The 136,518-nt window shown below is 45.7% G+C and overlaps 2 protein-coding genes and 1 long non-coding RNA gene across 13 annotated transcripts; all 3 read right to left on the bottom strand.

Moving 5' to 3' along the window:
* Window positions 1–22,316: 22,316 nt before the first annotated feature.
* Window positions 22,317–38,643, bottom strand: LOC134480591 (uncharacterized). Of its 3 annotated transcripts, none has more exons than XR_015629628.1 (3): window positions 24,803–24,906; window positions 24,059–24,253; window positions 22,317–22,473 (listed from the first exon to the last, which is right to left on the bottom strand). It is a non-coding gene; the product is annotated as an uncharacterized LOC134480591 (long non-coding RNA). The 3 variants fall into 3 exon arrangements; XR_015629630.1 differs by lacking the exons at window positions 22,317–22,473; window positions 24,803–24,906 and adding exons at window positions 30,749–31,763; window positions 38,313–38,643 and having other exon boundaries at window positions 23,497–24,253; XR_015629629.1 differs by lacking the exons at window positions 22,317–22,473; window positions 24,803–24,906 and adding exons at window positions 30,749–31,763; window positions 36,611–37,835 and having other exon boundaries at window positions 23,497–24,253.
* Window positions 38,644–64,207: 25,564 nt separating this feature from the next.
* Rpl37a (ribosomal protein L37A) lies at window positions 64,208–66,292 on the bottom strand. The gene is made up of 4 exons (NM_001205318.2): window positions 66,253–66,292; window positions 65,781–65,909; window positions 65,303–65,385; window positions 64,208–64,325 (listed from the first exon to the last, which is right to left on the bottom strand). The coding sequence occupies exons 1-4, from the start codon at window positions 66,253–66,255 to the stop codon at window positions 64,262–64,264; spliced, it is 279 nt and encodes a 92-aa protein (NP_001192247.2). The 5' UTR covers window positions 66,256–66,292; the 3' UTR covers window positions 64,208–64,261.
* A 12,674-nt stretch (window positions 66,293–78,966) lies between these two features.
* Smarcal1 (SNF2 related chromatin remodeling annealing helicase 1) lies at window positions 78,967–124,504 on the bottom strand. Of its 9 annotated transcripts, XM_087566271.1 has the most exons (19): window positions 123,673–123,786; window positions 123,158–123,223; window positions 122,585–122,621; window positions 121,297–122,060; window positions 120,425–120,475; window positions 116,043–116,255; window positions 115,474–115,524; window positions 110,801–110,987; window positions 109,111–109,261; window positions 107,709–107,867; window positions 105,208–105,273; window positions 97,563–97,703; window positions 95,164–95,379; window positions 91,759–91,829; window positions 89,045–89,147; window positions 83,679–83,861; window positions 82,174–82,274; window positions 81,099–81,195; window positions 78,974–79,290 (listed from the first exon to the last, which is right to left on the bottom strand). In XM_087566271.1, the coding sequence occupies exons 4-19, from the start codon at window positions 122,000–122,002 to the stop codon at window positions 79,051–79,053; spliced, it is 2,736 nt and encodes a 911-aa protein (XP_087422397.1). In that variant the 5' UTR covers window positions 122,003–122,060; window positions 122,585–122,621; window positions 123,158–123,223; window positions 123,673–123,786; the 3' UTR covers window positions 78,974–79,050.
* Window positions 124,505–136,518: the final 12,014 nt, after the last annotated feature.

The following is a 136,518-nucleotide window of genomic DNA, read 5'->3' as shown; positions in this document are numbered from 1 at the left end:
GCATATCAGCTCTCTGGATGGCCACCTGAAATTCAGATGGAGTCCAAAGGATGGGGTGGCCTGTAGGCCTGTTCTTGATGACTCTTCCTGGAGTGCCCTCCTAACACAGAAGCAAGAGAACAGGATCATTAGTTACCCGGGAGAATCCAGGGTAGCTGTCATATTTATTCTCCAGAGCTGTCTTCTTAGCTATATGCCTGAAGTCAATATATCACAAGTGATTAAGGCTTCTTTTTTTAATTAACAGATTTCATTTTTCATATAAAAACTGAGCACCGGAGCTAAGTGTGGTGGTGCACTCCTTTAACACCAGAACTTAGAAGGCAGAGGCTGGTAGATAGCCAAGAGTTCGAGGCCAGTGAGTTCCAGGACAGCCAGAGTTATGTAGAGAGACCCTGTCTCCAAAAAAGGAGAGAAAGAAGCAAGGAAGGAAGGAAGGAAGGAAGGAAGGAAGGAAGGAAGGAAGGAAGAAAGAAAGAAAGAAAGAGGGAGAGAGAAGAGAAGCAAAGAGAAGAGATGCGAAGAGAACTGAAAAGAGAAGAGAAGAGAAGAGAGGAGAGGAGAGGAGAGCAGAGGAGAGGAGAGGAGAGGAGAGCAGAGGAGAGGAGAGGAGAGGAGAGGAGAGGAGAGGAGAGGAGAGGAGAGGAGAGGAGAGGAGAGGAGAGGAAACAGCATAAAGTACAGAAAGCAGCAGTTTCCACTTTTGCAGTGGTATGGTCATTTTCAATAGTTGCTGAGTTCATAAAGCCCATAGCTCACATTAAGGTTTGCTTTTTAAAAACTTTGAATAATTAAACATACTTTCGTTGACACTTACACTGAGGTACAAAATTTTGCCTCAACTAATTTAAATCCAACAATAATGAGAGAAACCATCTTGGCCCCCAAACTCTCCTCCTGTGTGTCCCACTAAGCTCTGATTACTGTTTGATCTACATACAGTTTGATAGTTTCTGTTTGGTCTATATGGTTACTGTTTGATCTATAGTGTTTCTTTTTCTAGGCTTCATTCTGTACCAATTTGTGCAGATTGTTAGCGTTCGATATTTTTCAGTAGTGGGGATTGAACTCAGGGCCTCATCCATGTTAGACAAACTATTATGGAACTATAGCCACAGGTGTCTTTTTGCGTTTTATTTGGAGACAGTGTTGCCTAGGCTGGCTTGGAGCTCACAACTCAAGCAGGTCTCAAGCTTATGGTCCTCTGACGTTAGTGAACTGAAGGACCACAGTTGTAGGCCTGAAAAGCCAGCCCCGAACAAACATTAGAGTTCTAAAATTTATAAGGGAAAACAAAACCATCCCTGGAGCCAACAAATGTCACCAAGTCCACTCGACATTGTCCAGGAACAAAGCCCCCAAATGTTCGTTCTAGAGGCATACAGATCACGCTGTTGAGACTTTCCCCACATGTGTGATTCATGTGTGTGCATCTATGTACAGGTGAACTTAGCTGAGTGTGTATGAGTGGAAGCCAGGGGTCAGCATTGGGGTCAGGGGTTAGGCGTCTGCCTCTATCACTTTCCACCTTAAATTTCTAATGTTTATTTTGTTACGGGGCTGGAGTGATGGCTCAGAACTTAAGAACTCTTGGTGCTCTTGCAGACAACCTGGATTCAGCCCCTAGAACCCATGTGGTAGCTCACAGCTGTCTATAACTCCAGTTCCAGGGGATCCAACACTGTCTTCTGACCTCTGTGTGCCCAAACCTCATGTATTATAGTACATATACATATACGCAGACAAAGCACCCATAGGCATAAAGCAAAATAAATAGATCTAGCAAGTTTAATTTTTTAATTTTAATTCTTATGGTATGTGTATATGGGTCTATGACATGTCACGGGGGAGGGGCACCACAACACATGTGCAGAGGCCAGAAGACAACTTTGTGGAGTTGGTTCTTGTTATCTTCCTTTTTATAGATTTTGGGGATAAAACGCAGGTCATGGGGTTGGGGATTTAGCTCAGTGGTAGAGCGCTTGCCTAGCAAGCGCAAGGCCCTGGGTTCGGTCCCCAGCTCTGAAAAACAAAAAAACAAACAAACAAACAAACAAAAACAACAACGCAGGTCACTAGGATTTGTAGCAAGCACCCTTCCTTGCTGACCCATCTTGATGTCCCTCCACCTTATTTTTTGAGACAAGAGTCTCTCATGAAAACTGGAGCTCACTGTTTTGGCTAGACTGGCTGGTAAGCAAGGATCAAAGATTCTTCTGCTCTCATTGTCCTAGCAATGGGTTTGCATTTGTGTATGTCCCTGTGCCCAGCTTTTATGTGCTATGGATTTGAAGTCAGACCCCAGGCTTGTGTGGCAGGCCATTTTCCCATTGAGCCATCTCAATTGAGTTATTTCAATTCCTTGTTGAAGACATTTCTCAATCAACTATGTGTGTTCATTGAAAAGCCAAAACAGTGTTTCGTCCCTGTGATTTCAGACCAAGTAGTTTTTATGTTAAGAAACATTAAAAAAAAAAGTGTTACATTCATACATATGGAAAGAACAGATTATTTAAATTGACCGGAGTTGGGATAAGAAATACAACATTAAGTCAGCTTTGCCATTCTCATAGTTGTGTAAGTGATACAGTATCTGCAAGGATAGCTTTAAAATAAAATGAAAATTTGTTATTATGAGTAATTTTTAATTTTGAGAATTTCATGCTTGCAGCCAATAAAATATAATCATGTTCCCATCCCCCCCCCCGGCAATCCCCTAAGTATCCCCAACATGACTGCTCCTAAACTCGTGTTTTGATTTGTTTTTTATAACCCTCGAAGGCCAGTTAATGCTGCCTGTCTATGCACACTGGAGCACAGAAGACCTAGAAGTGGCCACACCCTCAACAAAGAATGATACTCCCCAAAATACCTAACAAGCAGCTGAAAGAGTCAGATGCAGATGTGTGCCCCAACCAATGAACAGAAGCCGCTGACCCCTCTGTTGAATTAGGGAAAAGCTGGAGGAAGCTGAGGAGGAGGGCGACCCTGTAGGAGGACCAGCAGTCTCTAACCTGGACCCCTGAGATCTCTCAGACACTGGATCACCAACCAGGCAGCATACAGCAGCTGAGATGAGGCCTCCAACACACACATATACAGCAGAGGACTCCCCGGTCTGGGCTCAGTCAGAGAAGATGCACCTAACTCTCAAGAGACTAGAGGTCCTAGGGAGTTTAGAGTTTAGAGTTCTAGAAGGGTGAGTTGGGTAGGGACATCCTTGTGGAGACGGGGGTGGTGGAGTGCAGGGGGTGTGGGGAGGAGGTATGGGATGTGGAATTCTCAAGGGGTGGACCGGGAAGGGAATAAAATCAAGAGTGTAAAAATTAATTAATTAATTAATTAATAAAAAAGAATGATTCTCCTTTTTCCAGCAAATATCCCCTGCTAACTCCTCACTACGGAGTGAGGCCTGATGATCACCTACTATCTATACCAGGACTTCGGCTGGCCTTACCTTGTGTACATCTTGTGCAGGTAGCCACAGCTGCTGTGTATTCATGGCTTTGATAGCCATGTTGTGTCCAGAAGATGCCATTTCCCAGCATCCTTCTTCACTCTCTATCTAGCTCTTGCCTTCTTCCTACCTTCTCTTCTATGCTATTCCCTGAATATGACAGGGAAGAATAATACAGATATTCAGGCTGGGATTAAGCACTGAGTCTCTATATTTCCAGCAAATTAACCAATTCTTCACCTCCCAGTTTACTGATGCCCACTACAGAAGGAAGCTTCTCTGACGAAGGTTGAGAGCAGTCTAGGTGTGTGGGTACAAACACAGATCATTAGAGTGCTATTTGACAGCACCGTTTAGCAAATGATAGTACTAAGTACTACCCTGGGTCTATGACCTTCCCCACCATTGGCTTTTGACCAAGACATGAAATTCCCATGGATGGAACAGGCCCCAATCCAACTAGAAAGCAGATAGTTATCTCCTAGCAGAGATGCCACCACTGTACCAATAGGCATCTCTCGTCTGGCAAGTCAATATTATAGCATGTAGTATCCCACACTTGATGACCATTGATCCCTTTCTCCACAGCCTGAACCACACCCTCTAGTACCATGAAATCAAGCCAGCAGGGAGGAAGTTTCCTAGTCAGCTTATGACTGATTTTCTCTGTGTTCTATAGCCAAAAATGTATGAATGATGCCTTCAGCAATAGGATCTTACTTACCATGTGGTTATGATGGCTAATCAAGGGCAATTGTGGGAGTGAAGGAAGCCCTGACTGGAGGAAGCCCTGGGAGAATGTGTATTGTTGACATAGTCACTGCCATATCAAGGACCTCAATGCTTCAGCCCCATGGACGTGGCAAAGCCTTTCTGGGCATCCAAGTGCTAACAACTAACCAACTGAGGCTCCATGAGACTCTTACAGGATTCACAGGGACACTGGGTTGACTGAAGCTTGTATCATTCACAGCAAGCGTCACCAGGAAACGATGCTTTCAGGACCAGGCGTTACAGGATTCTCCATGGTAAGGCTTCTCTCAGACAGTCCCGTGTATAACTGGACAGTGCACATCTTTCAAAAGTGCATCTTAGTCAAATCCTGGCAGGATTTGAAGACTCCCACATCCTTGATTTGCATCCAGACATGGCCATGCAGGAAAACTAAACATCCGGTAACTTCTCAGCCCCTTCAAGAAAAAAAGTGGGAAACTTCCTTTACTGTGGTGCTTTAGTCAGGGTTTTGCTGCATTGAAGAGACATCATAACCAAAGCAACTCTTATAAAGGATGACATTTAATTGGCCTACAGGTTCAGAGGTTTAGTCCATTATCATCATGGGAGGAAGCATGGTGTGATCCAGGCAGATGTGGTGCTGGAGAAGGAGCTGGGGGGTAATACATCTTGATCCAGTCTAAAGGAAGGGACCGTCTTCCATAGGCATCCAGGAGAAGGGTCTCTTCCATACTGTGCTGGGCTTGACCTCAAAGCCCACTCCTACAATGACACACTTCCTCTAACAAGGTCACACCTACTCCAAGGCCACACCTCCTAATAGTGCTACTCCTCATGGGCCAATCATTAAATACATGAATCTATAGGGGCCATACCTATTCAAATCAGCACATACAAAAAAAGCCCACCACAGAACCACCACTGAATTAAATCCCTTTCCTGTTAGCTCATCTACTGACCCTGCACAGTTCTTCAGCTGTTACTAGAGTTCAGGTTCATTGGTTGGTTTTTTTTTTTTTTCCTTTTTCTTTTTTTTCAGAGCTGGGGCCCGAACCCAGGGCCTTGCACTTGCTGGGCAAATGCTCTACCACTGAGCTAAATCCCCAACCCCCAGGTTCATTGTTTTAAATCTTGCTGTCATTTTAGTGAAAGTTGAACGTGAGTCTGTTGGAAGAAGACACGTTCAATCTCTCATATTAGCAAAAAGAGGTCAGTGGTAGTTAATGATCCCATCACGCTGTGTGAGTGCCTCTCTTTGTGCTGGGCATTTTGTGGGTTTTGACAAATACATAACATCGTGGATCTGTCTTTACAGCATCATACAGAAGAGCTGCACTGCCCTAAAAACCCATTGTGTTCCACTTTGTCTTGCCTCTCCTTTCCACCAGCTCACACTTCCACCAACAGTGCTGCTGTTACTGACTCTATAGTGTTGCCTTTTCTAGGACAGCCAAGAGCTGGGGAATCACACAGTGCGTAGTCTTCGAAACCTGTCATCTGTTTGCTTGTTTGTTTGTATGTATACTTTTCAAGATAGGGTTTCTTTGTGTGGCTGTGGCTGTCCTGGAACTCGCTCTGCAGCAGGCTGCAGTCAAACTTGGAGATCCTCCTGCCTCTTCTGGGATTAAAGGTGTGCACCACACCTGTATTCACGACCTAATGCCTCTCATGTTTTACTGAGCACTGTGTATTTGAGGTTCTTCCTTCACTTTCTCATAGTCTGGCAGCATTTTTATTATTGTTCCTCTTGCTATTCCTGTTCTCTCTTTTGTCTAATTACCCATCTCTCCCCTGCGGCAGCCATGTTCCTTCCACTATATAATGCTTCTAAAGCTGTGCCCTCGTGCCTTCTCTGTATCTCACATTACAGTTGACGTGCTCGAGAGCGGGCGCTCTGCCTGCCGTACTCCAAGTTCCTGGCAGCTGTCTCATGGTCACACTCAGAGAGGATGCTCTGGAAAACAAGCTCTTGTCTGTGCTCCCAAGTGTGTCCTCAATTCACAGGCCAGTAAGAAAAAAGTTTCTGGATAAATGGCTGAACGAGTTGAGTGGTGCCCAGCTCATCTCAGCTTTTTTCCTGGGGCCAGCCCTTTCTGATTCACTCACGTTTGCTAGCAGGCTGTGTGTGGCTCTTTATCAAAGTGTCTTGGGCAAATATTCCCCAACTTTCCATCACTACTCCGAAGACAGGATTTCAGGCTCTTCCTCATGACTAGACAGTGCTCTTGTTGGGACCAACCTGACTGAACAGGACCAGTCTAATCTGACAGTAATGAAAAGGGAAAGAAGTGGGTTAATATAATCCATTTCCATTTGAAAATATCACTGTTGTACATGGGATGCTTCATCCAAAGTAAAACTATAGCATTTGCTCAACATTTATTCAGTGACTACCTCAGCACACATCAGAGTGCTGCAAAGCTTCTCTGTGCTGTTAGAAATAAGATTAAGAAGGGAGTGGGGGGAGAAGAAGCAAAACAAGCCAGCATTTGGAATTGAGAACAAAGAGCCCCAGAATAGATTCATTTCCACACCACAGTCACCACAAAACAATCCTTCGGAAAAGCCTTTTCAGTTAACAGTCCATTTATTTCATCTCATTGTGTTCTTGCAAACGTTCTTAGCGGTCTTCCACATCAGCTCTAAATTCTCTGTTTGCTTTCAATGCTGTGCCCCGGGCCCCCTGTTTTGCAGTAGCATCTTACTGTGTAGCCATGATCTGCCTCAGTGTTGCATTACAGACACAATCGTTCCTGGCTCCTCTGTCTGCTTTGAAGCTGCTCTCTCCATGTGCCCCGCACTCAGAACTTCCTCTGTGCAGGTTTGCTCCTGGAGCAAGTCTTAGGAGCACACTGTCTCATGGGCCTCATGGCTCCTTCAATGGCACCCTCAGCTGATACCGATCTCACTCCTCCCCGTTCTCTGTGATGAACCCCCTCCCCCAGTGCTCCGCAGTCCTGCTGGGGTATCTCTAAAAGACCGCTTTTATTTATCTAGCTTGGGATTCGCTGGGATTTCTGTGCTAAGACATCCTTACTGGGTGCTCATTCAATTTTAATCTCCTCTCTTCAAACACACCTCACCCAGCTGACACCACCGTCTCACCTCAGGGCTCTCAAACACCCGCGTCAGTCTCCTGTCTTCTGCCATCCCTGTCTGGCTTCACCGAGTCTCTAGCCAGAGAATCTTCCAGTTTCAGCTCTAAATTCTTCCTCAGCTATATCTAAGGTATTATTTAGTGTTTGTTGAGTTCTAAATCTTAATGAACGCTTTTTATTCTATTTGTTTGATATTTAAAATGTGACTGACTTTTTTACTTATTTTTCTAAATTAAAAAAAAGAAAACCCTTGTTCTATGTCGTCAGCCATTTTAACACTCCTAGTTTACAATCTAAGGTCCTGGAAAGTCTAATCCTGCTGCGTCTGGGCCTGTAGACTCCTGTTCACACTTCCCCCAACCCCCGTGTCTTAAAGGATTTAAGATTTCGACATCTTCAACAGAGCTGTCATCTGGGGAAAGCCACTGTAACCTGTGTCTGTTTCGGACACAGTAAAATTGGCCCAGACCAAAGTTTATATTATTTCTTAGCCTGGGGAATCTCTAGGTTGTACAGGATCTATTTATGTAAACCAGGACCTACCAGAGGGTCATGATGGTGGCTTTGAATTCTTAAAGGAAAAACTTCCCTCTCTTGAGCCAGAGTTCAGCTCAGAACAAGTCAGCTTCCTTTCTGTGTTTCTATGCTACAGATGGGCTTTTTATAACCTATAATATTTGCAGGATAGTATTGTCCTTCCGGGATCCTGGCTTTATGTTAATGTCTTGGTTCCTCCACATCAGATCTCACAAGCTCCAGACTTAATTTTCCCATCCCTAGCGATTAGTAAAACCCAATCCTCTAAGAGCAAAGGTTCTCGACCGAGGGAACTGTGAGGGTCGGCGCAGACTTACCTTCCTAGTTTTTGGTTCTGTCTTAGCCTCTAAGTAACAACCACTGTTTCCTGTTAGACACCAAGCACTACGCTAAGCATGTATTATGCTAAGCATTTATTACACACATTAGTGCATTTCACTGCTGTCACTTGCTATACCCAGCCAGAGAGAACTGAGGAGCAAGGAGAGAAAATGACAGAGCCAAGGTCTCAAGGCCAGTAAGTGAACAAACTCAGATTTGAAAATTGGGCAAACGAGCTTCAGAGGCCAGGTTATCGTCAGTTGTTTTCATGTTGTCTTGATTAGAGTAGTTAGGAGTTTTTCACTGTCTTGTAGGACTGGAGATCAAACCTGGGCTTCATGCAAGCCAGACAAGCAAGATCCACGGCACTGAGACCCAGTCTCATTTAGGCATGTTTTTGACTGGAAACTATTTAGTCTTCACATTGCCGTTTCAATAAATCCGGAGAATGACTCCTACATATGTTTTTAATCAAACAGATATTCTCCAATTACTGGTAACTGGTGCCGTAGAGAAAAAGTCACACTCCGTACCTTGTGAGAGAAGCCACTCCAGGTGAGAAGCCACTCTTGAGGCTCCAAGAGAGAAGCCACTCTTCAGGGTCCACATTAGAAGCCAGCTCTTTCGGTTCTGTTAGAAGTCATCTCTTCCGGTTCTACGCTCAAAGCCACTCTTCAGGCTCCATGTGAGGGCTTTTTCTAACTCAAAGCACAGGACTTAGCACTGGGGAAATTTTAGTAGATCATCAGAGCAATCATGTAACTGATCTTTTCCAAGGTGTGGTCTGTGGAAGATCTCCATTGGAATTAATGTAAGAACTTCCTAAAAACGCAGGTGTGAGGGCCAACCCCAAACCCAATAACTCAGAGTTCACCTGCCAAGTCCAGGATTCTACCTTTACGTTTAAAAAACTCTTTACTTGGTCCTGATTATAAAGACCACTGAGCTCAAGAAGTGCTCGCTGGTGATTATACAGGCACTCGGAGAAGCAAAGTCCTCTGAGGAGCGACTCCTGTAGTAACACAGCTTCAAAGTGCTGTTCCCTTTTCCCACCCTAAACTTGGTGATGGGAAGTTGACCCTTCCCAGAGGTCTTACATCTTTATGATGTACGATGAATGTACTCAAAAGATCCACCCATCATTTTATGTATCGGACTTCATGAGCTCCCGATGTGTTCACCATCTTTCTCTCCTGAGCTATGACCTTGATCTTTGTTGGCTCGGGAGGACACACTAGTTCTGAAGTGAATCTGCCCTTCCCATGGGAACACCTATAGCTTCCTAAATAAAACCCGCAGAGCTCCTTTTGTTCATAGAGGGCAGTGCTCTACAATCACCTCCCACATGTCCCTCACAAATCAAGGTATAGTACCCAAACAATCACTAAAAGCGGAACACATAGGCTGCGCATCATGGCATGTGCGTGTAATCCCAGCCCTAGGGAAGCAGGGGCAGAGGATCAGGGGTTCAAAGTCGTCTACGGCTACATAAAAATTTTGAGGCCAACTGGGGCTACATAAGACTCTCCCTCAACAACAATAAATAGAAAAACAAATCAAGCCAATTGGGCATGGTGACACACACCTTTAGACTCAGTACTCAGGAGACAGAGACAAGTAGATCTCTGAATTTGAGGCTCGCCTGGACTAGACAGTGAGTTCCAGGTAAGCTAGGGACTCAAATGATCTGTCTCAAGATTATTAATGAATTCAAACCCAACCAATGACAGTAAAACGTAGTTTCTTCTAGCTGCTGCCATGTGTCAGTCAAGTTTCTCAAGAAGGTAATGTGAAAAGTAGGACTTGGACTCTCTCTCTCTCTCCCTCTCTCCCTCCTCCCCTCCCTCTCTCCCTCCTTCCCTCCCTCTCTTCCTCTCAAGCTCCAGAGAGGCCTCCCCTCTCCGGCTGAACAACTTTAACCCTTTGATGTTTTTCTGCAGGCGTCCATCCGTCTGTCTGAGGGGCGAATGTTTCAATCTTCTCGGGCTTCCATGCTTTGGGGCATGAATCCCCAGCACTGACCTGCACGCTTAGTTAATATGAAATCTCAAGCCTCCCGACTGCGCTCTGGAATCTAAAAACAGCATCAGTCTTCGTTTGACCCACTTCTTCCCCCTCTAGTCTGGCTCCTGCCTGTCTGCCTCTCTCTCTCTCTCTCTCTCTCTCTCTCTCTCTCTCTCTCCCCCCCCCCCCCGCTCTTTGTCTCCTCTTTCTTTCACCTTGGGCTCACACCTGATGCTGTATCTAAGTTTTCACGGACATGGAAGCGTCATCTCCCAAGACTGCTGTGGAGCTGTTACAGATGGGAACTGACGCTTCTCAACTGTTAGGAGCCACACTGTTTCCTAACCACAGGATCTCCAAGGAAATTAGGAAACCAGAGAGTCTGAGGATATGAGGATGCTAGAATTGAGTGTTCTAGTTCCATATCTATTGTCGTAATAAAGCATTCTGACTAAAAGCTCCCTAAGCAAGAAAGGGGTTTATTTACCTTATAATCCTAGGACCTGACCCTCGGATCCCAGCCCGCAGCAGCTCTCTGCTCCCAAACCCCGTGGGAGAGAGACCTCACCGCCTGGTCAGGTGGGCACTCCTGAGGCTGCAGAGCAGAAGAGACCACCAACACTGCCCACCCCTGCCCACATCCCTGGCCCAAGAGGAAACTGTATAAGGCCTCTGGGTTCCGGTAGGGGAGGGCCCAGGAGCGGCAGGACCCCTGCGCCTGAGACACCGCCAGAACCTGAAGGAAACAGACCGGATAAACAGTTCTCTGCACCCAAATCCCGTGGGAGGGAGAGCTAAAACTACAGAGAGGCAGACATGCCTGGGAAACCAGAAGAGACTGCACTCTGCACACACATCTCGGACGCCAGAGGAAAACACCAAACGCCATCTGGAACCCTGGTGTACGGAGGCTCCCAGAAAGAGTGGCGCAGATCTTCTCGGTTGTTGCCACCGCGGAGAGGACTTAGGCAGTACCCCACGAGCACACTTGAGCCTCGGAACCTCAGGTAGGACCAACTTTTCCCCTGCAAGTGACCTGCCTGGTGAACTCAAGACACAGGCCCACAAGAACAGCTGAAGACCTGTAGAGAGGAAAAACTACACGCCCGAAAGCAGAACACTCTGTCCCCATAACTGGCTGAAAGAAAACAGGAAAACAGGTCTACAGCACTCCTGACACACAGGCTTATAGGACAGTCTAGCCACTGTCAGAAATAACAGAACAAAGTAACACTAGAGATAATCTGATGGCGGGAAGCAAGCGCAGGAACCCAAGCAACAGAAACCAAGACTACATGGCATCATCGGAGCCCAATTCTCCCACCAAAATAAACATGGAATATCCAAACACACCAGAAAAGCAAGATCTAGTTTCAAAATCATATTTGATCATGATGCTGGAGGACTTCAAGAAAGATGTGAAGAACTCCCTTAGAGAACAAGTAGAAGCCTACAGAGAGGAATCGCAAAAATGCCTGAAAGAATTCCAGGAAAACACAATCAAACAGTTGAAGGAATTAAAAATGGAAATAGAAGCAATCAAGAAAGAACACATGGAAACAACCCTGGATATAGAAAACCAAAAGAAGAGACAAGGAGCTGTAGATAGAAGCCTCACCAACAGAATACAAGAGATGGAAGAGAGAATCTCGGGAGCAGAAGATTCCCTAGAAATCATTGACTCAACTGTCAAAGATAATGTAAAGCGGAAAAAGCTACTGGTCCAAAACATACAGGAAATCCAGGACTCAATGAGAAGATCAAACCTAAGGATAATAGGTATAGAAGAGAGTGAAGACTCCCAGCTCAAAGGACCAGTAAATATCTTCAACAAAATCATAGAAGAAAACTTCCCTAACCTAAAAAAAGAGATACCCATAGGCATACAAGAAGCCTACAGAACTCCAAATAGATTGGGCCAGAAAAGAAACACCTCCCGTCACATAATAGCCAAAACACCAAACGCACAAAATAAAGAAAGAATATTAAAAGCAGTAAGGGAAAAAGGTCAAGTAACATATAAAGGCAGACCTATCAGAATCACACCAGACTTTTCGCCAGAAACTATGAAGGCCAGAAGATCCTGGACAGATGTCATACAGACCCTAAGAGAACACAAGTGCCAGCCCAGGTTACTGTATCCTGCAAAACTCTCAATTAACATAGATGGAGAAACCAAGATATTCCATGACAAAACCAAATTTACACAATATCTTTCTACAAATCCAGCACTACAAAGGATAATAAAGGGTAAAGCCCAACATAAGGAGGCAAGCTATACCCTAGAAGAAGCAAGAAACTAATCGTCTTGGCAACAAAACAAAGAGAAGAAAAGCACACAAACATAACCTCACATCCAAATATGAATATAACAGGAAGCAATAATCACTATTCCTTAATATCTCTCAACATCAATGGCCTCAACTCCCCAATAAAAAGACATAGATTAACAAACTGGATACGCAACGAGGACCCTGCATTCTGCTGCCTACAGGAAACACACCTCAGAGACAAAGACAGACACTACCTCAGAGTGAAAGGCTAGAAAACAACTTTCCAAGCAAATGGTCAGAAGAAGCAAGCTGGAGTAGCCATTCTAATATCAAATAAAATCAATTTTCAATTAAAGGTCATCAAAAAAGATAAGGAAGGACACTTCATATTCATCAAAGGAAAAATCCACCAAGATGAACTCTCAATCCTAAATATCTATGCCCCAAATACAAGGGCACCTACATATGTAAAAGAAACCTTACTAAAGCTCAAAACACACATTGCACCTCACACAATAATAGTGGGAGATTTCAACACCCCACTCTCATCAATGGACAGATCATGGAAACAGAAATTACACAGAGACGTAGACAGACTAAGAGAAGTCATGAGCCAAATGGACTTAACAGATATTTATAGAACATTCTATCCTAAAGCAAAATGATATACCTTCTTCTCAGCTCCTCATGGTACTTTCTCCAAAATTGACCATATAGTTGGTCAAAAAACGGGCCTCAACAGGTACAGAAAGATAGAAATAATCCCATGCGTGCTATCAGACCACCACGGCCTAAAACTGGTCTTCAATAACAATAAGGGAAGAATGCCCACATATATGTGGAAATTGAACAATGCTCTACTCAATGATAACCTAGTCAAGGAAGAAATAAAGAAAGAAATTAAAAACTTTTTAGAATTTAATGAAAATGAAGGTACAACATACCCAAACTTATGGGACACAATGAAAGCTGTGCTAAGAGGAAAACTCATAGCGCTGTGTGCCTGCAGAAAGAAACAGGAAAGAGCATATGTCACCAGCTTGACAGCACACCTAAAAGCTCTAGAGCAAAAAGAAGCAAATACACCCAGGAGGAGTAGAAGGCAGGAAATAATCAAACTCAGAGCTGAAATCAACCAAGTAGAAACAAAAAGGACCATAGAAAGAATCAACAGAACCAAAAGTTGGTTCTTTGAGAAAATCAACAAGATAGATAAACCCTTAGCCAGACTAACGAGAGGACCCAGAGAGTGTGTCCAAATTAACAAAATCAGAAATGAAAAGGGAGACATAACTACAGATTCAGAGGAAATTAAAAAAAATCATCAGATCTTACTATAAAAGCCTATATTCAACAAAACTTGAAAATCTACAGGAAATGGACAATTTCCTAGACAAATATCAGGTACCGAAGTTAAATCAGGAACAGATAAACCAGTTAAACAACCCCATAACTCCTAAGGAAATAGAAGCAGTCATTAAAGGTCTCCCAACCAAAAAGAGCCCAGGTCCAGATGGGTTTAGTGCAGAATTCTATCAAACCTTCATAGAAGACCTCATACCAATATTATCCAAACTATTCCACAAAATTGAAACACAATTACTCTTATACCTAAACCACACAAAGACCCAACAAAGAAAGAGAACTTCAGACCAATTTCCCTTATGAATATCGACGCAAAAATACTCAATAAAATTCTGGCAAACCGAATCCAAGAGCACATCAAAACAATCATCCACCATGATCAAGTAGGCTTCATCCCAGGCATGCAGGGATGGTTTAATATACGGAAAACCATCAACGTGATCCATTATATAAACAAACTGAAAGAACAAAACCACATGATCATTTCATTAGATGCTGAGAAAGCATTTGACAAAATTCAACACCCCTTCATGATAAAAGTCCTGGAAAGAATAGGAATTCAAGGCCCATACCTAAACATAGTAAAAGCCATATACAGCAAACCAGTTGCTAACATTAAACTAAATGGAGAGAAACTTGAAGCAATCCCACTAAAATCAGGGACTAAACAAGGCTGCCCACTCTCTCCCTACTTATTCAATATAGTTCTTGAAGTTCTAGCCAGAGCAATCAGACAACAAAAGGAGGTCAAGGGGATACAGATCGGAAAAGAAGAAGTCAAAATATCACTATTTGCAGATGATATGATAGTTTATTTAAGTGATCCCAAAAGTTCCACCAGAGAACTACTAAAGCTGATAAACAACTTAGCAAAGTGGCTGGGTATAAAATTAACTCAAATAAATCAGTAGCCTTCCTCTACACAAAAGAGAAACAAGCCGAGAAAGAAATTAGGGAAACGACACCCTTCATAATAGACCCAAATAATATAAAGTACCTTGGTGTGACTTTAACCAAGCAAGTAAAAGATCTGTACAATAAGAACTTCAAGACACTGAAGAAAGAAACTGAAGAAGACCTCAGAAGATGGAAAGATCTCCCATGCTCATGGATTGGCAGGATTAATATAGTAAAAATGGCCATTTTACCAAAAGCAATCTACAGATTCAATGCAATCCCCATCAAAATACCAATCCAATTCTTCAAAGAGTTAGACAGAACAATTTGCAAATTCATCTGGAATAACAAAAAACCCAGGATAGCTAAAACTATCCTCAACAATAAAAGGACTTCAGGGGGAATCACTATCCCTGAACTCAAGCAGTATTACAGAGCAATAGTGATAAAAACTGCATGGTATTGGTACAGAGACAGACAGGTAGACCAATGGAATAGAATTGAAGACCCAGAAATGAACCCACACACTTATGGTCACTTGATTTTTGACAAAGGAGCCAAAACCATCCAATGGAAAAAAGATAGCATTTTCAGCAAATGGTGCTGGTTCAACTGGAGGTCAACATGTAGAAGAATGCAGATTGATCCATGCTTATCACCCTGTACAAAGCTTAAGTCCAAGTGGATCAAGGACCTCCACATCAAACCTGATACACTCAAACTAATAGAAGAAAAACTAGGGAAGCATCTGGGCACTGGAAAAAATTTCCTGAACAAAACACCAATGGCTTATGCTCTAAGATCAAGAATCGACAAATGGGATCTCATAAAACTGCAAAGCTTCTGTAAGGCAAAGGACACTGTGGTTAGGACAAAACGGCAACCAACAGATTGGGAAAAGATCTTTACCAATCCTACAACAGATAGAGGCCTTATATCCAAAATATACAAAGAACTCAAGAAGTTAGACCGCAGGGAGACAAATAACCCTATTAAAAAATGGGGTTCAGAGCTAAACAAAGAATTCACAGCTGAGGAATGCCGAATGGCTGAGAAACACCTAAAGAAATGTTCAACATCTTTAGTCATAAGGGAAATGCAAATCAAAACAACCCTGAGATTTCACCTCACACCAGTGAGAATGGCTAAGATCAAAAACTCAGGTGACAGCAGATGCTGGCGAGGATGCGGAGAAAGAGGAACACTCCTCCATTGTTGGTGGGATTGCAGACTGGTAAAACCATTCTGGAAATCAGTCTGGAGGTTCCTCAGAAAATTGGACATTGAACTGCCTGAGGATCCAGCTATACCTCTCTTGGGCATATACCCAAAAGATGCCTCAACATATAAAAGAGACATGTGCTCCACTATGTTCATAACAGCCTTATTTATAATAGCCAGAAACTGGAAAGAACCCAGATGCCCTTCAACAGAGGAATGGATACAGAAAATGTGGTACATCTACACAATGGAATATTACTCAGCTATCAAAAACAACGGCTTTATGGAATTCGTAGGCAAATGGTTGGAACTGGAAAATATCATCCTGAGTGAGCTAACCCAAACACAGAAAGACATACATGGTATGCACTCACTGATAAGTGGCTATTAGCCCAAATGCTTGAATTACCCTAGATGCCTAGAACAAATGAGACTCAAGACGGATGATCAAAATGTGAATGCTTCACTCCTTCTCTAATAGGGGAACAAGAATACCCTTGGCAGGGAAGAGAGAGGCAAAGATTAAAACAGAGACTGAAGGAACTCCCATTCAGAGCCTGCCCCACATGTGGCCCATACATATACAGCCACCCAATTAGACAAGATGGATGAAGCAAAGAAGTGCAGACCGACAGGAGCCGGATGTAGATCTCTCCTGAGAGACACAGCCAGAATACAGCAAATACAGAGGCGAATGCCAGCAGCAAACCACTGAACTGAGAATAGGACCCCCGTTGAAGGAATCAGAGAAAGAACTGGAAGAGCTTGAAGGGGCTCGAGACCCCATATGTACAACAATGCCAAGCAACCAGAGCTTCCAGGGACTAAGCCACTACCTAAAGACTATGCACTACTGGACTCTGACCTCATAGGTAGCAATGAATATCCTAGTAAGAGCACCAGTGGAAGGGGAAGCCCTGGGTCCTGCTAAGACTGAACCCCCAGTGAACTAGACTGTTGGGGGGAGGGCGGCAATGGGGGGAGGGTTGGGAGGGGAACACCCATAAGGAAGGGGAGGGGGGAGGGGGATGTTTGCCCGGAAACCAAAGAATTATTATTAAGTATTAAATAAATTAAAAAAAAATCCTGTTGTCTGGGCCCCCCTGAGCCCAACAAGACCAGTAGTGTCTCTCATGGAACCAGGACATGATGGGGTGGGGTTTTTTTGTTTGTTTGTTTTGGGTTTTGTTTTGTTTTGTTTTGTTTGTCTGTTTGCTTTATAGAGATGGGGGTCTCTTGGAACCTTGCCCAGCCTCTGACTCACTACATAGCATAATCTGGCCTTGAGCTCCCGACCCCCCTGCATTCACCTCCTGAGTGCTGCAGTTACAAGCATGAGCCATCAGACCTGACTAATACATGACAATTTTTGTTTTGTTTTTAGGATTCACTACAAAATTGTTTTGAATAAACCCTATTAATTATTAAAAATAAATAAATAAAAAAAATAATCCTAGGACCCATCCCACCATTGACGGAACTCAAGCAGGAACCGGAAGGCAGGCCTGCTTACTAATCTACACAGCATCACCTCTGACCAAGGAGGTCACTTCACAGCCAAAGAAGTACAGCAGGAACCATGGAAAATGGTGCTTACTCGCTGGCTCACGGGCTGGCTTACACACAGCTTCCTTCTTTCCATAGTTTAGGACCACCTTCACAGGGATGGTGCTACCCATGGTGGAGTGGGATCTCCTTTACCAAATGGCAACCAAGAAAATCTACCACCACCAGCACCACCAGCAGCACCAGCACCAGCACCACCACCACCACCACCACCACCATCACTAGCACCACCACCACCGCCATCACCAGCAGCAGCAACAGGCATGCCCAGTGGCCAACATGATTCACACAGTTCCTCATATGAGGCCTGCCTCTCAGATGACAGCCTCTAGACTGTCAAAAATGATGGTTAAAGCTACCCAGGCTACAATATATTATGCTCTGAATCTGACATAACCAAACAGTCCCCACTGACCTGTGAACACTCACACACTTGCTTCTCAGCTAGAAGAGTTATTCTGGAAAATGGAGGTAGAGCCTAGTTGGTAGATGTAGGTCAGCAGGTCATGAAGGTTGGTGCACCTAGTTCCTGTTGTGCTTCTTGCTTCCTAGTCCACCACCATGTGGACAGTCTTTTCCATAGGCTCCTGCCACCACGGGCTGAACGGCGATGCCACCGCTTATCCACAAGGATGAGCTGAGATCTAAACCAAGATTTCCACCTTTAACTTGTTTCCGGTAGATATTTATTAATGTTACACAGACGTAACTACCACTTAGTGGTGTCCTTCCTGTAGAACCACGTGTTTGTTTGCTAAAATGCACATTTTGAAGAAAAGGAATATACCAGTTCAAGTGTAATCTGGGAACGCCAGACTCAGGTATTAATTCTTCGACCAAGTCCTGACTTCTTTCTCCTTATCAGTATGTGATCTCTGTCGGCTTTGTCTCAGATTTGTTCTCCTCAGTCTACACAGATGGCTGCAATAGTTCAGGCTGCCCCTGTTCAGTTCCAATGGCAGTGCCAGAATTGATCTTCTAGGCTAGTATTGATCAGGAAATGTACCTGAACCTAGAGCTGTTGCCAAGGAGATGGAGTGACCTCCACTTGGCTGTTAAACAGGAAAAGGATGCTAGAGAGTGAAGCATAGCAAATATCTGTAATACTACCACCGAAGTGCTGGGGTTGCAGCTTATGTCTTGCATGCTCAAGGCTTAGAATCAGAACCCAGCACTGAGAGCAACAATGACCTTTATTTTTAGTATTGTGATTAGTGGACTGGAGAGATGGCTCAGCGGTTAAGAGCACTGATTGCTTTTCCAGAGGTCCTGAGTTCAATTCCCAGCAACCAGATGGTGGCTCACAACCATCTGTAATGGGTTCCAGTGCCCTCTTCTGGTGTGTCTGAAGACCACAACAGTGCACTCGTTAATATAAAATGAGTAAACAAATCTCTTTTTCTAAAAAAAAAAAGTATTGATTAGTATGTACACCATAAGATAGGTACTAACATGAATATTTTGTGATTGTTAAAACAAATCAGTGAAGATGGTGACAGGGAAATGAGCATTGAAGTCTCCTTGCTGTCAAAGCCATTCTTACTCCATTTTGTTTTCAAGCCATTCCATTCTACAAACCTTTTTTTAAAAATGATTTATTTATTTTATGTATATAAACACTTTATCTGCATGTACACCTTCATGCCAGAAGAGAGCATCAGCTCAGATCTCGTTACAGATTGTGAGCTACCATGTGGTTGTTGAGTATTAAACTCAGGACCTCTGGAAGAGCAGTGTTCTTAGCTGCTGAGCCATCTCTCCAGCCCATCTACAAACCTTTTAAGCTCAAATATGCAGATGTTGTCCATGTTTTTGTCCCTTAGCTCCTGCATCCAATTGGCATCACATCCCCATTTTCATTTTACCACACCCAGAGCATGCACATCAGTCTCTATCTTCTACATTTGCTCCTGCCTTCCATCCTGTCACCTCAGACCTAAGTGACTCTTGTCGCCTCTCTCCTGATTGATGACAGTAGCTTCCTGGTGGGTGTTAGAGCCTCCATGATAGGATCACACATGATCAGGATCAGCTAGGGCATGGCCATGTGTCTACTTCATCTAACAGGATGGCTTCTGTTGTTTGTTTCTGTTTTTGTTTTGTTGTTGCTTGTTTTTTCTTTTAACTCCATGCCACCATTTATAAGTCACATGCTTTTTCAAGCATGATATGTTCAGCCTCTTGAAGAATTGGAGGTCCCGAGAATAATGAACCTGGCAATATCACCCCACAAGAACAACAGATAAACCATGTGACTGCTCCCACCCCATCAGGGCACACACTTCAGTTTGCTTCTGTCCTCGCCTCTTTAAAAGCTAAATAAAAATGATTGCTCAGTGGTAAATTCACCTGCTGAATTTGTGTGTGTACATATGTGTGTGTATATGTGCATACATGTGTGTTTACATGTGTGTGAATATGTGTGTGTGAATGTGTGTGTGTGTGTGTATGTGTACATGTCTTCATGTCTGCTGCAAACCTGACAACATGGATTCAATTCCTGTAATGGACAGAAGGAAAAGTCAAGGTCTCAAAGGTCTTCTGATCTCTACATGCACATTCTAGCATGTGTGGGCCCACATGTGCATGGACACACACATACACACCCATACATGTAGACACACATACATGCACCCACACACACACAAGTGCACACATACATATACATGCACATGACACACATGCACACAAATGCACAGTACACATGTACCCACATACACAAATGTGCACACACACATGCACATACACATGCACATATGCACACATGCACATACATATATTCACACACATGCATGCACACAGAGAATATCCTTTTTATCTTCTCCTCTCCACATTCTTTTTTTTTATGACAGAGTCTCCTGTAGTCACGGTTAGCCTGCAACTCACCATGTAGCCAAAAATGACCTTGATTCTTGATCTTCCTGCCTCCACTACCCAAATGCTGGGCTGGCAGGTAATCACCGCCATGCCTGGGTGTGCTTTACAAACACAAAAAAGAATTCTATCATGTGGCTGTACCTGGTGTATTTAATCCAACACCTATTGGAAGACTTTAACCTCTAGTCATTTGTTGCTGTAAGCATTAGATTGACAAGTAATTTGTCATAAATATTACCTCATCATATTATAATTGCATACATGTGCACACACAAATAAGAATAAATGCTAGAATTTGAATTGCAGGGTCAAATAGTTTATACTAAATGAAGTTTTCAATTGCAAAATATATCTTATGGGAAGAGATTAAAGACAGCTCTGCTTATGCGTGCAATCCATCAGCTGAGTCCTATTGGTATTTTGCACCACTCTGACTATACAGTAAGTGCCATCAGGAGTATTTCTTGCTTACTAGTACATCTTTGGCGTCTAGCATCATATGGTAATGAGTAGCTGCTAAAGGAGAAAAGGAAGTATTCTCTTGAATGTAGACTAAGGCCTGGATACTATGACCTTAGATGGGTCTTGAGCACCAACAGCTCTGATTCAATGATCTCAGTGAATGAGAAATCGTCAGGGGGACTAGAACAATAGCTCAGTAGTGAAAAGCAGTGTTGCTCTTGCAAAGAGTGAGGCTTGTCTTCCTAGTACCCACCTGGCAGCTCAGAACCAATTATAACTGTAGTTCCAAGGGACCCGAGGCCTTCTTCTGGTTCTCCAGGCACCAGACAGGCATGTGGTGCACAGACACGCAAGTAAAATCACTCCCCCAAACTCACATAGTAGATGGAGAAAACTCTCACACACACACAACACACGTTCCCACACACAAGCACAGTGGCCCTATTCCTATGCCCCTCTCCCCACACACAAAAAAGAAAAAACATGTCAAGCTCTTAGAAACTATCCAATGTCCACCAGAAGGAAAAATAGAAAAAGCAAGTCCACCCTAGTGTTGGGCCATAGGAGAATGCCTGGTTCAGAAATAGGCAGCCATGTTAGGTATACTGTTCTAGTCTGGCTGGGTAAGGACTGAATGGTGGCATTCAGCTCTTCCCCACTCCACGAAAGGAAAAGGCTGAGTTGTCAAAGGAAATGATATTCCATCAGGGAGAAGACAACCAATTCTGTGGTCCCGTTTCTGCTTTAACTAGGTCCATATCTGCTCTTCAGTCGGACAGAACCGGTTAACAAATACCTATTTTTCTTCTTCAGATATCCCCTTCTTCTCTTTCCTACAGCTTCTGAAGTCTCTGGGTCATTGTTATCTTAGCCAATCAGTAAAACAAGATCAACAAGTCCCCAGTGCTAATTCAAATCACCTCCAAATCCAGTATTGAGACTTTGTGCTCTTTTTGGAAAGGGAAGCCATAGATACGCCACTAATTAAATGTATGAGATTTGTTAGTATGCAACGCATGGTGTTGGAAATATAGAGAAAGTATACCAGGGTCTGGGCTCCTTCCCACACCAGCAAGTTTGGGAGGTGGGAGGACAAAAGAAAAAGAGAGAAATGAAGAGTGGGAGAGACGCGCTCTCTTGGAACCCCAGAGGTAGATGCAGCTGGAATGGCAGCAGGAGAGCCAGGCGGCAGGCTTCCTACACTCTGGTTCAGGAGAAGGAGCTTTGTAAAGGACGGGAGAGGACGGAAGAGAAAGACTGGAGAAGAAGGTGTGCGCATGTGAAGACGTGTGGGGCTCCAGGGCACCTTCCTTCCAGACTAGAGAAAAGCATTCCTAAATCCCCGAGCCTCCTCATGGCAAAGAGAGGACCACAGACCTACAAGAGGCTGTCTCCAGGGAGGCTGTAGACACAGAGTCTGTGGGCAGGCAGACCGAAGAGGCCTTTCGGCTATGGTTTGCCCTGGTATGTGAAAAATCTGTCCACTTAGATAGTTGGCAAACATTTTAGACGCAAAATGGAATTTATTAACAGAAAATATTTGCGAAGGATTGTTCTCCCCCACCCCGCCCCTTTCTTCTTTTCTTTCATCTCCTTCCCATGGCAGAGGACTTCATTAACAAGGTTCTTTCATCCTCGCTGGCAGCTCGGGTCATTAAGCCTGGCTTGGAAGAAGTGGGAGATGGCTTTAGGGAGAATGCTGCTCCCCGTGAGTCTCACTTCTAAACACGAGTGTCAATTTCCTGCTTTGAGGGAAAAACAAACCTAGGAAGGGAATTGTCTTCCCAACAGAATTCATGCTGCTCTCTGTGTAGCCACCATTCAGGCTCACAGACCTGGGTCTGAATCCACAAACCACTGTTTGCCCCAGGTGTGGCTTTCAGAGTTGAGTGGTAAGGGCCACGGTGTATGCTTAGTGTCTAGTATAGGTTTTACCCCTGATAAAACCTCAGTGGGTCTCAGTCCTGCTCCCTCTGATGATGTAGGACAAAGCTTGGTGATCACCCGCTGCCCACTCATGGTTGCTCATCTAGGGATTAAAATGTGGCTGCTTGGGGACATCGATTAGTGAAGGGGAGGGGAAACCCAGTATCTGCGAGGCCTATAGTTAAGGAAAAATAGATGACGTCCCCTGGGGTTCACTGTGATTGAATGTTCTTTATGTGACACCAAGGTGAATTTATTTGACCTTCACTACTCTCTTACTGTCATCCCTATTATTGGGGACAAAACTAGATGGTGACTGTACCAGTACTGGACCCAGTGGACTTCCTGGGCTTTTGAGACTCCTGTATCATTCCACATGAAGGGTACATGAAGAAACTGAGTGGGCTTCAGAGACTGGTTTTTCCCGAACCCCTACTTTGAGGCAGAGAAAAGGCAATTCATGAGGGAAAGGTCAAGGCACGGCACAAGACAGTGGGTCCCCGTTTATATACTGACAGTGGGCAATGGGTCACATTAAGCACATCCCTGACACGCTGAAATGTGACGGCTGCTAGAAGAAGCCAGTGCTGGGTTTTGTGTGTAGAAAGAAGGGGGGCTGCACCTCTTAAGGAGTCAGAAGATACTTGCAGTGAGCTCAAGAAACCTGGATTCCATTTTCTCTCACTGGGCAGCTGTGTGCACTGGGTACAGCCATACAAACTCTTTTTTTTTTTTTTTTTTTTTTGGTTCTTTTTTTCGGAGCTGGGGACCGAACCCAGGGCCTTGCGCTTCCTAGGCAAGCGCTCTACCACTGAGCTAAATCCGCAGCCCCCATACAAACTCTTAATAGTGGCAAATGCTTGCCTTGCCCCTCGCTAGTCTCTCAATCACCTACCCTCTCCTGGCATGGGCAGATTTCATCCCATTCAGCAACTCAAGAGTTAATGTTTGCTCCTACTGGGCCTCTGGTGGAATCAGCTATCTATTCAAACCAGTAGAGGACCAGACTCATCCTTACTGTTTTAAAACATTTAAATGTTACCCCCCCAGACGAAGCGACCCCAATGGAAGGAGGCATGTAGACAGAGCTACATGAGTCCAAGTAAGGTGGCTCCCCTGGAAAGATAATCCGGCAAAGAAGACCTGAAGGATGGGTGCTGTTTGGTGGCCAGGAGAATTGGGCTCTGATTAAGGAGAAATCCTCCTGCATCAAACTAGACTTTAAACACGGGGTTCAGATTGATATGCATGTCCTCCTGCCATTCACTGCCCTCTGCGGCTCTTCCTGATAACAGACTGCAGACAAGTCCAGCACCTACTACCAATAGTTGCCGATCTGTCTGATTCTGTGTAGCCAGTGGTTGCCACCCTCTGCTTGTTGCTCACGACAGGGCTATGTTCCAGGTACTCAGAGAATTTAGGTCAGAAGAGCTTCAGATGGACTTCAGATCATCTCAGAACCCCTGGCCCAGAGGCAGTCCCCAAGGTCTTCCAGACAGGGTCAGCTTGAGAACCTGGAAGAGGAGGCCTTTGTCACATACACATGTTTTTGCAATAAAAAAAAAATAAGATCATCACTTCTGGGGGCAGGTGTTCCATTTCTTAGGATCTGGTTGCCTGCAGCCATCTCATGACTCCTATTCAGACAGAGAGAGAACCATTTAAGGCAAGGAAGGAGGGAGGAAAAAGTCACCAAGCCTACCCTCTGCCCTGAACATCAATAGGGAAAGCCTGGGCCAGACTGGGGCTGGTGCTGCTGCCTCTGGAGCTGAACAGGATAGATCTCACTTTGGGGCTCCATTCTTACTAGCTGTCTGACATTGGACTTGTTATCGAGCCTCTTAGGCCTCGTTTTGTCATTTATAGCCTAAGGTCGTCTTAACTCGCAGTCCTTGTGAGGATGAAATGTGGTCATATTCGGATGACATCTCTCCTTGTGACCACTGCTAATTCTCCCTTCTTCCTTTATCTTCTTACATTTTGATGATGAGACAAAAACTGTCTCTCATGACATTAAACCATTTATAAGCCAAGGTTAAGAGCCTTTTCTGCCATCTACATACATAGTCCCATGTCTTTTCCTGATCTCTTCTTCCTTTAGACTCTCCATTCCTGTTTCTACCCTGGAAATAAATATTAAGAGATGCGCAGATAACAAGAAAACAGTTCCCGAAAGCCAACATTCTGAAGGCTGCATTCTGAAGTTCTGTGTGATGTTAGCAAGAATCAACATGAGGTGGTTTGACCCAGAACACTAGTTACTAAGGAAGGCAGGTCTCGTGCCCAAGGGCAACCTGCACTTCAGAACAAGAGCTTGCTTCAAAAGAAGAGGGCTGGGCTGAGGATGGCTTGTCATTTGCTGTACCAACAACAGGTGACTCATGTTTGAGTACTAGATCTCACTTGGGTGGAAGGAGAGAATTGACTGACTCCCAAAGTTGTTCTCTGACTTCTACATGTATGTCATGGCATGTGTGTGCCCAGACTCACACACCTACTACCACAAACACACTACTACTACTACTACTACTACTACTACTACTACTACTACTACTACTACTAATTCTAATACTATTACAAATTGTAATAATAATGTGTTCATTATCACTAACTAATAAATTGAGAGCATTAAAAACAGCAAAAAGCCTAAAAAATGTGAAGGTTTGAAGAAGTTTATGTATAAGGATGTGACATACACACATCTGTGTATATGTCTGTATAAAATATATATGCATGTCACAATCTAAATGTCAAATGAATTCTGCTAAACAAACATGTAAATGAATAGTTACACTAGAGCACTATAAAGAATTCTATATATGCTAGGGCAGTATAAAGTCATTAAAAATTAGGCTTGGGAAGGTGTTTATTAAGAGAAAGAGACTCCTAAAAAATAAAGAACTGTGAAAAGTCAAGACTCAGACAGTACTCATGGTGGGATCTTAAACACACAGCAGATGTTTGAATACAGATGAAAGGCTGGAAGGAAATCCATCCAAATGTGAAATCTGACGAACCATGAACATTGGCACTGGAAGCTGTCCAATCTATGTCCGCTGGAGAAAAATTAGAAAATTCAGAGCGACATAAATAGAAAGAGTTAAAGAGATGAATGGCTAGTTTCTAAGCGATACACAGGCACATGCATGCACACACGGAGACACTCCACTTAGTAATTATAGTGGTCAGTTCCCATGACCTTTTGATCACAAGCAATGTCATCCTCTGTGCACACACGCACACACACGCATGCATGCACGCACGCACACACACAAAATCATGAGTGCACATACATGCTCCCTGAAATTCCACTCACATGTGCGGTGAGGGGAAGCTTGAAGGAGGCTGAGGCTACACTTTCTGAGGTTTCTGCTTTTAAAAATGGACAAGGAAAACCTAGGAGGAGAGAGCTATGAGGGAGAAGTAGACTGAGAAGAGAGCGTAAGGGGGCTGCTTAGCCTTCGCCACCTTCATTCAGAGGATAGAGAGGTTTGTTCATTTGTTTGTTAGAGAAAGATAACTTTGCAGGCTAGCTGGGTTAGGGCTGTTTTAAGGAAATGTCAGTACCATCTGCAGGCCTAGGTTCTTCCCAGCCTGGAACTGCAGGTTTCTATTACAGTCACAAATCATCTGGAGACCTAGAGATAAAGGGTGCAACAGCCATCTACTGAGCACATGGCTCTGAAACCTGGGCCGTGGAATAAGTGAATGGTTTATCTCTGCTCTGTGCCCTGCTAGCTGGGGCACTTGACTGGGGGTTGGGTACAGGATGGCTGCTCTCAGAGCTGGCACCCAGATGCTAAGGATGGCCAAGGGCCTGGCCAGGTCTGTGGACTTGGAGAGTCGGCCCCTCTCCACATTGGCCTTTCCTCCCCATGGGCTGCCTTGGCTTTCTCTCGTTGCTATGGCTGGATTCCAAGAGTGTCTCAAGAGACAGGAAGTGGGAGCTGCCAGTCCTGGAGGCCTGGGTCCAGAGGCTGGCACAGTACCTCTTCTACCGTATTCATTCGTCAAGGAGTCTCAAGGCCAGGTTCAAGTGGAGCAGAGACGACTCCCACATTTCAGGAAAAAGAGAGTCAAAGAACCTGGGGGGGGGGGTGGTTAATATTAACTACTTTTCTAATTGCTGGGACCAAATACCAGAGAAGCACTGTCAGGGAAAATAAGTCAATTTGAGTCACAGTCAATGCCGATCCAGTCCACCCTAGCAAGAAAGTATGGTAACATCAGCAGCTCCTCTCTGGTGACAGGAGGTGGCTTGCTCAAGTCTTGTTGTATCAGAAGGTAGAGAATAGGGACATTAATGTTCAAGTGGACTTTTCTTTGCTTCTTGTTACTCAGCTGGAGACCTCAGTGTAGGACCCAGATTTGAGCCAAGTCTTCCCTCTTCAATTAATCCTCTTGGAAAGGCCTTTGCAGAGACACCCACCTCACTAATGTCCTTAATATGCTTCTTAACTCAATGAAATTAACAAAATTCGTCATCACAGGAGCCGTGTTTTCAAAGTACCTGAGGGTGACAGGTAAGGTCAGTGCTGGGGACATTGTTCTGGGTCATGCTGTTCACACTACAGTACTCATGAGAGGAGAACGGGACGAAGAGTTGTGGCAGCAAAACATGACACCATATCTACCAAGGAGTGGCCTCCGGGTTAGGGGTAGGAAAGAAGAGCACAGTTTTTCCTTTCCGTCTACCTCCCCAGTCCCTACAACAAGACTTCATCCAGCTTATTTGGCTCCTTCTAGACCTCTTCTGAGCCTAAACTCTGAGCAAGCCCAGTTCCTGAAGATCCCCAGGTCTGTGTGAGCTAATGGAAATTCCAATCACTTCTTAGAACTGCTTCTGGCTGGGACCCCAGGGCACAGCTCTAAGGACCGGAGAATGTCAAGGACCACTCAGTCATTTTGTTCAATTCTCCCAACCTTCCTTGGAGGGTACATGGTTGCTCAGAAAGCTGTGGATCCTAAGATGGGAGGGGCCCAGGACTGTGCAATTCTCTAGCTCCTTTATTTTAAGGAGTCGAGCCATTTTCAGCTAAGCAGCTACTGAACGGGGGATATTGACTGATCAAGGAAAATGCCTGCCCTTCAGTCACAGTCCTTGATAAGGAATGACCACAGAGCCACACACATGCTCACGTACTGATTCCTCAATGTCTCCTCTTTCTAAGGCTCCAGGAAGGCTGTGGACTCTATGGCCATGGCATATCCACATCTCAGAAGAAAGAGAGAGATAAGTCTTCTAGGAAAGTCTATTACTTAAGGTCTTCAGGCTTCTGGGCCCTTTGGTCCTTTCATCCATGAAAGCAAAGACCCAACCACTGAAAAGACACATGAACTTGAACCTGAGAACAAAGAGAACAGTGCCACCTTTAGAAATGCTGACAGCCTGTATCAGTTCTGTGGTAATGCCTAGCAACCTTTGTTTTCTAGAGTAAGGGCCCTGGGGAATCTAGGCCAAGGGTACTGAGAATGCGGGAGGGGGCAGGGATTTCTCCACCACATCTCTTCCTCTATAACAGAAAAACCAAGAGGTGGGCCCATCACTAGGACTGGACAGGTAGAACTTAAGCTTTGACCTGTCAATCATCAAGTTCCAGCATGACAGACAATCACAAACATTAGGCCTTGTATTCCCCCTTGTTGGCATACAAAAAGCATTTGGGAAGAACTGGTGCTTAAGACCAAAATTATCTTCCCTTCTAATGCTGCAAATGTGAGACAAATATTCCATCTACTTCCTAGGCACTTCCACCAACTTGCTTCCCAGCTATTTCTCATTTCTTTTTCATAGTTTCTTCTCTCCACATCTTCCTCTCCTGTGTTTGATCCCAGTGCCCCTGTCTGCATGCATTCTAATACAACAGAGTTACAACTACCGTCTAACACCTTTGGGAGTCTTTCTTTTTGAGCTCGTGGGAAATTTCTCACATCTGGAAATCTAGATAAGGTATATGATTTATAATACCTAAGTTCTGTTTCTAGAATCTATTTCATGGTCCTATCCATTTGGTTATAATATGATCTCATGCAAGACTATGCACTGTATTAACTACTTTTCTACTATGGTAACAAATACCTTAGGTAAATCCACTTATGAAGAGAATTGGGTGAGCTAGCTCACGGTCTTGGAGTTCTCAGCCCATAATCAGTTGGACTAATGCTTTGGAGGGAGAGGTGAGGCGGAGCATCTTAGTGGGGCTATGAAGCTAAGGAAGAGATTTCATAGGAAACTTGGAAGCCAAAGAAAGAGGAGGTAACAGAAACTCAATGTCTCCTTTAAGAACACATCTCTAACATCATCCACTAGATTTCTTGAAGGTTTCACCATCTCCCAACAATGCCGCAGGATTCAGATTAAGCATTTAACACATGAGCCTTTGGGAAACATTTATCCAGAGTAGTAGGCACCAGTCCTGAGAGAGACACTCTGCCACCTATCACTGGCTCTACCTTTCAGCACCAGACATGCCCAGGCCACCTCCTACCAAGCAGCACGTTAGCAGAACTCCATTCTCAAAGAGTCACAAATCATGCAACTTGCACTAGAGACCATCAGTTTGGGATGTGGGCATTCAGGGTGTGATGAAAGCTAACGTAGAAGACGCCCTGCTAAGTTGGCTCAGAGGATAAAATCACTTGTGTAAGCCTGATGACTTGTATTTGATCCCCAGAATCCACTTATAGGTCAAAGGAGACACCTGACTCCACAAAGTTGTCTTCTGACCTCCGCATGCATGACATACATAGAATGTGTTGCTCACACATAAACACCTCTCTCTTGTCTCTGTCTCTGTCTCTCTGTCTCACACACACACACACACACACACACACACACACACACACCACATACCACATGTAATAAATACACAATTTAAATAAATATAGAGGGTGTTATTCTAACAATGGCCCTAAACACACCTCCTTTCCATGTGTCTGACCCAGTGCATTAATGATGACCCTGCAATACCTCTTGGAGCAGAGACACAGACTAGTGAATAATATCAAGCTGCAGTTGTAAATCCTACTTCAGTCAGGTAGCAACAAGGGATACAAGAATACTTTTCTGGGCTTTCCATTCTTCCTCCATAAAAGGGACAAAGGCATTCATCCACTTTATTGAAAAGACAACAGCAGAATATAATAAACAGCCAGATAGGTGCTCCCTTGGAACTAAGCAATCCAAGCCCAGCAGGGGCATAATAGGGACCGTTCTGAGTTTGAAGACTTCCCAGGGAAGATGGGCTTCCAGAGCCTAGGAAACTAGAGCAGAACTGAAGCTAGCATTTCAAGCCCAAGCCCCGGGGTAGGAAGCAGGCTGATGTGCTTACAGGAGTTCAGGAAGACAAGATAAGACTGGCCTAAGAGGAAAAGCCTGGAGCAAAACAATACAAAATGAAGTGACAAAGAGGGGACAGAACCGGGGCATAGGGTGTGTGCTCACTCAAAAGCTGGTAGAGAGTGCTGGCCATGATTTCCCTGAAATGTGTCTAGTGGGAGACCCTGATATTATGAAACTGAAGTCTCATATCGAAAGGACTCCCCTCCCCCAAGTCCTGAGGCAGGCCAAAGGGGCAATCATCTGAAGGGGAGGCAGCAGTGAGGTTCGCCAAAGGCCAGGTAAGGGAGCTACAGGAAACAGAATCGAGAATGCTTCCTGGCTTTTGTCAAGATAGTGAGGGACCAGCACTGGCAGCACTGGAGAATGGCAAAGTTAGGAAGGGAGAGCCTGAAGAAGAAAGGCCTTCAGTCTGTTCTGGACAAGTTCATGGTAAGTTGCGGAAGCAGCATCACCCGTGCCATGCAGATGAGAGTGCACACCCGAGGGGGCCTGGCTCACCCTGTATTTAATCTCACCTGGGCTTCTCACCATATTCAAGGGTCCTGTTTCCTAAGACCTTGATGAATTCTCATAACTGAGCCCTGCTAGAGGCGGGGAGTCGTGCAAGCTCTCCAGATAAAGCCAGGAGTGAACCAACCTCCAGTCGCCTGCACTTCCCTCAGTTTACCTTGGGAAACCATCGGAAGGTCCCTAAATACTGTGCCCGGACTCCTCCGTGTGGACGAACAGTTCTGCTTTGTTTTCCTCTGTTTGAAATAGAGTTCCACTCTGAATCAAGCTCTCCTGGAACTTCTGAGCCCCCTGCCTCAGCCTCCCAAGTGCTGGGATTACAGTTAGCAGCTACCAACACCCAGCCACTCCCAAATTTCTATTGTAGAAGAAGAATGAAAGTTTCCGGAGGGATCGAACTCCATATCAGACGAAGTCTCTTGACTTAAGGGGAACCGGTATGACAGGGCATAGAGCACTTGTAGATTTCTTTGTATGCTCCTAAGATTCTCTAGCTGGGATGTATGCATTGTCGCAGACCCTCCTGGTCTGTGTCCTTTCCTTCCTTTAAGGTACACTTTGATGAACTGTCAGAGGTCACAGGCCAGTCAGTCTCCTTCTCATGAATTCTGCCTCCAGGAAGCCTACTCTTATCCGGTGCTGCAGTTTAGCAGGAATTTGGTTGGCAGGGTTGTGTGGGTTTCTGGGCATCAGAATAGCAAGCAGGCTCAGAGGCAGCCAGCATCGGGGACTGAGGAAGGAAGCTCCAGATGGGAGAGCGGCGTGTGAAGATGCTTGATTGTAGGCCAGCTCCGTGATGGGGGAGAGATGGAGGGGTTTGGAATGCCCCTAAAAGGCTCCAGACTAGTGGGGAAGCTGCAGAAGGCTAAACATATCGGCACGCAGACCCGAAAAAACGCCTGGTAATGAGCGCCTATGTTAATAAGATTTAGGGAATTATGGACTCCCAGGATTGAAATCCCTAAAAATACCTTGTCTACCATCCAGTTCCTGCCAAGTTCGCCAAAGCACTGTCACTGGGCAGAGATGGCAATCCGACACAAGTCCTGTGGGACTTTCTTTGAGTCCTCAATACTTATGCCACTTTTAATGCAATGTCAAGAAGGAGCAGAAATCTGAGTCAGACATTTCTGGATAATTTACAGGCAACAGACAAACACAAGGAAATCGTCCTATTAAAAAAAAAAAAGATGGAATTAGGGAAGAAAAAGGACTATTTTTAGGAGACAGAAAGAGTGTATATGCATAGTCTCAGTATTTCAGTGAGTCTTGGGTTCTTTATGGAAGAGACAGCAACATTGAGCTCAGCCTCCTCCTCTATAAATGGGAAGATTGTTCCCTAACTCACCTGTGTTAACTTTACAAGGAATAAATCCCTTCAAGGTATCAAAACCCACACATTGAAAGCGTCTGTGGCAAGCTCTAAGAAGTTGCTCAACAGAAGGGATGGAAGGGATGAGGGCTCTTCACCCTTATCTTCTGCGAGGTACAGCTGTCTGTAACCCACCCCTCTCAGCCCCCACCCCCACCCCCACCCCCACCCCCACCCCCACCCTCACCCCCACCCCTCACCCCCACCCCCCATCCCTACCCTCTCAGCCCCCACCCCCACCCCCACCCTCTCAGCCCCCACCCCCACCCCCACCCCCACCCCCACCCTCTCAGTATAGTTTTGGGTTGTTTTGTTCTGTGCAGTTTCTTTGTCTTGTTACATAGCGATCTCCTCCCTGCCTGCCAGAAGCTCCATTCTTCCAGCACTTGGATCACCAGGCACCAAGACCGCCCCTTGCCAGCCTCTGTCAGCGGCCCCAAGGATCAGGTGTACACTTCTGCGAGAGGCAGGAGCCGTTTCATGTGCACACTGAAGTAAAGGTGACAACTGAGGCGCTGGCTTACAGCCAGGGGAGCCTGAAACCTCAAGTCAACCCAGAGGTCTCTTGCTGCAACCCTGGGGATCCCTGGCGTTCTACTGAGGAGAGTTAGTGAGACACTGACCACTGACAGAAACCAGCGATGCATGAGGTTTCCCAGCCCTGCCTCAGCCAAAATGGCTAGGCTCTTATTGTAATGGAACATGGGTACCCTATATACTTTTTGTTTATAGAAAGGGTTCTGTGTCACTAAAACATTTATAAAACATTTGTCCTTACTAATAAATTTTATAATGGAAACAAATCCTGGAGAGGAAAAATTAATCATATTTAAGACTTCTTTGGAGTCAAATATCAAATCCAGCAAAAGAATTCTACTGGGAAGGGCGCCCATGCCATTGACCCTAAGCTAATGAAACACGCACTGGGTCTATCTACCCTGTGGTCTTACTGTTCCCTCTTCAGCCTCCTCCAGTCACTGATTCCTAATACTGCTAAGAAAGGGGAAGACGCTAGCATTTAGTAGGGTTTCCTTTGTAAGGTCCCTCAGACTCTCCTCTTAGCTCTGTTGTGTATCTGCCAAGCTTGGTACACTGTACTGATAGTACAACTAGATCACGACCACCCAGGGGACAGGTATCAGTCATCAGTCTGTGTGACCCATGTTAAACACTGTGCCTATAGTAATTCGCAGAGCTCAACAGCCTCCTTTTCTACAGCTGCTCTCCAGAAGTTAAGCATGTAGATTGTTTCTTGTTATGATATTAAAATGAACACCCTCAGGGTAAGGGTCGTGCTCCTCTCCAATCAATTTGAAAGGCAGCACTGCCTGGTGGGTAAGAACAAAGCCTGCTCTTCCATTTCAGTTCCTAGATGGGGGGGGGGGGGGAAGAGGAGGAGGAAGAGGAGGATGGGGGGGAGGGGGAGGAGAAGGAGGGAGCACATGAAAGCAAGAATTCTCTGGTCTTTCTTCTCTAAGCAAGCCAGCATCGTTTTACAGTTTTTCCTTCAGGTAACAAAGAGCTAAGCTGTAAATTCTCTCTTGGGGTGAAGATGTACTTGGGAACTTTAAAAACAAAACTGGGTTGCCACTGGAGAGGAGAAAGCCAATATATTTAGCCACCCATAGCATGCCAAGGCCTTATTGAGACAGAAATAGGCACTGTAGGAGGAATCTCAATTAAATATTTTTCTAAGCAGTCAGTTCTGGGCTTTGCCTGAACATGGATATAGAGCTAGGGTGAAGCTCAGGACAGAAAACCTGAGGATTTGAATGTGGCTTCCAAATCATCCCAGAACTTAGCTGCTGGCAGTGCAAATTCGATGACTCCAGAATAGGAGGCAGTGATGGTGTCCAGGGTCCAAAGGCCAGGAGATCCTTCCTGCAGGCACTTTCCAGGGCCTCCTACAGGAGAGAGCAGCTTCTCTCCTCACATACACAGTGTTTGAGGTGGCACCATTTCTCTGAAATATCCTTTTGGCTACTACACAACCATTTTTTATTGGGCAACAATCCGTGAGAATTGTTCCCTGGAATTATTTGAGGGAAAACGATGACTTGGGCAGGGAACCATGCCCCACATTCCACTTGTCGTTCCTCTGTTGCAATATGCAGCATCTTGGTCCAGAGGTACTGATGGGGATGAGGACGGGTTCTCACACCAGGCAGGGTGAAGATGGAGGGTATTTGGTAGTGGTGTAAGTGGTCTAGTCTTGCTCATCTGCCAACATCTGCACACGTGAAAGATCCCAGATGCCCTCCTTTTCCATGTTTGGGCTCATGCTGCCCTAGAAATGGCTTTTCTCACTTAAAACTGTGCCATCAAAATCCACATGTAACTGAGTATTCTTTGACAAGACAAACTTTAACATCTATAGCGTATGGCCTCATTCGGGAGTCCCGTTTTCTATGGCCACTCTCCAGAAGTTAAGCATGTAGATTGTTTCTTGTTATGATATTAAAATGAACAATGTCAGGTTGAAGGTTGTGCTCCTCTCCAATCGATCTGAAAGGCTGCCTGGTGGGTAAGAACAAACTTGGTTCTTCCATTTCAGTCTCTACATCAGCACTCGATGTCTTTAGACTTGGCGCAGATGACTTAGCTCATGCCCTTTTGAAGAAGAGATACTTATCTTATGGGGCTGTTTTAAAACCTAAATAAGATAATGAACGTAATGTGTTCAAAACAAGGGCATCCTTGGCATTGACTGCTGCTTGAGAATGGACCTCCCTAAACTTCCAAGGGTGTGTTTTCTGAGTCATATTCTCATTAAAGAATTTCTAGACCAGCAAGTTTGTACTTCTTATGCCCTTTGAACCACATTGAAAAAGCCCTCCAGAAAGATCATGCCTATATATCCTAAAAGCAATTTGAATATGGTTTCCCAATCATCCCAGACATTGGCTTTCTCATAGTTTCCAAAAGCTCCCTTTGAAATCCTCAGAGTGTTTGTGTTTGGCAATCTGGAATTCTGGGAAGCAGTAAGTTTAACCCTGCTGGCTCCATTTTTTTTGGAATCTCTTCATCCTTGGCTTTTCTCTCTCTGCTTCCTGGATTCTTGTTCTATGTCTCTGCTGTCTTCTACCTCTGTTTTAATGGCTGCTTTCCTCAGAGCAGGTAATGTTGAGACTACCAAGTCCGGATGTCACTTTTTCTCAGTGTCACGGTCCCCTTGGCCTTTTAAAGGACACGTCTGGTGCTGGCTTGTTGCTCGTGCAAATTCCATGTGGATAGCCCACCTTGTCAAATCTCTGTCTCAAAAGTCAAATGGACCCATCCTACTTAGCAAAGGCAGAGTTACCCAAATCCAGATTAGCCTATGGCTATGGCTATGATGAATTATCTTGATTAGTGCCCACTGTGAGCAGCACCATCCCTGAACAAGCATGTAGGCCTTGGCTGTGTGAAAAAGAGGAAGGAGGAGGAGGAGGAAGAGGGGGAGGAGGAGGAGGAGGAGGAGGAGGAGGAGGAAGAGGGGGAGGAGGAGGAGGAAGAGGGGGAGGAGGAGGAGGAGGAAGAGGGGGAGGAGGAGGAGGAGGAAGAGATGGTGGTGGAGGAGGAGGAGGAAGAAGAGGGGGAGGAGGAGGAAGAAGGGGAGGAGGAGGAGGAAGAGGGGGAAGAGGAGGAGGAAGAGGGGGAGGAAGAGATGGTGGTGGAGGAGGGGGAGGAGGAGGAGAAGGAGGAAGAGGAGGGGTAGGAGGAGGAGGAAGAGGAGGAGGAGGAAGAGGAGGAGGAAGAGGAGGAGGAGGAGGAAGAGGGGGAGGGAGGGAGAGAGGGAGGGAGGGAGGGAGGGAAGGGGGAGTAAATTCCCTAGCAGGGAGCAGAAGCCAGCCAACAGGCCAGTGAGCAGTATTCCTCCACAGTATCAAAGTTCCTGCCATGCTGGGATTCCTGGCTTGACTTCCCTAAAGAATCAAAGTGTAAAATTAAGGAAACCCTTTCTTCTCCGGGTTGCTTTTGGCCATGGTGTTTACCACAGCAACAAAAAACTGATTGGGAAACTGCCCTATTCTGATTCCTCTCCTCCCCACTTAGGCAAGTGTCAGGTTTCCCTCTTCCCAAAGCCAGTGTGAGAACATAAGAACAACCTCGGACAGCTTCTCCAGGATCTCACAAGTCATTAGACCCAATGTTATTCTTACTCAATATCTCCTGTGCTATCTCCCACTTCCCAGTTTTAATCTTATCTCCATATTCAAACTTTTATCTTGAAGCAAGTCCTCTGGCAAATCAGCTCCACCCTGACCGGAAATCAACTTGAACATGAACCCTCTCATACTCCCAGCACTTGCCTGTTGCATGCATCCTCTAAGACCTCACAGCCTGAATAGAGTCTACTCACACTCCTCAACATGGCATCCAAGGGCTTCATTCCTGAAGACAGCAAGCGATCGCTCCCTCCTACAGCATCCCTACTGGTGCCTTGGTCCTTGGGCAAGGTTCCATAGAGAACCCAAGAGACTTGGGCTCTGGCTACCACTGCAGCTATAGCCTGAATGTCCTTGAGTGAGTTATCTAGTCTCCATGAGTCGATGTTCAAATGGCAACTCCACTTGTAAGAACCAAGGATAAGATGTGGGAAGTACCTTGCCAGCCTGAAGTGGCCATGCAAATGGAAAGAGGCAAGAGTGTTCAGGGTCTACTCACCTCCCTTAGAGGCTGCCTTCTCTCGAAGCCTCCTCCTCCATCATAGCCTCACTGTGGGTCCACTGGGTCTCCCCACCTTCCCCAGCCACAGATACCATTTAAACTGAAGACTCTCAAGGAAGAAATGTGCCCATGTGTCTCTGAGACCCAGACTTCAAGCCTCATTGTCAGGAGTTCTGGAGTGCTATTGTTTTTATCTGGAATTTTAAGGTTGCCCCCAACACCTTTTCTTGACCTAGACTCCTGAGAGACTTTAAGGTCAGGTCTGTAAGGGCCAGACAGGAAAGAGTTTTAGAAAACAGTTCAGAGCCTAAACTCCAGAATTAGCCTTGGTGTTAGAATCTGAGCTTTGCTGTTCAGTCGACCGTTGGTTTGAAGTAAATTATTTGGCCTTTGAGCTTCAGTCTCTTGTCTTTAAAATGAGAAGAAAGATGGGCACTTCATAAGGTTGATCTGCGGTGAAGTAGACATTCAAATTGCTTAACACTGTGCAATGGCAGACAATGGTCACAGGAGCCAGGGCCTCCTTTGTATGTATAACAGCTGCTGAGGAAGTCTGAAGCAGCCAAGCCTAGCTCCTTCCTCCTCTGTAAAGGGAGGACACTCAGAAGAGCCTGGCCTCCCGGGCCGGTGCCGCTCTGAGTTACGGAGTTTCTATCTCCTCCATTCATTCTGGTTTCTGGTCTTGGCATATAGCCCAGAATGACCTGGAGTTTGTGGCATAGACAAGACTAGCTCAAATCTGTTGGAATCCTTTTGCCTCTGCCTCTCAAAATGCTGGAATAGGCCTGATTCTAAAACATTTCCTTGTCTAGAAAGTGGCTGTGTGGAGTGAGCTCTAGGGTCCGTTTTTATGGGAAATGTTACAGGCCTTCTTTTGTAGTGTCCTTGACTTCCTATGGCACGACTTCCGAGATCTTCCTCTCTTTCTGATTTTCATAGGTGGCTCTGGAGGCCTGCCCACCTCTGCCATTTGCTCCCCGAGGTCTTCACCATCCTTAGGTACAGTGGTACTGCATCTCCATTCAGATGCAGCTGCTCCTCCTTCGTCTTCTCTGAGGCTGTTCCTCAGTTTCTAGGAACTCTAGCATTTCCCCCAGACCCCCTCTTTCTTCTCTCCTGCCCAAGTTCCTGGGTCCATGAGCCAGGGAGGAAAGCAGTTTGGTTAGACCCAAGCTGGCTCTTCCTCAGACCCTCCCCTGCCTCTGGCACATTCCTTGTATTTGGGCAGGACCCAGAGAGCCGGAGAATTCCTCTCCCTCCTTAGCGTGGGTCCTCGTGTTGGCATGCCAACAGCCCCAAATATTTAAAGCAATCATGAAAATGAGCTCAGACTCCCATGCCAGAGCCTTGAAAGGAATTAGGCTAAAATGGGACAAAGGAAGAGGTGAGGCCAAACGGAAAGTGCCATGAAAGGCACTGCCCAGCATGGCTGGGCCCAGGACTCTCCTCACTGACTCCATTCATTTGTAGCCAGGCACTGTGCTGGGCGCTGCAAAGGCAAAGTTGAATGAATCACTATCCCAGCACTTGAGGAGCTCCCCCATCTAGCCAGGGAAGCCACAGGCAACCACAATGCAGTGTGCTAAGTATGGACAAGAAGCCATCAAAAACACAAAGGAGCCAACGCAGTGATGTATCCCCCAGGTCTAACTTAAGCCAGGTGTCCCCCTAGGAACAAGAATAAAGATGTGCTACTTACAGGCAGAAGAGCCCCAGCAGGGGTGAAGGTACAGGAGAAGTACACAGCAGCTCGGAAGGAACAGCTTGCTGGTGCATGAGTACTCAGGAAACTGCTAAGACCCAGCCTCACCATTGGCATGTTTATGCACACATAACGCGCAGAGCAGAGCATGGAATTAGATAGACTCAGCTTACAGGTTTTCAAAAATGCTGAGAGAAATGGATACTTGGAGTTAGAAGCAAAGTTTTGAGCAGAAAGCCTTTCTCAGAAGATGGCCCCTGTGCCGTCAGGGAGACTGGAGAACACCAGCACAGCAGTACCTCCCTCCAGGCTTCCAGGCAGCAGCCCCGCTGGAAGGGACGTGGGTTTTCTATGTCACAGGAGTGAAGGAAAAGTGTACTTGGCAGGCTGGGCAAATTGGCAGCACCTCAGGCACCCAGCAGAACAACCGGGGAAGGTGCCAAGGTCAAAGGCCTGAGAGTTGTGAGTAAGGGCGCCTCGGGCACCTGGTTACCTAGAGGAGATGAAGGAGATAGGCGGGTCTTGGGCCTGGTTCTGCTGGGCACATCATAGTCCTCAGGACAATGTGGCTATGACTTTGGTCTGGGGTGCTGGGCAGCCACAGGGAAGCCTGCTGGAGATACAGGGCAGAAGGAAAGCACCTCAAGCTGCCACCAGGAGCTGTGGAAGTTACCCAGTGCTCAGGGGTCTTCCCCATAATTGTCGCTGACCATTTACTGACATTTTTTTAAAGATTTATTTATTCATTTATTAATTTAAGTACACTGTAGCTGTCTTCAGATACACGAGAAGAGGGCATCAGATCTCTTTACAGATGGTTGTGAGCCACCATGTGGTTGCTGGGAATTGAACTCAGGACCTCTGGAAGAGCAGTCGGGTGCTCTTAACCGGTGAGCCATCTCTCCAGCCCCTTACTGACATTTTTTATGTCTTTAAATACTTCTAGCTTTAACTGGGCACTCATGATCCAGAATGTGCTCAACTTTACCTGTGTTTACTCCTTACAACAACCTTGAAGAGATCAGAATTCTTACTAGTCCCATTTTACAGGGCAAATGATTCCCCCCCCCCAGAAAAAAAATCAAGATTTTAGGCCACGTGTATTTAACAACAGTAGAGTACCATGGGCTGAACTGTGTTCTCACAGAATTCATGGGTTAAACTTCTAACCACTAGCACCCCACAAGATGGTGGTCTTTGGGGCCAGAGACTTCTTTTAAAAAAGTCATTAAGTTCAAGGGCTGTCCGTACAAGAAAAAAGTATTTATAACAGAGACAAGTACACAGAGAATGTGTGAGGACAATGAGTGTGGAGCTAGCACCTACAAGCCAACAGGATGGGTTCCAGAGCAGCACAAGAGATGGGCAGCCCTGCCACCCTAATCTCGCCCTTTCAGCCTTCAGCACCATAGAACTGATTTCTGCTATATAGCCCTGCCCCCAACCTCATCCCCAGTTGGGTGTACTATTATTAGGGTCTGTGCAGATTATGGTGGGGAGCAATAGCCAGGGGTACCTCAGAGATAGGAGGTTGGTCTGCAGGGAAAATAAGTCACCTGCACAGGATAACTGTCTACCTGAGCCTTACGCTCAGCTGGTGTAGGGCCCTGACAGTCCCCAACTGGATTCTGAGAGAGAAAGGCCCAGGATGGTTTGGAGCTGGACAGCAAGTGGTATCCTCTTTGACAGGATCAGGGCTTGAAAGTAATGGCTTTAAAAGTGGGGTTTAAAGAGATTAAAACTCAAAGCCTAAAGTAAGGCAAAGGCATCATAAATTTTCCACTGTAAGTCTTTGTACATTCAACCACCATGAGAAGTGAGGTCAGGGGCAGACCAATGTTTATATCTGGCTTGAGAAGTTAGACAGATGTCCAATAAGATGCCAGCCCCTTTCTCACACAAAGTGAGCCCTCACGAGTGACTGAACCCTCATGGGAAACATCATTAGAATGGGTCAGACCATTAGTCTGCAGCCATTACATCTAGTCTCTTGGACTCCTCTCAGTCAGGCATACTTAAAAGGAAGAGACAAAAATCTCATGAGGCTCGACCAAACTAAACCGGATCTGTTCAGAGTAGGTTGAGGAAGAAGGTAGGTGCCAGGCTGCCTTGAGCTCTTCTGTCAATGTGGAAGTCACCAGAAGTACAGAGCAGTGGGGTTCCAGGCCTGAATATCTGAGACAAAGTCATCCTGCAACTTTCAGGAATTTGAATTTCTATGGGGAGAACAGACTTCAAAAGGGCACTGGCTACCAGAATAGACAGCAAAGGAGCTAAGGAAGTTAAGTATTTTCAAGAGGGAGCTGCTGCTCAGGGAAAGAGGATATGAATCTCAGAGGACAAAGGAAGGGTTTGTCCCATGGAAGGTATGAGAGAGGAAGGAGGTCCTCACGGAGAAGTATAGAGCTAGCTAGGTGTCTGGTTCAGCATGTGAAATACCTATGTGTGCAAGTATGTGCCTGAGCACATGTTGCATGATGTGTATTGTGTCCATGTGATATGGCATGTGTGCATGTATGCTTCTGGTGTATGCAGGGGACATACATGCATGCATGTGTGTTTGCAATTTCTGCCATGGTTTTGCATATAGGGTGTGTGTGTGTGTGTGTGTGTGTGTGTGTGTGTGTGTGCATACAAATATTCTGGCGTTTTTATAGTGTGGCTAACTTGGAGAAACATTTCTGATGAGAAGGTCAGGCTTATAGCATGGAGATTGGAGCACACTATGGGGGGTCGAGGCGGAAGGGGGAGTCAGAATAAGAGTCACAGGACAAAGACCTGCTGGATTTTTCCATCAGAACTGTGGCGTTGAGTTGCAGTTCAAGTGATACCCAAGTGCCCTGTGCTTCTACTTCATCATTTCCATGTTTCTAGTAAGTAGGGCTTACCATGTGCACAGCGTCCAGCCAAAGAAACACGAACGGAAAGGAAATTGCACTGGAGTCTGCATCATCTGTCTGATCCTCCGGGATATTAGTAGAGACATGTGATTCTTCGCCGTCTGAGCAGTAATGTCCTGGTTGTTTCTCAGCAGGAAGTCTCTCATCTTGGCCGGAGGCAGCTGTACAATGAGGATGGAGTGACAGCTTCCTGGTCTCATGGAGCTCTCTCCACACTCCTAAAGCTCCCTGCTTCCCAGCTGCTGCAAATGGTTCTCATGTGCTGACACGTTATATAGTTCAAGACAGGACACTGGCAGGCATTGGAATCTGTACAGTGGGGCAGTGAAGTGACGTGGATGTTAAGTGACAGGGTCAGGAGCCTACCTGCCCTTCTGCCCCGCTGATGTCTTCATCTTAGACAAGTCATGTCAACTATGAAAACTCAAGCTTCTCCAGAGGAAGAAAGCCCAGAACTGCCTATCTGCCTATCCTCACATAGTGCCAGGCACACAAAACATGCCGTACAGCAGCATGAGTGACTGTGGATGGTATGCCTACTCAGCCCATGGCAAGTCTCAGGTAGAGTAATTATTTGAATATTCACAGTCCTGTAAATCCAGCCTCCATTACTAATGTCATCTTACAGGGCATGAACCGAAGGTTCTAAGAGCACCTGTAGCTTGCTTGCCTGTGCTCACAGAGCTGAGCTTCTAACAAAGGTAGGTTGGCCCCAGAAACGGAGTAAATACTTGAAAGTTAGGGATTGGTGGGTGGGTGGACAAAAATTATGGGCACCTGTGAGCTTCTGCAGGGACAGAAAGTTACCTAGGCAACTGGAAGGTTGGAAATGCTCATCCCAGCACCACGATGTCCAGAAAACACAGCTAAATATTTAATGCTGCTACACGGTCCCACACATCTCATGGGATCAGAGCCTCTCAGTGTCCAGCATTGTTTTAACTCACCTACCACTGTTACTGTTGTTACTGTACCACTGTAACTGCTGTTACTTCATTCCACAAGAGTTGCATCTAGACATAAGGAAGGAATTAAGAACATACACACATTTGACAGGCCCATGACCCTGTACAGAAAATTCTTTCAAAGAGTGGTGTCCTTACTTTGTTACAAAGACGTTTCTATTTATGTGTGTCTGGAGAGGTCATTGGACCTGCCTCTTCCTATTTCTGCCTGAATTTAGATATAAAGAAGTCTGGGACAGAGGGGACAACTGTGTGGATCAGAACCTATGACTGGGCCAGGTGGCTACCACTGTATCCCAAGTCCTCCCAACACACTCCCCTTCCCACCAAGTGATATTGGCTAATGCTCCTCCTATACCTGAATCCTACCCCCCTAACTCCAGGACTCAGTGAAGATTCCCAGCCATCAGGGCCAGAAGGAGTCCTCAAAGCTCAAGGATCTTATTGGTAGTAGGTAAAATTCTGGCTCCCGCAACAGCTTGGCCAGGCTCTCTGCCTTCTGTCCATGAAGGTATGTTTACTGATTACATCCCTAGTTTCCTTATCTCCATTTCCAGCTTACCAAACAGGAAGCCCACAGTCCCCTGTGCCAGGCTCTAATGAGTAAAGCTGGGAATTCACATTCAGGAGCAAATGCTGAGTTCTAAAGGTGCAGCTCCTTACAGCTGTGACGCCTCAGATGCCTTCGTCACCACGCTTGTCTTCAGGCCACAAAGCACCCCTGTGACAGACCTCTAGACAGCATCTATACAGACAAGGGCACTGTATGCACAGGAAGACATCAGGCTACACCGTAAAGCAGGGTGCCAGGACTGCCTCCCATGGAAGTCTTGTTCCACAGCTGGTTTGATTTACAGCCCTTTGGGCTGCACCTTATGTTCCTTCCTCAGGAGATACCCATCAGTGGGCAAGCCCTGTGTGAAGTTCGATTCTCATTCCAATTGTGCCAGAGCACATACATATTCAAAGTACAAAGTCAAGGTAGGTGTGTTAAAATGAGGTAATCAAAAATTTAAAAGAAAATGGGTATGACGGCACACACCTTTCATCTCAGCACTCGGGAGACAGAAGCAGGTGGATTCTTGAGTTCAAGGCCAGCCTGGTCTACAGAGAGTTTCAGGATACCCAGGGCTAAACAGAAAAACCTTATCTCAAATAAAAAAAAAAAACCCGAATTAATTAATTAAAAAGTTGCTTGTAGCAAAGAGCAGGAAGCACAGCCTGTGGTGACTGCCTTTATAAACGTCAAATAGTACATGCCAAGGGCTTGAGTCTCTCCGCTATGGCATACCAATCCCTGTCAAGAAGACTCAGTTATTCCTGTGTATATAGCAGAACTGAGGGGTGGGAAGTTAAGGCATCCATCAAAGTTCAGACGCCAACTTTGTATCAGAGCTGAAGTCAGAGCCCAGGCCTGTCTGCTCCCCGTAGGAGCAGGCACCCCCTTCTGCTATCTGGCCAAGGCCAGTGTCAGGTGGGTCTAAACTAAAATGGGGTTTTCATTTTAAATAGTAATATATCTATCATATCATATACAATTAGACAAAATTATTTTAGTGTGCATAAACTTCTATTAGGACACAGCCCCATTTGTTCATCTATGCCATGTACATCTGCCTTCATGCTCTGAGAGACAAGCTAGCATGTCTGTAGGAGAGAAGCCATGTCCCTCAGAGCCTGAAACATGTGTTCCCAAACTTTTGACAGAAGAGTTTGTGCCACTTGCCGTGTGTCACACGGACCCTTAGAGACAGACAGGAGGTCCTCCCAAGCTTTTCTTACTTCAAGAAAAACTTTCCATTTCCACAAAATGGGGGCTTCTAGGAAGGCACACATGCCCGCTACGGTAGGCCCTGGGGTGGGGACTCTGACTTTTGAACTCATGTTCAACCATCTCTAATTTTTGCTGTCACTGGCTCCCAAGGGGATTCTGAAGGCACTGCTGAGGGAAGCCACTAGCCTCTGTAGAGGAGGTTCGGCAGGCCACAGCAAGTCTAGACGAAAAGGCAAAGGGATTTAGAGCAAGAAGCCAGCTTAACTTCATGAATTCCTTTGTCCCCTTGTTCATGCGTTCCTGTCACATCTTGTTCAGCTATGGACATGCCCGGGCCCCAGGCAGGGACAGGCAAGCTGGAGATGTTGAAAGCACAGGACCTCCAGGCTCTGGGTCGTCAATCCAGCCTCCACCCTGACCGCTGGCAGAGCCTCACCTTAGCAGATCCCTCCTCAGTGTAGCCCTCAGCCTCCTCATATGGAAAGTGAGAGGTTGGCTCAGGTGTTCTGACAGGCACACCTGCTCAGAGCTGGCCTTCTACAGAGAATATATACTGTGCTTATGTGTAACACACAAGGCCCCTCCACCGCCTGTCTTCGGGGTGATTCCCAAAAGCAGACTCCACCCTTTGTGGCATTCTTTCACCTAGTAAGGACTTTGAAGGATGCATGCCTGTTCAGCTCTGTGGAGACACAAAGTAAATGAGGGTAGGGTGACCTTCCTCGACTGTTTCAGGAGCTACACAATGAGCCCAGGCAAATCAGGTTCCCAAACGGAAGCTAAGGACCCAGTATGGACTCAATATGCTCTGTGTGCCTTGATTAACCTGCTTTCATTAAAGTCACAAAGCGCACCTGTGGCCAAGCAGTCTAGGTCCATTTTACAGATAAGAAAACTGAGACTCGGGCTGGAGAGATGGCTCAGTGGTTAAGAGCCCCGCCCGACTGCTCTTCCAAAGGTCCTGAGTTCAATTCCCAGCAACCACATGGTGGCTCACAACCATCTGTAATGAGATCTGGCGCCCTCTTCTGGTGTGTCTGAAGACAGTGAGAGTGTACTTATATATAATAAATGAATAAATCTTTAAAAAAAATAATGAAAAAAAAAAGAAAAAGAAAACTGAGACTCTGAAAAAAAAATCACCTGGAAGTCAAATGGCTGTTGAGAGTGGAGCTAGACTCTCAGTGCTGGTTTCATTGTCTTCAAAAGTCTTCCCTGGTGAGTTGTGTCTTCTAGCATAATGCTACTGGGTGCCTGTGTGGGTACAGGACAGAGATGCTATATTTTATAACGTGTGTGTGTGTGTGTGTGTGTGTGTGTGTGTGTGTGTGTGTGTGTGTGAGCTGCAGCCCTGCATGACTCCTGCACCCAAGCATAGCACTGAATCTCAAAGTTCGAAGCAGAAGACATTAGCACCAGAAGCATAAAAATACAGAGAAGCCAGAATAGACCCCAGTGGCTGTGCCGTATGGGTCTAAACCACTGAGCTAAATTCTAGGAAATGATGACGATGAGAGATGCACGTGGTGGTCCCTTTCTGGGTAGGCTTTGATTACATTTGAGCCTTCAGGAACGCTTGGGGCAGAGGGACAAGATCCCGGCCTTCGGGATGGGAAGGAGCTGGACAACAAATCTTTACAGGCAGAGACTCAAAGAAAAGCTAAAAGACTTAGGGACTCCAGTGAGGCCACCAGTTAGTTTTGATGGGATTATTAGGAAGTTGAGGAGATCCAGGAAGCATGAGTATCCTAAATGCTGTCAGGAAATTTAAAATATAATTGACCGAACAAGGTAGCACACACCTGTGACCCCAGCACTTGGGAGAGACAAAAGGAGATCAGGATTTCAACACCAGCCTTCGCTATGTAGTAAGCTCAAGGCCAACTATGGCTATAAGAAATTTATGATTTTTTTTAAAACCAAAACAAATAAAATAAAATGTAAGTTGACATCCTAATAGCAACTCAGATCTCTATTTTTGAGTACTACTAATAAAAGAAGGTCTCTTGTAGAGATATTTGACCCCACTAGGACTATAAACAAGTATATAGATGATTCGGAACATCTTGTAATGCCAGAAAATAAGCAAGTAATTTTTTAAATCCTCAAAATTATCGTCATTGTGACATCATGGTATATATTTTATTTTATGGTTCTTGGCACACAACTCGCTCATTAAGTATGGGTATGGAAACTAGGGTTTTTCTTTCCAAGTAGGGGGGTGAAAGGCCCTAATTTGTCCCATCTTATTGTTTCAGAGGTGTCTACAGAGAAGTCATCTGACCCTGAATCAAAGTGTAGCTGTGTAGAACAAATGCAGCGTGGGGCCAAGGAGACTCTGGACAGGCAGGGCTGCTGGCCTCTTCACCCAGGCACCCACAGCCCCTGTGTTCAATCACGTTTCTCCCTGTTTCCATCATACTTACTCAGTGATGACTCGACCAAGACTCAAAAGGACAGCTAAGCCTGCAGAGAAACCTGCAGCATAGTACACCCCACAAATGGAAGTCCTCCGTCCTGTCCCCTATTCCTCTCCCAGAGCATCTCCTTTTCTACCCGTGGGGTCTGGCTGGCTCCAGGAAGAAGGTTCTTACCTGGGCTGGAGATGCGCAGCTGATGTCTGACGCAGGTTTCTTTGCTCTCCTGTTGGTGATGGGACACTTCACAGTTAGGGGGTCACCCAAGTGATGTGTGTTGTGAGTAGATAGTAGGAGAAACTCGGTTGGTTTTTTTCTCTATATCTTCATTGTTGTCAAAACAAGGGAAGCCCAAGAAACTGCCAAGCCTGAGGAGGCATGACGAGTAAGTGTAACATGGCCTCCTGGATGGAGAGTCATGGAAAACGACAGAAAATTGGATGCCAGAAAAATAACATGTAGTTCTCTGATAGTTTAACACTGGCCTTTGTTGGAAGAAATACATTTTACGGCTTCTTTCCAGGGCAGAACTCCAGGCATTCATGCTCCACTTTCAACTGTGTGTATGCGACAATTACTAACAGATGGACCCAACCTGTGAACTGAAAAGGACATTGGGGAAACTAAGGCGAGCTCAGTAAACTATGTATTTTATCACATCATGAGGTATCAACACGGATTCGTTGATTTTGACACATATAGCATGCTAATGTAAGAGGTTAGTAATGGAACACTGTGTTTATGAGGGGACACATGGGAACTTGGTGTACTGTCTGCTTGAAATCTCTTTTAATCTAAAACTGCTCTAAAATGTAAAGCCAACTGAAGTAAAAGTACACTTTAAAAAAAAATACCTCATGGCAACCATCAACAGACACTTTGTTAGAAAATCTGGGTGAGGCTCCCACCCCAGAACCTGCCTCCCAAGAGCCAGGGATGCCTCTTACTTAAAAGGATAAAGCCAGCGTGCATGGGCCTCAGGGGCTTTGCTCACAGTGAGGCTGTAGGCAGGGTCACTGTCCTCGAGCCCATCCTTGAGCCCGTCGTGGAGCTACCTAACTGATGGCTCCATCTGCCTTACCTAAGTGTCCCTAGTCCAAACACCCCAAATCTGAAGCCCTCTAAAATCAGAAAGATTTGGGGTGCTGCTGTGGTGACACCACCAAGTAGAAAATTCCACACCTGACCTCTCATGAATGCCTTGCATTTAAAAATAGTGCATAAGATTCCCTTTGAGTTGTGTATATAACATGTATGGGACACACAGATAGGTTTTGTGATTCGTTTTGGGTCCCATGGCCACAATCACTTCTCATGCACGACTACATGCAAGAATACACAAAATATATAAACACCAAAAGGGGAGGGGGAAGGAAAAGGAAGGGAGGGCAGACAAAGATAAAACTATTCACCGGTAAGGAGGAAGATGAGTTACTCTCACAGAAGAGAAGTCTCATGGGCTGTTGGCAGGTCTAGCTAAGACCTTTGTGGGTTTGGACAGTTGTCCTCATGTAGGCTCTACATTATGACAAATACATCTAAATGCAGCCATGGTCAGGGCTTTGAGGTAAACCAGTGGTTAAGAGCACACACTGCTCTCACAATGGACCTAAGTTTGGTTTCCAGCACCCATGTTGGGTAACTCACAACCAATGATACCTCCAACTCCAGGCCTTCATGGGGCCTTCGTCTACAATCACATGTGCACACCCATAAACAGACACAAACAGAAATGTAGTCCACACAGTTCCGATGGCATAGTTCTAATGTAACACTGTTAAAGAACAGTGTCCATCCTTCATGACACTGGTGCAGCCGCCAGAGATGACAGGGGACTGGAGTCTCCTCTCCTCTGTCTGCAGTCCTGAGATAAAGTACTAAGATAGGCTCTCCCTCCCTCTTTCTGCACCTCCCGCCAGCCTCCTTGCGACTCCATAAACCACCAAGGCTCTATACAAACCCCGCTTAAAAGCCCCACAGAGAACCATTATTAAATGAGACAAATGTGGGATTGAGGGGTGGTGCAGGATGAAGAGAGGCGCCTTAGAAACCACTGCGGGTATGATTCGAAAGAATAGAAAGGGCCAGGCTGATGCCAACGCCTTTGCTTCCCTACGGCTGCCTTCTTAGTGCCTTTGGAGTTGAACAGTGAAGGAGAGGTAGATGAGGGTTGAAGTTGGGATTGGACAAATGGATGAAGGCGAGTTGAAGCTTGAAGCAGCCAGATGGCCAGTCTGCCGAACTTGGATCCCTTTCCCTCTAGGGACCCAAGCGAGGACTGTCAGTGACAGCAATCTGTTTTACAGGACAGGGAAGAGCACTCAGGGCTGTGTGAGCGCTTCCACCTCAGAGAACACAGGAAGCAGAGCCACCCACGCTGATATGCACTTACCTGTCCATTATATGTATGAGGACCAGTGTATTATTCATTGACGGCAGCTGTTAGGCCTTCCTAATGTGTTCCTATCATGCTTAGTGCCTTACAGGAGCCTGCAATACCATCTAACAGGTTCTGTGGGCATGGAGAAAGTAACATCATTAGCTCAGACCATGTAACCAAACACTAATAAAAACCAACACCCATACATCTCTTTCTTTGCTGTACATTTTATTAAGTGTACAACACATCTGCTTTAATTCTCAGAGGAAAGCCTGCAAATAAATGAAGATGGTTATGATTTCCATTTTACTCCAGGGAGATTGAGGATGGGAGAAGTTAAATGTCTTCTCAGAGTCACATGGCTAGGGAAAACCAGAGTGAGGAAATCCCAGGCAGTCTAGCCTGAGCCCAGTCTACACACAAGGTCCCCAGCCTGCTTTATCAACTTTCTTGTGTGTGTGTGTGTGTGTGTGTGTGTGTGTGTGTGTGTGTGTGTGTGTGTGTGTACATCATGTGTATGTGTATGTGTGTGTGTGTGAGCATTTGCATTTGTGTGAATATGATACACATGTGCAGTCTGCTGGCTGGTTTTGTGTGTCAACTTGACACAAGCTGGAGCTATCACAGAGAAAGGAGCCTCCCTTGAGGAAATGCCTTCATTAGACCCAGCTGTAAGGCATTTTCTCAATTAGTGATCAAGGTGGGAGGACCCAGCTCATTGTGGGTGGTGCCATCCCCGGGCTGGGGGACTTGGGTTCTATAAGAGAGCAAGCTGAGCAAGCCAGGGGAAGCAAGCCAGTAAGTAACATCCCTCCATGGTCTCTGCATCAGCTCCTGCTTCCTGTCCTGCTTGAGTTCCAGTCCTGACTTCCTTTGGTGATGAACAGCAATGTGGAAGTGTAAGCTGAATAAACCCTTTCCTCCCCAGCTGGCTTCTTAGTCATGATGTTTGTGCAGGAACAGAAAGCCTGATTAAGACAGCAGGTCAGAAGACAATCTCAGGTGTTAGTCCTCACCTCTCTCCTTGTTTGAGACAAGGCCCTGCTCGCTGTTTTCCTATTGTTTATGTCAGGGTAGCTGGGCTGTGAGCTTCTGGGGATTCTCCCTCAGAATGAACACTTTCTGCAATTGGTAGCACGGTTTAGAGAGGTGAAAGGGAGGTCGGTCTTGCAGGTAGGCCTCAATTCCAGTTCCAGGGACTCCAAAGAATAATGTGTATATTCTTTGACAATTCATACATGTACACATATGCAATACATCTTCATATCTACCCCCAATAATCCGACTCTATCCTGAACCCCCAATGTCTCCCTCCCCATTTCATGTTATGTCTTCTTTTTAATAACACATTGAGTTGATACTTCTCATGCATCTGGCTTTTTACGTGAATTCTCAGATTTGAACTCAGGTCCTCACACCTTCACAGCAAATGCATTTCCAAATAAGCCATCGGTCCAGCCCCCTTGGCTGCCTTCTGATTGTTCGGGCAGGTGAAGTAGTACCCCTTGCTCATGCTTATCACAGAATGAGATGGAAATCTTCAGCTGAACTCGGGTTGTCCTCAAGCCCTCTGTGCCTCATTATGACTCTGCACTCCCCTGGGGACTGTCACATGGAGAAGCCATTACTGACTCAGCATTGTGCATCTCTTTATGTCCCTGTGGGGTAGAGGGTTTGGGCAGGCTTTCTATCCCCATTCAGCCAATGAGGGAATTGAGCTAGTAGGAGTGAAGAGGCTTGTCAAAAGTCAAGCAAGAATTTAGCTAAGGCTAGAACTCACATCATCAATTGTAAGCACCAACCAGAGAGTGAACTGAACGCAGGGCAAAGCTTTAAAACTCTCAAAGCCCAGCCACAGTGATGTACTTGTTGAAACAAGGCTGAACTTTTCCATAACCTCTTCAGACAGTGCTATCAAGTGTGAAGTGCCTGAGCCTGGGCGGGACCTTACAGTGCATTTTTGAGCAGGCACATCAGTTCTCAGCTGCAGCTACCTTACGTGACCAAGGGCAGGTTGTCTATTCTCACTCCATATTTCCTGACTGCGCACTGAGGCTCACCTATAAGAAGACCGATCCCCACGCATTAGGTGAAGATTGAATGAGAAAATCTGAGTTCTTTATAAGTTCTAGGAAAACAGAGATATCACTGTTTTTCAGTTGCTAATCATCTTTATCTCTACTGTTCTTTATAGAGTAGGTACCAGATTTTTCCATTAAATTATCTTATTGGAAGAGATAAAGGGAATGAAAGATGATACATGCATGCATGTACACATACAGAGACACATATAGGCACGGAACGGATAGACAGACAGACAGACAGACAGACAGACACACACACACACACACACACACACACACACACACACACCCCTCTGTTGGCATTAGAAAGTAGGCTTGGCGCAATGGTCCTGAAGTCAACACCAGCCTTGAGAGAGAGGTGTCAAGTTTTCAACCTTTGCACCACACTACTAAAGGGCATTGGCCCTGACTCCTAGGCAACACAAATATTTTGCACTCTAATGTATTTCCTTGTTCAATATGTTTTCCCTGTTTCCTCTGAATCCTCTTTGCACACATCAATCCCATAGCTACTTTTGAGTACTCAAACTTAGAATGTGATTTCTAAAAACACCTCCTAGGCACTTGGAAGAAACTTGTGGGCCCCACATCTAGAGATTCTGAGTTGATTTTGATCTCATTAATCTGCACCACAGGCAAACTTTCTGGGAGACTCACATGTTCTTTGGGATCCCTTCTGGCCTTAAAGAGAAACCCATTTCTTGCGAACTGCTTTAGCTTAGTTAAGGCTGTGTATTGTCAGTACCTGACACTCAGCAAATAGAGTGCTAATAAGCAGCTCTGAGATAGACTGAAATTCATCTCCTAACCACTGTCGTGGTTCCCAGCATTGTTTTAGAACTTTGATCCTCTGTATAGTTTGTAACTCTTCATAAGAGATGAACTCTAGGGCTGGAGAGATGGCTCAGCTGTTAAGAGCACTGGCTGCTCTTCCAAAAGTCATGAGTTCAATTCCCAGCAACCACATGGTGGTTCACAACCAACTGTAATTGGATCTGATGCCCTCTTCTGGTGTGTCAAGGACAGTGTGGTTATATACATTAAATAAATAAATAAATATATTTGATTGTGAGCCTAGCCTTTAACATCTGAGCCATCTCTCCAGCTCAATAAATAAATAGATAAATAAATAAGTAAATAAATCTATCTTTAAAAAAAAAGTTGAATTCTAGAAGCATTATCTTTCCTGACCTCTTTTCTAGACCTACCAGACTAGATTAAGTGGCCCTTCCAACTTACAGACCACACCAACACTCATCTTACATCTATTTGTGGACCTTCCTGTTAGCCTTTCCCCACCAAAGGTCAATTCTCTCCTTTTCCAGAGCATAGGCTGTGTCACCTCTGTTAGATAGTTTTCACTATCTGTTCTGGATCATGGGTTATCACAAAATCGGCAGAGTTCATGAAATGAGCCACAAGGAGACCAGAATAGCATAAGGGAGGTGGAGACTAAAATGAGAGAGGGAAGGTGGGCATTCAGTGGTCAGAGTACAAGGCCCTGTCCTAGGATGGGACCACGGATAGCTGTGAGGCTCCTTTTCAGAGAGTAGGAATTCTGACTTTGATCTAGAGTACTTGGAGAGATCTGGTGCCCAGCTCCGGGGCACCAGAGATGCTATTCCGATGTCGGCAAGATGTTTAGTTCATTATACTGATGTTGACATCTGGGCTGAGCTGATGCTAAGCCATCTTTGCTGATGCAGCAAACGGCTATAAATTATATTACCCTTCCCCAATGTCCAGTTAGCTCCTTGTAAGAAAACCATGCTTAGCCACACTGTGGAAGTCACAACCATGTTTGAAGGGTGGGCAGCAGTGATCTAAGGGTCCATTGTGTGTAGCCTGCTGACATCAGGGAATGAAGACAGTGATAATAGCTCATCTAACCATATGGACACAGAATGTGGGCAGCAGACATTTGGAAAGTGTTACTAAGACGTAATCTACCCTTTCCTGGCTTATGTTCAGATGCCCACATGGCTACTTATGTTACATCAATGAAAAAAAAAACAAACTATTGGAGCCTGATACAGCTGTCTCCTGAGAGGCTCAGCCAGAGCATGTTAGATACAGAGGTGAATGCTGGCAGCAAACCATTGAACTGAGAACGGGACAACCTTGGACGAATTACAGAAGGAATTGAAGGAGCTGAAGGTGGTTGCAACCCCATAAGAACAACAATACCAACTAAACAGAGCTCCCAGGGACTAAATCACTACCCAAAGACTGACCCAGGTCTCCATCCGCAAATGTAGCAGAGAATGGGCCTTGTTGGGCCCCAATGGAAAGAGAAGCCCTTGGTCCTGCCAAGGCTGGACCCCCTGTAGGGGTATATTGGGGGTGGGGGGTGGTTGGGGAGGGGGAACACCCTTATAGAAGAAGGGGAGGGGGTGGGATAGGGGGATTATGCCCAGGAAACTGGGAAAGGAATAACATTTGAAAGATAAATAAAAAATATCCAATTAAAAAAAAAAAAAAGGAAGGGTGTGTGTTCTAGGGACTTTAGAAACCAGAATAAAGACAATCTACACTCACAGTAGAACAACTCAGCAATCTCTAAATGATGTCCATGCTCTCACCCTTATCAATGTTTCTCATAATTAGTAATAAACTTCTAAAACAATTTTTAGAAAAAGAAAAAACTATACTCAATGGTATTGGCTTGGTAGTGTGTGTGTGTAGTGTGTGTGTAGTGTGTGTGAGTGTGTGAGTGTGAGTGTGTGTGTGAGTGGTATGTGTGTTGTGTGTTTGTGTGTGAGTGTGTGTATAAGTGTGTGTGTGTAGTGTGTGTGTGTAGTGTGTGTGTAGTGTGTGTGTGTGAGTGTGTGTGTGTGTGTGAGTGTGTGTGTGTGTAGTGTGTGAGTGTGTGTGTGTGTGTGTGTCCTTTTTAGGAGTCAGTTTGATGTCTACAAAGTAAAGGGGCTAATAATAATATAATGATAAAAATATCAAACATTAATGTTTATGGTCAAACTTAGTACTTTTTTTTTTCTTTTCTTTTTTTTCGGAGCTGGGGACCGAACCCAGGGCCCTGCGCTTGCTAGGCAAATGCTCTACCACTGAGCTAAATCCCCAACCCCAAACTTAGTACTTTTTAAAACTATAGTTAGTTAATTAATTTGATTTACATTCTGAGTGCAGTTCCCCTCTCCTCTCCACCCAGTCCTTCCTTCTCCCATCTCTCTCCTGCCCCAACATCCATTCACTCCTCCTATATTTCTTTTCAGAAAAGGAGAGGTCTCCCTTGGATGTCAACCAGCCCTGGCATATTAAGTTGCAGTAAGACTAGGCACATTTTCTCTTATTGAGACTAGACAAGGCATCCCAGTAGGAGGAAAGGGCCCCAAAGACAGGCAACAGAGTCAGAGACAGCCCCTGCTCCCCGCTAGGAGTCCCATATGAAGACCAAGCTACACAACTGTAACCTGGTAAGAGGGCCTCGGTCAGTCTCATGCATGCTCCCTGGTTGGCAGTCCAGTCTCTGTGAGGCCCTATAGGTCCAAGGTTAGTTGATTCTATAGTTTTCTTTTGGTGTCCTTGACTCCTCTGGCTCCTACAATCCTCCCTCCCCTTCTTCCACAGGATTCCTCAAGCTCCACCTGATGTTTGGCTCTCTGCATCTGTTTCCAGATGCTGAAGGAAGCCTCCCTGATGGCAGTTATGCTAGGTTTCTGTCTGCAAGAATAGCAAAATATCAGCAATGTCAGGGGTGGGCTCCATGTTGGCTTGATAGTGTGTGTGTGTGTGTGTGTGTGTGTGTGTGTGTGTGTGTGTCTTTAGGACCCAGTGTGAAGTCTATGAAGTAGAGGGAAGAATAACAATATAATGATGAAAATATTAATGAGTGTTTTTAAGTGAAGAGCAGTACTTTAAAAAGCATCTCATTTATCTTTATAAAAAGCAACCTAGATAGGGATTATTATTAAACTATAATTCAGGGAATAGACATGGATTGGTTAGGACACTAGCCCAAGGATACCATAGTAATTTAACTGTAGTATCTGAAAACAATTTAAGATGCTGAGAATTACTGATGAAAAGTGAGTGGCTTTGACATGGCAGTCCCCTCTTTTGACATCTACAATTCACCAGGGCTCTCTGAGACCTTATTTAACCTCGAATATGCCAAGATTCTGTGATACTGCCATGAAGTCACGGAGTGGCCACTTGTCTTCAATTTTCAAAGCAAGATCCATTTTCACCACTGCCCTAGTCTTGCAGGGTGAAGAAAACCATGTATGTTATGCTCTGAATGCCTCAGAGGAAGGCTCCAGAGAACGGAGGGGCTGCCTAGTACCCATGGAGGCTGTGCTTCCCTGCTGAGGCAGAGGCCCACTCCAGCTACATTCCTCTCCAAAGCTGCATCTTGCTGTGCGAGAAATGTGCAGGCAAAGCAGAAAGCCTCCTGCTCTTGCCAGGAGTGTAACAATTACCTACCTAAGAACTGGGGACGCCTGGGGCTGGAGGTAGCGGGTTTCTTGAGTTCCAGTTTATAGGCCTAAAGATTCTGTTCACTTTATCCCCTTAACCCTCACAGCAGGTACTGAGGAAGAAGCAAGGGGCAAGAACAGCCCCAGGATAAGTGTCTGCAGCTTCCGTAGTGCAGCATAAGCAGGACATACCGCCTGATCATGTCCTGTGCCTCGTTAGGTCCTTCCATGCCAGTTCCCTGTTCTGCCAGTCAGGAACCGAAGTGGGAGGGACCATTTGTGCTGGCTCTTGGGCTCTCCCCACAGCCCCAGTCAACCTTTTGGAGATGAAACAGATCAAGTCATCCTGACCCAAGAAAGTTCTGGGTCCTCAAGAGGAACAGAAATGTCAAACCAAGGAAGGTTCTGGGCACTAACAGGCCTCCTCCTCCATTTTGCCCATAGCAGCCCTGAACTCTCCTGACCTCTGGCCCTGCATTAATCATAGAGAAACCTTAGGGCGGAAGCCCTGTCTTCATCATCTTGTCTGACTGAAGAAGTCACTTTACATGCCAGCATCACATCTCCACTTTAAAAATGATAGGGCTGGGGCTGGAGAGATGGCTCAGTGGTTAAGAGCACTGCCTTCTCTTCCAGAGGACCTGAGTTCAAATCCCAGCAACCACATGGTGGCTCACAACCATCTGTAGTGAGACCCGATGCCTTCTCCTGATGTGTCTGAAGACAGCTACAGTGTACTTATATGTAATAAATAAATAAATCTTTAAAAAGTGATAGAACTAATCACTGAGCATGATGGGCACATAGCTTTGATCTCAGCACTAGGGAGGCAGAGGCCAGAAAATCTCTAAGAGTCTGAGGCCAGTCTAGTCTATCTACATAGAGAGCTATAAGCTTCTTATCTATCTAAAAATAAATAAATAAAATGAATGAATGAATGAATGAATGAATGAATGAATGAATGAAAAGCTAGAGCTGAGGCTGGCAAGATGGCCCGGGGTAAAGGTGCTTGCTATGTGCCTGCTGATCTGAGTTCACATTGTGGAAAGAGAGAACTGACTCCCAAGACTTATCTCTGACTTCCACATGTATCATATGGCATGAACACAGACAGACAGACAGACAGACAGACAGAGACTCAGAGGACAGAGCTAGATGAGAACAGTCTGAACCCAGGGACCAGGTGGCCTATGATTCTGGGGACAGCATTGGCAGAACTGTCTTGCATGGCTTCAGGAAGATCTGCATAATCTGTTCTCATCCTACACATCTTACTGGATGGGCTAACTTCTCCTAAGTTGTCTCTCAGGCTATGGTCATGCACGTCTTTAATCCCGGCACCTGGGAGGCAGAAGCAGATGGATCTCTGAGTTCAATCAAGGTCAGCCTGATCTACAGAGCAAGTTCTAGGGCAGGCAGGGCTACACAGAAACCCTGTCTCAAAAGAAACAAAAGAAGTTATAACCCTCTACCTACCTCCCAGCCACACCGAAGTCTCTTCCTTTCCCCACGACTCGAGTGCATACCTATGGCTAAGGAGTAGAGGATACAGTGAATGCTACCGGACACTCTGGTTTGACTCTCAGCAGTCCTGGAAAGGTGGCAGGGCTGACCTGATTGTGGGGGTCTGAAAATTGTACTCAAACGCCTTCTCCATGCCTGCCATTGCAGAGGTCATAGAGGTCCTCTTACATTGTGTCATCTTTCACAGAGTGGAGTCGGAGCATGAGACATGACTGAGAAGTTTTAGGACTCTTAACATGACTTGAATAAATGTTTTTCTATAAGAAAGGGCTCCCTTCACACGCAGAACAGAGGTTCCGTTACCACTGCAGCCCTTTGCCCATGCTCTCTGACTAAACACTCCAGTGTCCTCCGTTCGTGGCTCCCTACCATGCCTGCCTTTGAGCCACAAGGTTCTTACGCCCTCCCCAGTCTCCCACCCTGTCTTCCAACCCAGCTCCCAGCTGATCTTGGCCTTGACTCACTGGTGCTGACTCAACAAAGAAAAGCAGACCCCTCAGGCAGCTGGACAGTGGACCAGGGCCAGAGCCTGCAGGAGTGGGCAAGAAGGCAGGCCAGAGGCGGGGAATCCATCAATCAGCTTGTCACCAAGTCTTTGCTGAGCCCCCCTGAAGACTTGGTCCCAAGCCGAGTTGCACAATGGGGGTCCAGAGAAAGAGGGAAAAGAGACAGGAACCTTCATTTTGTTCTGTAGCAGTTTAGGAGCTTGAGTTTGCGCTCCTTGTGTTTGGAGACCACGAAGCACAGTGTCGCCTTGCCCACTGTCACATGAAGGTGGAGGTCACATGCTGAAAGGAAAAGCCAGCTCTAGTGTGCCATGTGTGTAGGAGAAGTGAGAAGGCAGCACCAAGGAGGGTCTTGAAGCTGCATTTCCAAAGCTTTGGGCACAGTCATCTTAGCTGTTTCTAGAGAGGGGAGAGGGATGAATGGAAACTGGTGATTTTAAACGTTTTTGTTTTTGTTTTTCTTTTTTTTCAGAGCTGGGGACCGAACCCAGGGCCTTGCAGTTGCTAGGCAAGCGCTCTACCACTGAGCTAAATCCCCAACCCTGAAACTGGTGATTTTAAAACTCCGAATCATCATTAGCCTCCAAGCTCCTCCCTCACAAGCCTGCTTGGTATGGGGCAGGCACTGCCTTTTGAGTCAAAGCACTGTGTTTCTAGATATCCCTCCCAAAATGAACCTGCAATCTCTTTTAAAAAATATTTATGTATATGAGTGCTCTATCTACGTGTACACATGCATTTCAGAAGAGGGCATCTGATCTCAGTATAGATGGTTGTGAGCCACTATGCGGTTAATGGGAATTGAACTCAGGACATTTGGAAGAGCAGCCAGTGCCCCTAACCGCTAAGCCGTCTCTCCAGACACAGCAATGTTTTTTTAAAGATTTATTTTTTATGTGAGAGTTTTGCTTGCACCTAAGTTCATTACATGTGTGCAATGTAGCACACATCCTATCACAGTATTAATTTTATATTCTCATTAGAGTTGGAGCTACAGGCTGTTATGAACCACCATGTGAGTGTTGGGAATCAAGCCCAGGTCCTTTGGAAGAGCAGCCAGTGCTGTTAATCTCCAAGCCACCTTTGAAGCACAAGAAAGTAGTTTTTAAACGCTATTTGCACACAAAAAGCAGGCAAAGGGCCATAGGGGATGAGAGTACCAGGACCTGGCATGAGGAAGGCTGCGTTCGGAATCCTAAAGCCCTAGAGTTTGGAATCCTCACACCACTTCTTATCATCTGCATGGCTGATTCACGTTGCTCAGTCATTCGGCTCCTGGAGAGAAAGGGCAGCAGCCTCGCTGGCCTTTGGGAGGAAGGCCACTCTCATCAGGGAAATGATACCTGTGCACTGAGCAAAGTTAGAGCTGGGAGAAAGAGCTGACCCAAGGATCCCCACGGGGAAGCACACTCATCCTTCCAAGTCCCCTGAGACTTACAAGGGCTCCCCCTGCTGTTCACATAGCTATGTTCCTTTTGCCCACCCTTAGCTTGCCCCTGGGTTAATCAGCAGAATCCTGGCGGCTGTTTAACAGTATCTCAGGATAGTGGCACTTTCCCTCCACCCTGTGGTAGGTAGGCTTTTAGTGTTACATCCTCATCACTTGCTAAGACTGGCCTCCAACTATCAGAATCCCTCACCAGATACCACTCTGCAACTTGGTCTCTTTATCTATGGAGAACAAAGCTTTTCTGTTGCCCAAGCTAGTAAACAGGGAGACGAAGTTGAAGCACATAACTCCTGGATGAAGTCCATTCTTTCCCCATTCAGTGACTCTCTTTTTAAGTGGAATCTATAAAATGGGGAAAGAATCCCATCAGGTGCTTGGGTTTGGAGCAAGGAAAAGAGGAAAATGTGCGGGAGTAAAGGAAACTCGATGGCAGAAAGGCCTTACTTATACTAGCTAAAATACAATGACACACAGAGTGCGTGGCTCCAGCATGGGTGATGTGTACGAAGTAAATAGGCCATGATAGCAGATGGGGCTCAAGGCATGAGGAGCCCTATGAGTGTGCCTCCAATTACCCCAGGCTGGAAAGTTCTGAGTTTTAAACAGATGTATGTAGCTCAAACCCAGGGGATAGCCTGGATCATGCTAAGTGGATGTGTCAGGTATTTCTAAGCCCTGCCTCTGAAGCTAACTGAACCGTAACATTATAGAGCAGAGCACGATTTCCAGTTAGAAGCACAATTGCTCGGTGGGAAGAGAGGTATAAATCACTTAAAGAGCAGCGTGTAGTGGAGTTTGCTTATAACTCAGCATTCAAGAGGGCTGAGAGGCAGGAAGATCAAAAGTCCCAGGCCAGCCTAGACTACAAAAGGAGAGCCTGTGCAGCAGCCACTGCCATGATCCTAGGAAGTACACAAACATACCCAACTGAATGACCACAGAACCTAGAACATCAAAAGACAGACTCACATGAACTCCAATAAATCAGTAAGTGCTGGCCTTAACAAGTGGGCACATTTCATGTATGCACATGTGCCTACAAAAAGAGCAGAAACAGCCTGTCTCCACTGCCACAGAGCCTACCACTAACCACCCAGTTCCCCAGCATCACTGACCCTTTTTGGGCCAGGATTTTGCTGAGCTCTCCCACTCTGCCTTTGTTTGCACTTCTCCAAACTACAAAACTCAGAGTATGACAGAATAATTAAAGCACCCCTTCTTTACTGATATTTTTAAAGAAAAAAATCTCTGATGATCCTAAAACAAGGTCAGAGATATGGACGCCTTGATTTGAGAAACTACTGACACAATCTTAGTCCATTTTTTATTTTTACGGTGCATTTTCACTGCAAAAGTTTTTAGAACTTTTAAATTCTTTTGAGTTTTTTTTTTTTTTTCTAGCTAGAAGCTCTAGAAAACATCTTAACTGTGTATTGGTGAGGCATTTGTCTCAGACAGCCTATGACTATTAACTCCTCTAGGTTTAATTCCTTACCATAGTCAGCTTGGTTACATTCTGACATTGTGAAAATTTAAGAACTTAGCACTAATCTCTAACTCTACAAATGCTAACCACCTTGAATGCATTTGTGAGGATTCTACCTTACCTCTGAATTCTAGAATGCTACATCCTTTCCTGCTTACTCTGTGGCACCCTCTAGTGTTCTATATGATGCTTGCAATCAACACATGACATTTTTATGCTTTGCTCAAAGTAACATTTGAAGTATTTTTGTTATTAAAGATAGACTCCCAAAGAATTCGTGTAAAATGTCCAGGTTCCAAGGTCAAAGTATACCATGTAAAGATACTGCCAACTGTACCATGACATGCTAAGAGGGTAATTTCTAAAGTCAGTTTACAAAATAAATTATGGACACATTGACATACAAGCAGTAATTAGTCTTTCCCTGTTAAACTTTTAGGCATGCCTCGCCATCTAAGACCAACAAATGAAACAAAATAAAGTGGAAAGTCACAAAGCTGGGGGTGGCTCCAGCCTGGCCTGGGACAAACTTCCCACAGTGAGTGCTTGTGACGGCCAACTTCAAGTGTGGAAACGGTCTCAGGACTTTGCTTTTGCTTGGCAGAGACAGTCGAGAAATCTGCTCCTAAGCCGGGCACGTTGGCACAGACCTTTAAATATCAGCACTCAAGAGGCAGAAGCAAGCAGACCTCTGAGTTTAAGAACAGCCTGGGCAAAGAAACCCTCTCCCAGTTTGCTGGCTGGCCATGTTCTTTGGGTCTTTAATTTGCTCCCAAGAGAACTTTCAGAGACTTGAATGCCTACTCCTCTGTGCTTCAGGTCTTATCTGTACCTGGAAATATTGCTAATGGTGTGGTGTCTGAAGGTGGGACTACCCCAACTATGTTTTATTTTCTATTTTTCTGTATCTATATCTTAATGTGTCCTTATGGCGCATCATTTACTTTTAGTTCTTTATTCAATTTTTATACTTTGTCACTTAGCTCACCCATCTTTAGCTTTTAAACATTTATTCTGTTATACATTAATATGCACATAGGTATACACAGTACCCACCTTAACTGTGTTCTACCTAACCCACTGGCTGGGATTTGAACCCAAGACCTCGCCCATGCCAGGTACACTCTACCACTGAGCTCTTCCCCATCTTGTGATCCAGAGCTTCTAATTCTACTTACACTGTTCTTGTAATGATTACTGGAGATTATGACATTTGCTTTGTAATTAGACCCCTTCCTGAATACTAGAACCTTAGAACTTATTACCATTCACCTTCCAAACCTACATGTTGTCATTTCCATGCATCCTGTTACCCTCCAAAGTTATTGCTGTCACTTTGAGAAAGGATCTATGTAGCCCCGGTTATCCCAGAACTCTCTATGTAGACAAGGCTGGCCTTGAACTTAAGAGATCCGCCTGTATGCCTCCCAATAGCTAAGTGACACTATGTCAAGCCTATTTTTAAGAGAAAAAACATTTTTAGACTTATTGGGAATGGGATCTCTTATGTGCCATAGTGTGCATAAGGCAGGCATAGGACATCTTAAGGGGTCTGTTCTTTTAATTTACTACATGGGTTCCAGAGATCAAACTCTGGTCCATCAAGCTTCGCACAAGTTAAGCCATCAACCTGGCTCCATTCTCATTCAATATCTACTTTTGGCTTTCATTACTATGTCCTCTAGGGCCTCAGTGAACTGTTTTTTGTGAGCTATGGAAATATGCCTGGCTATTTTGTTGTTGGAAACTGTTAGCCAGGAGATTGTCTGCCTCAGGTAGACTGGACCAGTAGGTTCCTTGGTTCTCTGGCTTCTTAGCAGGTTCATCATCACTGGTAGAATGCTGCCACAGGAGACACCACCTAGTGGGAACTGTAGACTTAAGAGCAGCTTTTCTTTTTTTTTGGTTCTTTTTTTTTTTTTCGGAGCTGGGGACCGAACCCAGGGCCTTGCGCTTCCTAGGTAAGCGCTCTACCACTGAGCTAAATCCCCAGCCCCTCAAGAGCAGCTTTTCAAAAAGCAGTAATTAGATATGACCCTAACTTTGCTCTGCTAATGGCTGCTGCCACCTCCCCACTTACTGAACCCTGTGTACAACTGTAGAACACAGGTTCAAGATTACGTTATGAATTACAATACTTACTGTTCATACAAAGTATAAAAGTATGCTTCAATCACAGAAACAAAGGCTTTTACTATTTATCCAACAATCCTTAACATCCAATTATCTTTGGCTGATTATATTATATTAGAATGTTTGAGTTTAAAATCTGATGAGTATTGTCTTAAGTTTCATCTTAAGAAATTAAATGAATTTTCAGGTATAATTAGAACAATTTCCCAAGCAGACATTTCTGCCATTTTTTTTTACCATTAGCATTCTATTCTCAACATTGCCAATCATAAAGTTAGAGCAACTCTGACAGTTGCTCTGCTCCTGTGGCACCACAAAGATTTCACACGTACTCAGATCTAGAAGTAGTCAAGTCTCTCAACTGCCACGTAGGTCTCAGGCTTCTACCTAGAGCTGTCTCATCTGGCTTAAGACATAATTCTTTATGTGAAAATAAACATGATTTGCTTTTGTTTTTTGTAAATGATAAAACCACAATCATCAATAAATGATTTGTATACCTCCTTCATAGTCTCACATACCTAGTGCCGCATAAAAATTTCTCTGGCAGGAATCGCCCGAAGTCAGAGATAACAACTGAAAAATAAGCTCTTCTAAATACTTGCACAGCACCAAAGGCTCAGAAACCTTGTGATGGAAACAAGTGAAATGTCAAGTGGAAATAAATGCTCAGCACAGCAAAGGGCAGGTGGGGTCTACGTCAACCTAATATAATCCAAAAAGCAGGACCCTAACTTCCAGCCTGGTCTCTGTCACTTTCACACTTGTGGCTTCATCCGCTGGATGGTCACAAAATATAAAACAGCTATGAGTCTTGGCTCTGGAGCCTAAGACCAAAATTCAAACACAGCTCTGTAACTTATAAATTATACATATTTCTTAGGGGGCTGGAGAAATTGTTTAGCAGTTAAAGAGCACTGGCTGTTCTCCCAGAGGATACAGGCTTGATTTCTAGCACCACACAACTCTAACTCCAGTTGGGGGGTTGGACCTGGACACCAGGCATAGTGATGCAGACACACATGAAAAAAAATCCCCCCAAAGCCCACACTTCTTACCACAACACATATTCCCACCCAAACTGAACTGCTTACTTGAAATTGAAAGCTATGACTGCTATAGGCCTAGTGAGAGCTGAACCCGCATGAGGATTGAGAGAAAGTGTCTAGGCAGACCTGGAGCACAGTAAGAAGAACAGCATAAACCTTAGAATGAGTGTCAGCAGGCAAGTGTCTGATATGCAAGACAGGGATGAGCCCACAGGCCAGCCTTTACCTTAAGGAAAATCACATCAGCTGCTTCAAATCACTGCATGGACTTGGATTGCATAAAAGACCAAAAGCAATTTGGTAGCTCCCAAGGAGTCTGGTAGCTTAGACATGGCTGATCAAAGCACAACTGGCAAATTCGGCAGTTAACTTTAGAAAGTCTAGCCATAAATCTAATCATAAATAAAATTCTAAGTTTGTCAGAAGACCCTCATTTCTGTTACTTACCTCTATATTATTGTTCCCTATATATTATTGTTCATACAAATCTTTGTATAAACTAAATACTCTAGTTTCAGTTTGCTGACAATGTGTAGCAAACCAAGTCTGTCTAGTAAGCAAACATAACTGTCTAGTATGTTTTACAACCTTAGCAACATTTTATGAAGTATATTTCTGAAAAACTAAAATCTTAAGCCAGATGTAATGGCACACAACTGCACTTGGAAGGAGAACCAGGCACTCAAGGCCAGCCAGGGTTACACAGTATGTCTTGAAACAAAAATTTCTTTCCAAAGTTTAAAATACAACATACATCAAAATGTTATAATTAACCACAAACAAGGGAAAACTGTTGTGTAAATTAGCCCATTTATTGCAGACCAGGCAAGTCTCAGGAGGTGCTTCTACTGGTCCTTCAGTTCCTTCAGTCTTCTGATGGCAGACTTCACTGTGACTGCAGAAGTGGTACTGTTAAGAGAAACCATTTCCAACATAACTGTGCATGTTAACACAAACATCCAAGTAAACCTGTACACTGGTCCCTTGATTTTCTCCTGGAAGAAATTATTCATAGTCTCCTTCACCTCCATGCTGCAGAGAATCTTACCTAACAAGACCTCTGATGTCACACTGGCATGTCGCACCCTTTAAAAACCATGACTTGGGGCACTTTCACTCCTGATTTCTCAAATATTGAAAAAGGAGGCAGACCCAGACTCCACATGATCTTAAGGTGCTTTCCTTTGTAGACAGGACAGCAGAGGCCAATGTCAACAGTTCTAAGCCTACACTCCAAAACCAAGCAGTCAGTCAGCCCATACACTGCATGTGTGAGTAGTCAGTCACCTGTCAGGACAACTAACCCCTGCTTCCACCCTTTTGCTATCCTTGTGCACTCAAGGTGTTCTTAAACACATCCAGTGTTTTCAACACCACGACTTCAGTAAACACTGGAACCCACACGTTCAACTTCTTAGCCACTAGCCACACTCAAGAGCAGCTGTTGGTTAATTTGGAAATGCTAAAGCTCTTAAGAACAAAGCAAACAATGACAGACAGGAGGCTTCATCTCAGCATCTCACCTGGTTCTGTCAGAGTCACAGCACTAAATATGCCCAAATAGCCTCAAATCTTTCTACCAACCTCATTAACTTGCAGTGTTCAAGTTCGGTACAAACGCCAATGGACTTAGACAAACCATAATTTTCCAGTTCCAAAGACCCTAGTTGACTGTACAACTCAAAGGAATAGGAGAATCTCCATTTTAATGTAGAGAAACCATAACCTCGTTTTTTGAGACAGGGTTCCACTCTGCAGCCCTGACAAACCCAAAAGCCTATTTGCTTTACCAATCATAAAACTGAAACTAGTCCAACATGTGCCAGACCTGGAACAACAGCTGTGCGGTCCATAGACTTTCCTACACCACAAAGAAAAACACTCACTTGTAGGTCCAGGCCCCACCGGCCACTGTTTTCATGCAGGAACCACAATGCCAGATGCCAACGGCTCGTCTCTTCATCTTGGTCTGTATTTAAAAAAAAAAAAAAACTTGTTATGAAATATGTAAAACATAAATCCCTGAGGCTTCCAGAGCATAAACTATGCAAAAGCCAGCTTATCCACATGGAAAATAGTTAAGTTCTAGTAACCCAAGCAGGATTTTACAGGCTACACAAACCTCTTGTGGGCTGGTACAGACTTGTTAACACAGCTATCACTCCCTACGAATGGTCGTTCAGAATACTGCCCTTTCCCTCTCCAAACCATTCATCCTTAAGTTCCTTAGTAATTCCATGTAAACAAAGAATGCTTCACAAAAAGTAACCCCAAACCCTCGTTATCTCACACTGGGCCAGCGGCTTCCCAACAGCCTTGGCTCACGAGCAATCGCACCCTCCTCCCCAGCCGGAGGCGACTTACCTTGCCACAGAAGGAGCAAGTGTACTTAGCGTGCTGGCTGATTTCAATTTTCTTCACCATTTTCCGGAGGGAGGCACCATAGCGGGTCCCGTATTTTCCGACGATCCCGACCTTCTTGGTGCGTTTAGCCTGAGGACAGAGAAACAAATGGACCAGTGACATTTAGCGACAGGAAGCCAGTTTGTGCACGCCAACACGCCGCTTAACACAAACTCAGCTGGAACCTAGTTCCCCTCAAGCTCAGCCACCAAGAACAGCATGCACCGGGAGCGCAAGGCTCCGGAGCGGCGCTGGGCCAAGTCCCATCGAGCCGCCTCCGGCAGCGTACGGAACTCCAGACAACACGAGAGTCCCGACAGCAGACAGGACACCGGACGGCACAGACTACCCGAGGGGAGTGAGGGCGGGAAGCCGGAGAGAACGGCAGATGCAGATGGATAGCGACTTCCAAAGCAGTTACGCAAAAACTCACCATGTCGCCGGAACCGAAGCCCAAGCCCGAAGAGGAAGAGACGCAACGGGCATGCGCGGTTTTAGACCGGCGAGCGGAAGTGACGTAAGCATCCTCTCTAGGACGCGAACTCGGTGTTCTAGAGGTCTATTCGCTGTCTCCTGGCGGTACGCTGGGGAATGTTTAGATGCTTAGAAGTCGTTCACTAGCTGGAAGCCCACCCTTCTTAGATTACACATACACCAAAGTTCTACAGAACAGGTGTGATTTCTTCCGTTCTGTTCGCGAGGTTTTAGGTGACTTTCCTTTAAGTGTTTAAAGCATAATGTTTGTGACTAAGTCTCATTGCCTTCCCACTATATTATATTTCTGAAATTCGTCAGGCCCGGTGCCAGATGCTGACCATAGTAAAAACCTAGGATCCGCTCCTAGGCCAATTTTCAGTTCAGCTGGGAGACAGTCATATTCGTCACAATTACGAAATCTCACAAAGTGTTGCTGATCAGAGTTCTGGGGATAAGGTAAGGAAGAGGGTCTACCTGAGTCCAAGACCCTAGAGCAGTGGTTCTCAACCCCTTTCTGATCGAGCCACCCTTTCACAGGGAATCACATAAGACCACTAGAAAACACAGATATTTACAGTTCATAACAGTAGCAAAATTACAGTTATGAAGTAGAAAGGAAACTAATTTTATGCTTGGCGGGGGATCACTACAACATGAACTGTATTAACTAGTCAGGGCATTAGGAACTTAGAGATCTGGAATTCTAAGAAAAATGTGGTTAGCTTTGAGGTGGTTTCAGCAGTTAGGAACGTTATGGTTGGATTCTCAGCCCCACAAGCAGTTCACTTTCTGAGTACCAGACACACACATGGTGCACAGTCCTTATGTGCAGGCAGAACACCACACACAAAATAATGAAATAAAATTGTTCAAAAGTAAGAAAAGTGTAATTTTGAGGCTGGGATGAGTTAACAATCATTCCAGTTTTGCCTTCCGTTTGGCCCCTCAGTCCTGACTGGGGCTTTCCTATTCATTTCTGAAACCATTCGCTGGCCCAGTAATCAGATTCCTGGTCCAAGTGTTGAAACCTTAAATTCCAACACTCTGTGATCCTCAACTATTATCTTCCTCTGAGTTCTCTCCAAGGGATAAGTCAGGAAGTCCCTTTTCACATTCAGGACAGGAAGGAAGTAAATGTTTTGGTTTTTTTTTTTTGGGGGGGGGGTTATTTGATTTTGAGCCAGGGTTTCTCTCTATCTCTGGCCGTCTTAGAAATCACTATGTAGACCCCATGTGGCATAAAACTTTTTAAAGTGTGTTCTACGTGAAGAAATAATATTGTTTGTTGGCTGGGTGGTGATGGTAGATGTTTTCGATCCTAGCAATCAGGAGGAAGAGGAAAGTGGATCTCTGTGAGTTCAAGGCCATCAACAAGGCCTAGACAGCCAGGGCTAAACAGAAACCCTGCCTTTAAATTTAAAAAAAGTTTTGCTGCCTTTTTTCATGGGATGGCCAGGAAACACAAAGCTTGGCTAGCTGTGGAACAAGAATGTAGGAGAATGCCAGTAGGCACTGTGACATTACCTCACCGTATTCCCAGTCGGAACTCCAGTAATGAGTAGTTTCATTTCACACAACTAAATATCAACTACCTGAAATGATTTCTTGTGTGTTTTTGTCTCTTCACAATTATGTTGAAAGCAGCTTTCGGGCAGGCATGTATTTTGTATCTTTACTTCTGTGGAGAAGTGGCTGAATCAAGCCTTGAGTTCCTTCAGGAGCTGAGTTCTAGGCTGAGAGGATCACAGGTGCTCAGCAGCAGCAGATACAGCAATGACGACGCCAGATGGCACTGTCTGAAAGGTGACATGGGGACAGTCTGCTTCAGTGTTCCATTTCACTTGTGCTCTTGTTGGGGTTCAGGAATCGCCACTCAAACCACACGAACACTGATCTCAGTTAAGCAAGAATAGTTTATTGAACGCACATCTTATTACTGAATGTTCAGGGCTGCAAAACACACTCAGATGCCTAATTGCGGTACTAGTCTGCTCTCAGGGCAGGCTTTTTGTAGAGGAAACCAGGTTCAGAAGTTTAAAGGGCAAGGAGAGGAGCCATTGACTTAGTAGGCAAAGTACTATCAGCTAACCTTCAAGCTGATTGGTCCTGAGTGACGTAAGGGTGGTGGATGGGTGATGAACAGGAGAATTTCAGAACATTGAGATGACATGGCATGAGTATTATAAGCATAACTTTTTGGCTTATTAGTATTCTTCAGTGAGGTCTATACATAGGTACAGGAAGGCTGCCTGGTGGTCAGCTCTGATTTGAGATATTTTACACATAATAGTTCATATCTACCTTTGATTCCACAAAGCTACATGGAGCTTTGTGGAATTTCTTAAGATTAGCAAACCTCATACAGAAAAAAAAAAAAAAAAAAAAACAGTGTGGTCAGAATGTCCTTGTTCTCAGCCAAGTCCACTTCTCTGTGTCAATGTCTGGCAGGCATGTTACAGCAATATAAAATATGAAATGTGAAATAGCTGGCAGGCATGGAACAAAATGACTAAACCTATTCTAGGGATGTGTCAGATCATAACATTTATGATCATTTGTAGTTGGAACAATTTTAATCCATATTTTTAATATAACAATTTCATGTGTTGTTTAGGGACACAGGTTCTGTAATTGGAGAATTAGTAGTCCTCTCTCTTACCACTTATGAGACTTTTGTTAAGTTCTCTTCTTTCTTACTGTTTTGGTTTTCCAACTATAAAGTCTGTATAAGTGTAACACGTCCTTCATAAAGTTGTGGGAAGGCAATGAGCTGATTCAGTCAGTGTTTGTTACAGTACCGAGACATAGCAAGCACCACACAACTGTGGCTACCACTGTCTGGATGAAGAATTGAAGGCCCGGGATGTAAGAGCTTTGCCCAGTGTCTCCTAGCAGTGTAGGGGGTAGAACCAAAGTAGTCTTTTTTTTTTTTTTTTGGTTCTTTTTTTCAGAGCTGGGGACCGAACCCAGGGCCTTGCGCTTCCTAGGTAAGCGCTCTACCACTGAGCTAAATCCCCAGCCCCGAACCAAAGTAGTCTTAAGCTGACTGATCCCAAGGTCATCTGTCTTTAATGTTAGCAGGCACTAACCTGTGTCATAATAACACTGACCAAGTCAGGCAGGGTGCAGGCCAGATTCTCTAAGTACCTTATGGTATGACCTTGGGGAGACTCTGTCCCTTGTATAAAGTACCATTTCCCTACTTCTAAGAAGCCAGTTTTGTTTACAGTGAGGGTCTGGGTGAGGTAACCTCTAAGGTCCCATCCACTTCCTATCTTCCAGGAAGCATTTCCAGACATTGAATTCTGTTGAACAGTGACTATATGGTCAATGCCATCGCTACCACATACAGTTTTATGAAACAGAAACAGTTCTGTTTGTGTCTTCCTCGTATATTACTTCGGCTCGGTATTACAGGATATTTGATCACACTTTGTGGATCCTGATCTTATTACTTACTGAAAAACCTGTTTCTAGTTGTGGTATCATTCAGCCCTTGGCACACACCTTTAATCCCTCTGGCAGGAATACAGACACCCACTTAGTACATACCTCTAACCCAAACAATGAAGGTAAAGTTAGTTTGTAGAAGGAAGCACCCAGGCTGGAGAGATGGCTCAGCGGTTAGAAGCACTGTCCCTTCTTCCTGAGATTCTGAGTTCAATTCCCAGCAACCACATGGTGGCTATAACTATCTGCAAGGGGATCTGATGCTCTCTTCTGGCCTGCATATGTATATACAGCAGAACACTCATACAATAAATGAATAAAAATGGCTTAAAAATAAAAAAGGAAGCACCCATGTTTGAAAATGTCCAATTGAGTGAGAGACAAAGTGATGAATCAGAGAAAGATATTGACAGAATAGGATATGCCCAACTCTCGCAAGGGGGTGGGGTGTACTTGAGGGGCTAAGCAGAGACGGAGAGGAAGGAAGGAGGCAGTTTTATCAGGAGAGTTTCACTGAGACAGGCTGAAGAGAGAACAAGCTTGACACAGGTGAAGACAAAGGACCAGAGAATGAGAAGGAACCAGAAGATTAGAACAGATTGCCAAGTTGTTCTGAGAGAGAACTAGAGTGAAGGGAACTAGAAACTGAGAGAAGCTAGAGTGAATCAGTCAGCTTGGAAAGTTCCAAGCCCGAACATCTGAGTTGGCCAGCCAGCCAGAGATCAGAAAGAACTAAAAAGGGGGTGAGCATCTTCAGCGGTAAGACCCAGGGGCTAAGGACATTCTAGGCCTAAATTGGATTGTACAGAGGCTAGAAGCTGTAAGAGATTAGCAGACTGAGGCAGTTAGCCTCAGAGACAATTAACTCAGGAGAGTAAAACAATACTTTACAGCTCCGATGGTATAAATCCGAGGAGGAGAAAAAGCAGAGGCTACTTTTAGGACAAAGGTTGTGGAACTAGTTAAATGGATTATTTTCTATGTACATTTCTTAGTGTTTCTATGATGAACATGCATTTCTTTCATAATCTGAAGAAAGTAACACTTTAAAATAATCCCAGCATGGAGGGACATGGTGGCACATCCCTGCAATCCCAGCACTTGGGAAGTAGAGACAAGTAGTTCAAGGTCATCTTCAGCTATGTAGCGGGTTCAAGGCCAACCTGAGTTACTTTAGACCCTGTCTCAATTTTTCATGAACTCCAACAACCCCTGTGGCACTAAGGACACTCCAGGTCTTGGTTTCTAATGTCCCACCACCCTGGAAAAAAACAAAGAAAAACCAAGGTTTCTGGAGAAGCAGCGGACTCTAGCACTGTGCAGGAAACATGTAAGAGAGCCTGGAACCAGAAAATTAGGAAATGTCCTCAAATCCAGAAGGTCCTTTAATAATGGAGTGAAGTCTGAGGAGACACAGGAGCCAATAAAAGAGCTCCTAGTAGACACAGAAAATTGTGAAGAAAACACGAAATGGTATAGCTGTACTATCCAAAGGATAAAATTAATATCCATGAGCTCATAGAGATAATTGAATAAGTACATGGTAAGAAGAGAAAAATCGGGCTGGAGAGATGCCTCAACAGTTAAGGGTACTGACTGCTTTTCCAGAGGACCCGGTTCAAATCCCAGCATCCACATGGCAGCTTGAAATTGTCTGTTATGGGGTTGGGGATTTAGCTCAGTGGTAGAGTGCTTGCCTAGCAAGTGCAAGGCTTTGGGTTCAGTCCCCAGCTCCGGGGGAAAAAAAAAAAAAGAAAAGGAAATTGTCTGTTACTTCAAGATCTGACAACTCCACACAGACAAGCAGGCAAAACACCAATGCACATAAGATGGAAATAAATAATTTTTAAAAATTTTTACAGAACAATCCAAGTAATTTATGAGAGCAGGGAGGTGGTGGCACACGCCTTTAATCCCAGCACCCAGGAGGCAGAGGCAGGTGGATCTCCTAAGTTTGAGGTCAGCTGGGTCTACAGAGTGAGTCCCAGGATGTTGTGGTTGGCCTGGACTTATCTGTATTTTGATGCTAATTCCACTGCCCCAAGGACAGCTGCCTAGTCACTACTTAGGAATCAGGTGACTTCACCAGAACCTTCTCCCCATTTAATTTGTAAAATACAGGTGAGGGCAGGTACAGGATAGAAGGAGGCCTGTCATTGGATGAGAAGGAAGGATGGGCAGGAGAAGAGTTTGAAGGAAGAGGAGGAGACGGGAGCAGAGGAGGAATAGAGTAGATGGTAGACAACATGGATGGTGACGTTAAGATTCCACTCTGTGTATTTACAGGTTGTTATTAATGTTCTTAAGGGATGGATGGAACTGGGCTTTGTATGTTTAGGTGGGCAATTATATCTTATTAATTGGGTCAAAGGTTATTGTGTTGTATGTTCTTTCATGTGTAGATTTAAGTGTAATGGAGTGTGGGGTGGCTGGTCTGGGCCACCATGGAGTTGGGATATGTGTTTCTGGCATGGAAACCTGCCGTGGGAACTAGATAAGAGATTGCTGCCAGGCTCAGAGAGAGGCCTTCAGCAGTGTGATATGGGATGGAGCAGAGCTGATGAGAGGCTTTGCTGACTGAGTTTTAAGATATCTATCAGGTATCATGGGGCACCATAGTGCCAGATCTTGAGTGGGATAAAAGACAGTTTTTATTTTTTTTTTTTTTTAATTTTTTTTTTTTTCCGGAGCTGGGGACCGAACCCAGCAGTTTTTATTTTTTATATTTTACAACAACACCAGGATGGCCAGGGCTACCCAGAGAAACCCTGTCTCAAAAAACAGAAAGTAATTTTTGTGGAGACTTGGCCTCCCATTAAGCGGGAGCATAAGTGCCATTCTTTCAGCATGGGCCATACAAAACTTTCTTTGAAAAATGGCAAGTCCAGAGAAAGGACTTTACAACAGAGAGGCCTCCAAAGCACCACCTTGACCAGGTGATCAAGGTCTACATTAGCGATGATGTCATATTGACCTGTTCTCTTGCTGTGATGTGATGTGATGCTTTACCTTTGTGATGTGCAACATGGTTCTGAAAACCTGACCTGGATGACAGGAGAAAAGAGAGAGGACTAACACACAAGAGACACATGCAGAAAAGCTGGGATCAGGTGGGCTATGTTCACGATGATGGAGGCGGACCAATTACACAGCAACCCAGAACCTCAGGACAACATCTACAGGGGGAGGAGAGAGTTAGTTAGTTAGTGGGAGGCCTCTGTGGGGAAGCAGTCTCAGGCTGCAAGCATCCAGGAGGAGGAAGCTGTGGTGGATACCTTCTCTACACTGTCAATATCCCACACAGACCAGAGGGATGGTTTTCCGGTTCTCTGATTCTGACCCAAGGAAAGCTTTGTCAGTTCCCATGGGTCTGGGGTAAGAGTTCCTGTCAGTAGTACACATTCACTCATGACTTTACCCTCTCCTCACACATGCTCCTTAGGTATGGTGTGCATGTGAAAGCCTGAGAAAACATCTGGAGTCTTCACTGATCACTCTCCACTTTACTCAGTAGGCAGGGTCTCTCAATGGACCACAAAAGCTTGTAAACCCAGCTCTTCTGGGTAACCAGCTTATTTCAGGGGTTCCTTGTCTTCTCCTTCCTACTGCTGGAATTACAGTGTGCTACCCTGTCTGCCCAGCATTGAGGATTTTAGTTCTGAACATGGCTGCTCTGGCAAGAGATCATATCCAAGACCTTGCTCTGTGTAATCCCACTGGAACATAGACACACCTTTAATTCCAGGAGACAGAGGCAAGCAGATCTGAATTCAAGACTAACCTGGTATAGAATAATTTTTGAGAAAAGCTTAAGTCCAGGCATGGTGGTATATACCTATATACCTGTTTTTTCTTTTTTCTTCCTTCCTTCCTTTCTTCCTTTTTTTAAGATTTATTTAATGTATTGTGAGTTGCTATCTTCAGACACACCAGAAGAGGGCATCGAACCTCATAGATGGTTGTGAGCCACCATGTAGTTGCTGGGAATTGAACTCAGGACCTCTGGAAGAGCAGCCAGTGCTCTTAACCACTGAACCATCTTTCTAGCCTCAGTATATACCTTTAATCCCTGCTCAGAAGACATGCGTTCAGATCTCTGTGTTCTAGTCGGTTCATTTGAGTCAGTGAGTTGAGAGGTAGTGCAGTGGAATTGAGCTCATGGCAGTTCAGTTCATAGAATTTAGGGTAGTTTTACTGAGATTTTTACAGAGAGAGGCTGAAAATAGAACAAGCTAGACATGGGTGAAGGCAGAACAAACCAGAGACTGAAGAGATCCAGAACATTAGAACAGATCGCCAGAGTTAGAGCAGAGCAAGTCAACAAGAAACAGAAATAAGCCAGTTTGGATCAGTCAGCTCGAAGAGGAGTTTCGAGCCAGAACAGCTGAGTTGAACGCAGAACTAGAAAGGGTGGGCTTATTCAGCAGTAAGTCAGACTGAAAACATTGTAGGCCGAGGCCAGCAGACAGGCATTAAGCCTCCAGATGACAATTATATCAGGCGACTAAAAGACACTCCTACAGCCCAGCATGTAGGTGGGTTCTAGAAATCCCAACTCTTCATGACACCCGAATGGCAAGCACTTTACAGAGTCCTCCCTATAGCCCCACCGCCCTGTTCTAACGATGAGAAAAATGATAAATTCCAATGGGCTCCTACAAAATTCTTTACCAGAACTTCTCAAAATTGTAAAGATCATCAAAAGCTCAAAGAAGCCTGAGGTGACATGATGTCTAAATGTATCTACGAACTGTCAGGGTTCAGCAGTCACTATACAAACCATACAGATACTGACCTCAGTTAAGAAAAAAATAGTTTGATGAACCCACACCTTAATACTGGTCAGGCCAGGGACACAATTCAGAATTGGGTCTGAAACTATGACAACAGACAACTTTTTTCTGTCAGTGTATAAAGGGAAAAAACCCACAATGAGCTCATAAGCAGGTAGGTGCAGAAAGGGTTTCCCAGTAGTCAGCTCTGACTCGAGCTATTTTAGACATAACAGTTCATATATGACCTTTCATTTGATGGACCCTACATAAAGCTTTGTGGAATTTCATAAGATTAACAAACCTCAGAACTTAGCAGGGGATGTGGTCAGCATGATCCTGCTACAGCTGTGCCGGGGGTGGATGTTAGATCACAACAGAACCCACCGGACAGAACAAAAGATATTGTAAAAACCAAGATCTGAGTAACAGGGGATTAATGAAACTATTAATATAGGTTCATTAATTGGGTGAAAAGATATACAAAATACCTGCACCATTCCATCAGTTTTCTGTAGACCCAAACTGTTCTAGGCACCACGTCTATCTGAAACCAGCACCCAGGGGCTTGCTTCATAACTAGCGAGGGCACAGCTGTGCTGGTCTTTGTGTCCCAGTGCACTAACAGGAAGCCTGGCACACTAAGGGTGAATATTTGCTGACCAGGAACTTGTTCTTTGATATGACATTATGTGATACGTTTGTAAAGAATTTTGCAGGTTTGGATTTTCTTGCCATCCAAGGTCAATCCACTTACTCTAGAATTGGTCTGCTTGGGAGGTTTTCTAGATAAATTGGAAATTAGGGTTCAGAGAGACCACGTGATTTGCCTGAGGCCATGCAGCCAGTAAGTGACTTCTAGACTTGTGATCTTTCTTCTGTATTTGAAAACTCAAGTCATTGGGTTTGTTTCCTCTGCTGCACAGAATACCATACGCTCCTTAAGGTCTTGGGAGGATAGAGTAAGCTTGAGCGCCCAATAGGCGTTGGCCCTGTGGCGGTGGCTATATGGTGGAGATGCTCGTGATGCCTTTCAGTCCTGTCTTCTCTCTGCCATGCTCCAGGGATTACGACAGATCTGCTAGTCTCTTGAAGGTCTCCTTAATTTCTTTAGCCTGGGCACAATAAGACAGCCACAGACACCATGACTGCCACCTCACACCTATACAGGGGTAGGAACGTGCTTAACACATCTCTGTCCCATGCTAGGCTTAGCATCCCTTTCTCCACTTAGGACAGAAGAGTAGCAGAGGCCAAGGGAGCAGCCATTTCTTTTTCCAGAAGAGAACGAGGGTAACAATGGAAAACTCTCCACGTAAACTGCCTACTTACAGAAACTGCACAGCAAAAACCTATTTGTGTTCAAGTAAATGGGATTGATGTTTGCAGCTGCCGTGTGGGGAAACATTTTTATGGCCTCCCTATCAATCCGGGCCCCTGGCAGTAGCTGTGTGGGTGGGTACTATGCTATAAAAGTTTGACTTTCTGTTCCTGCCCTTATTCTGAATGATGACATGGAGACTTAAATGTATTTATTATAAGCTTTAGGTATAATAGCTGGGCAGACTCTGGCTATTCTAACCTAACAATACTGACCTGGCCTACATCCTGCCATGTCACCTGGCATGGCCTCTGGCCTGGCGGGGTCAGAGATGAGAAGAGACTGCATGAGTGAGATGTGGCAGAGCAGCTGAAAAGCAGACACTTCATGGTAGGAGGAAATTGTTCCCGCTCACAGCAATTTCACCAAACCGAACAATTCTCTTTAAAGAGCAAGCTCAAGGAGATACAAATGGCTCTCAGGAAATCAGCTCGAAGTGACTGCAGAAAAGTGTGCCTCTCACAAATCCTCAATCCGCTGATTTATGGGCAAATTTCTATGCCATTAGAGGACTGTGAGTTATAGATGTTCACCACATTGTGCTCCCATACAAGCTCAGTAAAAATCTTTTCTGAATCAATCACCTTGTTCTTCAGAAGCACTCAGAGTTCACCTTTCATCTCTAAGATCATTAACTAAAAGTCACTTCCAGAGGGAGATCCTTTTAGCTACGGAGCCAACAAGTTCTCTCTTGGGGCATATGCAACATTCTATTCTTGAAAGCCATGTGAGGCACACGTTCGTCTCATGACACAAAGGTTTATCTGAGTCTCAGGAAGGCCCAGCATCCTGTTGATGCCTCCAGAGTTAGTTCTGGACACAGAGATCAACATGTCCAAAATATTCACACACATATATATCCTCCTCTTTCTTCTGTAGCTCCTCAAATCGTTTTAAAAAAATCACCCAGTTTTGTTAATGGGTCAATACCAAGGAGACTTCTGGCAGGATCACAGGTCACTTAAAGGGAAATGGAGTAGATCAATCTAAAACAGTGGGTAAGTGTATCATAGGAAACGGACCGCTGCAGTCCGATAGATTCAGTACAAGTTTTATAAAACAGAATATGAATGGCCCCATCCCAAACTCTACTAGTTATCACCTCTAAGAAACAGTAGGCTAGGGGTCAGAGGGAGAATGTGGGGCCTTCATTTTTTTACACTTACTCATTTCCAGAATAATTTTACATCAAATGTATGGTAGTAGATAACTGTCCCCACAGATTGACAGCTGAAAGGATGGCCTTTTAATATGTGGCGCTGACAATAACCGCATCATTGAGGAAACGTGAACCTTGACCTGTCTCATCCCACACAGATAAAGCTAAACACAAAGGAGCAGCCATGGTTCTAGGTAGACTCTTCCTAACACTGGGCATGTGCCTCCTCAAGTGCTCACTTCAGTCAAGCTGAAAACTGTTTATGAACTTTCTGCATATTTCACCCTCAGGACCAAAGGGTTGGGAGAGTGGCTGATAATAGTCCATCGAACAGGAGAAGGGAAATGAGGACAGAGGGTGCTGCAAAACTGAGCAACTGGCAGCTGCCATGGTGGCCCAGAGGCTAACAGGCTTAGTGCCATCTGCTGAGGTTAGGAGTATGGCCCTCACTGAGACTGTATAGGAAAGCCAAATCAAACACAGGTATTTGAGACTGCTCTAATGAACCCCTTCCATGCCCTTACAGAGGTGTTCCTGGACTGACGTGGTGGGAAGTGGAAGGAAGGAGTAAATAGATGGTCAGACTCCATGTATCCACTTTTGCAGAATAAGGAGCAGTCTTGGCTGCAAGACCTGTCAGTAAGATGCTGATTAGTTTAGGCAGGAAATAGAAGGTGGGAGATCCAGTTGGGAGATTGAATGCTGGGATACAGCCAAGCTCGATTCATTCCCCTGGGAACATGGGGGTCAGGAGCATGGAGCTGAGCATGTGTCAGAACTTAGAATAAATGGGATATTAATTATGATCTGATTGGAAACAGCCAAAGCCTATTGGTCTAGGTATCTGTAAATATATTTGAGTTTCACAGTCATTATTCCGGGAGCCTGGGGCCAGGGAGAAAACACCAACTTTTACAGTGTTCTTTGTTTTTCTATGGGGGTCTTGTATCCCTGAAGACAGCCTTAGGTCAAGGGGGAGAACTTCTGATGTTTCTCAAAGCATGTGATATCAAACACACAGCACAGATGCTGATGGAGCAGAAGTGGGCATCAGATGTTCCTGATTTCCTCAAACCCCAAACCCTTCATTTTCTGGTCCTTAACTCATTCCAAAGAATTTTTTCCCTAATGGTGTGATTGCTGTCTCCCTTAATAAGCTAAGAGGGTAAGAGGAGGTGCCCCCCCCCCCCAGCACCAGGGAGGTAGAAACAGGAGGATCAGCAGTTCAAGGTTATCCTTTGTTACATAAGTTTGAGACCAGCTTTTGATACATGAAAGCCTGTCTCAAAAGCCTCATTTTTACGTGGTTATGTTGTCTATTGTAGAAGAAATACATTGCTTCTCCTTTTAAGTTTAAATTTTTAAATTTAAGTGTTAGAAAAGTTAAAATCACACTATGTGGTTTGTATCATTATTGGATTATGTCTTCAGAGGCTGACAAACTATGGGCCATGCTTGCATCTAAATTTATGACCTCAGAATGTTTGTTCACACTTGTAATGATTTTAAAAATTAAAATAAAATTCATGATGAGAAAATCAAAATTTACACTTTGTGTCCATAAATAGAACTTTTCTGTTTTAGGAAAGAGGACTCACCACCACTGCTGCTCGTCCTGTTGGACAAACCCCACCAAGGCTTTGCCCTTAGTTTACAAGGTTACTATGGTGTAGTACTGTGAGATGCTTAACAAATGTGTTAGTTGAAAATTTTAACTAGATATTGGGGGGTTGTATAGGAAGCACCTCATTATTCGAGAATGTAAATTATGACTATATTCTAAGCCATGGTATCTTTTAATCCAGAAAAGCTGAAAGTAATTAAGCCTCCAAGCAGGCCCCTGTTAGGAACACAGGAAGGAAATGCTGGTAGCTACTGGCCTTAGACTCTTGTGCACTACAAAAGGAATACAGGCTTTTAAACAAAATATTTTATTTCATTGAGTCCCATGATTTTTTGAATGCTTTCATTTCTTTTCTTTCTTTGAACCTTTCAAAAGGGAGAGGTAAAGCTGTCCCAATTATCAAAGAATTCAAATCTCCTTTTCTTTGGTGGGCTGTCTGCCAAGGCGTTCTCATCTGTGATATCTCCTAGCTCCTGCGAGCTATTTCCAGAGGTCCCTGAAGTACTTCCTAGTTCAAAGGACTCTGCTGCCTCCAGGAATTCCATGTCATTCCCATCGTCTTCGAAGGACTGCTGGAACAGGCTATAGATCGTCTTCTGTTTTGGGTCCTTTATTAGAGAAAAAGAGAAAATGTTAATGGACGAGGCTAGTCTTGAAACTGACCCCGGGATAGTGCTAAGCTGAGAGATGGGGCATGGTATTCAACCAGGGAACTACGGTGATGTCAGATTGGCAGTAGCCAGTGTCCTGCAGAGATGTTCTCCTTCCTCGTGTCTTCTCTGCTCCTCACTGGCTAGAGATGAACAGAAAAGACAGGTGCAACAAGGAGGGTGCTCTCTCAGTAAGCTTTGTGACGGAAATGTTCTCCTTCCTAATTTTCCATATCTGCACTTTGCTATTATAGTAGCTCCAGTGATCCACCTCTTCTTAAACCCAAGTCTTCCTAAATGGAAGTTAGTTAAGCTGTAATTCGTCTTTACCATACATTGTGCCTCACTTTCAGAGTGGATCTGTACTGTGTGTGATGTTAAAGCTACAGATGGTCAGAATGCACACCACATACATCCGTCCACTGCTGGCACTGGTGAAGCCACGCCTAGCAGTGACAACCATGACACATGACAGGCTGAATCTAAACTCTTAATGTTGACTATATCATGAGATACATTGTTAGCATCACTGTGGCAATCCACAGACCCACCAGCTGTTTAACATCAAGTGCTGAGATGGCTCAGTGAGGAAAAACACTTGGTGCTATATCCCCAACACAGCCGCTCCTCACTTTACAAATCCACCAGTTTTCTGTGCTTGAAATTGCCAGTATGGTTTTTGACTCAAAAGGCTTATTCCTGCCATCACTTTTTCTTTTTTAAAAAAGATTTATTTATTTAATGTATATGAGTACACTGTAGCTGTCTAGACATACCAGAAGATGGTTGTGAGTCACCATGTGGTTGCTGGATTTGAACTCAGGACCTCTAAAAGAGCAGTCAGTGCTCTTAACCACTGAGCCATCTTTCTAGCACATCCCTCACTTTTTAAAAAAAATTTATTATGTATATAGCATTCTATCTGTAGGATGCTGGCCAGAAGAGGGCACCAGATCTCATTACAGATGAGCCATCATGTGGTTGCTGGGAATTGAACTCAGGACCTCTGGAAGAGCAGACAGTGTTCTTAACCTCTGAGCCATCTCTCCAGTCCCCATCACATTTTTCTTAACAAGTTGCTTTAAAAAAGATTTTTAAAATGTGTGTGTGTGTGTGTGTGTGTGTGTGTGTGTGTGTGTGTGTGTGTGTGTATGTGTATATACACACGTTTGTGGGTCCAAGGGGGTCAAGGGAAGGCATTGGATTTCTGAAGTTACAGGAAGTTACAGAATTATAGGCAGCGTGAACTATAGTGTGGATGCCTGGATCTGAACTGCGGACCTCTGGAGGAGCAGTGAGCACCCTTAACCACTGAGCCGTCTGGTCTTACAGGTTTTACAGGAGAGCTGATATTACAGGAGGAACGGTTGACCGAGGTGGGAAGACTTCCATCTTGGGCTGGTTTCACATGCTATCTGGCTACGCTGGATAGTTCTGTGGCCCTGCTGTATGGCTGGTATTGCTGTCTTACTTATGGGGACTACTAGCAGTTGCCATGGGGATGGCCCATCTTTTTTCCATGGCCTGATGAGAGAGACAGCGGGTCATCCTTGGTTTTGGAGAGACTTTAGGGCAGATGAGGAGCAGCAGCAGCAATCACCACCAACCTCCTCCTCAGAAGGGATCACACATGAACAGAGAGAGTGTCTGCAAGCCGACCTGTCCACCCCGGAAATAACTTATCCCCCTGCCCCAGGACCCAAGAACTTGGCAGTCAGCTCACTGCCTTGCTTTACATAGGAGGAGAAGGCAGATGCTGGCATTACCTTGTAGAGGTAGTCAGTAGCTTCTGTCATTTCTGAGAAATTGGTCTCAGAAAGCCCAGCTTCCCCCAGAACTTTAATCTTCTCTTGAATCAGAGGCCTGAGGGGAGAAATGAGCTGTAGTGAACACACCTACCGGAAGGCTGGCTGAGTGAGGCCCCTTCGTTCCTTCAGGCCGTGAGGTAGTAACTGAACTTCATCTTTGCATCTCTCAGACCTTCCTGGAACACTGGCCCTGTCTCAGCTAGAAACAGTCCACGCTTGTTCCTTATACCAGGTTCAAAGTTCCGCCTAGCACAAGATGTCTAGGAAATAAATTCTGCTTCATTACAATAAAAATCAGAGTTTGCTGTTAGAGGCTGTCCCATGAGCGAATCCACTTACAAAGAGAGGAAGTAGGGTGATCTGCCTGCACTGCAGAGGTCAGGCACCCCAGTCACCGGCTGAACACTGGCGCAGAGTGGGTACTAATGGGATAACCAAGGAACTCCACACCAGGAAGAGGGAAAGGGACTGAGAGAGACCATGGAGGACTTTGACCTAGATGACAGACACAAGCTACAAGGGTTGAAATGTGACTGCAGGCCAGGGAGTGGCCCTACACTCTCAGCACCACAAGAGTCTGAGGCTGAAGGATCAAAAGCTCAAGACCTCCAGGGCTTCAGAGACTTCAAGGCCAGTACTTAGTGAGGCTCTGCTTCAAAATGAAAAATGAGAAGGAACGTATGGGAAAGCTTAGAGGCAGAGAACTTGCTCAGCATGTGCGAGGCCCTATGCTCAGTCTTCTGTAACACACGTGTGCGCACGCGCACACACACAGAACAGTGTTCTTAAGTGGACTCCATCAAATAGCTAAGTTCTTCTCCCTCTTGGGCCAGTGGGAAGAGCCACTTGCCTTTATTCTCACTGATTTTACCCTGCACCCTGCAAGTCTCCAAGGAACACTAGGGTCAGGCATGGTGTTGGGAAGCAGGAAGCCATCACTAACTGGTCTCAACAAAAGCTTAAGTACTGGAGGAGCGAAGAGACCACACCCTCTGTCCAGCTCAAGGCATTCAGGTCACCCACCCGGGCATACCAGAGGTAGTCATCTGCGGTGCCTTTTGCCACCAGGTAGTGGATGCCCACAGAGTTTGTCTGTCCAATGCGGTGCACGCGGTCCTCAGCCTGGATCAACACCTGTGTGGCCAGGGAACAAGACAGTTAATGAAAGGCCTAAGTAAGTCCATCCCATCACAGGGAGGGGCATCTATCCATTAAGCTCCACTGAGCTGCCTCTATCAAACATTTCCCCTGTCTCTCATAAAACAGATTCTAACAAACCTTAGGACCTGGTATCTAGCAGAAGCCATGCTTGGGCACTATGCTGGGGCTTGTGGGTAAAGCATGGATGTGGGCTCTGCCTCCAGTCTGGGTCCTGGGGGCAAAAGACAGAGATAGGCACACTCCCCTTTCTAATCTCTGGAAAATTAGAAGTTATCTTCCAGGGACTGCAGAGGGGGCTCAGCAGTTAGAGCATTTGTTCTTGCAGAGGACCTGATGGCTCACAACCATACAATTCAGTTCCAGGCGATGATAGCCTCTTCTGCCTTTCAAGAGGCACCAGGCATATAGGACATACATGTAAGCAAAATAATAATACACATAAAATAAAAAATATACCTAAATTTTTAACATCTTCCAACTATATATTCCATCCACAAAAGGGATCCTGCATGACGACTAGGGATGTATGTTCTTTTCGTGTGCTGGTAAGCCCCTTAGTAACCAGAACCAGGATACTGCTTTATGGATAGCCTCAACCTTAGAGCCTACCCATCATTAAAGCAATAGCTGATCTGTGCCCTGTAATAGCAACATGTCAGAAAATGAGAGGAAAAATAAATAACTTTTTCTGAGACTCCAAGACATTTTTATGAATTCAAACAAATGTCGTAGATCTGCTATCACAACCTCAGTTATCAGTCACGTCAGGGACACAAAGACACTGAACAAACACCTGGTGCTGTCACTCTGAGGCCCCCACTGGCAAACAGCTCAAAGGGACAATTAACCAAGGGGCCTGGGTGAGTGCTTGTGAAGACTTAGCTGTAGTCCTGGATCTCCACTTGGGCTTTCTGTGCCCACTTTCCTCACGGGGGAGATGAAGGCTAGGACTTTCCTAACTCTCTACAGCAGGATGTCCCCATCAGTAAGACAGAGCTGATGACCCTGCTCTGAAGACCTGCTGTGCTTGAAACAAGTGAGACAGGACAGCGCAAGGGAACACATGCAGAACATGTCATCTTTTTAAAAATATTTATTTTCATGTGTATGAATGTTCTGTCTGCATGTACGTGTACTACATGTGTACCTGGTACTCATGGAATGCAGAATAGACAGGGTTTGAAGTTACAGATGGTTGTGAGCCACCATTATGGGTGCTGGGAATTGAACCCAGGTCCTCTGCAAGAGTACCCAGTGTTGCTAACTGCCGAGCCATCTCCCCAGCCCGAGAACATGTCTTCTACCATTCATTTATGGATCTTGTATTTCTCAGTCCTGAGCATGCCCAGGGGGATTCTAGTCAACTACATTCCTTACCCCGGGGTTCCAAAACAGCTCAGCAAACACCACCAGATCAGCCGAGGAGAAGGTGAGGCCCATGTTGGCGGCTGTGATGGACAACACTGCCACTGTATGTCCTTTGGACAGCTGGAACTGCTGGCACAGATCCTCCCGGTCTGCAGAGGGCGTGGAGCCATCAATGCGGATGTGCTGAACGTTCTGTGTGACAGAGCAAACTGAGCTGAGCTGCTACAGTACCCAGGGGCTGCCCAGCCAACTCCTCTAGGTAGGGCAGCCAAAGTCAGAATTGCTCTGCTACTCAACCCTCTAATTTCAGGGCTGTCTCTCCTTTTATGAAATTGACTGACACAATTGTACAAGCATGTATTGTCAAAGGAAACAATACAAACAGGCCTCTATACATGGGGCTGAGTTTCCCATGCCTTTTGTAAAAGTGTGGAAGAGTATTACCACCAGGACGCCAACTTTGATACAACTCACAGATCTTCAGATTTCCCATGCTACCTGTGTACATGTGTGTGCATGTACACGAGTGTGGGGTGAGGGTGGGAGGCTGTGGTGGGGGGTGTGTGCCCATGTCTTTACATGGATACTCGTTCCATACATTTTTATCAGCAGGTGGTGAATGGTTCCTTGATCACAAGGCCCGGCTAAAGCCGTCTGAGAATTGACTCCCCTTCCTCTCTCTTCCCCAGTGTGCACCCCTCCCCCCATGCAGTACCTGCACATCTTGCATTCTGAGGAGCTTAATCCCCTAAGTGTTATATAAATGTGATCAACATGACGCCTTGGGGCTGTGCTTTTCCCTCAGCGACATTCACTGTAGAGGTCATCAAGTGTTGTCTATAACAGTATCCACACCATGGGACCTGCCCATGATCCCGTGTACATACAGAAGAGCATTTGGGCAGGCCCATGGGGGTTACTGCCAGTGAATCTGATAGCAATGTTTGTAAACAGGCTATTCTGTGTGAATAAGTTTTTGTTTCTTTGAGGTTGCCCTGGAGCCAACTTCTGGACTGTACAATAATTGCATGTTTAGTGTGGCTGTTTTCTTTTAAGAGGCATTTAAAATATGACTCTTTTCTCAATGAGAATTGCATATCTTCTAAAGAAAAAATTTTCACCCACATCATACTGAAAACTGCTAAAATATTTTTAAATTTATGTGACGATAGATTAACCTTTTCTTTCTTTCTTTTCCTTTCTTTTCCTTTCCTTTCCTTTCCTTTCTTTTTTTCTTTTTCCCCCGACCTCCCAAGACAGGCTTTCTCTGTGTAGCCCTAGTTGTCTTGGAACTCACTTTGTAGACCAGGCTGGCCTTGAACTCAGAGATCCACCTGCCTCTGTCTTCCCAGTGCTGGGATTAAAGGCGTGCACACCACCTCCAGCCCATCTTTCTATGTCTACAGATTCAGAGACCTGTCTGACTATTTCTGAACAGAGGAGTTAGTAGGTACTTATTCACCTATAGGTGGGTTTAAAATCCCCGTGTCTCCATGCAGTGAGCTTTACTCCGCACTAAAAGAAACTGTTGATAAAACAGTGATGAATCCCAGAACATGAATAAAAGACACACACACACACACACACACACACACACACACACACACTAAAAATAGAGTACACACTGAATGATTCCACACTTATGCCAAACTCCAGACCAATCAAGAGTGAGATCAGTTCAGCTCAGCCCAGAGAGGGGGGCAGGAAGAGGACAAGGACAGAGAGCCAGGGGGAAATCAGGGCAGAGGGTGATGGCTGTGCTCACCGTCTCACCAAACGGTACACTTTATGTGTAGTATATCACACAGCAATGATTTTCTTAGGTTATGAAGCTCAAATACCATAGCAAAAGGAAAAAAAAAAAAAGCAAGCTTCTCCCTGTCACTGCCAGGTTGTTTGTGACAGAGAATCAGAGCCACGCCAGGGGGCTTCACCTTATCAGCAGTGTGACAGCACACGCTGAAAGCCCTGGCTGATCCGAAGGGAAACAAGCTTTTGCTGAGTGATGGTGTACACCTGTAATTCCAAGCATTCATAGGACGGAGGCAGGAGGATTGCAGGTGTGAGGCTAGCCTGGGCTACACTTGGCAAGATCCTGTCTCAAAAAAAGACTGAAAGAAAGGATCCGTGCTGTTTAACTCAGTCAGTCAGTCTCCAGTGGAGCTGAGCTTTTTAAATCAGCCTTTGCTGCTTCTTTCTACCACTTCTTACCTCCTCTAGGACCAGTGCTGGCTTTAGATGCAGCCTCCATTGTGTCTACGTCATACCGCTCGCTGCCAGTCTGCCCGGCACATTCCCTTTTTCCAGTTTTCTTCCAAGTCCTCTCTTACTTTGTATTTAGAAACATCATAACTTTACAGATTAGATGGTTCAGTGCGTAAAGCCTTGTCCTGCCAAGTCTAACAACCTGAGTTTGAGCCCAGGAGGAGAGCCCCAACACCCACAAGTTTAATACAGTGAATGGTAAGGTGGATTCACTGAATTCCTCTCCCTGCCTCAAGTACCCAGAGAGCTTCCAACAGTTATTTGCCTAAAAACTAAACGACTCCTTGGCCACATGTTTCCTAGCTGTCAGACACCATGATTCAGTGCTAGTGACATACATGACGTAAGACCTTCAGAATCAAGTCGCCAATACTCCTGTCCTTTCTCAGATCTCTCCTGCTTATTTTCTGAGATGTCCCTGAGGATAACAGCTAAGGTTCCCTTTAAAAACCAAATTAGTAGAGCTCTGCTTAGTTGTGCACGTCTCTAACATGGGAGGACCACAAGTTCAAAGCCCTGTGTGGCTCACTCAGTGAGACACTGTATCAAAATTTTAAACATTAAAAAAGGGGGGCTAGGGATATAGCTCAGCTGTAGATGACTTAACTGCTGAGCCATTCCTTCAGCCACGGCTAGTGTGTTTTTTAAAAAACTCATTTAGTATACTTATTTGAAATCTAAGCATTGTACTAAAGTGTTATACATTCTTTTTTTAATCTGCATTGTTATACATTCTAATAGTTTTGTAGTTAACTGTCTTCGGTTTCTTGAAAACCCAGAGATTACTGATTTAGCTACTTCAGTCTGCTCCTAAACCGTTTGTACGCAAGAATCAAACCCCAGAAGGTTAAAGAGCCACGTCTACAGCTTCCAGAGAAAACCTTCCTAGCCTCACTTAGTGAAAATGTCCTTAAGTTAGTCACAAATACGTACGCTACAAAGGAAACGTGGATAAACTCGACGTGGAACTAAAATGATAAATCTTTTATTCAACATAAAGTTAATGAAGTAAAAAAAAAGACAACTGATTAATATCCAGAATTTATAAAGAATTTCTCTTCGTCAACAAGAAAAAGACAATCCAACAGAAAAATGGGCCAAAATAGGAGCAAACAGGATCCTCATAGAATAAGCCAAACTGACTCCTGCAACCCCTCCAAAAGACGTATTTCCCTGGTAGTCAGAGGAACACAAATGGAGTCAAGCACAGAATCAGAGCTTGTTTACCGGCCTGGCAAAAGTAGAAGTGTCAACATCTGATAACATGAAGTGAGCCTGAGAACAGGGGGCTGCAAGGCTTCTTAGGCAGGATAATAAATCTGAACAGCTACCTTTAACAGCAATCCAATAACAATGAAAATGAGTGTTTCCTATGAGTGTGGAAGATCACGCTTGGCCACATAGGAGGTCCATGCAAACACACAGCACACACAGGCACTCCAACACTACTACATACCACCTAAGGACATGTCAGCCGTGTAGAGAAATCTCACAAACAATGGTGGGTCAAACACCAATGGCAACTACTTACATTGCCCTCCTACTGATGCAAATTCATTAATAAAGAGACCAGATTTGGGAGGGGAGGGACATCTGATGGCTATTATTGGCTGTCAACTTCTGGAATTAACTAACAACCAAGTGTGGGGCACGCCTGTGAGGGATGTTTGCTTAACTGAGTCATTTGAAGTAGGAAGACCCACTTCTACCCTGGATCTTCCAGGTGGGAAGATTCACCTTTAATCCGGTCATTTGGGTAGGAAGATCCAGCTTTAATCTGGCCCACCTTTGACATGAAGAAGCATGCCTGCTTGCTCTCACTAGCAAGTCCTTTCCCTCCCTGGCATTAGAGTCTACTTCTGTGGGATGCTGGCACGTACTGAAGACCAGCAGAGACGTCCAGCCTCATGGACTGAATGACTACTGGGTTCTTGGACCTTCTGTTCACAGGTAAACACTGCCCGATTAGCTGAACCACAGACTGTAGGTCACTCTAATAAATCCTCTTTTTATATATGAAAGAATCATTCTATAAGTTCTGTTACTCTAAAGAACCCTAACTAATACAGACCTGCACTAAATTCACGACAAGGCCTCTGGGGACTGAAGGAGGGGAATGAAATTAGATTACTAACTGGGGCCCAAGTAGTTTATTACTTAAAAACCAGGGGCTGGGAGGATGGTGCAGTGGTGAAGAGCACGTTCCTGCTCCTGCAGAGGAACAGAGTTCAGTGCTCAGCTCCCACGATGGGCAGCTCACAACTGCCCATAATTCTAGGCTCCAGGGGACCTGATGTCTTTGGCCTCCACAGGCACCCACACCCATACATGTAACTAAAAATCAAAAAAAACACCTAGGACTGGTACACAGCCTGTCTGAGCCAGAGTGAGTTCAGACACATCTCAGTAACTCAGCAAGACCTTGTCTTAAAAGAAAATGTACAGAGGCCTGGACCGTAGCTCAGCAGTCTATCACATGCAGTGTCCAAGAGACCCTGGATTCAACCTTCAGTACCACAAAGATTAAGCAAATCTTTTTAAAAAAAGAAAGAAAAAGCTAAGTCTTGACATAAACACAGTGACTTTTCCTTATTCAGCCCGAGTGAAAGATTGACAGGTGTTGGATTTTACTCTATATTCCTTAAACACTGTAGAAGTGCAAGTAATAAGGAAGATGAAGGGAATTCATGATCCTAAACTAAAGCAAAGGTCAAGAGAGAGTGAAAATACAGTGTGCCACATTTAGTGAATGTCCTCGGAGCGCCCTCCACCTCGGAGCGCCCTCCGGATAGCTTTTGCTCACTTTACCAAGATCCATCAAATGGTACTGAAAAGCCAGACACCACGTACAACTTAAAAAGCTCCTGGTAACAGTGAGGTCCACTGTATTATGAATGCAGAGAATGGAAGTGTCCCAGGACACTTAAAGGCTCCTGTTTACAGTAGGAGGATGACCGAGTGCCCTGTGTGTGAGGACGCTTGACCCCATCTTCAGCAAGGTTTCTAGAAACCATGGCCTCACTTCTTTACATAGTCTTGACCCAATGCTGTCCAGAAGAGCTTGACACACAAACGGTAGAGACTGAGACCCCCCCAAACTTCAGACTTACCTTCCTCTCAAGTTCCTTAGCAATCGCATCCAGAAGCACCTTATGGTGTGCAAACACTAGAAACTTCTCTCGCCCGCTCTCCAGAAGGTCCAGGATATATTCGCTATATTTGCAATAACAAAGCAGTTCAAACATCCAGCTGTAGTTAATTCCCACCAAGTACGTAAGAACCTACAAGGCACCTGCCCTCTCCTGAGACTTATCTTTCCCTTTACTCACGGCAGGTCAGACGGACAGGAAAAGGAGGTAAACCATCTTCTGACATGTTTAGAAGGGGTTTTACACTCTAGTCATTTTACATACAAACTGAATTCTCTGTGAGCAAGAGCTCTGTCTCTGGTATGCTGCTATGTGGAATTCACGCCATGTAGATTGCTGAAATCATCAGCTTTCATGGGAGTTGCATTACCAACTTAATCTGGTTTTACTTCAAACCAAAAAGATTAGGTTAAACGATTCTCTCCACAAATCCCTGTAAGCTCAACGTTGAGAAATAAGTGATAACTGAGAAAAGACATTTAGGGGTGACTCCCCTCTTGCCTTCTACTGAGACCACAGCTGGCAGAGCCCACGGTTATGTCAGTGCTAATGGAGGTTTTCCCAGACATGGGAATGTGGTGGGAGGACCCTCTTGCTCGATCACCCATTAATTTAACTTCTCTTTCCACTAGGTATGTTTGCTTGTTTTCAATGGTTTATTAATTTAATGCATCTGAGTGTTTGCCTACATGTATGTGTACACACATGCGTGCAGTGCCCACAAAGGCCAGAAAAGGGTGTCAGATCGACCCTCTGGAAATGGGGACTGTGAGGAGTCCCATGGTGCTAGGAGGGAATCTGGGTTCTCTGCAAGGACAGTGAGTGCTTCTAATCACTGCGCCATCATCTCTCCAGCCCCAACTGTGGTTTTTCCTAACTTCATACTGTTTTTATCTACAAACGTTAGGTCTGAAAGGCAGGGCCATTGCTAGGAACCTCCAGGGTAAGGAGTCACTCTGTCAGCTCTGTCCCCTTGGATTAAGTTGACCTGTGCAGGTAACTACTGCTCGCTTTTTGGGACACCAGAGCCTTCACCAGGCCATGCTCACCCTTTCTAGGGAAAGGGCTTGTCTAGGCAGAGTAGACAAGGCTCTCCTTGGGAAGGGCAGGTCTCAACAGAGTCTATGATAAAGGCAGGGCTACAAACACAAGCAGACTGTCCTGTAAACATCTAAGAATTATTTCCAAACAAAATGACATCTGACCAAAGTGTCAAATCAGACTTCAATTCGTAACCAGTGTATTAACAGGATCTAATTATCCTGAGAGACATAAAATTTGCCATGATATGAGTGGAAGTTTATTGCCACAGCACTGAAAAACCACAGAGTCACAAAACCAGCTTGGTCACCTCATAAAAACCCTCTGGCCTCAATTTTCCTAATGACCCTTTCCCCTCCAGGCCTGACACAGCTAACTGCTCTGCTCATTTCAAGTTTCTCTTGTCATTCCCAGAATGGACATGTTTGCCTGCTACAATGTAGTTGTCTGTTTCACTGAAAGACGCCCATTAAAAGGAAAACACACAGCAGCAAAAACAGAGAAGCAGCAGAGAGTAGAGGCAATCAGGTTTTTAGGATCCACAATCTAATTTTGACTCCTTAGATGCCTGTGACTTGGGGTCTTGCATGAGACTTAATTAGTATCAACACTCAGATTTCACAAAGAGGCTCCAGGTGTGAAATACATTGAGGTAAAAATTGTTTAGAATCAATACAGTGCTACACATTTATGGTGGGATTTGAGAAGGTATTTGTCAGGCACGGCCCAGGCTTATGAGGTAGCAAGAAGGTTCGACTTAAGCTTGGGATATGGTTCCGTGCAGGGCACTTGGATGTGTTTCCATGCAGTGTGCTTGCTCTGTACAGGGTTTTGGGTCTGAGCTCTGACGATGCAAAAAACAAACCCAAACCCAACACCAACCAGTCAACACATGAGAATGTGTTTAATGGTCACATTTAAAATTCTAGGGGAAATGAATAGTTGTGGACCTAATAACTGAAGAGAGGCACCCCACCGACCCTGGAGGGACTGAGGCAAAGGGCTGTCCCCTTGTCATCTGATACGCAGCAGAACATCAGAAATAGGTCCGCAGGGTCAATCAGAGACAGAGGATTGGCCAGAGCGTCTGGGAGGGAGTGAAAGCACCAAGCAGGTTACGGTCTCTATACACAGCTCGCGGTCTCACAGTCAGCACTACTCGCTCACATGAAATCCACTTTCACTGTGCGTGGACCGTGTGCTCTACTATCCCACCACACAACACGAGTGTCAAGCAATTAAAACTCAGGCAAAGTGCACATTGTCAAGATTGCCTCAAGTTTCAATGGCAGTGAGGGTGTGCATGTGTGTGCATGTATGAAGGCCAGGGGCAATGTCAGGCATCTTCCTTAGTCTTCCTAATGACCTCAGTCCAAAGGTCTCCTACTGAGCCTAGGATCACTGAGCAGGGCCAGCAAGCTGCAGGCATCAGTCTAGTCTGTCTGTCTCCCCACAGCTGGGATTACAGATCTGTGCCATGGCCTGGCTCTCTTTACAGGCGCTGGGATGCAAACTCGGGTCCTCATGCTTGGGTGGCAAGCTCTGCGCTCGCTGAGCCAGCTCTGTATCCCATCCCATAATCACTGCTTTTAAACATGCGCCACAGCAAAAGGGGACCCTCGGTGACTACTTACATGACACACGGGATTTTAGCTTCTGCTGTTCTGTTGAAGAAGACAAGGAGAGCTTCCTTCTGCTGCTGTTTCTGTGGAGAGAGAACAGGAGTTTAACAGCCCACTCTTGGTGCTCTGGAATAAGCTGTCCCAACTGGAGATTTCCTGAACTTTCCCCCATCTTAGCGACTACTCTATTCTAGCACATTTTTTTTTTTTTTTTTTTTTTTTCCGGAGCTGGGGACCGAACCCAGGGCCTTGCTAGGGCCTTGCTCCTGCTAGGCAAGCGCTCTACCACTGAGCTAAATCCCCAACCCCTATTCTAGCACATTTAAAAACTATTACTCATGTAATAGTTTCCAATTCTTATTTTAACAACTGCAATTCTTGTTTTAAAGTACATATATTAGGCTGGAGAGATGGCTCAATAGCAAATAACATTGGCTATTCTTCTATAGGACCTGGGTTCAATTCTCACCACTCAAGTGGTGGTTCATAGGCGCCTGTACCTCCAGTCTCAGGAAATCTCACACCCTCTCCTAGCCTCCACAGGCACAGGCTCACGGAGTACACAGGTATACATGCAGACAAATCCCTCATACATATAAAATAAAATAACGAGGGGTAGCAAGGATGGAGCCCTGGCTCAGCAGTTCAGAGTACTTGTGCAGGCAGAGGACCCCACTTCCAGTCCCAGCACACATCACAGCCATCCATAACTCAGGTTATAGTGTATCCAATATTCTCTTCTGATCCCTTTGGGCATCAAGTATGCACATGGTACACAGATACCCATATACACAAAACACGCATGCATAAAAATTTAAGAAAAAATCTAATAAGATTAAAAAAAACCTCATTTGCTTGTTGTATGTATTATATATATATATCTAGTTATATTTTACATATTTTATTTTATAACAGAAAGTTATAGGCAGATAAAATATTTTTTATATAGAATGCCCATATATAGGGTGTGTCCTTTGACTTGCACTTGTATGCTGTAGCATGTTATTGCCCCCATATACATGCATAATACCTTAACATACAAATGTTACATGCAAAAATATGTGAAATCGAAGATAATTACTTTAATAGAAGGGTAAAAAAGATAACAACACTACTTATATTATGGCCATGCAGGATTCGGTGAGACAAGTATGTTGTAACTCAGAAGTGAGGACTGCTATGCGGAAGGGCTCACCGCTCAGCGGAGCAGGGTAAAGTGAAGCACGAGGTGGCTTTAGTTGTTGCACTTCTAATAGAAACTGTTTCTCAGGAGCTCAAGTATCTGGGCTTGGAGCCTGACAGTGGGAGTCAGTAGCTGACACATAAATAAAGCACCACACCCAGAAGTCACAGTGCCACACACTATTCTACACAGCACACATCTACTGTATTATTGACACCACTGTATTTTCTCTTTCTGCAGAGCAGGGGATCAAACCCAGGAACCTGTCCGTGTTAAGCAAGTCCAGCACCGACCTCATCCTCAGCCACAATACATTTCAATGTGGGAGAAGTCAATAGTTTTATCCTTAAAAAGAAAAGAAAAAATTTCCCAAACCGAGTAGAAATCATAGTATCCATTAATGGTCTCAACTGGTTTCTAGCTATGGGCAAGGGATTTTTAAACAACTTGCATTCTTTGATTCTGAGTCCTAGACTCTTATTAAAATAGATACACTGGGGTTTTCAGATTTCTGTTCAGTGGACAGAGAGAGGTTTGACTGGATCGCCAAGTGACGAGGGAGAAGGGATGCTGTCCCTGGGGCTGCATGGACCTGCTTCGTTTTCTTGTTTCTCTGCTGATCAGAAGCAGCTTTAGATAAAGGACCCTTATAACCAGCTTTCCTCAGTGAGAGCAGCGTTCATTGTAACAGATTCTAATAAATGGCTGCTCTCCTTTTGCTTTACACACAAAGGTTAGAATAACGTCTTCTGGATGGAACGCTGTGAAAGAACAAAGAACCAGCCCCTGACAGACAGGCCAGTAGGGTACCTGCAGGCTGAGAGGTACCTGGGACTGAAACTAACAGTAACAAGGGGACTTCCTGCAAAGCCACAAGTCTCCTTAACTGACTAACTGGGCAAACATGGTTGGTTACTCATGGACTATGGGGTTTTGCAACTGGTGGGGCTTTGACTGTGATCACCCAGTCCCCTGCCGGCCACTGCTGCTTCTCCTTCCTGAATGAAGCTGAACACTGGTTTCCGTGAGGACTTCAGGGGCTGGACAGCAAATCAGGTGCTGGACTGAGAAGGGCTCTGGGCTCTCGGCTGGATGCTCTAGGAACTTTATCGCAGCTCAGACTTCACTTACGTCATTTCACAGTGAGACCCTGTCTGAAAGCAAGCTATGGGCTGGGGTGAGCTCAGTGGTAAAGCACATTCACCATGAGCAAGGCATCCTCCCCCACAACAGCAACAAAAAAGGGAAGATAATATGTAAGATTTACAAAGTTTCTACTTACTGAATTTTATTTGTAGAAATCAGAGGAAGACCACCAAAACTAAGTTTTAGTGACACAGAACCCTGTGATACCAAATTACAGCTTAGAGCACCACTGTTCTAGCTAGACATGGTCGCAAACACCTGCTACCTTAGCCGCCAAGAGGCAGAGGCAGGAGGGCTGTAAGTTGGAGACTGGGCTGGGCTACAAGCAAGACCTTGTGCCAAGAGAAAAACCAAACCACAGCACCACAACAAAAGAATGTGGTCCGCGCTGTCCACATCAGTGGAAAACTCTATGCAGGGACCTCTCCCTTTCTCTGGGCATTCTGGGTACATTACACGCAATTCAGCACCCACTAAATATGGAACCACAATCCACCAGGGCTTCCTCTTTCCTGCCCAATTTCTTCAAAGTTCCTGGTCAATCTTGCTTCTCCCTCCGTAAGCAACACTAAAAGCATCTCTCATTTTATCTCTGGTCATTTCGTGTCACGTTGGAGAGTCTGGAATCATAGCAGAGTCTGACTGCCTTTGTTTGGGGGACTATCAGGGGCCCAAATGTAAAAATTATAAATGGCTGTGTATTTTTTTGTTAGTCAAGATTATAAGGCTTTTATCTGTAAAGGCAGAAATAGAGCGGATATAGAGTTCTCCATAGCCTGACACCGAATAAGAGCATGGACTAAAAGCAGCCAGCAGAGCGTTGTGTGCTGTTCTAAGGTAAAAGGCAGGAGAGCTGCACTCAAGCTCAGCTTTGTGAGCCTTTGACTCTGAATACCGATCCCGGCTTAAGACAACCCGAGATACCCAGCGCAAGCCGACACCGGCACTCTCACACGCTCAGATCTTCTAGCTCAGGGAGGCAGAAGAGACAACAGCAAGCCAGGTGCAGAGAACTCCACACCACAGACACAGAGCAGCTTTCAGGAGGACAGCATGGCTGTGCCCGCCCACTCACGGCCCACACTCACAGTTTTGTCCTTGGTCATTTCTTTGGCTGCTGCATCCAGGGCTGCCTTAGCCCTGGTGCTGATCCGACCAGGGTTGACCACCACCATCTTGCGTTGCTTGGCTGGAAGCTGGGAAAGGACATCAGATTTGAGCCGCCGCAGCATGACTGCCTCCTCCAGCAGCAGCTTCAGCTCACCCAGGTTGGAGGAGCCCGAGTAGTCCCAGCCCCAAGGGAGCTGAAGAGAAAAGAGGAGATGTCTGTTAGCCTGGGAGCTCCAGACGGCATAGCTGAAACCAGAGCAAAGTTTTGGGATGCCTAGGTTATCCCTCAAAGCATGGTCCTTTTCTCTCTCAGAGAGTTAGGGAAAAGCCCTGGCTGGGTATAGCTGAGTGGCAGTACAGCAGTCGCCTGGCATTGTAAGGCCTTGGGTTTGAACCCACCACAGCAATCTTCAATCAATCATCAATTAATCAATCACATCCTACCTTCCCTAGCAATCTTAGAAATAGGACTGATTTCTACGTAGAACCCATGGAGCACGAGGCCTCTTCTGCTCTGCAGTCACAGCTCAGTGTCTTCCTACCATGAGCCACCAGGTGAGGAGCTGGGCTTGCTCACTTCAGAGGAGTCGGAGGGCGGAGAGCAATGCTGGAGACAGGGTAAGGGTCTGCTAGACCGAGGGGATGGTCACGGGAGAGAGATAAACTGGCCCAGTGCTCACCCTTCCTCCCTTCCTTCCTCCCCTCCTTCCTTCCTCCCTTCTTTTCTTCCTTCCTTCCTTCCTTTCTTCCTTCCTTCCTCCCTCCGTCCCTTTCGACAGCCACTAGTTACTAGAGGAGTTTGGCACAGGCTGCTTTCTCTAGTGAGGGCTCTCAGTGCATAAATCTAGGGGGTGGGGAAACAGCTTGCCCTCTAGGATGTACTTTAAAACAATCTTGTGAAGGCATGCAAGTATCATAATTAATTTGGATAGCTTTCCCCCAAGTTTAATATTCTTTTTTCATTTCTTTTCTTTTTTTGGAGCTGGGGACCAAACCCAGGGCTTTGCGCTTGCTAGGCAAGCGCTCTACCACTGAGCTAAATCCCCAACCCCCCAAGTTTAATATTCTTACTCTTAATCTTATAGGTTAACATTGAATAACACCAACAATTTTAACCTGGAATAATCGCATTCTAACGAGGTCTCAAGCAGTAGCTGGGTGGTAAGGAGGGTATAAAGAAAACACAGACACTGTCTATGCCTGCAACTGAGGTGAGGAAAGTCGAGTGGGAAGGAAAGTAAGCCGGACTTGAGGACAGTGCCTTAGGGTGTCAGACACTGGAGATGGAGGACAGGACAATCAAATTTGAGGATGGTACCTCAGAGTGTCAGACACTGGGGACGGAGGATGGGACCATCAGAGTCAGAATAATGAACCCCACCTTCAGTCCTCCCAGTTCATCTACAGACTAGCTCGTTGAGGGAGGAGTCCTGCTCAGAAAGCAGGTCATTTGCAGACAGGGCTGAGGTAAGCATCATTCAAAAAGGAATAAACAATCTACTCTGGAAACAATCACGAGGAGTGAGCTGCTAGCTGTGTTAATGAAATATGTGGCTTTTAAGCATTCAACAACCACCTAACAAAACAGTCTGCCATTAACCCTGCAAAGCACTGTAATTTACATTAGATGTACTTTGTGAGTAAATGGAAATGTTTCTTAATATCTAAAGGTTTCCTATTTTAAAAGTAGATTTAGAATGTGGGAAGCAATCGTGAATTCACATAGCAGGGATTCTCACTCACAGATTGCCATTTCGCCCAAGTATCAGTGTCTCTGAGGCAAATAGGGACTCGGTATATTTGCTATTTAATCTTAAAACAAATTCCTAAGGTCTGAGTTGGCAAGGGTTTACAAACGGTGATAATGACTGCATAGCATTTCTGCTTCAGTACTCTAGGCCATCCTTGGAGAGCTGAAGTTGTGCAGACGGCAGGCTTGGAGTCATAACCTGAGGGTTGGTTTGCAGATCAGGGACAACTGTCCCCTGGGAGTTACTACTCATGAGCACAAGCTCACAGACTAGCCCCTCCCAAGACAGCTTGTAATCTTGCTTCATTCTAGCACTCCAAGGTTCTCTGAGGTCAGCCTGCCGTCTTGCTCCGTTCTATGTGCTCCAAGGTTCTCTCATTATTTCATCTGCTTTCTTGGCCCTGCCTATGCTGGTCCCTCTAACCTGCCTCAGTGCCTTTTCTGGAGCTGCTTCTGGCTTGGGTTTTCCTTCTGCAGCCCCAGCTGAGCCTTGCTCAGGACCTGTGAGCTGGACGCAGACAGCACCACTCAGAGCCCTTCACATCTGCGGAGTAACTCCTGGGACCTTCCCTAAGAGAAAAGTGTCAACGTGAGGGTAAGGGGGCATAGAGACAGGAGGATGAATACCCGCTTGGCATCACAGTAGCGCAGTCCGAAAGCATGAAACTGAGGGAAGAAGGTTGGCTTGACAGCAATGATCTGTGTGTAGAGCTCTGCAGGCCTCGACATGGCAGGTGTGCCCGACAGCAGGATCACCCTCTTGGCAACCTAAAGACAAAACAGCCAAAGATGTTCTCAACACCGTGGGGGGAAAGGGACTTCTATTCCTGTGAGGGATTCCCTAATACGAAATATCAAAAGTGCCACAATGAGGTGGGAACTGGGTGTCCCTACCTCCACCCCAGGAACAGCAAAATCCCCAAGGCTGCAGCGGCTCCACCTTCTACTCTCTGGGCTCTCACTGCTGTTCTCAACTTTATATATTTATTTTTCTGAGTGTGAGCATAAGGTCTCGCCAGTGGACACCAGACGGTCACTGGACTCGCTGCAGCTGCAGCTACAGATAACTGTGGACAGACAAGTGGGAACAAATGCACTTCTTTGGGAACAGCAGCAAGCATTCTTCTCTACTGTCCAGCCCGCTCTCACCTTTAAACATGTCAGATCTTTCCTTTACCAAAGATGGTGAAGACAAGCCTCACTCTAGAACCGAGTGGTCTTTAAATCAAGGCACTCTAGCTAAAGAAGACAACATGTGTTGCAAAAATCAGTCTGCTGATATGAGCAGTTAGGTGTCAACTGCCATTCCTCAGTCCACCTAGCTGCTGTCACAGCACTTCCCCTCCTGAACTCCCTGGACCACTCTCGCTAGCCCCCTGAGATTGTGAAGGCTGCTCCTGGTTGCCGATGTGACTACATCTGGAATTAACTAAAACCCAAATGGTTGGGCACACCTATGAGGGATTTTTTTTTTCTTAAAATCAATCATTTGAAGTGGGAGAACCCACTTTTAATCCAGATCTTTGAGATCTACTAATCTGGGCTACCCTTTCTGCTTGTAGCATCCATAAAGAAGATAGAAGGAGGAAGCTTCCTCTCTCTTTGCCTGCTTGCCCTTACTTTCTCTAGCAAGTCCATTCCTTCAGTGGCGTTACAGCCTACTTTTCCGGGATTCTGGGGTGTACTGAACAGCAGCTGAGACATCCAGCCTCATGGACTGAACAACTACTGGATTCTTGGACCTTCCGTTGGAACACAGCCATTGTTGGACTAGCCGAGCCACAGCCTGTAAGCCACTCTAATAAATCCCCACCCCCCCACACGCACACACACACACAAACACACACACACACACACACACACACACACACACACACACACACACACGTTTCACTCTAAAATTCTGCTCCCCTACAGATCCCGGGCTGATACAGAGATTATGGTGGGCTTGTGCTCCTACTTACTCGCTGTAGCACTTTGCGTCTGGCACAAAGTAGGTAATCAATCAATGTACATTACATGCTGAGAAAAATTCAGAGGAAAGCTAGTTAGTGCTGCGGGGAACATGAAGTAAGCACAAGGGATCCAGCTTTGGAGCAGAGCAGAGGAGAGATCAATAGGCCTGAATTTCCTGCAGATTTCTGAAATTCAAGTTAAATTTACCATAAAGACTCTGTTAGTACCAAGAGGAAATGACAGTGACAGTCTGTGTAGAAGCTTCTATCTAGTGTTTTACGTGTGTGTGTGTGTGTGTGTGTGTGTGTGTATGTGTGTGTGTGTGTACACACGTTCATGTGTATACAGGTATACACATGTGTGATATGTGCATGGGGGCCGAGGTCCACGCCATGTGTTTTTGTCAATCACTGTACCTCATTTTTGGAGTCAGGGTCTTTATCCACCTGGCTAAGCTGGCTGGCCCATGGGCTTTAGCAACCTGCCTGACTCTGCTCAAACCCAGTGCGAGGGATCCAGATTCAAGTCTCCACGCTGGGGCAGGAGGCATTTGACTCACTGTTTTTGTTTTGTTTTGTTTTTAATTTTTATTAGGGAAAAAAGTCTTCACTAACATCACTTCATTTCAAGACTCAAGCTCATTTCGTAATTACTGAGGACTTTAGATGATGAGACCCAGCTCCGCTGACCAAGCAGCCTGGGTGTGCAGCGGCCTGCTCGGCAGGGGGCAGGAGGGAACTAAACAGCTGGAGAACCAATGGGGAAGACTGGGGATCTCTACTTCCCTGACTCAGGCCTGACAGAGGCCATCACACCCAGATCACACACCTCTTAGAGGGTGGGAAAGAGTGGATCAAGAGGAGACTGTAGCATCACGTCTGCGAGGTGAAATTCACGCAGCTTTGGAAGAGACTCCACAGTGGAGCTCGGCTGCCTGGAAACCGATTGTTAACCTTGAGTTAATGGCAGGAATACAAGGCAGCCACATGAACTGGATGTCCAAAGGGAAGAAGGTAGTAAAGTGGAGAGGTTGACTCCTAAAGACAATAAGAGTGTAACCATGGGAAGAAAGAGGAGCCCTCATAAATATGCAATACATATAATTCTCGAAATGCACTTCTGCCCTCGCAGTCCTGCCCATGCCTACTCCCACTCTGATTGCAGAGCTGTGAATGTCTCCGGCTGTGATTTTCCTTAGTTCAATTTCTGAGGCCTATAATTTCCTGCCCAGTTTAAGGCAGGCTCATTGATAGAACAATGGGCATCCTGAATGACGTCTGTAGCATCTCTGTGGCTTTAGTCTACCCCAGGAAAGTAGCAGCAGAACAAAAAAACAAAAAACAAAGGTGGAGATGAAAAGTTTCATGAACAGGAGAAACCCGCCATCATCCTGAACCCACTCCCAGGGCAGCTGTGTCTGCCTAGGATGGAGCCTGGGCCAAGCTAGGGTGAGCCAACAGTGAGTTCTCTCATGCACTTCCCAGGCTGGACCGTGGGAGAAGGATAGAGGGGATGAAAAGCAGAGGCTTTTTGCAGGGGTTGCTTTTTTAACCCTGCACCCCTTCTGTGCCCCAAGAAAAGACAGTTACTTCAGTGTTGTACATAAAAACCTCTGTTTGGGTTTGAATCCAAAGAGAAGAGAGGATACCCAACTTGGCAGACTTATACAACGGCATGCTACGTGCAAGAATGAGGTGGTTCTTTGGAATGACATAGCATGATTTTCAAGATGCACAATCCAGGGGAATTGATAGATATAAAGCCGTGGTTGTTATAAAATGAGGTGTGGGGAACGAATGAAGTCCCGAGTGAGTGTGCTTTGCAGACAGGAGCATGGCCATGCCAAGGATCGCGGTGCCACACACACCAAGGGCAAAGCCTTCTCTGGCTTAGGCTCAGGGAAATGGGAGAGCTGTGCCCCTGTCCAAGTGCCATGTTAAGAATATTGGCCTTTAGCTAAAACCAGTGTGGCAGAAACCATTAATCATCCATGCTTCCTCCAAATGCCTGCAATCTGAGAATGCTCCCTCCAGAGATGTCCTACTGAGGAGTCAGCCCCCCTCCTCCTGCAGCTGCTTCCTCATTCAGTGGTGTATAATAGATGCACTGAGTCTGCGGGCTGCTAGCGTGCACCCACCCAATCACAGCTTTTCAGTAGGAATGTCTGCGAGCCTTCGCTCTCAACAACGGCATAGGTCAGCGCCAAAGCTGGACAGGTTGGAGCAGCTGGATATGGTGGCGCACAGCTGTGATCTAGGCACTCGGGAGGCAGAGGCAAAAAAACGAGGAGTTCAAGGCCAGCCTGGGCTACACAATGCTCTGTCTCAGAAAGGAAGGAAGAAGAAACAGTGACAAAGCAGGAGCTGTGGAACACTCTACAGAGAAGAAAGCACACACTTCGACTTTCTTACAGAAGTAAGCATGAATCTGATGGCTGTTAGGTATCCCTGAGGGACAGGAAAGAGGAAAGATCCAAAGATGGGAGAAAAAGACAAGTTTTGTTTTCTAAACTGTAGTGTATTTTTTGTAAACGTAATCATCTATTATTTAAAAAGAAAAGAAAACAAGCACAAAAAGCCCCAGATATTTAGCTGACTTCTCATTTAGCCAATTATTGTAGTGGGGACTGGTGTCCTATACCTGTGCCTGGAAGATATAGGCAGGAAGATCAGGAGTCCAAGGCCACTCCTGGCCTCTGATACACAAGACTCTGCCAAAGACAAAACCAACAAACAACAAAACTACACTCAGGAAAAGGGAAACATTCACTGGGGAAGACGCTGGGATGTTGGTGGCTTTCCTCCTTAAAAGTGGAGGTGGAGCTGGAGAGAAGGCTCAGTGGTTAAGAGCACTGGCTGCTCGTCCAAAAAATCTGGGTTTGAGTCCAGCAACCACACGGTAGTGCTCAACCTAGTCCAAGGGACTCTGACGCCATCTTCTAATCTGATGCCATCTTTTGGCCCCCATGGGTACCAGACAGGAGAGCGATGCAGAGCCACACGTGTAAGCAAAACACCCAGACACACAAAATACAACCTAAAACTAAAGATAAATAAATTTTGCTATTTGACTCAGCATCCAAACATTTAATGTAAACAACTAAACAAAACCCACTCTACATGTTGAAGAGGAATTCGAATCACCATTTGGAGGAAAAGAGCCACCACTTAGACGACACACGAGGGAACAGTGACACTTGGTCAGAAGGAAACTGACCCAGTAGTTCTGCTTGTAGGGACCAATCCAGCAAGAACACATTATAACAGGATGTTCATTTACACGAAGAACTATTTCTAACAGCCAACTGCCTGCTGATGGAGGTTAATCATTCGAGATGATCTTGCCCCATTACTGACCTGTTAGAAAAAGTGGTTTCAGGAGATTTTAACTTTGCTCCTCGATTGTTTTCTATCTTGCCTATTTTTACAAATTTATATATAAAAATAGAGTCATTTTTTCTTGGTATTAGTTTTGTAGGCACAGTACTGTGGGGAAGAAAGAAAGAAGGCTTATTCCTAGGGACAGTGACACCAGTTTCTTATGACACTGACTACTGTCACCATGCACAGAAGCTATGTCTTTAGGCTGAAGATGTAGCTCAGTTGGTGCCAGTCTAACATACTCACACACACACACACACACACACACACACACACACACACACACACACACACACATGCATAATATACACATATATATACACATACATACAACCTTGCATTCAACCCTAACACTACATCAAAGCAAATAGGTATTGTGGTATATATCTGAAATGCTAGAACTCTGGAGGCAGAGGCCGGAGGATCAAAAGTTCAAGGCCAGCCTCAACTGCATAGCAAGTTTGAAGCCAAACAGCTGGGTGTGGTAGGAACTTGCCTGGTTCAGCGCTGGAGAGGTGAGGCAGGGGGATCAAGAACACAAGAACATACAGAGTTGGAGGACAACCTGTGATTCTGTTTCAATCAAATAACAACAACAACAACAAAAAAAGAAAACAAAACAAACAAACAAACAAAAAACCCTGCTCTCATTCCACCATCTGCTTGTATACTAAAATCTAATTGCCTCTTGATGCATTTGCTGAAAATATCTGGTATTGAGGACTGAACCCAGGCCAAGAATATATTCCCAAGACCCTGCGTATTCCTAAGGAAAAATCAAGGGCCATTGTCTTATTTCAAAAGCATCTAGATTCAGTTCTTAGGGATTTGAGATCACTGCTTCTTTATGGGGGTTAACGGGCTAGGATGCGGGTCAGGAGCGACTCGTTCTCTACAGGCTGCGACAGGGAGTAACAACTGGAGGTCAGCTCAGCTGTCACACTCAGGAGGTGACAGTGCTGGGAGAGGCCAAGAACACTGCTAAATATCCCAGCATGCACGCCTCTGCCCCACAGCATGGGTAGCAGGGCTGGATCTGAGGATACAGCAGAGAAGAGAAGGGTGCTAACAGACTGGCACAGGGAAGCCCTCACTCCTCCCCCGCCCCACCCCGCCGGTTCACTACAAAGCACTAGGGGGAGTCAGTGTTTCAGAAGAGCTCAAGACACCTTCATGAATAGCAGCCATATTCACTCAGTCCTACTCTGCAGATGCAAAGTACCATCTAGTAGTTAGCAGTTTAAAGTCATTTTTAGAACATCACCCTGAAACAGACCCACGGTATTAAAGATGTGTAAGCTGCTTCCGGAAGTCTGGCCACAGACACTCATTTCAGACCCCACTGTGAGGCCCCATGTGCCAACCCAGGCAACAAAACCAAAGTGGCTGCTAACAAGATGTCATATCAGAACTTAAATACATGATTACTCTACTGTTCAATTTCTTTTGTCTAAACAACCAGAGGTAGAGATTTCATTGTGCTGACGCCGTAATACTGGAACCATGGTACCAAGATGTATTAATATTTTTCTAAGGACAGCATATTAAAGTTTTCCCCTAGACAGGTCACCGCCCTGGGATGATATTTCATTTACGTGTGGCCAGAAGTGGATACTGATATATAGAAGTTTATAATGGAGTCAAGCATTAAGTTAAAGACTTATATTTTTGATCTGGAGCATATAACATAACCTTGACTTATGGCTACTTTAAAAATTTTAAACCTTGAAATTACTTCTTAGACAGTTGTGGAAAGGTGGGAAAATTAATTTTCAGACGGTGAACTTGGCTAGCATTTAGTGCATCTGCTTTCCTTGGTTCACATAAAAACAAAAGCTTGCTTTAGGCAGTACATGCTGTGGTTTTATTTTTGTTTGTTTGTTTACATATTTAAGACAGAGTCTCTATGTAGGTGTCCTGGGACTACGTGGATCTGCCTGGCATTTGCCTCCCAAGTGCTGATAGTGAAGGTATGAACCACAAGCCTCAGCTAGTGCTGTGGTTTCCAAAGCTCGCACACAACCCAGGCTGTTTAAACAGAATGCTCTGCTTGCTCAGTCCACGCCAAGTAGCCGTTCTCCCAGAGTCATCTGTGAGTGGCGTCTCACTTGCCATTAGAAAGCGCTGTTGTGGGGCTGGGGATTTAGCTCAGTGGTAGAGCGCTTGCCTAGGAAGCGCAAGGCCCTGGGTTCGGTCCCCAGCTCCGAAAAAAAGAACCAAAAAAAAAAAAAAGAAAGCAAGCAAGCGCTGCTGCTGTTCCCCTACTTCCTAACCTTGGGGGGGGGGGTGGCATTTGGGGGCTTATCTCTGAGGAGTATGGCATAGAACACAGGAAACGACAAGGACAGGACTGCATCAGAACGTGTATGGAGAAAGACTTGACCCTGCTCTCAGGCCTCCTGTTGCCTGCTCAGAAGCAGAACACACAGCGGCAGTCTGTGTGTTCAGGAATAGGGAGGGGCAGGCCTGAGAACAGAAGGGAGAAAAGCTGGCCTTCGGATTAACTGCAGCCCCTGGACAGTGTAAAAGGGATCCAGCAGCTTACCAGACAAGCCTCAGCTTTGCCTGAGGTTATTCTCTGACACCCATACCTGGCCTGGTTCCGCCCTTAGATAACACACCACGCCTTGACACCTTTGCCACTACAAGAGAAGCACTTTCTCCTGAGCTGTTTGGTTATAACTGTCACAGGCTTCTTGTGCTGGCAGAAGCCAAGGAGAAGACTTGGGGTCCCTTCCCATCTGAGTCTGGGACCCTCAGGAAGACCTGATTCGTGGCAGCATGTGAACAAGCACATAGCCCAAGGACAGACACTCAGTGTCAACACTGTGCCCTGCCCATAGCTCACTGGCCTGGCCACATCTGTTTGGCCAGCGTACCCCGAGCCTGAGCAAGAGTCGGGCTAAGGCCCCATGTCTCCTCTCGGCCACACTTACCTTTAGGATAGGCACAGCTGCTCGGCATCGGGCAGTCTTGATGTTTTTGAGGAAGTGCGATTCATCCTGCAACGAACAACCATGTGGGTGAACACGGGCAGTCCTTGATCTATGACGGCCCACTGACTGAAGTCTGGCTCGGTATCTGCCATGAGGATGCCTCGCTTGGCCTACTGCTGTTTAAGGAGATGGAGTAGTACACTGAGAAGGACCCAGACTCGGGCAGCTTCTTCACTGTACACTGGGTAAGTTATTATCTCTTTCTCTAGGGCAGTTTTCCACCTGGAAAGGTGGTTAGTTAATACTTGTCCCAATGTGCCCACTAGCCACGTAGGTGGATAAAGCCCCGAGAGCTGACTTGCCACCTTGTGGCAAACACCTCACAACTGGCCACTAGTCAGGTATGTGAAGACCCACTACGTGCTCTCGACTGGTGTCAAGCTCTGTGGTCTGGCACTGCTCTTGGCCTCTGCAGAGCAGCCACAATGGCAGATGAGATACACTGGCAGCAAACAGACAGTTATGCCACCACAGCCATGCACACAAAGCACTGTGGGAACTGAGAAACAAAAAACAGACTGATCCCTGTCCTCTGGGGGACCGTTGTGTCGAAAATATAGCATTTGATGGATTTACAGTTAACATTCTGTAAGTAAACAAACATAAAATTTGCCGTATTTTCTAAAGACAAAGGAATCAAGAGCATATTCCTTCCCAGGAGGCATAGTCCGGTTGCTTGCTGAATGACTCTGAGCCACTGAATGGCCTCTCTATGGTATCCGTTTCTCTACCCATAAAATAGATATAACACTATCAGATATAATGGATGTAAGTGTATCTGCTTGCTATGTCTAAATAAGCTAACACAGGGGCAGCCCTCAAAGCCATCCTGCCCCCTAACGAGTATCCCCTGTACCAGGGGCTACTAGTGACCCTCCCTCTGTCCCTGGAAGAATCTATAAGCTTCCAACTTGCTCCATCTCAGCAGTGGTTAAAAGGCAGGGAGGCTTCAAAGACACAGTGACAGAGTGAGGGGACTGCCCCCAGTTGTCAAGACAGCATCCCCCAGATGGCTGGGCTGCTACATTCATGATCCTGATTCATGATAAGTCCTCACAAAAGTCAAGAGAAAGACATTCATAGAGAGAAGTTGCAGAAATGTGTCAGGCATGAAAGGGAATTGGCCCTTTTAAGCTCAGGTTAAAAAAAACGAAACCCCTGCCAGAATAAACCATAGGCAGAGGCTCGAGACAAGAAGCCCCATCCGAAATGCATGCTTCTCAGAGCTGCCACTTTGTCCCTTGGTGCCGTGAAGCCAGGAGATGGCAGGCTGTTTGCTTCATCTGAGGACAAAGCAACACGAGTGGCAAGCGACTTGCCTCAATCTCAAAGCTGGCTAAGTGATGAGCCAGGGACGGAAACACACGAACTCTGAGGCCACGGAGTTTCAGCCAAGGGTTCTCCCACATGCTTGTTCTGAGGCTGTGGGAAAGGATGGATGTGCTACACTGTCAGGAGTGAATTAAGGGCAGTGCCGCTTGGGAGCACAGGTGAGAGCAGTGGCTCTATGTGGAACACCTAATGCAAGGGAATGGTCAGGAAAGACAGCCATCACTCCACATCCTGGAGCCACCATGACCATCCTGGGATATTTGTTCTAATATTCCAGTTCACTGGAATGCTGGCATCCTCTTAAACCACACATGAATTTGTGCCAAGCCCAACATGACTCCCCAACAGACACAGATTACCAAAATAGCTTTGATAAAATGCGTGTTCTCTTTGCATACACTAAGAACACAGGGTGGTTCTCATGTCCAGTATGCACTAAACATATCCTGGGGTCTGCAACCAGGTCTTCTCCCTCCCTGCTCTGAGCTCCTGCCGTGTTTGCATTTAGAACCACGTCTACATAGTCTATGCTGACAGCTGGCTGGCTACCAAGTCTTCCCAGATGGTCATGGAGTCTGAAGATGAAAAGGAAAGTCAGTGCCTGAAAAGCGGCACCATCAGATCTGGAGGAAGGTGACGACATCTTTAAAAACTGACTTTCTTTTAGCAGGGATAGGGGTGTGTCCTTATACCAGGCAGAAGAGAATTATTGACTGCTGAACTGTACGGCTCAGCCACACTGACATGGTGGTACCAGTGCAGGCGCACACCATTCCTGACACAGCCATAGTCCCTGCAACCCAGAATGGCCTGGTGCACACACTCTAACCTCCATCCCTAGTCTCCCGATGTGGGAGGGATGGACGAGAACCCTTTGAACAGACTCGTCCCACCTGTTTAAAACCTTCCTCAGGAAACTCTGGTACACAGGCATAAGAGCTGCTCAGGAAGGGAATTAAAAAATCATCCTCTATAAGAGAAAGGCAGCGAGTTCTAACACCCCTTTTCCCCCAAACCCAGAGAGGATCGAAAAGGCCACAACTTCCTAAATTTGTGGAGACCTTCAGTGTCTAAAGAGACAAATACTTCAGGGCTCTGCCGTTACTTACAATAATGACGACTTTGAAAGGGGTTTTTAGCTGCTTCTCCAACTTGCTCAGAAGGTCAAAGCTGACAATGTTGACCAAGCCAGCTGTTAGGCGGCCCTTCCCAGTCACCACCACGTTGATGTCCTCTGGGCTAAGTGATGGAAGCCATCGCAGAAAGGCCTGCAGGGGAGGGGACAGTGCGGTTAAACAGGCGGTGATTCTAGTCAACCCATCAACAGCACTGGGGGACGTGTTGGGGCAAGTTTACCATTCCCAGAAGACTTGGTCCCTCTCCACATCCTCCTGCATCTGGCACACTCTGGCCACCTCTACCTGCCTCTAGCCCACCCTCCCTTTTTACTTTCCTGTCAGGACTCTCTCCCATGAGCAGCCACTTCCCCCTCTGTGGTTCCCCCTCTGGGATCTCTAGATGATCCGGTTAGAGAAGAATGTAGTTCTTTCTAAGGACGGTGTGCTTGCTGAGCACGATGAAAACACTTATGTCGATATTTCCTCAAAGCCACCCACCGTCCTCCACGGTGGATCACTAGATAAACCAGGTGTGTGGGAGCCTTAGGAAGGCCAGGGTATCTCCACAGGGAGGCCCCAGCACTTAGGTGCCCCCTCCCCTGCTCAGGATTGCTATGTCCTGACATCACTTCTCTAGTCTTGGTCCTGGTTATAAGCAGCAATCTGATTCTTTCTGGACTTTCTGAGGGAAATCTAGTGCCTACAGATACATAGTGACACTTTCTACAGGTAGTGGCAGGATCCAGGCCTCACCAGTGGCAGGTTGGGGTGCATCCCCTGCACTGTGACTCTGAAACCTTAAGAAGAGCTCAATCCGTGATGAAACTGGACACACCAGCATCATAAGCCATAGGCTTGGAAATGAGCTGGGCCTTCCTTCACTGGATTTGCTTAAAGGGATTGAATTATTCAGTGTTCACATGAGGCCTCCATCTATTAGGTCATCCAAACATACTATGCACACCACTCTAGGGCAAACAAAACACTGAGAAGTCAGGAAGCTGCCTCCTTAGGAGGCAAAGCCTTGACCTTAGGACTTCTGCTTGTTTATCTGAAAAGTGGGTCTTTGAGTATTGTGTCCCAGGATTTGGAGAGACAAAGGAAATAAAGACATTGTAGGAATCCGGTGCAGGGTAGATAGAAAGTCTTATTTACAACAGCACGGAGGTACGGTATCTGATGAGGGGCTGGCAAGAGGTCTCTAAGCTAGCGACTGGCTTTCCTCCCTGTGGGAATAACATGATTCCTCGTCCTCAGGGACCAGCTTATTTTTCTGCTGGTCTTTGACCCACATCTAGACCTTTAACCATCCCAGGGCTTGCCTTGACATTATTATTCTGATGCTCTAGCCCTAAGGAGGCCCTTTCCCAATGATTCCCAAGCAAGAACTAACCTGCTCCCAGGTGAAGCGCACAGAGGAAGGCACAACCACCAGCAGTGGCCATTCCTTTCGGTAAAAAGCTGCTATGCAGATGGCTTGGATGGTCTTCCCTAGGCCCATGTCATCGGCAAGTAGCAGGCGGCCTCTTTTTGATATGGCAAAGCTGCACGCAGACAGACAGGGTAAGGTGGGTATCACTACATGGCGGCATCCTGTTCATCTTAGTTAACCTGCTACCCCACAACCCCACAACCCCACAGAGCTGAGGGCCCCCCTATGCTGGCTGCTGTACTGCCCAGAATGGGTCCTGCCTACAGCAAGACTTTTCCAGAAAGGCCAGGGCACGAGCCATTTAGGGGACAGAGTAAGGGGAGAGTGGGGGGCCGGATAGGAACAACGCAGACCGTCAGTACACTAGCGGGGGATGGAGATAGACCACCAGAGAGAAACTGCAGTGGGAAAACTCGGCCCGACCTGGGCACAGGGGGTCTGGGGGACAGGGAGCCCATGATGCAACATCTGCATCCAAGGATTTGATCTCCATTGAGAAATGTGCCCAGGATGGACAGAAGAGTCTGGGGAGTTAGAAACACAGCATCTGAAGACCACGCTACATGCTAAGGAGCAGGGTGGCGGCGGCAGTGACCGAAGCTACTGGCAAAAAGGACAGATGGCGAGAGCCTGAGGGCATGGCTTTGTTTTGGCTGCGCACCTCAAACACTTAAGTCTGTAGATAAAGGTGGAGTCTATCACCAGACAGGCCTGGACTAGAGTCTCACCTCTCAGGAGCAGTGCCTCCTGATGCACTCCCAAGCGAGACCGTGAGACTGGAGTAAAGGCTACCTGCCCCAGAGAAAGGGAGGAGCAGGAGACAAAGCACTTTTGTTGGTGCTTGGCAGCTTCCTAAATAGTATGACCATCATCTCTCCAAAGGGAGGGAAGTAACGAGAGTGGAAATGATGGTGAATGTCTGTGCCATCAGACATCCGGTCCCCTCTGCCAAACTCCGGGCCTCTTTGTCTAATTTGTGAAAAACTGTTGCTGGCTCCGAAACCTAGTAATGAGCTGGCGAACAGTTCTTTTTCTTTCCTTCTTAAACAGCAAAAACCAAAGAGAGCAGTCTCTTCTAATCAGCTTATGGGTACTATATGGACTTCAGCTGCCCTTGGCCTTTTTGGTACTGGTTTCCCAAGGTGCACCAACTGAGGAGCTCTCTGGCCACCAGAGGCCAGCATGCCAAGGCCCAGCAGCACATAGGCCAATGGGTATCCCTATCCTCTCAGCAGCCACAAGCAGCAGCTCCCCTTTCTACAGCCTAGAAACAGCACTTAAGTCTATGCTGTGCTAAACCATGGGACACCAGCCACAAGCCCCTGAACTGAACCTGGCAGAGACAAGCTGAGGTACAGGCTAAGAAGAAAGCAGAGAGCTTACTGGGAAACCCTGGGTCTCTTGTTCCTGCACTGAGAAATCTCTTTCCTTCAGCTGATGTGAACTGGGTTTCTGTACCTGTGCAATCTGAAGTCCTGGCTAACTCACGGACTGTGAAATCAAGGGTAACAACGGGCTTGGGTGACAGCAACCTGGCTCTGACGCCTAGATGCTTCAGACATGTATGTGAGGTATTCACAGACGAGTGCGAACTCCACCTGTGCCAAGGGAGGTCAAGTGAGAGAGAACACGAGGAAGAGCAGGAATCTACCTAACTCCCTCTCTCTGAAAGGGCATGAGGTTAGACACAAGCTTGGCATCCACTCCAGAAAGGTCAGCTTCTGGCACATCTGCTTTCGATTGGAGAGACGTTTTCTCCAGCTGAGATGCAAATGCCAGGGTCAAGGTCTTGGGCAGAGGGTCCAGCTGGACTTGCTTGAGCTCACGGGACCTTGCAACTGGAAATAAAAAAGAGAGGTGTTTGAGCAAGAACGCTCAAGTGCACGGGGAAGGAAAAAGGGAAAGGAATCAGTAAGAGGCATTCTGCTATACGCCATCTTATCAAGAGGGTTAAATACAGAACATTCTACTAGCTGAGCATTGGAACAGACAACAGTCAGTGTCCCCTCTCTCTGGCCCCCAGTTCCTAGAGATATGAGGGTACTCAGTTACAGAAAAGTGGTCTGGCAGACTACACAAGGCTGGAAAGACCTATTCCATGCTTACGATTTTTTTCAACCTAATTTTTATCTTTACAGCTCCATTCAAATACAAAGATCCATATCTATTAAAGTAGCATACCACTAAAAGTCAGCTCAGAAAGACCCTAAAAGAGCACGACTTCAAAACAATGATTCTAGTCTTAGTTTCATTCTTAGGGCTTCACTGGGGGAAGAGAGAACTCTTAAGTCACCTTCTGTCAACAAGCAGAAGAAACACTGTACTCTTCAGAGAGAAGCCCCTAGGTGTTCCCAGGTTAGACTGGTAGAGAGTAGTGCTACCGAGAAACCAGATCAGGAAGCAGAGTCCCCACATGGGTCACAGACCAAGAAAAACACACTTCCGATCTTGTTTCATATGAAGGAAACCCTCTCCGCCTGAGAAAGTATTTTAGCTGCCATCTCTAGGGAAGCAGGTAAAGTGTGTGTGTGTGTGTGTGTGTGTGTGTGTGTGTGTGCGTGCGCGCACATGAGTGTGCAAAGAGAAAAGAGCTTGTTGTGCAAGTGTTGGAACCAGAGTTTGAGTACCCAGAACCCATGTTTTTGCCAAATGCATGAGTCTATAATCCCAGGGCTGCTCCAGGATGATGGGAGGCAAACACAGGAGAATCCTCAGGAGCTCCTGGACCAGCTTCCTTCATGAACGCAGTAGAAAAACACAAGGAGAACCCACATCAAAGACAGAAACGGGGGTGGGGGGGCTGAGGTTTCCCTCTGACCTCCACACATATGCTACAGCACCTGGATGGCTACACACACACACACACACACACACACACACACACACACACACACACACAAATAAAAGAAAATGCAGTGTACCCATTACTCTAAAGGTGATTGTGCATGATCTAGTCTCTAAAGCAGGAGTTAGTGAGCAAAGGCAGGTTTTAGTGATTTGTGGTTTTTTTTATAACTTATACAACACACCCAGGCCATTGATTATGGATGGTCCACTGCTACTCTTCGACAACGGCAGAATAGACCAGCTCAAACTAGGGCTACGTGGTCCAAAGGCCTAAGTGTTAGCTAGTCACACACATACACACACATACATACATACATATATATATATATATACATACATACATATATATTATTTTACTGGTAAAATTATGGTTCTCTTTAATATAGAGGCAGTCATGATCAGCTGTTTCTTAATAGCTAAGGGTATTCCAAAAGTTCTGGACTACTCCCAGTTGATTACCAGGGCACACACCGATGTGTCCGGAGACGGCCGTGTCATTTGCCGCTATCTTCCACTGCTTGTTATTTTCAGCTTATTTAAATCATTTGTTGCCCTTCACTGCATGAGTATCAGGTGCTAGGGAGATGGATCAGCAGGTAGAGGTGCTCAACTGGAAACCTGCATGCAGTCCCTGGAACCCACAAGGCAGAAAAGTCTGACTCACAACCGGTGTGTCCTCTGATCATATGTATGCTGTGTGCTATGGCACGTGTGTGTGCTTATGCCCTCCCCACCCAAACACAATACATATAATTAAAATATACATACACTCATGTATGTATATGTGTATGTATACACACACACCAATTGTTTCTGCAAAGTTTCCATGAGCAAAACTAATAGAAAATAGGTAAGGCTGATGGGTTTAATATAAAGTAGGCTGTTCCCTACTGATGTGGAAATCCACTTTATATCTCTTAAATTAAATCTGAATCTGCTCATTTCTACAAGCTCTGGGAGAGTGAGTGCTCAGTGTACTCGGCAGAAGTCATTCTCCTCATAATTCTAGCAATCTTCAGAACGCTCACGCTGGAAGAAAGAAGCTGAGAGCAGTTGGAGTGTAAGCCTCTGTAAGCCACTCTCTCTCAACCACTTGGAGGGAAGAGCCCAAAGTCCCTGCCTCCTACAGCTGTCTCCAAAGTCTTGTGTTGCCAGTTCAGCTCACTGGGTGCTTCTGTGAATCCCACCCTTCCTCCTCAGCGCTGCCTATTGTCCATTCCTTGGCGCTGGCGGATGACAGGCATGTGCTGTCTGGCTTCATGAGTCATACAGAAGTCATTTCTACAAAAAGCTCTCTGCCAGAACGCTCTAGCCACACAGCTGAGAGATGCTAGTGTTTTCAAACAGCAGCTGACAAAACAGGATCACGGAGAACCCTTCTGGACTGTGACAGCCAAGGAAAACAAAAGGCCTCATGCCAATTTCGCTGTGGGTGGAAGGCCTCCAGTCATGTGGGAAGAGAAATCGCTGAGAGGCATTTTCCTAGAGGAGATGACTCTCCTCACGTCTTTGATGACATGTTCAGGCCTCAGTGTCACTTCTTAGGTAGCTTCTTATGTGCTCAACCAGTTTGAGGTCAATAACCTGACTTCACACATGAGGATGAGGACCTCCAGGTCAGGAGAAAGGAGCAGTTTCCCCAGGTCTGCAGCATTAACAGAGTCTGAACCATGGTGGGAACCAGACTCTTCAGCAGGGCCCTCTCTGGCCTCTCAGTGCTCAGAGCTGGCTTTAGACTTTCTTAATGGGTTAGGTTCCAGATGCAGCAGGGATTTAAATCTTATTCTGTCACCACTGACTTCACTGTGGCCCCCAAGTAGCCCCAGTAAGGGAAGCAAAGGTTTCCTTACTGAGACAATGTAACCAGGAAAAGCCTATAAAAATTCTAAATCTAGAATTTCTGACTAACGTCTCCTGCAGACGCTAGAAGTATGCCCATTGTGTGCACTTCTCTGCATGAAGAACTCGCTGCTCTCACTAGCCCGGACTCCAGGTCTCCCAGCACTGTATCATCCTGCGTGTCAGTCCCCAAAGGCGGAGCTTCTAGTACTCATGTATTTGTCTTTCCTGGTCAAGAAAGGCAATGTAGTGAGAAGAAAGAACTAATTCTCATCTCGCATCAAACATTCAGGTTAGGCCAAACAGTTCCCTTTGAATCGTGAACTCCAAACAGCAGGCAGAGAACTTCTGATCTATGCTGGCCAGCCTTCCCACTTCAGCCACTTTCTACAGATGCTACACAGCACTACCTCACGGTCAACTTAACCCTGTGGTTTACGGCAAGCCCTTGCTCAAGGATGTATTTAATTCTGCCAGGGAGGCAGATAGGGATTTAAATAGGGTAGTTTTGAGGCCCAAACCAGCCTCAAACTTGCTAGGTAGCCAAGGATGACCCTGAACTTCTGGCCCTCCTGCCTCTATCTCCTGAGTGTTTGGGTAACAGGCACATGCCACCCTACCCTGGATCAAACGCAGGCCTCATGCATGCCAGGCAAACAAACACTCTATCATCTCTAGCCCAAAGATGTCTCTTCTTAATGAAAGGACAAGCGGGACACAAATAGTGCGCTGTGTACCTGATAACTGATACTGCGTGGTAAGTCAGAAGACACAGGCATGGAAAGCAACACAGCCCTGCCTCAAAGCCCCACCTGATGGACAAGTCCCTACTGGCTCTCACTCCCAAGGCTGGCCAGCTCACTGCTGTGACTGGCACCAACACACAGCTCCTCCCACTAGCTGGGCTGACCAGTAAGTCTATAGGGCACCAGGTAGAACACAACTGTAAAAAACGATCACTGCTTTAAATTAGTGGAGACTAGCACTCAGGACAGGCTGAGCTACGACCACAACCACTTTTCTCAAGCACATTAGAATTTTAGTCAATCTAAGAAGAGTACAAGGAGGAAAAAAATGATAGGGAACCATCGTCTCTCTTTTGTGGTCACGGTAGCTGTGCACACATCCATGCTCCTGGTCAGCCTCTAAGTCCTGTTAAAATTCTTCACCTATCATGTCTTGCCTTGTGCATTTGATAGGTTGTAGCCCATGATGCAGCCTCCAGCCAGAACACTCTCCTACTTCCTAGGTCACCCGTGCTGGAGGTAAACTGAGAGGCTATCTCAAGGAACTTCTGGAGGTAAACTGAGAGGCTACCTCAAGGAACTTCCATTCCAGCTGTGTGGCCCTGACACTCCTCTGATTTCCCAGGTCCGTCCTTCTCTTTCCTGTCTATGATGGCAGGAAGGCTTCCAAGCCCGGGGAACTTCAACAACACCAGCCTGCCCTTTGGTTGAAGAGCCCTCTCAATGGTTTCACCAAGCTGCTGGTCAGCAGGCTTGGACAGGCACATTCAGCCGCTCTGCCCTCAAGCATGAAGGTACCAATATTACCACAGCAGAGAGGAGAAACCTCTCCTCAAAGTCAGGCTACTCAAGGGAACAGCATGATAGAAAAGCAGGAAGATGGGCTTCTCACTTAGTTTATTGTGCTCTTCCAAGAGAAAGTTCCACTTCCTGGTCTTTGGATCTGCAATGAGAAGACAGAAGCACATGCTCACTCATTTGCTTTCCAACTTCATGAACCTCTCAGGATGGATGTGGTGGTCCTGAGGTTGATACCATAGCTACCACCAGGGAACTTATTAGAAACACACCCTCCGCCCCAAGCCCCAACTCAAAGCTATAGGGTTAACAACCAGCCTTCCAGGGGTTTCCTTTGCTGGCCCAAGTTCAACGCCACTGTCTTGGGGTACAGAAAGGCCTTTCTTTGTAGGCATCTTCTGTTTTACTGCTCTTCTAAGGCTAAGCAGCACCTGCATTTGCCAAGACAGCACTGACCAGGTGACTAAGAAAACTGTAGGATGTTCTCTTTGGGATGCTTAGAGATAAAGCAGCTGCCACCACTCGCTCACTCTCTGTGACAATGGAGGTGTGTCAGCGTCCTGTAGATACAGCTATCTCTTTATCAGGAAAGTCAGTTGGAACATTCAAGGACGGAGACAAACAACGCTGACATCGCAGCTCGCACAGAGATCAGTCACTTGCCGTAATTCCTGGACTCCATCTGCTTAAACAGGGCAATCACCACCTCAGAATAGCCGATGTCAACCTCGAAGCGGGCTCGGGAGATGAGCATGCATCTCCCTGTGACAAAGGTAAGGGATGGAGCTGAGGGGAGGCTGGTCTGTCCCCCGACAGTGCCATCGACCTCTTCCAATGGCTGAAGGGAGACCGTGGAGAGTCGCTCGACGGCCTTCACTGTGAAGAGGAGGGAAGGACCAAGATAAGGTGCATGACACTGGACGACTTTCACCTGAGCCAGGACATTCAGAAAGGCCAGACAGTGGGGCAGAAGGTAGACTGGGAAGGCTTACAAGCATCCTTTAACTGAGGCTTTGAGCATTTTCATATTTACTAATGCCCTGGGCACAGTGATATGTACCTGTAAAACCATCTACTCAGAAGGCCAAAAGGTGGGCTAGCTTGGGCAGCACAGCAAGACCCTTGATGTGGGCAGGGGTGGGGTGGCGAGGCAGAGAGACAGAGACACAAAGAGGGAGACGGAGAGCGTGTGAGCAATTTTTCTGTTCCTCAAATTTTTTAAATTAGAAAAACAGATATCAGAAATTAAGAGCAGGAGTAACTTGCGGTGAAAGTTAAAGGGAAGCAGTCTCTGTTCTGCCTGACGGTCGGCTGAAGCTGGCACAGCACAAAACACCCGTGCAGAGCTACTGCACCAACTGCTTAGGTGACAGGATGAGGAACAGGACCAACGGGCCACAGGCACACTGGTTCTCACATTATTTTATCACTCGTCACTCACTCATCACTGATGCGCTTGCCTCGTGGACTTGACAACAGACGACAAAGCTGATAAAAACATCAACTAGTATTTGAAAATCGAAACTGCTAAGGCCAGACAGGTACAGAGAACATAAACAGGAAGAAGACAAAACGAAAGTAGGCGACACAGCTGATCTGCATCAGAAGTAAAAGCGACCAGAAAACAGAAATGTTCTGCTTTTCAAATAATCAAAGGAATGAAAGGCCTTTTTTTTTTTTACATATTAGTGTTGCAAGATTAAAAAAAGAAAAGAAGGGGGCTGGAGAGATGGCTCAGCGGTTAGAGCACTGACTGCTCTTCCAGAGGTCCTGAGTTCAATTCCCAGCAACCACATGGTGGCTCACAACCATCTGTAAAGAGATTTGATGCCCTCTTCTGGTGTGTCTGAAGACAGCTACGGTGTACTTATATATAATAAATAAATAAATTTTTAAAAAAAAAAAAGAAAGAAAAGAAAACAAAACAATAAAACCCAGCTAGATATTCACATTACTAGCTGAGATTAAGACCTGTTGGGAAGACTGGAGAGACAGGCCTGAGTTTTCTACTCCCGGGAACTAATAGACGTAAGCCTGTGCATCCAGGGGTTTCCTTATGGATGCAAAACCAGGAAATGGGAAGCAAATTAAACATCAAGAAAACGGCATAGGCAAACTCTGCCATATTCATACAACATGATCAATGTCAGGCAATTATTAATTTTTTCTGTCAGTGACAAGTTTTGGAAAAGACAGCATAAAATTTACTATGTTCAATAATACAAAATAGTTGAGGTTCACGGTGGTCTATAACAATAATGACACCCATACACTCATTACACAGAACTGCTAGCTTTCACTGAAACAGAAATGTTTATGAGAAAGGCAGGGTGCGAATTATATACAAATGTTAACCTGCTTTACTTAGTGACTGAGAAAAGAAGGGGACAAAGTGCCCATAGTGTTTCAGTCCAGGGACTATGGGACTAATTTCCCTCCTTTGGGCATTAATTCACTACTATTGTGTGGTAAGTACAGGGTGGGGTAAATACAGGGTGGGGTAAAACAGAGCAAACTCCAGGTTAGGGATGGAGCTCGGCACTCAAGGGCTGACCGAGCTCACCTGAGGTCCTCGATTCAGTCCCAGCTCTGTCGGAAAAGAAAAGGAGGGGCAGTGCAGAATCCACAGACATTTAAAGCCAGAGCTGTCGGGGACAACAGGGATGTATGATGATGCTATCAAGGGCCAAAGGACCACCATGCACAGGGCTTCGAGTTTAATCCCCAGTACTTAAAAAAAAAAAAAAAAAAAAAAAAAGCTGGCAGTGGTGGCATGATGGTGTATGCCTTTAATCCCAGCACTCCACCCCAGATACAATGGTAGGTGGATCTCCAGACCAGCCTGGTCTACAGGGTGAGTTCTAGGACAGTCAGGGCTACACAGAAAAGCCCTGTCTTGAAAAACCAAAACACAAACCAAAAACCCCAAAAGTATAATCTAAGATAAAAAGTATAAAAAGGGGGTTAGGGATTTAGCTCAGTGGTAGAGCGCTTGCCTAGCAAGCACAAGGCCCTGGGTTCAGTCCCCAGCTCCGAAAAAAAGAAAAAGAAAAAAAAAAGTATAAAAAGGCATGAAAATGATAAACCTATGTAAAAGTTAAAAACAGAAAGGCAGCTTATAACTCTGAAGTTGCTGCAGAGGAATTCAGGGTACAGAGAGGGTCCACACGCTCCAGCCAGCCTCGTCTCAAAGGCCTTGTTCAAACTTGTGCCTACTACAAGTAGGTGGAGCAGTACAAAAGAAGTAATCATGCCAAACAAAACCTACACAAACTCAGAAACACCATCCAAGTCACAAAGCACTGTGGTCAAAAACAAGATCAAAAGATAGCATAGCCAACAAAACCGCCTAGTGGAAATCTCTGGTTTCAAAAATCCAGTAATACCAGGTAAAAGGGGTGGGGGGCAAACCTGGAATCTTAACCTGGCACTTGGAGCCTTTTCTAACACATAATGATTGCATGAAGGGAAGGGTCACCACCACAGGTGTCATGGGTTGAAGTATGGCCCCCTAAGAGTCCTATGTGGGAGTTCTAAGTTCCGGTGCCTCAGAATAAGACACCAAGGTAGAGCTTTTCAAGTTAGGTAAGATCACTTGGGTAGGCCTTAATAATCTGAGATGACTGGTGGAGGGAGGGGCGGAGAGAGGGATAGGAAAGTGGGGATGAGATAGTATGGGGGGAAAGGATGGAGGGAGGGAAGGAAAGGGAGGGAGAGAGAGAGCAAGAGCAAGACGGAGAAGCAAAGGCAAGAACTTGTATGAAACTTGTTTGCTTGGCGGCTGTGAGGATTTGAACCATTAGTTCTCAATCTATAGGTCATGACCCCGAACAATCCTTTCACGAGGTCACACAAGATCATCGGAAATCACAGATATTTACGTTACGATTCATTACAGCAGCAACATTATAGTTAAGTAGCAACGAAAGTAATTCTAGGGGCTGGAGAAATGGCTCAGCGGTTAAGAGCACTCACTGCTCTTCCAGAGGTCCTAAGTTCAAATCCCAGCAACCACATGGTGGCTCATAACCATCTGTAATGGGATCTGATGCCCTCTTCTGGTGTGTCTGAAGGCAGTGACAGTGTACTCATATTCATAAATAAATAATTCTTCCAAAAAAGAAATTCACTCATTTTATGGTTGGGGGTCACCACACATGAGGAGCTGTACTAAAGGGTCACAGCGTCAGACAGGTTGAGAACTACTAACCGGGACAGAGGATCACCACCAGCACATCAAGGACAAAGGCCACAGGGGAAACCAAGCCTGTACACATCTTGGCCTCAGATTTCTTCCCTTCAGAACTAAGTAAACACACTTCTTTTGCTTAAGGTCCAGTTTGTGTCACAGCAGCCCTACCAACTTGCAGGACACCACCTCGTCTCGTATTTATAAAGACGAGACCAAGGAAAGAACAAGTAAAGTCTGTAGAAACTGGCCCTTCACTGCCCGCTCCCCCAAGGAAATGTCCTGGTGAACACAAAGAATTCTATGTCATGTGCCAGATCCTCTGAGAAATGATCTAAGCGTACCCTCAGCTTCTGAAATGGGCAGAGCAGAGTCAGTGTACACACAGCTGCTGGGAACAAGTGAGGAGAAAGGGAAACGAGATCGCAGCACAGGACAAGGGGACAGAATCACCGACATAGGACACACTCAGACGACCGGCTACACCAGGGCTGATGATGACGGGATAGACAGACCTGCCTGAGCAGAGCCCCCGCCCCCTGAACTTTAGGGTTCACTAGCCGGGGTCAGACATTAAACAGCCATCTCCCTAGGAAGCGAGGCCTGACACAGCTATCTGTCCTGCTGGATCTGCCAGAGCCCAGGGGAAATGGGCACTCTGGCTTGAATTGCAGTTGAATGACTAATTAGCTGAGTGTCTCCTTACCAGTTACTCATTTGAGACTTCACTTCCCCGTTCGTAAGACGGTCATTATAAGAGATAAGAGAGATCACCAGAGCGACACCAGCTTATAGAACCATGAGGTGCCAGCTTGTGCTGACTTTTCGCCACAGGCGAGAGAATGCGTGAACTTACTCAAGGCTCTGTAGTCACTCATGCTGAAGTCCCACGTCTTCGTAAACGAATCTGAAATAAACCGAAGGCTGGTCACTTTTCGTCTTCATTTGTAATCTGAGACTCTCTAACTTATTTCCTGGACAACTAGAGACAGCTAGACAATGTGGGTAATTCTTTTGTTGGGCATAATGGCAGCTCCAGCCCACAGAAGTCATTTCGCTAAGCGGGCTGAGGCAGTTAGGACTGGAACCCAAACCCTCTGAATAGTGTGTAGTTGGGCAAGGATGTGAACAGCTCTGAAGACTAGAAGAGCTAGCTAGTCACACCCCAGCACTCCCTTCAGATCAACTAACCCAGGCACCTTACTCATCAGAACTGAGCTGGGTCAGCAGTTGAAAACTGAAAGAAGGGGCTGGAAAGATGGCTCAGTGGTTGAGAGCACTGGCTGCTCTTCCAGAGGTCCTGAGTTCAAATCCCAGCAACCACATGGTGGCTCACAACCATCTGTAATGGGATCTGATGCCCTCTTCTGGTGTGTCTGAAGACAGCTACGGTGTAGTTATGTATAATTAATAAATAAATCTTAAAAAAAGAAAAAAAATTGAAAAAAGAACAAAAAAAATCTTTGGATTTCAAACTACTGTTTTTAGGCTCTAATGCTACAATACACAAAGCACGTGGCAGAGGAACTGGTTCCTCAATAAACACAGGAAAGTTCTCCCTATGGCTGTGCGCTAGCTAAGTTTAACAGCTGCTCGAGACAGTGTCTATTACAAAGGGAGAAGGCAGCTAAAATAGAAAAATGTAACGTGCCAATGTCCCCTCTTACTATTTATGAGGAACTGTTAGAACAGAGTCCAAAAATAGAAAAAGGAAAAAAGCCTCATTACCATAGCGTCTGCTGGGCAGAGACTTAAACACCTCAATGAGCTCCTTGTTGTAGCCGATCTTTACCCGGAAGCGATCCCCTGTCCTTAAGCACATTCCCCGTAGACAGCTTGCTTTTTGGGGTGAGGTCTGCAGTGCCTTTGCGGGTCTCCCATCTGTCTTAGGTGTTTTTCCCCCTAAGGCATAAAAGGTGTCCGAAATGCTCTGTCCAGAGGTGGAGGGCCTCCCTGCCTTGGCCTCTAACTTGGGATCCCTGGGAAATGGTCTAGGACAGGAAGCTGCTGTGTCCTGGGTTGCCTGGGGATGACCCTCACTGGATTTACAACCCAAAAGCTGTTGGTTAGAGACTTCTGGGGGACTTGGGTTTGGGCAGGCTGCGGACATCTTTCCTTCGCTCTTCCATAGTCCCTTTGCTTCCTCTGCTGTGCTGGGTTGAAAACAGGGGGAGCTGTGAGGTCTCTGAGCAGCAGGGAGTGAATTATTGAGATTCTGTCCCTTGGAAATGGTAGCATGGCCCTCTGGCTTTGAAGGCTCCGCTGGGAGATTCAGGAGAGAGTTCTGCTTGCACTGGGACGGCCTGGCAGCACTGGAGCCTGAAGCTGTACTCTGGGGCTGTTCTGCCCATAGCTTCTCAGCTCGACGGGCCAAAGCCTTCTGCCGATTCTCTTCAATCTTTTTCCTCTGCTCCTCCGTAAGTGGCAAGGACATTTCTAACAGGATAGGCTTCTGCAGAAATGTCACCCTTTAACTGGGAAGTTGGCAGAAGCTGGGAAAGGTAAAAGGACAGAAATAAAACTTACACCCACCATGTTGCTACTTTGATTAATAAGGTTTTGTTCCAGGTAACATATTAGAAAAAGCTAAAGGCGGGTTGGGGATTTAGCTCAGTGGTAGAGCGCTTGCCTAGGAAGCGCAAGGCCCTGGGTTCGGTCCCCAGCTCCGAAAAAACGAACCAAAAACAAAAAAAAAAAAAAAAGAAAAAGCTAAAGGATGAAATGAAATTTCTCTTATAATTAAAATGAAAACGCACGCGCACGCGCACACACAGAGTAAGCAGCATATTCTTAAAATACTGATCCAGATGAAACAGCAAAAATTCCAAACTGATTGTGTTTCACTGGGGTATCCTCCCCTCTCCTCCTTCTCCCCCTTCCCATCTGCCAGCCAAGGTGGGTTAGCAGATCCCAAGAAAGTTTAACAGTGAAACCCAACTTCATTAGAATGGACAAAGGCTACATTTTAAAGTAGACAGGTTGGTGGATCAGACAGAAATAGACAGACCATACGTACCATGCCACGACACTTGCCACAATAGCCTGTCTCCAACCTGGAAGGAGGAGAAAGAATATTAGCCTCATGGAGACTGCACACTAAATCCTCCCCTTGCATTCCACCCTCATTACCTTTCTGATGAATCTGCAGGTGGCCAAATGCAAGCTAGAGCAGCTGGCCCTAGAGTCTGACTTCCAAAATGCAAAGGCAAAATGACTCTTGGAAAAAATAAGGGGACAAAGCAGGGAATGGGGAGCAATGGTCACTGTACCAAAATCAGACAAAAGATAGAAAGGGTTCAGTTCAACTGTCATCTCAGCCAATGCACATTATCACCACTCAAGAGCAGAGAGTAAGGTCATCCTATACATTTTATTTTGTACTGTGATTTCATTTACCTTAGACATCTTACAATGCTCTGGAAGCCATGGCCCGAACACCTAATTCTCTGGCTGGGATCTGACTTCAGCCTTATCCAAATGGCACACTGCCTTATGATGTTACAGGATATTCAAACCTGTGTTTCTAGTTAGGGTTTAGCTCAGTCCTTTAATCCCCTAGCTGGAATATAGACACGACTTCAGTACTCACCTTTAACCCAAACAATGACGGTAAAGTTAGTTTGTAGAAGGAAGCACCCATGTTTGAAAGTTATGTCTAATTGAATGGCAAAAAAAAGTGACGAGAGTCAGAGAAAAATTTGACAGAAGAGGATATGCCCAACTCGAATGAGAAGAGAAAGGGAAGCTACTTTAGGGAGAGACGGACTGTACCGGAGGAAGAGGGCACAGTACAGGAAATATAGTAGAGTTTGTGGAGAGCAGTACAGTGGAGTTGAGAGGGAGAAGGAGGCAGTTTTACTGTTAAGAGTTTTACAGACACAGACTGAAGAGAGAACAAGCTAGACACAGATGAAGACAAAATGAGCAAGAAAATGAGAAGGAGCCGGAAGATTAGAACAGATAACTAGAGTTAGTTTAAGGCCAAACAGCAATTCAGAGGCGGAGAGAAAAGACAGATTGAATAAGTCAGCTGGGAGAGGAGTTTGAGCCACAACAGCTGAGTCGAACCAGCCAGCTAGAGTTCAGAAAGAAGAGCGAGCTTACTCAGCAGCAGGTCTCAAGAGGCTGAAAACATTCAAGGCTCAGATAAGTGGCTAGGAGCTTCCAAGACTAGGCCTAAGTTAGCGGACAGAGGCAGTGAGCCTCCCAGCCAATTACAACAGAATAGAAGCATTTTCACATTATAATGCTTGTAACACAGGAAATACTCAAGTAGCACGGCCAGGCGTCAAAGGAAGATTTAGACTCTAGACTTTAGAGGGCTTAAATTTTATTCCCTGTTAAGACTCCCATTAGACAAAGCACCCCAAAACATTTTCTCCCACAGATGTTACACTCAATCCAGCCAGCCAGCAGCAATTAAAATTCTCAGCCTTGTACTCCAAGTTGGATCATCTACCTAACTGCCCTGGCCCGGTATGCTGACTGACTACCCAGTCGGGAGGTGAGATCACGGAATGAGAGGTCCAACTAATAAACCATAAACGACAAGTGTACCCCAGCACATAGACGTCCCACTTTGCTGGAACCTAGGCTTCATTTCCTTTTCCAGGCACATCCTGGGCGCCTACGGAAAGAGGACGCCCCGCCCCACTTTGCCTCTAACAGTCCCACTTGGATTCTCCCGTTCCTGCTGCTCCCTCCTCCCGCCGTAATTTGGTATCGTCCGCCTCCAACGCCTTTACCTCCTTTGCAGTCCACTTCCTTACCTGGCGAGACTGGTAAGGTGAAGCACCTTCGCAGAAGAGCCCTAGCCCAGGAGGGTCTTTCAGAGCTTTACCTGGGCAGTTTTCGTTTCTGGATGGACTGTGAGAAGAACTAAAACTCAAGAGCTGCAACTTCACATATCTCTGCGCGGGCGGCTGGCATTGAATGGCTCGGCCACCGTCGAACTACACTTCCCGACAGCCAATACGGCCGCAGATTAATTGTGGATGATAATACACTTGGTGTAGGGCCTTCTGGGGTTCGTAGTTTGAGTCCGAAAGCCTGCCCATTGGAGGTTGGTGAATTTGAGAGGCGTAACGTTATGGGCAGGTCAAGGTGTGATGCACCCTGGGAGTTGTAGGTCTCAGTTTCTTCAAACGTTTAGTCAGGCGTAAAGGCAGCCTGTGATGCTGAACATTCAGTGTCAGCGGTGTCTCCAGATATGTCAGACAGCCAGATTGATTTGATACTTAATATTTTCCTGACGCACCCGTTTCTAATAGTGTTGTCCTTATAAGCCCCATCTGCTTTCCTAGACCAAAGAGGAATTTGAATTGTTAGAGCCTCCATCAGTCAGCGTGCTGATCATCAATATGAACTTCAGTTAATCCGTACTACAACCTATGAAGCACAGAGAGGAACTCATGTATCCTAGATTGGTCTAGAACTTACTCTGTGGCAGAGAACTTTCCTGCATCCATCACCTACAGACTTGCACCATCGTGAGATTATTATTATATTTTTCCCCTCTTTTTTAAAAGACATAATCTTACTATGTTTCATTGACTAGCCTAAAGAACTGACAGAGATCCTTCTCTGGAGTGCGATTTAAAAAGTTGTGCACCACACACCCAGCTCTATTTTCCTCATTCTATAGATGAGAAAACCGAACCAGAACTGGTCCACAATTTTCACAAGGCTGTGTTCAGCTACTTTGTTACTCTGATTCCAAAGCCCTCCCACCTATCCGATAGGCTGTCATGGTTACTTGACTCCATTTCTGAGCACCAGCCTTCTTTCTACCCTGCAACAGTTGAATACAATATTCTTCGGTCATCAGTGTATGTGTGAAGGTTGTTACGATTCTGTTTTCAAACAGAGCTCATTACAAAGAGGTAGATCTCTGAATACAGAGTAAGTTGGGGGAAATGACCAGACAGTTAAAGAAAAGTGATGTGCTTTTTCTTTTTTTTTTTTCCTTCGGAGCTGGGGACTGAACTCAGGGCCTTGTGCTTGCTAGGCAAGCACTCTACCACTGAGCTAAATCCCTAACCCTTTTTTCTTTTCTTTCTTTTTTTTTTTCGGAGTGATGTGCTTTTTAATAAGAAGAGGTGAAGTGGGCTGCAGTAAGGTAGGCTCCACCAGTGCAGGAGTTGTCAAGATAGCAGCCACAAGAGGTGGAAGAGGAATGCTGCTAGTGTCGGCTATTTATGCCCATTCGAGGGGCACGGAAAGCTTTTCCTGCTTGGGCTTTCTTTGTAAACTTGGTATACTTTGTAAACGTTATAAACCCTCAAGACACACAAGTGGCCGAGGTCCCCACCTAAAGAGTTCCAACTGCCATGCCTCGCCCTGCAGATGTCTCTTGTGCTTGTACCAGTGTGGCTGGAGTGTTCAGTCTCTGCCTGCCCTACAAGAAAAAAAAAAAAAATCCCACCAATCCTTGAGTTTGCTCCAACAATCAGGCCATATAATCCCTCCAATCCCAGGCCACCCTGCAAATCCCACCCCCCACCCCCACCCCAAGAAACGCTACGCTATATAAATCCTGTATTCTGCCCAGTTCCCCGTTGCTTCTCACTGGAGCAGAGGTAGCCACCCTCCTGAGTTTTCTCCTCCCAATAAATATATTTGTGTGGTGTGACTTTGTGGTACTCCCAACTGCTAGGATACCTTTTCCCCTTCACTTGTGTTGGGGAAAATTTCAAAGGCAGCTAAAAAGAACTTCTGAAGGAGACGCCTTTTTCTTCAGAGCTGCAACACTTACAGCTAGTATTTGAGGTGAATCTTATACCTTTGGTTTCCCTACTACTGAGCATCCATTTCCTGCTTCACAATGTGAATAGCTACTAATTAGCCAACACCTGTCTTGCTCTTCCTGTCCCCTGCTGAGTCGGTTAATTTGTTAAGACTGTGTGCTATACCCTTATTTGTGCCTGTCACCAATTCATATGACAGTCACTTCACTCTCCAGGCTCAGCTGATTCACCCACAGAGCAATATACTGTCATATAAATCAGAGGACTATGGGCCCAGGCATCCCAATCTCTGAACCCTGGATTCCCATCAATTCATGTATCTAGCTCCTAGGAATTCCAACGTAGAAAGGCTGGAATTGGACTAAACAATGTGATCTCCTTTCTAGCTCTAACATCCTAAACTTGAAGTCAGTCTAAAACTCGTCTTCAAAAAGGCAAACCAATGCGATTTCAATCAGTATTCCTAGCATTGGCTTTGTCAACAACATAATCTATTGGGGTCTTACTGTAATTACGTTTTCTGTAGGGAGGAGGGGAAGTGTTGAAATACTCATTTGGTAAATTTGTCTTGCCAGACTGGCCTCACACTCCACAACTTCTTTTTTTTTTTTTTTTTTTTGAGCTGGGGACCGAACCCAGGGCCTTGTGCTTGCTAGGCAAGCGCTCTACCACTGAGCTAAATCCCCAACCCCACTCCACAACTTCTTACCTCAGCCTTCGGAGTGCTGGGATTACAGGTATGCACCGACACGCTGGCTTTTAAAACAGTTTATCTACTTCAAGAAGTTCGTTAGGCAACAGTGAAAATCCACCAATTCATTAAGATGGTTAAAAGGGCTGGGCAGTGGTGGGCACACCTTTAATCCCAGTGCTGGGGAGGCAGAGGCAGGCAGATCTCTGTGATTTTGAAGGCAACCTGGTCTACAGAGTAAGTTCCAGGACAGCCAGGGCTGCACAGAAACCATGCCTTAAAACAAACAAATATATAAATTCAAAGTTAGCTCCATGTTATGCATTTCAATGAAAGCAGCCCATTACTCAGTTAACATTTCAGGACTGATTTAAGTGCCAAAAAAAATGCCATTGGTAAATAGATGACTCATAGATAAATGGATATCTTGAATTTTAGAGCTAGAAGGTACTAGGGCCCATACCTAACTCTCTCTCCCTCCCTCTCTCCCCCTCTTCCTCCCCTCCTCTGTTTGTTTTAATTCCCCTATGTGTGTGTGTGTTTGTGTGTGTGTGTGTGTGTGTGTGTGTATGTGTGTGTGTGCCTGCCTATCTGTCTGTTTAGGGTTTCTATTGCTGTGAAAAGACACCATGGCCATGGCAAAACGTTTGGTTGGGCCTGGCTTACAGTTTCAGAACTTTGGTCCATTATCATCATGGTGGGAGTCATGGCAGCATGCAGGCAGACATGGTGCTGGAAAAGGAGAGGTAGCTGAGCGTTCTACATCTTGATCAACAGGGAGCAGACAGTGATTGTGACACACTGACCAGGCTTGAACTTCCGAGAACTCAAAGCCCGCCACCTAGTGGAATACCTCCAATACAGCCACACCTACTTCAACAAGGCCGCTTGTCTGGATAGTGCTACTCTCTAAGGGCCTAAGGGGGGGGGGGGGGGAGCGCTTTAATTAAACCAAACCACCATAGTGTGTGTGTGTGTGTGTGTGTGTGTGTGTGTGTGTGTGTGTGTGTGTGTGTGTGTAGAGGGGGGAGGGGGAGGGAGGGAAAAGAAGACGGAGGGGGTGCAGAGAGGTGGGGGGAGAGAGAGAGTGAGAGAGAGTCGTTTTTGTAAGCGGGACTGGCGCCTACCTGGCTGTTGCTAGGCAACTGCTGGGCGGAGCCTTGAAGAACTGCTACCAGCGACTGCTTGGGAGAGTGCAGGTTAGCAATTTAACCTAGGTAGGGCCTCCTACATGCTAGATAAGCACACTACCACTGAACTTCCCCACCCTTGTACTCTTGACTCCTGATTGTGCTTCCCTTATGAATTACACTTAGCTTTCCAGTTCTTTCTTTTGGAGCCAAGATTTATTAATTACTTCCTTCATCGCTGTGACTAGATGCCTAACAAGAGCGACTTAAGGAAAGCAGGGTTTACAGTCGGGGTGCGGTTCTGCGGTCTATCACGGTAGGAAAGTGTGGTTGCAGGAGCTTGAGGCAGAGGGTCACGTCGCATCCGCAGGAAGGAGACAGGGTGGCGAATGCTATGCTCAGGTCACTTCTCTCTTATTCAGTCCCGGGATCAGTGCAGAGAATGGTGCTGCCCACATTTGGGGTGAGTCTTCCCACCTCATTTAACCGAATATAGAAACTCCCCCACAGACTTGCCCTGAGATTTGTTTCCATGGTGATTCTGAATCCCATCAAGTTGTCAATCAAGATTAACCGTTACAGAAGGAGAGGGGCATAAATTAACCAAATTTATGGTGTTTGATCAATGGCTCCCACCTCTCAGGTCAGCCTTCTTCCCTCCCTTCAGTCCAGTGTCCCTTCATTCCGTCATCCCTTCCTCCCTTTCTTTCCTTCTTTGACTACTTAACTGTATGCTTACTATAAGAAACAGGCACAACGCCGCATTAAATCACAAAGGGATCTAAAGGCATGAGTTTGTCATTCTGAGGTTTAACCCTAGACCTTTTGGATTCTACATCCTCTTGGGTTGTCCCTAAGGGACAAAGGCAGTGTTTAAGTCACATTTTTCCCACCCTTAAGAGTTCTTAATTTCCCCCCCCCCCTGTGTACTCCAGGGACCTGAGAAGGTAGACGTGTTGTTGATACATTTCCAGAAAATCTCTGTAATTTTCATTTCTTGACCCAGAAAGTGAAATCAGGAGGGACATTCGAGGATATTCGTCTCCTCCCTTAGGAGTAAAGAAACAGAAGCCCGGAGAGGTCAGCGGGACCTGATTAACCAGGCCAGAGACAGGTGCCTTAGCAGGGCTCTTTCTAGGGCTTAATTAGATGTACAAATGGTCACTGCATGCCTTCCCTTGCCTAATGGCCTGTGTCTGGACACCTAAACCAGATTAAAGTCTCCCTGGGGAGCTTCCTGCTGGTGATGTAAACGCTGGGCTTCCCTCTCCGTCCTTCTCCAATGCCCTAGAACAGGGCTTGACAGTCTTTGGGGAGGATTTTTTGACAGGCGCCTCAAGGGCACACCACCACTCAGGTTAATTACACCAAGAGAGCGAGAGAGTTCTGTGGTGAGATCCGGGAGCAGATGCGAGGCTTTGGGTCTTTAAGGAGGCTGCTCCTTCCCAGCGTGCTGCGGGCTGAGCGGATATTTGCATATCCAAAGCACAGAGGAGCACTGTGAAGGTTTATAGGGCAAGAAATTCACCTTCCTTAGCGGTTGTTCCGTTCTGATGGACTTAATGACTGACAGTCCTGGCAGTTCTGCTCTTGTTTGCCTCCCCAAGACCCCTTCCCCAAACTCTTCAAAGTTAGGACCTGCTTGCAGCAGGCTCCCTACAGCACTCATCCCAGGGGCTGCTGCGAGGCCCCTCCCCTAGTGTCTTCATTTGGGCTTCCTAGCTGGGATTATTTCACAGGTCTCCCTCTCAAAACTGGCACTTTTATACTCTGGGACAACATTACACGCCTTTTGCTGAAAACATCCCCCTCGACACCCTGCTCCAAATTTCTTCTTGTAAAATGTCACTTCTTCTGTACCTCCAATACTGCCACTCTCCTTTAAAAAAAAAAAAATCCTTTCATTCATATCTTCCTTGAGTTGAGAAAAACACAATGTGTGAAGGCGTCCAGACTGCAGCCCTGAATCGGAGCCAATAGATCTGACTTCATAAAAATCAAGGTCTCGTTAAGGATCAAGGGCAGAAAGAAAGGGGAGGAGACTAAAGACCTCAAATGATGAAGGACCTTAAATAAGGACTTATTTAAGCACAGAGCTGACCAGTTCAGGAGTAGTCTGGGAAAGGTGGCATGGACCCCAGAGAAGGAGAGCAGGCAAGCACTAGGCCCCAGAAGCGTGCTGCCGCCTTACTTTTCCTGGGAGGTGTGAACAAACCTGTATTCACCTAAAACAGGGCAAAGACCAAAGAGTGGGGGCTTACTTACAGGAATTGGAGGGGTCTCTAAGCATCTGCACATCAGCCTTAACCAAAAACCTCACTCCAGATGGCTGATTGACTTCCCCCAAAGCTGACGAGATGGAGCCCTCCCTTCATCTAGCCTTCTACTTCCTACCGGTTCTAGTTCCGGTAGGCAGCAAGGGCCGCTGGGATCCAGGTGCAGGAAGGAGTGGCTGAAATCCCTTGTACAAGTCTAATGCCCCTCCTGCTTATGAGGGAACATCTACAGGCCAGAGCTCGTGTGGGTCTCCTGTGGGTAATCGCGGCTGCTCTGGTAAAGATGGTGATTGCCTTGCTGTTCTCAGAGGATAACACTGCACGGGGCAGGTCCACTGCAGAAGGACCCAGGCAGGTTTGAGAGACTGTGAGGAAGCTGGCACGGGTGGGGGGTTGTATGAGGGGGAGCAGCGACAAGGAGGGGTTAGAGAAAAGAGGACAGGTGACTGGGGCTCTGCAGGCCATAACAAAAGTCTGGATTTTTGTTCTGAGAACAGGAGAAGCCACACAAAAGATTCCTACTGGAATACAGTCTGTTTTCTTTTCCCCATAGCATGATATCACAGGCTAATATAAAGACAAGTTATCTAGGGAGAGGTTTATTTGGGCTCATGGTGCTGGCACACATCCCAGGAACTACATCTAGTGATGGCCTTCTGATTGACAGAGTGCTGAGGTGACAGAGAACAGAGCCCTGTAGGCTGTGCTCAGGGGGCAGAATTCCTCCTTGGAGACAGGCAAGGGACCAAGAGAAACCCAGACCAAATAGCTTTTACAGTAGACCTGCCCTCTGGGTAACCTGTTAGCCCATTAATCTCATGCATGGGTGAATCCACTCAGGAGGGGAGCCCTATTCACCTCTTAACTGTCCTGTACCTCTTGACATCTCGTAACGGGCACTGAATGGGAGACTCAAGCACCACTGTTCCACTCCACAAAGTCTGACTGTGTGCCTGGATCCTGCAGCGGGGGTCCCGGGATGCAGAATGCTGTCCTCCAGTGCATAACTCTCCCAGGGATGGTGATAGATTCAAAATTGACTTCGGAAGTTGAGGTGGCATGCTGAACTTTTTTACGGATTGTTCTTCTTCCTAACAATTGGTTGGTCTCTGCAGAATTATAAATCAGAATAAAATGAAGGCTGTCTCATGGCTATTCAGAAATAAGAAGGCAAGTAGCGTGTCTAAGCATAGAGAGAATACTGGGGTCTAACCTAGACCACAGATATCCCCGCTCCTGCTGCTGACCCCATACGCTGCTCTGTGGATGCTAGAACAGGGGTGAGCCACCAGCATTTGATAGGATTTCATCTATTATTCCTACAAGAAATTTCCTAGTTTGTACCTGATGTGAGTTGAAAACGTAATATTAGTCATTGGCCAACTACAATTTCCCCGACGACCACAAGGGGGCAGATAATGGGCTGTGAATGCTCCCCTGGGTCCTTCCCTTCCTCGTCTCCACTGCTTCTGTCTGGGTCCCTCTTCTTCAAGTTCTTGTTTTATTTTACATTTTACATTTCTATATTTACACGTATTAACTTCTTTTTTCCTCTCTTCATCTGACCTGCCCATAGCATAGACCAGCGGTTCTCAACTTTCCTAATGCTGTGACCCTTTAATACAGTTCCTCGTATTGTGGTGACCTCCCAACCATAAAAGTATTTTCGTTGCTCCTTCATAACTGACTTTTGCTACTCTTATGAACCGTAATGTAAATATTTTTGGAGATAGAGGTTTGTCAAAAGGAATCATGACCCAAAGGTTGAGAAGCTCTGACATAGACTAAAGCTTATTTTAAATTGTGTGCTCCTGGCTTTGAGCTCACCTCCTTTTGCTGCTATTTGAGACGGGGCATCACTGTGCATACCTGGCTGGTCTGGAACTCACTAAGTAAACCAGGCACGTCTTGAACTCTTAGAAATATGCCTGCTGCAGCCTGCTGGGATTAAAGGCTTGGGCCACCATAATAGCTTTGAATTCAGCTCTTAAAAATAGAGACTAGTTTGTTGAGGAATTTCAAGAGCAAAGGAAGATTTAGGAGGCCCGAGGACCGGCACCTTGTTTCTACTCTGACCTCAAAACGTGGGATTCTATGGATCTTGGGGAAAACGTGAGTCCTCCTTTCTAACTCCAGCATTCCATGTTTCTCCCTGTCAGAAGGTTCTGCTTAGTGTCCACCCCAGATTCTGGGCAAGCTCAGATTTTTTTTTTTTTTTTTTTGCCAAAGAAAAATTCTAGGAAGAAGCTACTGGGGGCAGCTACAAGCTGCAGGCTCAGACGACGTCAGGGGGGTAATGGTGCAACACAGCTTTCTGCAGCAAACAGAACTGTTCACATCTGCACTTGATGGAGCTACTCAGGCTAATTCGGGAAGGAACGGTTTCATTCATCACGAATGTAAATTATCCTAATAGAGCAGTTAAGAGCAGAAATGCTTTCTAGGTAGCTTACAGGAAGGGACCTCCCACTCCTGGATGCAGTAATAGGAAACCACTGGCTCTCAGCTCCATTTGGGAAAGAGTGTTAGCGCCCATTTGATCACTTCCTTGGTCCTTAGCACTGGCTTCCAGGAAATCAGCCCCCTCTTAGCCATCAGTTTGATAGTATTTGAGTTTTCATTTTATTTTTCTTCTGTTGGCTTCAGAAAAAAAGTAGGCTTATTCTTTCTTATCCCTATATGTATAACAACCATACCTCTTCCAGAATTTACCCAAAGCCTCTAGATTTCTGGGATGACGAAGTAAACACCCACATGCCTGCCATTAGTCTCCTTGAGCTTCCTCCCACTTACATAGGCGATTCCACACTTTTCTCTGTGCCCTCACCAACTGGCTATAGGCCCACCCTCCTCTATTTGTACATAAGTGAAAGTATTCTCAAAAAAATCCACAAAGAATGATGGACAAATTGCTCTGGGGATTTAGTGAGGAGCTCTGATCATAGGTACACAGGGACTCTGGGACAAATAGCATCTTAGTTAGACCTCGAAAGATAAGAAGGGATTTGACATCCAAAAGCAATAGGGAGAATGGTGGCTATACAAGAATATTCAATCTGATAAAAGCACAAATGTATAGGAGAACTTGCTTAATTGAATGAAATAATGTATAAAACACTGTTGTTGTTGTTGTTATACAGCACTAAGGATAAACCAAGAACAGCATACTAGGCAAGCACTCCTTCCCTGAGCTTCACCTTTCATTTGAGAGCTTACTGTTCATCTGAAATTGATTGACTGGCAGGATGTTTGCCTGTATGACATGATCTTTGGGACCCTATGAACAAGTAAAGGAGAGCTGGACAAGTCTCTTGATGAAATGTGACAGGGCCAGGTGTTTCTGCGTAATGCAAGAGAGACCACCAGCCTCCATATTAACACAGCCAGTCCCCCATGAGCCCCCTCAAACTGCCTCTCCAGCTAGCGCTTTATCAGCAGCATATCCTAGTTACACCTGAGGTTTCGAGAATACGCCTCACTATGATCGCATCTGCAAAGTAGATTTTACTCACAGGGACTGCTAAATCGCAGCTGCTCAGAAGAAATACCTAGCTTAGCAAATAGTGTCTTTTGATCATAACTGTAGATATTGATAACACAACGTTTGAAGCAACGGTTCTCTAACGCCATCTCCCACTACTACCCCATATGTCGGGTATATTATGTCACACAATCAAAATGGTTCAAAGGCTATCTGAAGACTCCCAAAGGTCAGATGGGCCATCATAGGAATTGAGCGCAAAGCCATAACAAAGCTGATACTTGGATCTCTGCAATTAAAAAGGCCTGTGGCTGTGTGAGCCTCCACAAAGTCGGGCTCCAGAAAAGAGTCAGTTCCAGCTCATCAGTAGTGCACAGAGCCTGGCGTGTACCAGGTGGGCATCGTCTTAGCATCTGACACCTCCTTATCCGTCTTCTTCCCCCAATTCCCCCCCAGTTCAGATTTCCCTGGTCCTCTGGGACCCAAGCAGTGTGTGCTGTTTGTGTGATCAGCAAGTCATTTAGGGAAAAGCCTTTTAATTAAGAGGAGAGCAACAAATTATTAAATCAGAGCCATTTATTACCCTGCCATCTGGCCAGAGCTCTTTCTAGCCCCCTTCTTTCCTAAGCCTTCACAGGCATTAAAAAAACGAACAGGATGCCTGCCTGGACTTGGAAAGGATCATGGAGCCTTTGCTGGAAGTAAAGTGGGGATTCTAGGAAGACCTCTTAGAGTCTAACCCTCTCATAGATTGCTTTGACACCTGTAAAACGGAGACACTAGTGTTGAGCTGGAAGCTCTGTGATGCCTCGAAGAGGTACACAGGAAACAATTGGAACTGAAGCCTTTAGGTGAGAAACTTTGCTATGGTTGCTGTGGATTGTGGTGGCAGTGGCCACGGCGGTGACACCAGAGTGAGGCCCCTAGACATCTCCTCCCTGTAAGCTCCACAGGCCTCATTTTCCTGTGACCCACAGAGACGTTCTCATTCTCCTCCTCTGTTAGGGCTGCTCTGGAAACCTACGCTCAACTTTTGGCCCACTCCATCCACACAAACCCGGGTGCCAGGATGTTAGGGGATGCGCAGCTAGAATGTTGGGTATGATTAAGCCAAGAGATAAGAGAAATAGAAAATAGGAAAAGGATAAGGGACCAAACTTGGGGATGCACTTAAATGTGTAGCAACCCAGGGAGGGTCTCACTGCATGACATAACGGTCAGACACAATGTCCTGGATGTAAAGTCTCTATGAACGAGCCACAAATAAAGGCTCCCATAAGCTTATTGGAGACTCAATTGCCACGAACAGCATAGCTGTCAGGGATGTGACTTTCCAGCATGGCGGACAGCTCTGGTAAAGAACCAAATGAAATGATGTGCTAAGGACTTTCAGCCTTATAGACCTAGCATATAATAAAAGTCACAGTTAAAAAGCTCTGCTTATGGGGCTGTCGCGATGGTTCAGTGACTGAAGCACTTTCCTTGGGAGTGTGAACATCAGAGTACAGCTCCCCAGAACTCACGTAAGAGCCAAGCAGACATAGTAGCTTGCCTGTAAGGAAGGCAGGAGGCAGAAATAGGGTAACCTTAGGGCAAACTGGCTTAGCTAGATTAGCCAACTCAGCAGGCTCTGCTAAAGAATCTTCTTCAGTAACGAAAGCAGATTAAATGAAGTGGACTCTAAGAAGAAAGACATGCAAACACACACATGCCCACATGCGTATGAATATGCATACACACATGCATGCATATCTCAGACACAAACATATGAAAAAGCCCTGTTTACATACGCTTACATTCTTTTTTTAACAATTGTTGTTCTTTGCATATATGGTGTATGCGAATAGGCACATGCATGCTGTGGCTGTCAGAGAATGACCTTGCGGCTCTCCTTCCCCTTTACGTGGGATCCAGGGGTTAAGGTCAGGTTGCCAGGCTTGTGTGGTGAGTGCCTGACCCACTGAGCCATTTCACCCTCCCAGAAATGAAGACATATTCTAAAGCTCCGGCGATGGTAAGCTTTTCACGTCTGCAAGAATCTGGTGGTACATTTTAAAGCCCCGTGGAATAAATCATTTGTAAAACTGTCTCATAGATGGCTAAAGATCCAGGTGTCTGGGGTCCCATCTTTTGCCAAGAGTGAGTCCCCCGCACACCATTTGGAACAAAATACCTCCTAGGGAGTGATCCTGTGCTAAACATGAAAATGTGAATTAAACTCAATTGAATTTTAAAATATGGTATGACATAATCAGGAAGTCATAAATTTGAAAGGACTTCTGGCATTTTTGTTAAACATGACAAGAAAAGTTTTATATAAAAATGAATACCATACAGGTACGTGTTAATACAAAGAGCAAGTCTCTCTCACAGTAAAGCTTAACACTGACCATTTAAGCACAACGTACCTATGAGCTTCATTGAAGATGGTTTTGTTGGCTGGCCACGCAGCATCCTCCACTCTCTTCTGTCTAGGAACTTCCCTATTACAACCCTTAAAATAGATGTGATCAGCTCCTCTCCACCCATAGGCCATTCATCTAGGTAGAGTCCTGATTTGATTATAGACTGTTACACAAAATGTTGGCATTTTGAAAGGAATGATGGGGACTGGCGAGATAGCTCA

This window comes from Rattus norvegicus, chromosome 9 (assembly GCF_021556685.1).
Source record: "Rattus norvegicus strain SHRSP/BbbUtx chromosome 9, alternate assembly SHRSP_T2T, whole genome shotgun sequence".
NCBI lineage: Eukaryota > Metazoa > Chordata > Mammalia > Rodentia > Muridae > Rattus > Rattus norvegicus.
The sequence above is the reverse complement of the archived record's forward strand: the minus strand, read 5'-3'. Positions and strand labels throughout refer to the sequence as shown.

Coding starts and splice junctions, on each gene's coding strand:
- Rpl37a (NM_001205318.2), bottom strand. Junction 65,386..65,780: donor CTTGCTCCTTCTGTGGCAAG/GTAAGTCGCCTC, acceptor TTTTAAATACAG/ACCAAGATGAAGAGACGAGC. Junction 64,326..65,302: donor GGTGGGGCCTGGACCTACAA/GTGAGTGTTTTT, acceptor TTCTCTTAACAG/TACCACTTCTGCAGTCACAG.
- Smarcal1 (XM_087566269.1), bottom strand. CDS start 122,002: ATGTCCTTGCCACTTACGGAGGAGCAGAGGAAAAAGATTGAAGAGAAT. Junction 120,476..121,296: donor TCTGCCCAGCAGACGCTATG/GTAATGAGGCTT, acceptor GGTTTATTTCAG/ATTCGTTTACGAAGACGTGG. Junction 97,704..105,207: donor CAGCTGTGCCTATCCTAAAG/GTAAGTGTGGCC, acceptor TTTTGTCTTTAG/GTTGCCAAGAGGGTGATCCT.